We start from the raw sequence: 144,179 nt of genomic DNA, 5'->3' as shown, positions 1-144,179 counted from the left end.
CAAATCTCTATAGAGAAATAGTGTTAACTTCATTATTTAGCAAGGGGAAGAGTTGAAGTTTTAATGATAAGAGAAACAATGCTCTCCTTATGTAAGACCAGACTACACTGTTAAAAAGAAATACACACATATAAACTTAACTTCTTTGGTGAGATATACTTAAAAGGCAACCGGAGCACTTGCTGGCAGAGATTAAACTAGAATTGGAACATCCACCTTTTTTCCCATCAATTCACTGGTCTTGTACCTCCTGCCTTCCTGACTTGGGGTTGACAAGAGCATGACGAAATCAACCTCTACCATCCATCGTAAACGTTCACTAGAATTCACAAAGTAGAGACAGGCCCAAGAAGATTTGCACAGGGAAGAGTAGATTTTCCTGAGAAAGAAGTTTGAGGGCTCTGCACAGTGGGATTTGAAGGGAGCTAGAAGGACTAAGAGACTGAGTAGTAAGAGCATTCTACATAAGGAAGCCTCTTCTCGAAGACCTTTCCCAACCCTTGGAGGGTATAAGAGATCCAGATAGAGAAAAAGCAAACTTCCCATTTCCCTCATCTGTAGTATTTTTAGATATTTACCCATCCCCTGTGTCAAAGATATGCTTAAACTTTTATCATTTTTAAGGATATATTCCATCTAGAAAAGATGGCATGGATGTATGGTGCTCCATTCTGCCTGCAGGGCTTTGGCTAAGACGGTGCCACTCTCCTTATGTAGGTGATTAGGCAGAAACAGCCACAGAGTAGCCAGGCACCTCTCCCCAAGCATGTGATAGAACAAAACACATTGCCTTCATTTCTTCCTTGTCTCACCCTTAATAAAACAGCAAGGAGGGTCCGTGAACAGGCACAGGTTACACCTACATACAAAGACATAATAAAAAGAAAACTTTGTGCTAAATCTCAGCTGAAAGAAAACCATTATAAAAGGTATAAAACGGGACATCTTAGAGCCCTCATTTTCTCCAAAGACCTCTCGTTTATCTCACTCACCATATGAAAATAGCTAAATAGGGAAAGTGACTGATACAAATTGGAGAGTTAAATCTTAAATTTCTAGATGAAAAGAAGATTTCCTTTCTCTTGTGAATCATCCTTTTCTCTTCTCCCACAATATCTTCTCTGTCATTATTACACAGGTTTCCTTTTATTAACTTTGTTTCTTCTTATAATTTTTGAGTTTGTCTGGGGCTTCTTTTTTTCATCTCCTAGTCTTCTTTCTCTAGTTATCTTTTGCAACAACAGGCTTTCTTTACTCCTTAAAAGCACCACAGTTGTCACTCCAATATGTTTTAGTACCAGGTGAGAACAAAGCAGCATTTGCCATTTCAGGGATCAATGTAAATGGTAGTATTATTTAAGAACAAATGTGTGTGTGTGTGTGTGTGTGTGTGTGTGTAAACTCTACACAATTTTACTTTGGGTAAATTAACTTAGATCATAAATTCCGTAAGTGCTATATTTTCAACATCTATAGCATAGCCAGACAAATAGTTGTTGAACAAATAAATGAATAAATGTTGACTAATTTGCACTTTTAGAAAAATTAAAATTATAAGACTTGAAGGTTTCAAATGAACTTTTGACGATATCAAAAGACTTAATTTCAGATTCTCCAATTCTCCTTCAATTGAAACAAATAATTACCTGAAAATCACAATTTATTTCTGATTAAAGAAGTCACAGAAGAGTACAGTTCCTGTTAAGACGGATATGTGTATCCACCGGATACAATTTAAAACAGGAGAAAAGGTGCCTAGAACTCCTTTCTGAAGACTTTGGAAAGTAAATGGAATCAGGAGGTTTACGGGGGGAAAAAGAGATCTCAAAGTATCACTGAAGTGGTGATAGGTATCACATTTGTCCTCCAGTTTTTCCCAGGTGGACTCAAAAGCAGTCTAAAACCTAGAAGTGCACACTCAATACGCACATAAAAACTCTAAGCCCACCCTGCAGGCTCCTAACACACTGTGAGAAGGGAATTCTAGTCTCTGACTAGAGAAGCATGGCTCCAAGAGTGGCAAGAGGGAGGTATCCCCATTGCTTTTTTCCTTTCCATTATCTAACCACTTGGCCACCAAGGGATGAGCAATTATAGGAATTGGGCAGCAGAGTGGGGAAAATAAGTCCTAACTCTCTCGTCAGATGTCCAAGGGAAGGATGCATCCCTAGTTGCAGGTAACCAGAGAGAGTAGGAGCTCAATAATGTCACACCTTAAAGTAATTCTCAAAGGCTTTCAGTTCTCAAAAGTTTTGAGAACTGAACCCCAGGGTGGACCACTTCCAGATTCAAGACTGGGTGGTGAACATACAAGACAGATATAAATAGCACTACAAAGACTGAAAAATGAACTGCCTCAAAAGCACAGCCTACAGAAATGGATAGGAACTTGCAGCCTCAACTCAAGCAGGTTGATGAACTAAAAACAAGAAAAGAAAACAAAATCAATATTCTCCATCAGATTTAAACAAAACCCAATGTACCATAATATGATATTCAAAAGACTCCATGATACAATCTAAAAGTACTCAATATACAAAGAGCTAGAATAATCTCAACATCTCAGAAGGGAAAAGAAAATAAATGCCAATCCCAAAATGACACAAATGTAATTTTCAAAGACTTTAAAGCAGTTATTGTAAGCATACTCGAAGAAGTAGGATAACAACTCTTGGAGTCAATGGAAAGATAGATAGAAGATATAACAAAGAGCTAAATGGAAAAAAATTTAAAACACAATGATTGAAGTAAAATAGTCACTGAATTGATTTACTAGAGAACAGATGGGAGATTTGATGAACTTGAAGAAAGAGTAATCAAAATATTCATCCTGAACAACATAGAGAAACAGTGTTTTTAAAAATGGGCAAAGCCTTAGGATCCTGTGGCATAATACCAAAAAAATTAATATTCATGTCATTCTAGTCCCAGAAAGACAGGAAGCAGCATATAGTACAGAACAAATATTTGAGAAAATAATACTTTACATTTTTCCAAATTTGATAAAAGACATACACTTACAAATCAAGTTCATTAAACTTCAAAGAGACTATTCTCAAAGAAATCCATGTGCAGATAAAACATAAACTTATGAAAACTAAAAACAAAGAAAAAATATTTTAAGCAGCCAGAAAAAGAAAAAGAGATGTTAAATACAGGGGATCAGTGATTCCAGTGACTATGGATTTCTCACCAGAATTCATGGAGGTCAGAACGCAATGGAATAACATTTTTAAAGTGCTAAAATAAAAGAATTGGACAACATAGAATTCTATATTCATGGCAAGGCACAGTGGCTCACGACTGTAATCCCTGCACTATGGGAGGCCAAGGCATGTGGATCACCTGAGGTCAAGAGTTCAAGAACAGCATGGCCAACATGATGAAACCCCGTCTCTACTAAAAATACAAAAAATCAGCTGGGTGTGGTGGCGTGCACCTGTAATCCCAACTACTCAGGAGTCTAAGTCAGGAGAATCACTTAAACCTGGGAGGCGGAGGTTGCAGTGAGCCGAGGTCACACCACTGCACTCCAGCCTGGGTAACAAGAGCAAAAAACTCTGTCTCAAAAAAAAAAGAAAAAAAAAGAATTCTATATCCATCAAAATATCCTTCAGGAATGAGAGTGATACACAAAGATACTCAGATGAAGAGCCAACACACCTTGTAGCAAGTAGACCCCTTCTAAAAGAATTGCTAAAGAAAGTACTTCAAATGGAATGAAAATGTTACCAGAGGGCAACTTGAAATTTCAGGAATAAAGGAAAAGCAGCAGAATTGATAATGGTCCAGAAGATGACTGTTTTTGTCTTCTTAATTTCTTTAAAATATGCATAAAAGATGAAAGGAAAATGTATAGCATTGTATAATAAGATTTAAAATGTATACAAATACAATACATGTGAAAAATAGACCACAAAGAGAGGAGGATAAAGGGATTTATATAGTAGTAGATTCTTACATCCTCCAGAAAGTGATAAGATACAAATTCTAAATAAACTATGAAAAGTTAAGAATATATATTGCAATCCCTAGAACAAACATTAAAAAGTATACAAGCAGACATAGTCAAAAACTCAGTAAAATAATCAAAATAGAACACTAAAAAAAATTCAATGAATCTGAAAGAACAGAGTAAAAAGGATAACAAGAAATTTTTTTAATGGAGGAATAAACAGAAAACAAATCAAGATAGCAATAATTACATAAAATGAAAATTGTCCCAACACAGCAGTTAAAGGAGATAGGTTGTCAAAATAAATTTTTTAAAGAGCCAACTGTATGCTATTAAAAATCTCTCCTTAAATAAAATAATAGAGGTGAGTTAAAAGTAGAGAGAGATGGAAAAAGGTATACACAAAAACAAATGGGATGTAACTAACAAGAAAAGACAAAATTATCATTACTTGTAGGTAATATATTTATCTATTGGTGAAACCTGAGAAAATCAACTAAAAAATACTGTGGTCAAATTATAGCACTCAGTAAAGTGGCTGCTTATAAAATAAATATTCAGCCAGGCGTGGTGGCTCACACCTGTAATCCTAGCTCTTTGGGAGGTTGAGGTGGGTGTATCACTTGAGGTCAGGAGTTTGAGACCAGCCTGGCCAACATGGTGAAACCCTGTCTCTACTGAAAATACAAAAATTAGCAGGGTATGGTGGTGCATGCCAATAATCCCAGCTACTCAGGAGGCTGAGGCAGGAGAATCGCTTGAACCTAGGAGGCAGAGGCTGCAGTGAGCCGAGATTGCACCACCGCACTCCAACCTGGGTAACAGAGCAAGACTCCATCTCAAAAAATAAAATAAAATAAAATATTCAAAACTTAACAACTTTTATATGTATTTATAATAACAAGTTTAAAAATTAACTCATAATAGCAACAATGTTTTATTCTGCTAATGTTATATAGTATTTGACTTTTTTTATTTCAATCATTTTGAGGGAACAGTTGGTTTTTGGTTACATGGATAAGTCCTTTAGCGGTGATTCAATTTTTTGCCTTCTCCTTTCTGATCAGCAAAGTTACATTAAAACAGAGAGATGTTATAAGGAACACATTGCTTCACCTTATTAGGTAGGACATTTTTAGTTCAGTTGCTGACTGTGTCCAGGAACGTAAATGAGGAAACCTCTGCCTCTCAGTCCAGCCTAGTCTCTGCTTTTCTCTATTTGGAAATACTCTTCAGTGGCATAGACAGACTTTCTCTGTATGGTGGTTGTATTAGTCCATTCTCAAGCTGCTATGAAGAAATACCCGAGGCTGGGTAATTTATAAAGAAAAGAGATTTAATTGACTCATAGTTCTGCGTGGCTGGAGAGGCCTCAGCAAACTCACAATCATGGTGGAAGGCACCTCTTCACAGGGTGGCAGGAGAGAGAATGAGTGCAAGTAGGGGAAATGCCAGGCACTTATTAAAACCACTAGATCTCATGAGACTCACTCATCATCATGAGAACAGCATGGGGAAAACTGCCCCTGTGATTCAATTACCTCTACCTGGTCCCACCCTTGACACGTGGGGATTGTGGGGATTACAATTCAAGATGAGATTTGGGTTGGGACACAGAGCCAAACATATCAGTGGTGAAGTAGATTTTTAATTAGTGTGCTTCCTGTTCTCAAGCCCAGTGCAAGATTTCTTCTCAGAGCTCCAGCTCCAAACGGAAGAACCCTAAAGAAAGATTGGTCCAGCTCAGGTACCAGGCTCTTACCTGTACCATCAGAGTGGTCAAGAAAATTGGAATTTATGATTAACCAGGCCCATACTGTGCAGCTTATAGGAAAGGAGGAGGATCCTATAATAAATGGTCCCACCAGAATCACAAATCTAAAATATGAGAGATTTAATACCTCAACCAAGGTGTGCAGTGCTAGAAACCCTAAACCCACATTTTCCAAGAGGAAAGGCTTCTACAATATTAGAATTAGGAATATAAAGAAGAAAGGAAAGGCCCACATTCCCCCAGAAAACCCTGCCCCAAAAATGTACAGAAGAGAAACTCCTTTGGGCCAAGAGCTAAATGGCATTTTTGCTTTTCATCCAGAAAAAGTCAAGATAATGCAAAGGGAATATTATTCTTTCCTAATGGATGCAAGCTTTTGGGGAGAAAAACATACAAGTGCAAACGTATGTTCAAATCTACATGTGCATAATACATTCATCATCACCAGTGTATCATTGTGGTTTGGCATCTAATATTTGACGAATCTAATATTTTTGTTTCTATGAATACTTCTCAGCTGCCTGGGATAGCCTGAAAGTTCCTAGTCTCATTTCCCTGGTGGTTCTTTGCCAGAGAATGTAACAGTAAAGGAAATCAAAAGGCCTTATTTCATCAGCTGACACTGGAGGGAACAGCAGAGGAATCACAGACTGAGGCTGGCAACCAGTCCCTTTTCTCACAGAGGAAAATTACCAGAACTCTCTGCAGAGTGACTAAGAGCTGCCAGCAGTGCTGCCTCGTGTCCTCTTCTCATCTGAGACGGAGCAGATGCAGCTTTATAAACAAGATGGAGAGAGAAGCCAGGATTCCACCCTGAGACAGAGCAAACCACCTCTGACCAGGTGGTCTTCCCATCATATATATGGACACTGGGCAGACAGCATGAAACACTACTAGACAAAAGCACCACAGATGCTTCCTGAAACCAGGGCAGTGCTGGAAGTCAACAGAATGGGCCTCCTGGTTAGGGTGGGTATCGGCATTTTCATAATGTGGTCAAGGAGACAGATGCTCCCAAGAAACCTGTTGGCTCATCCAGTTGTCTGGCAGAGATGAACCGATGTTAAGATACATCCCTGACTGTGCCTTCCATGCATCCATTCTAGAACTGGAAAGTTGCCAAGACCCTCAGTGCTCCCACAACAGAAAACAGAAGAAAAAAAATTAAATTGGAATGGTGTATTGTAGGAGTAAGAGATTTACATTATTTGCCTGATGTTATATCAGTTTTGAACCACATGCAGATAAAGAGCCTCTGACTTATTCCCTGCTGTATCCCAGCTCCTAGTAGAAAAACTGGTTCATAGAAGTGCTCAAAACATATTTCATAAATGAATGAGAGACATTGCCTACTTTTCCTCCATATCAACCCTAATCATGAAAAAGTCTGGTGTGTACACATGTGTGTTGTGTGTGGGCATGTACTTCATTGAATCCCTGCTTCGGAAGTACTTCTGAAATAGTAAAGCTCCTAAAGTACCAAAGACCAGGAAAACATGACCTTGTGTCTATGTGTAGCTGGCTAGATGATGAAAGTATAATATGGTCTGGTCAGAATGTCCTACTAATTGGAAATTTTGAGTCTAGTGATCACCGGGATAAACCATACATTTGAATATTTTAATATTCAATTATCTTTTTTTCCCTTTGTGAGAAAGAACCTGAACCATCTTTAAAAAGGAGCAAATGAAGACAGTTTCATCAAGACCAGCACTCTAGGGAAGGAGAGCCTTACCACATCAGTGAAAGAAGGAAGCAGGAAATTATCAGCTAGCAGCTGCAATAGAACTGTTGTCTGTCAGTCCCTAAAATGCAACTGAAAGTCTCCTATGAACACTGTCACCCATTGTCTCTTTTCATACCCCTCGAGTTGCTTGTTATCCCTTTCTGGTACCTCATCTCAGAAATACCTCCCCAGGGATAATCACTGACCACAGCTACCTTGGACATTTTATTTAACCAATTTTTGTCCATATTCCAATTTCAAATGAGGGATGAGCCCCTTCCCTCACCTCTGCTCCTTTGAAGCTAGGTCCTGAGAAGTGGGCAATTGGTCAAGATATTTCAGGACAGACAAAGAGCTATGCTAACTCATTAGCCCATCTCCAAACAGAATGTACTGTGAGAGAGGAGTTTCCACTTAACAGAGCTAATTATAGGAGCACAATTTTCTGGGAAGATAAGGGTCAATGATCTTGGCAGCCAGGCTCCAGGTGCTCCTGCTTCCACCATGACATTCTCTTCTTAAGGCAAGAGCATGGTCCAAGAGTACCTTTTCCAGGCTGTATTCACATCCTCAAGGGTAAAAGCATACAGCACTAATTCTTCCCCCAAACCTACTTCCCCATGTTCAGGTGGGCCAACAGCACTACCGCCCATTCACCTACAAGCCACTCAGTCCTGCCACTAGAAAAGCCAGCATCTTTCCAGAGGGCTACCAAGCACTGCCAAGACACTGGATACAGTTCTCAAGCAAAATGGGTCCTTAATGGAAGACGATTAAAATCTAGCTCTTGGACTGGGAGCAATGGAAGGCTGAATGGGCCTTGGTCCAAAGGCTTAGGGTTGTTTAGGTTATGTTTCCTGGTCATCTTCAGCTGAACAGGCTGAAAAGGAAGGTTCCTAAGTGCTGGGAGGGAGGATGAAAAGGAAAACAAACAGAATGTAGAGACAGCTGTAGTGTGGATACCCAAGTTCCTTCTGAACTTTGTACAGAGAGACCTCACACGTTCTCCTTTCCTCCCTCGGAAGCAGGGACAGATAGACACTGCTCTGCTACACGGACACACACTGGGAGCCCAAGCTTCCTTTTTGAAAACCCATGGGGATTTTTCTCTCTGGACCTCAGCCTGATACACTAACATAGAGAGGAATAGCCTTGTTTTCATTTCCTTTCTGTCTCAATTATCACTCTCTACACTCCAGTCTCTTCTAATTCCCTTCTCTCCTGTCCCTCATAGTTCTGTTCCTAGCCCTCCATCCCGTTCTCACCAAAGTAAATGGGAAAAGAATTCTCAGGAGGGGGGAAAAAGATGACTTTCTCATCAGAAAAATAAACTTTTGGTGTTTATACTCAAAGATTATCTTAAATAACATGTGTGTTTTCACTTATTCAATAACTATCAATACCAACTCTGTACTCAGCCTTGTGGAGAAGGTATTAAGGGGAGCTAAGTACAAACCTCACTATCCTAGACCTCCCAGTGTTCTAATAATTTGTTCTGGTCTTAAGATTTTTATACAGATAGAAGCAAGGCATTATGGGAATATGGTGAAATAAACTCTTAATTGTCTCTGGAGATATCAAAGAAGGCTTCTTGGAAGAAGCAACATTTGAGCTGGCTCTTAAAGGATGAATAATGATTCTCTAGACAGACCAAAAAAGAAGGAAAGAGTTTTTGAGGCTAAAGGAAAGTCAACATAAAAAATGTGAAGATGAATAGCTTATGTATTCAGGGAACTTTATGTATTCAGGGAACTGCATTCAGTAGCAGTATTAGAGATGAGACTACCCAAGCAGAAAAATTCAGGGCATGGAGCATCCTATGATCTCTACGTTCTATATTTAGTGGTTTGGATATTGTTGCAGGAAAATTGGATACATTTAAGTGGTTTAGATTAGGATGCATCATGATCAGATTTGCATACTAGAAAGATCCTTCTGGGCTGGGTGAGGTGGCTCATGCCTGTAATCCCAAGATTTTGGAAGGCCGAGTCAGGCACATCACTTGAGGTCAGGAGTTCAAGGCAAGCCTGGCCAACACGATGAAACTCTGTCTCTACTAAAAATACAAAAATTAGCCAGGTGTGTTGACCTACACCTGTAATCCCAGCTACTACTTGGGAGGCTGAAACCAGAGAATTGTTTGAACCGGGGAGGCAGAGGTTTCAGTGAGCCAAGATCGCACCACTGCACTCCAGCCTAGATGACAGAGCAAGACTCCATCTAAAAAAATAACTAAATAAAAAAGAAATATCCTTCTGGCTACAGTACCAGGGATAATGCAACTGGGGTTAGACCAGAGGTGGGGACACTAGTGAGGAAGGTACTACAAAGTCAAGCAAGAGATGGTGAGGGTCTGAACAAAGGCAGTGATGTGGGTTTGGAGAAGAGGGTTTTATATTATTTATCACTCAGCTGCTAAGGTAATATTGTTTTCCTGCCTAATATTGTAATGTGGAATCAGGCAAGAGAATGCCTGCATCTTAAGGCGAGGATTATATGTGTCTGGGGCTTATCTTTATTAAAAATTACCTTATCCTGAACCTGACCTAAACTCTTCTGCCCAAAGTGAGTGGTGGTGGTGGTTGTTATTGTTGACATGATTATCATGATGATGATAATGATGACAATGACAACCCATTTAGAATATGAGAGCAGACCTTTAACTACCATAAATTAAATTTGCTATGCTCTGAATGTTTGCATACCCCCAGAATTCATATGTTGAAATTTAACTTCCAAGCCTTTGGAAGGTAATTAGTTCATTAACATTCTGCCTTCACGAATGGGATTAGCACCCAATATGGTTTGGCTGTGTCCCCACACAAATCTCATCTTGAATTCCCATATGTCAGGGGAGGGACCCAGTGGGAGATAATTGAATCATGGAGGGAAGTCTTTCCTATGCTGTTCTTATAATAGTGAGTAAGTCTCATGAGATCTGATTGTTTTATAAAGAGGAGCTTCCCTGTGCTAGTTCCTCTCTCTCTTTGCCTGCTGCCATCTGTGTAAGACATGACTTGCTCCTTCTTGCCTTCTGCCATGATTGTGACCCCCCACCGCAGACACATGGAACTATAAGTCCATTAAACCTCTTTTTTTCTACATTACCCAATCTCAGGCATGTCTTTGTCAGCAGCATGAAAACAGATTAATCCAGTAAATTGGTACCAGTTGAGTGGGACACTGTTGCAAATACCTGAAAATGTGGAAGCGACTTTGGAACTGGATAATAGGCAGAGGTTGGCACACTTTGGAGGGCTCAGAATAACACAGAAAAATGTGGGAAAGTTTGAAACTTCCTAGAGACTTGTTGAATGACTTTGACCAATGCTGATAATGATATGGACAATGAAATCTGGGCTGAGGTGGTCTCAGATGGAGTTGAGGTACTTTTTGGGAACGAGAACAAAGGTGACTCTTGTTATGTTTTAGCAAAGAGACTGGTGGCATTTTGCCCCTGCTCTAGAGATCTGTGGAACTTTGAACTTGAGAGAGATGATTTAGGGTATCTGGTGGAAGAAATTTCTAAGCAGCAAAGCATTCAGGAGGTGACTTGCATGTTGTTAAAGGCATTCAGTTTTATACAGGAAGCAGAGAATACAAGTTCAGAAAATTTGCAGCCTGACAATGTGATAGAAAAGAAAATTCCATTTTCTGAGGAGAAATCCAAGCCAGCTGCAGAAAATTTGCATAAGTAACAAGGAGTTGAATGTTAACCCAAAAGACAATGGGGAAAATGTCTCCAGGGCATGTCAGAGACCTTTGAGGCAGCCTCTCCAATCACAGACCTGGAGGCCTAGGAGGAAAAAGTAGTTTTGTGGGCTGGGCCAAGGTTCCCTGTGCTGTGTGCAGCCTAGGATCTTGGTGGCCTGCATCCCAGCTGCTCCAGCAGTTGCTGAAAGGAGCCAATGCAGAGCGCAGGCCATGGCTTCAGAGGGTGCAAGCCTCAAGTCATGGCAGCTTCCATGTGGTGTTGAGCCTGCCAGTACAAAGAAGTCAAGAATTGGGGTGGGTTTGGGAACCACCACCTAGATTTCAGAGGATGTATGGAAATGCCTGGATGCTCAGGCAGAAGTTTGCTGCAGGGGTGGGGCCCTCATGGAGGACCTCTGCTAGGACAGTATGGAAGGGAAATGTGGAGTCACAGCCCCCACACAGAGTCCCTACTGGGGAACCACCTAGTGGAGCTGTGAGAAGAGGGCCACCATACTCCAGAACCCAGAATGATAGATCCACTGACAGCTTGCACGGTCCACCAGGAAAAGTCACAGGCACTCAAAGGCAGCCCATGAAGCAGCCAGGAGGAAGGCTATACCCTGCAAAGCCACAGAGGCAAAGCTGCCCAAGACCACGGGAACTCACCTCTTGTATCAGTGTGACCTGGAGGTGAAACATGGAGTAAAAGGAGATCATTTTGGAGCTTTAAGATTTGACTGCCCCACTGGATTTCAGACTTGCATGGGGCCTGTAACCCCTTTGTTTTGGCCAATTTCTCCCATTTGGAATGGCTATATTTACCCAATGCCTGTATCCCATTGTATCTGGGAAGTAATTAATTTGTTTTTGATTTTACAGGCTCATAGGTGGAAGGAACTTGCCTTGTCTCAGATGAGACATTGGACTGTGAACTTTTGAGTTAATGCTGAAATGAGTTAAGACTCATGATTGGTTTTGATTTTTGTTGGGATTTTTTGTTTGTTTGTTTGTTTGTTTAGACAGAGTCTCATTCTGTCACCCAGGCTGGAGTGCGCTGGCATGCTCTTGGCTCACTGCAACCTCTGTCTGCTGGGTTCCAGCAATTATCCTGCCTCAGTCTCCCTAGTAGCTGAGACTACAGGGGCGTGCCACCATGCCCAGCTAATTTTTGTATTTTTTTAGTAGAGATAGGGTTTTACCACATTGATCAAGCTGGTCTTGAACACCTGACCTTGTGATCCACCTGCCTCAGTCTCCCAAAGTGCTGGGATAACAGTCATGAGTCACTGTGCCTGGCCACATGATTGGTTTTGAAATGTGAGGACATGAGATTTGGAAGGGGCCAGGAGCAGAATGATATGGTTTGGCTGTGTCCCCACCCAATTCCAATGTGTTGTGGGAGGACTTGGTGGGAGATGATTGAATAATGGGGGGAAGTCTTTCCCCTGCTGTTCTCATGATAGTGAGTAAGTTTCACAAGATCTGATTGTCTTATAAAGAGGAGCTTCCCTGTATGAGTTTTCTCTCTCTCTCTTTGCCTGCTGTCATCCATGTAAGACATGACTTGCTCCTCCTCGCCTTCTACCATGATTGTGAACCCCACTCCCCTCCAACAGCCACGTGGAACTGTAAGTCCATCAAACCTCTTTCCTTGGTAAAGTTCACAGTCTCAGGTATGTCTTTATCAGCAGTGTGAAAACGGACTAATACAGAACCCTCATAAAAAAAGCCTTGAGGGAGGCTATTCACCCCCTCTGCCCCGGGAGGACACATAGAAAGCACTAGCCATGAGGACATGCCCTAAGCAGACACTGAATCAGCTGATGCCTTGCTCTTAAACTTTCCAGCCTCCAGAATTGTGAGCAATATATTTCTATTGTTTATGAATTACCCAGTCTAAGATACTTTGTAATGGCCACCCAAACTAACTAAATCAGAATTGAACACCAATTATTCTTTCAAAATGTTTGAAGTTGTATATTTGGAAATTAAGACACTATTATGGATTGAGGCTATTCTTGGCTTCAAATGGGATACTTCAGGGACTGCTAAACCCCCAAACCAAGGAACGGAAACACTCACTGTGTTTATGATGTTGGAACTTAAATATAGAGCAAGAGGTCTCCTTATGCTCATTCTTGCTGACCCTTGCTCTTCTCTCCAGCACTCCAGCCGCAGCCCTGGTCCCCTGTACTGCCATTGTCCCTTCTCACTGAACTTTCACAAACTTTTCCACACTTATTGCCCTGGCATGTGCTGTTTCATCTAATTTTTTTAAAACAGAGTCTTGCTCTGTCACCCTGGCAAGAGTGGAGGGCCACATCTTTTCCTCTATCTACTCTGCCTTGGAAACTTCAGCTCATTTCTCAATTTCCAGCTCAAAGTTCCTCCTGCCTCTTGGCAATATTATCTGATCCCAAAGAGGAAGTTCGTTGTTCAATATTTTGTGTGCCTATAGCACCACACTCATAGCTGTGTTATAGTACTTAGATATTAAATTGAAAGAAAGGAAATTGATTGAAAGAAAGAACAAATAAAGGAGAAAATATGAGAAAAATAGGAAGACAGCAATACCACAAAAAGTGAAGTGCAGATGAAGAATTTAACCCAGTAATAACCAATAATTAAGAGCCAGGGCAAAATGTCTTATATGTGCGTATTTTTCTAGAAAGAGAATCCAACAGCCTGTCAGATTCTCAAAGGGGTCTGAGAAACAAAGTTTTTAGAAAAATACTTGTTGTACACAAAATGAAAAAGAGTTAACATAAAACATTTTAAAAGAGAGTGAAATACTTTCATGTATTTCTGTTGAGCCTTGTTATTCAATCACATTTGTGTATTGACAAAGAGTAAGAATAGTGAATATAAATAAAAAGCAGTTTTTAACTCTAAGGAGAATAAAAGTAGAATTATCCAATGAGTTCTGGCCTCAGATCAGACAAAGCCATAAAAAATATTCAAAATCTAATAAGACATGACTTTAGGTATATTAAAGTGTCATATGGTCCTAGCAAAAACAAAGGTTTCAAAGGTTCAAAAGTGCATGAAGTTTCAATTCTTAGGATTCTATAAAATTCAAAGATTTAAACATATAAAAGGAAAGACATGTACATATGATAAGAGCTTATCAGCCTAGTAGAGCTGTGGACTTCTCCCAGTTGACAGAAAAATAAAATAAAATGTATAACTTCCATTCAAGGAAGTGAACTTCTGTCTCATAAAGTCAAAGAATCATTAACATTACAACATAAATAAAGTTAGCATGTTCTATCAAGGTCACAAATAAGAATCCAATCTCCTGGCCTAAATCTCTGCTGCTAATAATATAAATTGTAACAAAACAAGGGTCAAGTGCCCGAGGTCCTTCCATTTGTTTTCATGAATATGCATCTACAGGTTCAAGGGTATGGGGTTCATCTCAAGGTGAAGTCAATTCTTTTTTGGCTGTTTCTTCCAATACTCAGGAAATACATTGCTACTACTGTCCTTTTATAGCATGAACATAGAATGCCAGGCCAACAGCAAATTTCACATCAACTTATCTGGTCCAGCAGCAGAATGGGTCCACATGGAGGGAGTCTGAAGAAAGAGGTGTCTTACATCCAAACGGACCAGGTCCTGTGAAACTCTCCTGGCAACCCTTGAAATTTATTTTGTAAAGATTATGACAGTGAGAGAAGTCTAACAGGGCTGACTCCATTTTGCTTCTAGCCTCACAGGCTGGCTGGCTTTGCTTATTCCTGGGCATAGGCCAAGCTAACCATGGGAGGAATTTAGTTTACAGTTTAACTTGGAAGCAAGGATGAGAATAGCTCCTCCCTCAAACTCATTCTCCCCTTGCTCAGTGACAAAAACCTGGTGAAAAGCCATGAGATTAGGATTACAGGAGGGGCCTGAACTCCACTGAAATGTAGGTATAGTTTCTATAACCTCCTACTGCTCAGGAGTCTTGCGGCCAGAGGTTACCAGATTTGCAGCTTCTCCGATTGCTCCTATAGATAACATTACTATTATAGAACCTGAGATTGGTCTTTTGAGATGCTTTCAGACCTTTGCATTCCGGATACTCAGTGATCCCACCTGGACTCATGGCTCATGACTCAACTGATCTTTTTCACCCCCTAACCCTACCCAGAGGCAGACTCAGCACACAAGGACCATTTTCCACACCCTATGATTGCATCCCCAACAAATCATGGGGACCCATTCCCTAGTCCCCTGCCTTGGAAAAGCCTAACCTCCAAGTGTTTGGGAAGACTGATTTGAGTCTTAACTCCATCTTCCATGTGCTTAGCCTAGTATTAATTCAACTCTTTCTTTACTGCAATACCATGGTCTCAGTGAATTGGTTTTGTTTGTGCAGCAGGCAGGAAGAGCCTGTCAGGTGATTACACCTTTGTGGATAGAGTCTCCCTTCTGAGTCAGCCATGTACTATGAACCAGGGACTCATGGACCACGAAACTTACCTACATAAAAAGTGCCATCAAAGATGGGCATCTGCAAAGATAGATGAGTATCTGCAAATGACAGATACCACTTAATCTAAAAAAGAATCCCTAAGTTTCCCTCCCTGTGGCAGCTTTAGCCTACAATATAAAAATGTATGCCCCTGAGGATCTGATTCATCAAAACTAAATCTCAGAAAACCACATTGAGACACAGGATAGGAAACTTCAGAGCTGCTGGTGTGCTCTGAAAAACTCTGGGCCAATGGAACTAGCTGCAAATCAAGACAGTCTTGACCTTGCTCCAGTGGTAATTTGCTGCTGCTCATTGGGAAGGGCTCCTTCCTTGCCCCTCACTTTGACCACCACCCTCAAGTTCTCCTTACAATAACAGTGAAGAATTACAAACTTAGGAAGTTATCATTTTAGCCAAATGAAATATGGATGTGATTTGTACATACACAGAAGGGAGGATAAGGAAGAAAGTAGGGCTCCAGAGTCACAACTTTATATCATGTATTCCTAAAACTTTAAAATGCTGAAAAAAAAATGTGACTTTTCTTTCAAAATGTACATCTGAATCATTTTTTCAAAAATATACTGAATTTACTGTGACTATCTTTGCTTTCAAAATGCATATTTAAGTCCCTTTTGAAAGTTTCCTATGATTCTCTTGAAAAAAAAAAGTGAGTGTGTGTGTGTGTGTGCGCGCGTGTGTGTATACATATATATTGCGACTAGGAAATGGATCCTTGGGTCCTGCTAATTGGTTGTGACTGCAAACAGGTGTGTGGAAAATGGTCCTTGTGTACTGAGTCCATCTCTGGGTGGGGGACCACAGATATAGCTAGCTAGATAGATAGCTAGATACATAGATAAATAGATTTATAAAATAAATATTTAAAATAAAAATAAATAAAGACTGAGCCCAAAATAAGATGGCCTTGACCTCGGGGTTTTCAAATATTCGTGGCCATTTCAGAACCTTTTAGCAAGAGTCCATTTGCATTTCTGGGGTATAACCACACAGGAGCCTGAAACACCATCCTGAGCCCTAGCAGCTGAGCCACTCCTGATGTTCTTTTCCACCTAATATTCACCCAGATGGGCTCCTGCCTCCAGGTCAGATCATTGTATAGATCTTTGCTACTCAAAATGTGGTGCCCAGACCAGAAGTAACAGCAGCACTTGTGACCTTGAAAGAAATGCAGAATCTCGGCCAGGCACAGTGGCTCACACCTGTAATCCCAGCACTTTGGGAGGCCGAGGTGGGTGGATCACCTGAGGTGCTGGAGTTCAAGACCAGCTGACCAACATGGTGAAACCCCATCTCTACTAAAAATACAAAAAATTAGCCAGGTGTGGTGGTGCATGCCTGTAAACCCAGCTACTTGGGAGGCTGAGGTAAGAGAATCACTTGAACTGGGGAGGCGGTGGTCACAGTGAGCCTAGATCATGCCATTGCACTCCAGCCTGGGCAAAAAGAGCAAAACTCCAACTCAAAAAGAAAAAAAGAAAAGAAATGCAGACTCTCAGGCCCCAGCCCAGAACTACTGAATCAGAATCTGTATTTTTCTAAGATTTCCAAGTGATTCTATGCACATTAACATTTTGGAAGTCCTGGTGTAGAATACACTGTCTCTCCTACTATGGGTACCTAGAGAGAAAGGAAGAGAGGCATTCACATTGCTACCTCACAGATGGAGGAAAGAAGGACAGAGCCGTGGGCCCTGACATTTTCTTGCTTGGAACAAGTAGGAACTAGATTTGGACAACGATGATTCTGTGACTCCCTCAGGTGCACTGGGCGGTTGCAGGCTTGAGTGATTTTTACAAATGTAATTAAATCTTACCCTACTTCTCTTTCGACTACTAGTTAACATTTTTTGACCATTTACTATATGTCACAAACCACTTTAATTTATAATATGTACTGTCTCATAGAATCCTTTTAATGATCCCATGAGTAGGTTCCGTTACTACCCCCCATTTTGCAGAGGAGGAAACTAAGGCACAGAGCTATGAATTAGCTTGCTGAAGATTACACGCTAGTAATCCACAATTCCCTCTAGGCACATTGACTCCAGAGCTCCGGCTCTCATCCTCCACACCAATCCCATCGCTCTTGCAGGATACAAAGCTGGGTCACATGGTCACGAGCAGAACCTCTATGCATATCTGCATTCAGATGATCAAGCTGTAGAATGGCTAGCTGAGAAACACAATGTTGAAAGCTCAGGGTTGCAGAAAGTCAGAGGCACACATCAGCTTCAAAGAGAAGGCTGTCAATGGAGATGGAAAGAGGGGAACGAGGGGGTAGCCTTCCCTCTGCCACACAGAAATGGCTCCAAGGCTGTGATGCAAGGTGGTCCCAGCTCTGTGAAAAGGCACTTTCACCTTTAAAGCACTTTGCTGAGAGGGAAAATCAAAGCTGATGTGCTCCTTGAATAAAGCACTCGGGTCTACTGGAGAGTCCAAAAATAAAAGGATGGTGCTAAATATTTCTCTACCTGTAGCTACTGCTCACCCTTAAGAGGAGGGGCAAGGTGGAGCTGTTAAGGGAGCAGGTAGAGGGAGAGGCAGGTGGGGGACCGTGGTTGAAGCACTAGAAAAGGGCAGCTGGGAAGACTCGCAAATAGGAGTGGGGGAAGGGGTAGGCTTCTAGAGGAAGTGGTTTTTGTTGAGGCTGGCTGAGAGCAACAACGAGGCTGGGAACACCAAGGACGCCGTGGGAAGGTGAGTAACCCAGAACTCATCACGTGTGCTTCTCGAAATCAGAAGACATCTACTGATAGTAACGTCTTTTAAATTGGAGCCCTGATAGCATAAATAAGGCTTCAAAAGTCTTTAAAAAGTCTTTAAAAAGTCTTTATTTTGGTCAAAAAAAACCTGATCCCTTTGCAGGCCATCTTGTCCTGGCTTCAAGACTTTTTCATCCTCCTAGCATAGATGTCAGGTTTCCAAGCAGGCAAGTCTACCTTCAATATTAGAAGGAAACACAAGAGCAAAAAGAGATGAATGATGCAATCCAGTAGGTTGCAAATGGAACTGTTTGTGTGAGGCACTAGAATTGCATCAGCTCTACCAGGTCGTGTGTCAAAAACAAAGTGATTACACCCAGAGCAAGAGTCTGAAGTGCCCTCCACTGGCCAAACAGATTCTCCAGTAGCCTCAGCGTCACTGCAGAAATGGCTTGAAAGGACAAGAGTGTTTGGAAGTTGCTCCGTCTTAAATCCTGGGGTTCAAAGATGTCGATGATGCAACCAATGGAAGAAACTAGCTGATAGTGTTGCTTCCTTTAATTCAAACTTTTAATTTTATTTAACATGGGAAATTTTCTTTAATCTTACAACAAAGAGATTTACTTTAAGTCTTTGATGTCTGAACCACAGAAGCAGAAATAGAAACATGCTATACTCAACAAATCATCACAGATTTATCTTTTGTCTTAATGTTGTTTCATTTTGTTTGTTTTCATTTTTGAACCTCATTCTCCATCTTTTTCCAGGCATTTTTATTGGTAATCTGGTTAGCAAAAGACTAAAGTGACCTAGTTCTGCAGATGAAGCTGAAAGCAGATTCTGTTTCTCCAGCGGGGTGTACCTCGCTGTGTGAACACAGGCTTAGCAGACATGGATGAAAAAGGGACAGGGGCTCTCTGGTGCCTCAAGACAGCTTTAGGCACACATGGAAGAAGGGGAGGGTCTCTGGGCAAGAGAAAAAAATGGGCACCTCACTCACCCTTACAGGCAGAGTCCAGCACAGTCTTTGGAGCTGAGTTAGGCAGAAGAGATAGAGGTGGGTTGGAGGTTGTCACAGAAGCCTTTGAACATTGCAGAAGCCACTTCAGGTATTTCCCAAGGATAGCAACATCTCACAGGGACCAGCTTCACTGGTCAGGGAGGAGCAGCTTCCTACAGGGACACACGCTCGTGCAGTGTCTGGAGAGTGGCTCTGCTGGGCCAGGCTGCCCCATGGAGATAGCCAGCAGGATGCTCCTTTTATTTATTTTTTCCAGCTTTATTGAGGTGTAACTGACTGACAAAACTCTCAGTTTAAGATGTACGATATGAGGATTTGATATATGTACGTATTGTGAAAACATGACCACAATCAAGTTTGTTCACACATCTGTCAACTCACCTACTTACCAGTGTGGGTGTGTGCGTGTGTGTGTGTGTGGTGTTGAGAAGGAATGAAATCAATAGCTCAAAGAGACAGTTGCACTCCATTATTCATTGGAGCACCAGTCACAATAACCAAGATATAACCACCATAATTGCCCATTGATATGAATAGATAAAGAAATTGTGAAATACATATGTGTGTGTCTGTGTTTGTGTGCGCGCGCGCAAGTGTGTGTGTATAATTGGATATTATTTAGCCATAAAGAAGCAAATCTTGCCATTTGCGACAACTTGGATGAACCTGGAAGACATCATGCTAAGTGAAAATAACTCAGACACAGAAAAACAAATACGGTATGACCTTGCTTCTATGTGGAATCTAAAAAAGTCAAACTCAAAGAAATAGAGTAGACAAGTGACTGCCAGAGGCTTGGGATGGGGGAAATGGGGAAAGGTTGGTTAAAGGCTGCTCCTTCTAAAGAGTGAGCTGAATGCAGACAAGGTGGCTAAGCAGTTACTGGTTAACCTGTCTGGGCACAAATAACCCTACAAACTTCTCAAATCAAATCTCTAAAAAGCAATCACACTATTTTATTACTAACTTGGGCACTATGACAAAATGTTATCATTTTGTTTTCAATTTAAGGTCTATAAAATCTTTAGTGATTTGTGGGAGAATTTGGTGCACAAGACAGAAAGCCTAATTACAAAGACCCAGAAACACAAAAAGAGTAAGAGACGGTTCCCAGGAGCCGTTATCTGTGCAAAACCTTAGGGGTAAAATTTAGACCTTCTTGATGCCATGAGACCTGCCTTCCTGTACGGTTTTTCCATTAACCGCAGTGAGACCTTTGTCTAGTCACTTACTCTCCCAGAAGCCCCATCTCCTCGTTTGTTCAACATTCAACAAGCACATTTTGAGCCCTAAACACTTTCTGGGTACAATAAACTGAGATGGTTTCTAACCTTTCTAGATATAAAAGAACATATCTTACTTAACACCAGAAAATTTCCAAAACTCTTCTACATGAATGTCATCATACTTTTCCTTTTGCTTCGTTTTTTAAAAAGCTATCTGAATGGCAGAAAACGATGGAGTCAAAGATACATCTAGTAATTTTAGGTTTACTAATCAGAAGAGCATCTATGCAGACCACAAAAGTGGCAATAAATACATTTGCAAGACGTAGTATTCGTGTAGTCTCAATGCCTGGTGCACCGACATATTCGCTGGCTCCTCACAAAAATGTAAAGGTCCCCGGAGCACAGGGTCCTATCTTTGCTCAAAATAGAGAGTACTAGTCTAGGGGTCCAGGTGTTCAACACCAGGGCACTGGTCACTGAGAGGTGGACCTTGTCCTCTCCCAGGAAAACAACTTCCCCTAACTTTAAAGTACCACTGGACTCAAAGGGTCATATGGCTGGAAACAGTTCTGGCTTTACTTTAATCACCAAAGATTCATTGCCTGAGACAGTCTCAAAATTCTCAAACTCCGTTGGAATTCTCAAACCGTTATAGTCAGCAGATTTGGTGTTATTTATATTTTTATCTGTAATTTTCCTCTTCCCCCCACTGCAGTTCTCATGCTCATGAGACAATGCTATCAGTACGGAGTATCTGAAATCACTTCAAGAAAGAAGAATAAGCTGCTGATACATGTGTGAATCTCATAGACATAATGTTCAATGAAAGAAATTAAAGACAGAAGAGTACACACTGTGTGATTCCATTCACATGAAGTCCAAAAGTAAGCAAAACTAACCTATGATGGTGGAGGCCAGAATCAAGGCTTCGTTGTGGGGTACTGGCTGAGATGGTCATGCAGGAGCATTTCTGGAGGCTGGAAATTCTCTAACCTTGGTTTAGCTGGCAGCTACATAGGTGTACATATAAGTGAAAATTCGTTGCATATATATTTAAGAAGTGTGCACTTTAAGGCAAGTAAGTCATACTTCAATTTTTACATACAAGGGGAAAAGTAATGGGAATTAAACCAGGCAAATGGTTAAGAGGAACAGGTTGGTTCCGAAATAGAAACAGGGAATCTGGAGGAAAATTCTGGATGACTTCAGCACGTAAGATGAGCGGGGGTTATCAGATGCCCAGCAAAGGAGATTGGGAAAAAGAACTCAGAGAAGGGGAGGAAATGGTGCAGGGAGGGACAAGGGGACAGGAGTCGTTCTCAATGACTTGCAGATGTGAAAATAAGTAATTCAAAATCTAGGTTGTGGGGACTCCAAATTATTTTGAGTTTTAAAGAAATACGACTATGGTGACTGAGTCATGTGAGAGGCAGCTGTAACCTGGGCAGGTGTAACTGTTGTTTCTCTCATTATAGATTAGGCTTCTTCCTTACCTACCTTGTTTTTAAAATGTTATAAATGACTAAAGGGAACCAGGGAAGACCCCTTCCCTCTTCACTGTTGATATTCATTATAGATTAACTTCCCTCTTACCTTTCTCACACAAAGACTTGATGGTTATCACATTTTCTAAAGATGGAATGTTGAATGCATTCTTTTAAATTGGAAAGAAAACAAAAACAAGTCCTATGGAAAAGAAAACAAACTATAATGAATTACATTGTTGTAAATCACTGACAAGCCCTGTATAGAAAATGTTACAATCCTATCAAGCTTCTTTGTTTTCTGCCAGTATAAGCAGGAAGGTAACTTTTAATTTCGGAGAACTGGACCCATTTATCTGGAGTTTGTGTCTTCTGAAGAAAATGGTTATTCCCAGCTTTTCACTTGCATAAACTCTTAAAAGCTGGATTCTGATCCTTTTGATTATTTCATGTTGACATAGATAAAGAAGGATGGAGACAGGGTGATAGAGGGGGAAGACCTTCCAGTCGCATTAGTGAAAATAACATACATGAAAAAGCCGTATCTTTTCACAAGTTTCAGAAGTATCTGGGGAACTTTAACACTTGCTGGAGAAGCATCGAGTCACCAGTCAAGGAAGCTTGAGTATCATGTCCAGGTGCCACTGTCAGAATCCAGAGCAAGCTGGGGACCCTCTGGAAGGATGTTCCGAGCCCTTCAGAAATATCCACCCAATGGCCTGTTTCTGCCTGGAGAGGGAACGTTCACCATCTTTAGCTGGACAACAGAGTGACCTTCGGGGCACCAAGCCAAATGCAGAGAAGGAAGGAAAGGAACGGAGCAGAGGCAATACTGGGCAACACCTGCGGTTAAGTGGAACAACCTGGGCTTTTAAACGCACATTCACTTGTAGGGAAAAATTAGAATCAGGTTGGTTTAGGCTTAATAGTGTATTTATACTGTGTGGGAGAAGAGTTTTGAAAGCAGGGGGCTTCTGCAATGCATCTGACATGGCTTGTATGAAAATACCATTTTCTTCTCTTAATTTCTATAGCACTTTGGTGAAGATATTTCTTAAGACATCTCTTACATTTTTTCTTATACTGTGCTTGTTTTAGATACTTTTGTTTTCCTCCACGTCAGGCTGTAAACACTCTGAAGACACAAAGCAGGTCTTTTGGTCAGGCACGGTGGCTCACGCCTGTAATCCCAGCACTTTGGGAGGCCAAGGTGGGTGGATCACCTGAGCTCAGGAGTTCAAGACCAGCCTGGACAACATGGCAAAACCCTGTCTCTACAAAAAATACAAAAATTAGCTGGGCATTGTGGCACATGTGTGTGGTCTCAGCTATTCAGGTAGCTAAGGTTGGAGGATCGTTTGAGTCCAGGAGGTCCAGGCTGCAGTGAGCCATGATTGCACCACTGCACTCCAGCCTGAGTGACAGAGCAAGACCTTGTCTCAAAAAAAAAAAAAAGAAAAGAAAAGGTCTTTTCTTCTTGTGTGCCCCCCACTCCCCTGTGGCTACTCCGGTTGGAGGAGTGTAGTAGGTGTGCCCGGGACCTGGGCCCCGGTGCCTGAGCCACTCGTCTGCTAAGAAGAGGGACCCTGAAGGGTGAGGTTCACCCTGCAGGCAGCCAGTTTTACCCAAATGCATTGTCTTTGAGCCAGAGGCATTGCTGCTTCTCTGATAAAGGTAAAAATAAAATGTTTAAAATTCAAGAAGAATTTCAGAGAAATAGGGACTAGGTAAAGACAGCCCTGTGGCAGTAAATAGCAGACAGTGAAGGATGAAGAGAAAGTTTCAGAAGGAGGAAGACAAGGTCGCCTTGCCCTCTGGTCTCATTAGCGGAAATAACACTTACAGGAAAGTAACATCTTTGAAGATATTTGAAAGTTTCCTGGGTGAGCATGAAATGGCAGGTAGCAGTATGAGGTTTTCAAAACACACAGAGCATGCCCTCTGAGAGAAACTCAATTGGCAATTAGGACATTGCAGGATCATAGAGCTTTTCTTCCCTTCTTTAGCTATGAGTCACAAGCTGCCAATTAAGAAATCAGTGACATGTAAGGAGCTTGATATTACCTAATGGGCTAAAGCCCTCGATGGTGATGACTAATAACATTGGTGTGTTCAGGATTTAATCTTTAACTTGATTTCCTGGGGTGATTAGATGATGAACAATAAGATGAGTTATTTTATTTTTCAATAGATCCTTTATATGGGGATCTGGGTGATGCAGTAAAGCAGAAGGAATAAAGAATTGTATCCTCTTGTGTTCTTCCTCCTCCCCCTCCCCAGCAACAGACTTGTTAAGGTCAGCAGTCTTGAAGTACAGACAGGTGTTCTTGGTAAGATGTGCAGGAATTCACAGCAATCAGAATGCATGCGAACCCCATTGTTTTTACTGTGCAACAACTGTGTCAAAAGCTCATACAGGACAGCGTAGCAAAGATGTTTTTAAGAACATGAACTCAGAGTCAAGCAGACCTTGTTTGACTCCTAGATCTGCCCTTTACCAGTCTCAAGCAAGCTTCTTAACCCCTCTGAGCCTCCACTTTACTCATCTGTAAAATGGTGATAGTAACAGTACCCACCTCATATGATTGTTGACGAAATTAAATGAGATATTACATGCAAAGGTTTCATGTAGTGCCTAGTTCCTGATAAAGTGCTAACAGACACCAGCTAATGTTATCATTATTTTTATTAGCAGCCTGTGAAAATGTCTTATAACTTAGCCATCTGTCTTTACAGAGTATAAACTGCGCTTCACTACTTCATCCAAGGAGAGAATAGATTCCTGTTGACAGAGGAAGATACCAAATAAGCTGGTCATATATACAGATTTCAGCCTATGTGCTTAGAAGACAGCTCTGCGATCGAGGCTACTGAAGACCTGTCAGGGGGGCATTAAGATGGCCATTAAGATTTAAAAAGGACCTCTTTTTAAATATCACATGTCGTTGTATGTTTATGGTTCCAAAGCAAGCCATGATCTTCGAACACTTATCTTGTTCTTTCCATTGCTAGCATAGAAGGATCTCTTGGATTGGCGCTGGTTTGTTGCCAGAGTACCAGTGGCCATTCTTTGGGAAACTCTTGGTTTTTCCCATCCCTGGTGAATAGGGTTATCCAGCCCTACTTACCAGGGACATTTAGAAGAGGACACCAGGAGAAGTGGGCATTTCTTCAAGAGAGGTCAAAAAAGGGAAGGCATGATGTCACTATCACTTCATATGAATGGCAAACACATACCAGTATATATAAACTACTGGCACAAGCACAGTCTCACTTACTGGCTCTGACTTACACACCAGGGTCATTGGCCGGGGCATCACGGACCAAAGCACAAATAGTGCTGGATGATAGGGTTCACTGCCAAGACAAAGAGGAGGAATGAAAACAGGGAAAGAGAAGTTTGCCACATGCTCAACTAAAGTCTCCTTACAATAAAAAGTCAAAAATTTATTTTCTCAGCCACATATCTGCTCAGATCTTATCATCTTCGTTTAGCCACCAAATTGTTGACTTAAAAAAATGGGGGACCAGGTGCGGTGGCTCTCGCCTGTAATCCCAGCACTTTGGGAGGCCAAGGCGGGCAGATCACAAGATCAGGGGTTCGAGACCAGCCTGGCCAACATGGTGAAACCCTGTCTCTACTAAAAATACAAAAATTAGCTGGGTGTGTTGGCATATGCATGTGATCCCAGCTAGTCGGGAGGCTGAAGCAGGAGAATCACTTGAACCCAGGAGGTGGAGTTTGGAGTGAGCCAAGATCACACCATTGCACTCCAGCCTAGGCAACAGAGTGAGACTCCATCCCAAAAAAAAAAGGTGGGGAAGTCAGGTTCACAAAGTTATAGAATCTCTTTCTTGGCTAAGACCTGAAGCTCCTTCATTTCTGTTAAAATTGGACAAATAATTCCCAAATGGCAATATGGAGTCCAGGGCTAGTGTGCAGTTCCTGAGAAACTTCTACAAATCACAGATGCCTTGAGCTTACCCCAGTGGATAGATCCCGAATCTTTAGGGGAGGGTTCCATCCTTTTGAGCATCCATGATGATTATGACCAGTCTTGGGAACCCCTGAAACAGGCCATTTTCATGCCCAGTTTTACAGGGTCTGCATCTGAATGCCGTGTTCATTAATTAGTGCATTTCCTTATAACTTACCAACAGGAAGTTTGCCCAGCAAGTTTCAAGAAGATAACATAACACTGATAGCCAGTCCCTCCTATTCACCCAGGAGCTTCCCTTCTCCTCTGCTGCAAAAATCTTTCCTTTCTTCCAAAGTCCTGACACTTTCCACTTAAATTGGTCTTTACTTGAGTCATATCTAAACCTCCCCCATCTCACAGTGAAACCCAATTTACCCCTTCTCACTCTGAATACTTTTTCTGTTGAGATTCTTATATTTGCAACATGAGTGTGTCCCCTGGACATATTGGCTAAATGTCCAGAAAAAGAATTGCTCCAGTGAGTGCTCAGTAAAACTCCTAATGAGACCATGGAGTAGATGCTTAAAATAAATTTTTAAAAAACCAAACTTGTATTTCAGTTCTCTCTCCATGTGTGTGTGTGCGCGCGCATGTGTGTGTACGTGACTGTGTGTGTGTTGAAAGGAAGGGAGAGATTTTTAATCAAATTTAAACAAAGCAATAATTTATATTCCAATGATGGAAAAAAACAATTTGGTGTCGTCTATGGAACCTGAGGGAAAGACAAGCTTCTCATTTATAATTTGGAAAGGTGCCAGGGGTAGGAGGTGGGAGAGCTAAGGAAGGCAGGAGAGCAGGGCTTTTTTTTCTTTTTTTAATAACGTTTTTTAAATAGTGTGATGTGTACGGTCATGCCTAAATCTCCCTAAATTATATTTTAGAAAAACAATTCATTTAACCTCCAGTCTTCCTTTGTTGGGAAGACAGATGTCATGGAAACCTTGCCTGTGCCTAGAGCAAGAGATGGTAAAAATGATATCGCTATTTCTGTGGCTTCGAAAAGTGACGTTGGTCTCTGTGCAGGGACATTGTCAAGCATCAGGAACTTTTTCCAGGCTGAGCTGCCTTCCACACTCAACCCCAGCTACTCTCTGTCCATACGCTACCCAGCCTTCAAAGTTCAACTCAAACGTGTCAGCCTCTCCAGTACTTCCTCTGCCTTCGGTTAGGAGAGAGCTTCCTGTGCTAGAATTTAGTTCTTCACTCCTTGAGTTAGAACAGTGTTCTCAATTAGGGAAGACTTTGTCCTTTGGGGACTTGTGGCAGTCAGTGTCTGGAGACATTTTGGTTGACACAGTAGGGAGGGAGGTGCTACTGGTATCCAGCGGGAAGAAGACAAAGATGCTGCTAAACATCCTGCAATGCACAGGGCAGCCTTCGACAACAAAGGATTATCCAGCCCCAGACACTGGCAGTGCTGACATGTAGACCTCTCCCTCCTCCTCGGCCTTTTACCTACATGGCTTCCAGGACACCGCATTCTGTGGGCTTGAGTTTTCTACAACCTCGCTGGTCCACCCTCTTCAGTTACCTCTGCTGGTTCCTCCACACCTCCCCAAACTCTAAACATTGGAGCACGCCAGTGTTGGCCTTTATCTCTTGTCTACCCATTCTCACTCCAGTCTATGCCTTTAAATATCATCTTCAGACCTGCTACTCTCAGATTGATATCTGAGTGGACCCTGCCCCTGAATTCTAGGTTCGTAGATCTGAACATCTCCATTTGGACATCCGAACATCCTAATTCGGACATCTCAAAGGCATCCCGCACTCAGCATATCCCAAACTGAATTCCTGATCTTTCCCCACAAAACTTGCTCTTCCAGCTTATCTCAGTTAATCGCCATTCCATCTGCCCAATTGCTCAGGGAAATAACCTCAGAGTCATCTCCGACCCCTCTCTGCCACTCAAACTTTCATTCAATCTACCATCAACTCTACTGGCTCCAAAGATATCCTAAATCTGACCACTTCTCTTCACTTCCACCGTCATTCCCTTTGGCGCTGGTCACCACTATCTCTCACCCAGACACGGCAGCTGTCTCATAACTGGTCTTTCGGCTTCTGTCTGTAGGCCCCTCTCAATGCAAGAGCCAGAGTTATCCTTACGAAATGCAAGGCAGATCATGCCACGCCTCCATTCAGAATGCTCATTGGCTTCCAGCAATTCCCAAAGTAAAGTCGAAAGTCCTTATACTGTGTGCAAGGTCTCATGTGATCACTCTGCTTCGAAATCTCTGGCTTTTCCCCCATTAGAATCTCTCTGACTCATATCCGGCCCCGCCCCTTCACCTGCCTCAGCAGCCACATCAGCCTCCTGGGTCCTCCCTGCCTCCTCCAGGCACCTCCCGACCCCAGGACCATTGTCTTTGCTGTGCCCACTGCCTAGAATGGTCTTCCCCTAAAACCACTGTGGCTCACACCATCAGTCCTTCAGATCTTATTGAAATGTGACTGTCTCCTAGAGGTCTTCCCATGCCATGCTATTTAAAAGTGAAGCCCTGCACCTCCAGTGGTCGGCTGTAATATCTTTCCTGTAGTGCTGACCACCATCTGGCACACTCGTTATTTTTCTGGTGTAAGTTTTTGTCAGATTCAAGCTCTCTAAAGACCAGGACTCTTCCGTATGGCTGTCTCCACAGCATGCAGACGAGTGCTATCCACGGTAAATGCCCAGTGTGATGCACAGCTGAACCCCCCGCAGACTTCAAGATTCCCAGAACAGGAGGTGCCGTATTACCCACAGCAACTTGCCCAGGTCTCTTTCCACGCCTTCCTATATGACCTCAATCTCTTTTCCAGGGTAAGCCCTGCACAAGGAGCTTTTGTACACATTTGTCATTTCATTTTGTTTACTGGAACCCAATCGATTTTTAATTGAATTTACAATCAGAATCCTGAAAATGTCAAAGGTATCTTCACCGCGGTGAAAGCTTCATGCTGCTGTCCAAACCTCAATTTACCAGCAGCCTGGCAGAGGCTGCAAATCACTCTTCAGAGGTGGTGCCCTTGGAGGACAGACTGTGAGCAGGGTTTCTCCGCCATCTTGTGGACAGCTTGGGAATGACACCTACTGAAACACGTCTTCCATGTCCCAGCGTGTGTGTGTGTGTGGTGTGTGTGTGTGGTGTGTGTGTGGGGGGGGGGGTGTGTGTGTGTGGTGTGTATATGTGTGTGTGTGTGTGTAAGAGAGAGAGAAACGCGTACTGATGTCTCCTCCTCACACCAAAATGAATGCCTCCTCTCCTCACCAGTCCTCAGTGGTTGTGTTTTAAGCTGATGATTCCCTTTTTCAGTGAAAAAAAATCCTCCTCCTGGCCCAGTAAGAAGAGAACTGAAGGCTCCTTGCGATTTGGCTTCTCCCAGAGTGTCTCTCCCTTAGCAGCAGCATCTAGTTCACTCTCTGAATCAGGAAACTGCAGGTAAGAGAAGTCTTCAGTATCTAAAGGGGCTGTCCTAGGAGGCATGATTTCAGCAGCACCATGCAAGGCCGGCACGCCACGCCCTCCCCCACCCCCCCCCGGTGGGCCCTCTGGAATATGCCTTTTATTCCACTGTCAGAACTCAGGTTTTAGATGTAAACACTCCTGGGAGAGAAGCACAAATGTCCAGTCATACCGACCCAAATGACCAACAGCCAACCTACAGGTAGGAGGTGGAGAATGAGAGCAGAGAAAGGTGGCTAGTCACCTGGGGGGATGGCAGGCCTGGGAAAAGAAAGGCCACCTGACCCTCCAAATTCCACTGCACACACCTTACAATTACCCTCCTACTCGGCCTACCCATGCATAGTGTGAACTCACTGATTCCATCCTGTGTGTTTGGAATTGAAGAGGGAAAAAGGGCCAGATCCATCTTCATTGTGAAAATTCTACACTCCAAGCGTTTGTACAGCAATTCCACTACCTCGAGACCCTCGAACTGTATTAACTACAGCCACCCAAGCTTGCCTGGGGAAAGACCGTGGACAAAAAGCCATGATCTGTAACCAGCGCATGATTTGTTTGAAAGAAGCATGCACTTCTGAGGTGTGAGAAAGTTCTAGAATCATTTTAGCTGGACTCAGGGAGATTGTTTGCTTTTGTAATATGATAAGAAAATGGAAAAAAGAGTGTGGACTCAAAAGTAAATTTAAACTTTAGACCAGTATATACGAATTAGCATCAGAATGTGAAGGGAAGAGAATAAAGATTTATTGAAAGCCCATTTATGGAATGCACTATCTAGCCACATTACAAACCTAAATTTAATAACCCTCATTAGAAGCCAGCTGTGTGATCCTGAGCTAGTAGTTTAACCTCTCTGAGCCTCATTTTCCTGATCTGTAAAATGATGTGCTGATGCTGTGAAAAGCAGTTGGGTGTTTCCTCAAAAAGTTAAACATAAAACTGCCATATGATCCAGTAATTTCACTTCTGAATATATACTTAAGAGTGAAAGCACAAACTCCAACAGATATTAGTACACTAATATTCATAACAGCATATTCACAATAACCCAGAGGTAGAAATAACCCAAATACCAATGGACAGATGAATGAATACACAAAATGTGGTATTAAACATACAATTGTTTTGTTTTTGAGACAAGCTCTTGCTCTGTCACCCAGGTGGGACTGCAATGGTACAATCATGGCTCACTGCAGCCTCAACTTTCTGGGCTCAAGTGATCCTCCCACCTCAGCCTCTTGAATAGCTGGGACCACAGGAACACACCACTATGCCATGCTAATTTTAAAAATATTTTTGTAGACATGGGCTCTCTCTATGTTGCCAGGCTGATCTCAAACTCTTGGGCTCAAGTGATCCTCCTGCCTCGGCCTCCCAAAGTACTGGGAATATAGGTATGAGCCACAGCACCTAGAAAATATATTATTTTTAGGCCTTTTTTTAAAGGCCTAAAATGAATGAAATTAAGGAATTTAGGAATGAAATTTAGGAATTAAGGAATGAAATTCTGATGTAAGCTACAACATGGATAAACCTTGAAAATATGTATGCTAAATGAAGTAAGCCAAACACAAATGGACAGATATTGCATTATTCCACTGAGATACCTAGAATGAGCAAATTAATAGAGATGAGAAGTAGAATACAGGCTACTAGGAGCTGTGGGGAGGGAGGAATGGTGAGTTAGTGTTTAATGGGTGTGGAGTTTCAGTTTGGGATGACGCAAAAGTTCTTGAAATGGTTAGTGGCAATGATTGCATAACATTGAGAATGTATTTACTGCCACTAAATTGTATACTCAAAAAAGGTTAAAATGGTAAACTTTATGTTATGTGTATTTACCACAGTGATAGAATAGAAGATAGATGTTAGATAGATGATAGATAGATAGATAGATAGATAGATAGATAGATAGATAGATAGATGATAGATAGAAAATGGTACTGGGTTACTATTCAAAGTCATGTCTTTCTTAGCCCTAAATATATATATATATATAAAACATATATATATAACATAGATATGTAAATACATAAATAAATATAAATATATAAATATATATAACAATTTAAATATATATTACAATTTATATTTGTGGAAGGGATATATATATATATATATATATATCCCTTCTACTATATTGTCTAATTCTATGCTTATTGCATTGCATATTTTGCTAAATTTTACTCTGTGCAAAACATGTATTGAATAGGTGTGAATTAATTAATTATACAGTTTTATTGACTACTGCAGTACAAAAGGAATAGACGTTATGATACATTTTCTCAATACACAATACAAACTAAAAGGGCTCTTCCAGTCCTCCTGAGCTGGTTCCATCCTGAACCAGGTATCTCTCCCAAGAGGCCCCAGCAGGACAGGCTCTTCCTCTACAGTTCGATGAGAAAAGTCTCCATGATGTACTTGTCTCATATTTACAATATTGAAGGATGGCTTTTTTTCCCTCTAGTTTTAATTGAGATGGAACATTCCAAGGCCAAGAAAACGTCATGCATTCACTGGTGAGTAAGCTGGGCACGACGGGAATGATAGTTACAGGACACAGCTATTTGCCAAAAACGTGACCTATGGGACTTAAGAACCATGTCACGCTGCTCTGCTTGATGGTTTCTGTTGGATGACCTGACATCAGAAACTTGGTTTTCTGTTGAAGAGAAAATTGTCCAGAGTACACTGGGCTATGCATGGGGGTGAGGGACACGTGCAAGTGTGCACATCCACGTATTCACAGCCATGGGGAAGGGAGGAAAAATCACCCCTTAACTCAAAGAACTCTGGAAATTACAAGAGGGAACAACCTACTTTCCCTATTGAACATCAACAAAAAAAAGAAGCAAGCAATAAGGGATAATCAACTGCCCAAGTTATGTTTTTACATGCAAGGAAAGCGAGTCGAGAGGACTACAACTTTGAAAACAAGTTATGGAATATGAATCTGTCCACATAGGGTACTTACTGTATTTTCTTATCTCTTTCAAATCCTGTAGAAGTGCATAGTCAAGACTGAAAATATAAAAGGCCATAAAAATAGAGATACAAATGGCTCTCCAGATGTTTGAGTCAGTTCTAAGAGAAATCACATTTGTGAGAGCAGACAAAAATGTGAAACAAACAAAAAAAAGGTAGAGCTTAAATGTTAAAGCAAACTGAATTGATAGACATTAATTGAGCATCTACAAAATAAAAGATACTGGACGAGCCTCCACAAAACAAAAAGTAAAGCACAATTTCCTCCCCATTCTAGATTATAATCTAGTTGTGCCTTTTTGAAAAGGCAGTCCCATCAACAGGAAACTATCTTGATTTGAATGACTCGTTAAATAAGATAGAACGGGGGAATTCCAGCTCTAAATGGAAGCTGTTTAACTCCACCTTTAGCTGGGTTCCCTTTAAGATGATAGCAAGACAATTTAAAGGGAAAGAACGAGAATTCAAGCATGCTTCAGCAGTGTGTGGGGAATGCACATGAAGTCTTTGACCTTGACTTTAACTGTAATGCACACCCTAGCAGGGTAAGGGGACGTTGTCCATGCTCCTCCCCTTGGGTCCCTTTTTACCGTTTTTGTGTTTCCCACCTTGTTTCCTGTGCTTTTGCCAGCACCTGCTAGGGCATCTCTTCCCCTTCACGGTCCCCTGCAGGATTCAGTGGGAGCTTCCTTCTGTGGACGTGGGAGAACCATTCCCACACTTGGCCTCCCGGTGCTCTGCTGCTCCTATCATTCCCTCATGGGGACCTGGAAGTGCATCCTCCACCTGTCACCCATATGCCCTCATCTTAAGGTCTGCTTCTGATGACCCCAGACTGAGACAGATAGGGGAAAGGTAAGAGCAAGCTTAGAACAGGGGAAGGAGAAGGAATGGGAGATTAGCCCTCAGAGGCTGCTATAGTTTGGCTGTGTCCCCACCCAAATCTCATCCTGAATTTTAGCTCCCATAATTCCCTCATGTTGTGGGAAGGACCCGGTGGGAGATAATTGAATCATGAGGGTGGTTTCCCCCATACTGTTCTCATTATAGTGAATAAATATCACAAGATCTGATGGTTTTGTAAGGAGTTTCCCCTTTCACTTGGTTCTTATTCTCTCTTGCCTGCCACCATGTAAGACATGCCTTTTGCCTTCCATCATGACTGTGAGGCCTCCCCAGTCATGTGGAACTGTGAGTCCATTAAACCTCTTTTTCTTTATAAATTATGCAGTCTCGAGGGTATGTCTTTTTTTTTTTTTTTTAGACAGAGTTTTACTCTCATTACCCAGGCTGAAGTGCAATGGCACAATCTCAGCTCACCACAACATCTGCCTCCCAGGATCAAGTGATTCTCCTGCCTCAGCCTCCCAAGTAGCTGGAATTACAGGCATGCGCCATCATGCCTGGCTAATTTTGTATTTTTAGTAGAGATGGGGTTTCACCATGTTACAGGCTGGTGTCAAACTCCCGGCCTCAGGTGATTTGCCCTCCTCGGCCTCCCAAAGTGCTGGGATTACAGCCATGAGCCACCGCGCCCGGCACGAGTATGTCTTTATCAGCAGCATGAAAATGGACCGACTCAGAGGCCCACGTAGGATGCGATGAGGAGCCTTACTCCTTAGCGACTATGGTGCTCGGGCACAACGGCCCCACAGAATGTGCATGTGGCCTTGTGAAGCAGCCCTGAGACAAGACTCAAGCTGCTCCCAGAGTCTGGAAAGGTTCCTCCAGTCTGCAAGAGATCCTGAGGATGACCCCAGGGCTCCTTTAGGGTTTGGCATTATTGTTTCACAGCCTATCTGGCAGAAATTTCCTGTCCTGGAGTTTAGAGAACTACAAGAAAGAAGCCTGAACATTCAGAAGGCAGCCAGACCTTCGCTCTCAGTGCAGCTACGTTTATCTCCCTTATTCCCTAAAACCCACTGGAGGAGGGAGGATGCTTCTTTTAAAAATGTTCTTGTTTCATAGTTTAGGGGAAGGGAGGAGACACTCACTTTATATTCTAATTAAATACACTCACTTTGTATTCTAATCCCTCTGAGGCAGATGCAGGGATTAGACAGGAAGTCAGTGGAGGTGTCCTGTCACAAAAGCAAGCTATAAGCTCCTGACCCTAAGAAATACACGTCATTTTACCCTAGAGTAATTGAGTTTGGTGGCAGACCCTGGGGTTCCTTGCTCCATGAGAAACAACAGTCTCATCCCTGGTGAGTTCACTTCCCAATAAGCCTCCTGAACTCATCCACTGTTGAGAAGTTACCTGCCACCAGCGAAATTTTATTCAGTTGCTGGTATGGTCTTTGGATACGCTGTGCCATTTCTTTGTTGATATCTGTGTCATATTTTAGCTGGAAAAATTTTAATGCCCAGAGAGAACTTTCCAGACCTACAGTTTAATGAAGACAGGGGATGAAAAAAAGCCCACTATGGCCGAAGTCCTGGAGCAAAAAGAGGAAGTAGAAGTCAGTCTGTATGAGTCCGTTTTCATGCTGCTGATATAGACATACCCGAGACCGGGGAGAAACAGAGGTTTAACTGGACTTATAGTTCCGGATGGCTGGAGAGGCCTCAAAAATCATGGCAGGAGGTGAAAGGCACTGCTTACATGGTAAGAGAAAATGAAGAAGAAGCAAAAGTGGAAACCCCTGGTAAACCCACCAGGTCTCGTGGGACGTATTCACTATCATGAGAATAGCATGGGAAAGACCGGCCCCACGATTCAATGACCTCCCCCTGGGTCCTTCCTGCAACAGGTGGGAATTCTAGGAGATACAACTCAAGTTGAAATTTGGGTGAGGACACAGCAAAACCATGCCATTCCACCCCTGGTCCCTCCAGGTCTCATGTTCTCACATTTCAAAACCAATCGTGCCTTTCCAACAGTCCCCCAAAGTCTTAATTCATTTCAGCGTTAACCCAAAGTCCACAGTCCAAAGTCTCATCCGAGACAAGGCAAGTCCCTTCCACCTATGAACCTGTAAAATCAAAAGTAAGCTAGTTACTTCCTAGATACAATGGGGGTACACGTATTGGGTAAATACAGCCATTCCAAGTGGGAGAAATTGGCCAAAACAAGGGGGTTACAGGGCACATGCAAGCCCGAAATCCAGTGGGGCAGTCAAATTTTAAAGCTCAAAAATGATCTCATTTGACTTCAGGTCACACATCCAGGTCACGCTAATGCAAGAAGTGGGTTCCTATGGTCTTGGGCAGCTCCACCTCTGGCTTTGCAGGGTACAGCCTCCCTCCCAGCTGCTTTCACAAGCTGGCGTTGAGTGTCTGCGGCTTTTCCAGGTGGACAGTGCACGCTGTCTGTGGATCTACCATTCTGGAGTCTGGAGGATGGTGGCCCCCTTCTCACAGCTCCACTAAGCAGTGCCCCAGTAGGGACTCTGTGTGGGGGCTCTGACCCCACATTTCCCTTCCACACTGTCCTAGCAGAGGTTCTCCATGAGGGCCCTGCCCCTGCAGCAAACTTTTGCCTGTGCATTCAGGCATTTTCATACATCTTCTGAAATCTAGGCAGAGGTTCCCAGACCTCAATTCTTGACTCCTGTGCACCCTCAGGCTCAACACCACATGGAAGCTGCCAATGCCTGGGGCTTCCAACCTCTAAAAACAGAGCCTGAATTGTACGTAGGCCCCTTACAGCCAACTGGAGCAGGTGGGACACAGGGCACCAAGTCCCTAGGCGGCACACAGCACGAGGACCCCGGGCCTGGCCCATGAAACCACTGTTTCCTCTTGGGCCTCTGGGCCTGTGAATGGAGGGGCTGTCTCAAAGGTCTCTGACATGGCCTGGAAGTATTGTCCCCATGGTCTTGGGGATTAACGTTAGGCTCCTTGCTACTTATGCAAATTTCTGCAGCCGGCTTGAATTTCTCCCTAGAAAATGGAATTTTCTTTTCTATTCCATAGTCAGGCTGCAAATTTTCCTCTGCTTCCCTAATAAAATTGTGCCTTTAATAGTACCCAAGTCATCTCTTGAATGCTTTGCTGCTTAGAAATTTCTTCTACCAGATACCCTAAATCATCTTTCTCAAGTTCAAAGTTCCACAAATCTCTAGGACAGGAGCAAAATGTCACCAGTCTCTTTGCTAAAACATAACAAAAGCCACCTTTACTCCAGTTCCCAACAAGTTCCTCATCTCTATCTGAGACCACCTCAGCCTGGACCTTGTTGTCCATATCGCTATCAGCATTTTGGTTAAAGCCATTCAACAAGTCTCTAGGAAGTTCCAAACTTTCCCACATTTTCCTATCTTCTTCTGAGCCCTCCAAACTGTTCCAACCTCTGCCTGTTACCCAATTCCAAAGTCGCTTCCACATTTTCAGGTATCTTTTCAGCAACACCCCACTCTACTAGTATCAATTTACTGTATTAGTCTGTTTTCACGCTGCTGATAAAATCATACCCGAGACTGAGAAGAAAAAGAGGTTTACTTGGACCTACAGTTCCACATAGCTGGGGAGGCCTCAGAATCATGGCAGCAGGTGACTTCTTACATGGCAGCAGAAAGAGAAAAATGAAGAAGAAGTCAAAGCAGAAACCCCTGATAAACCCATCAGATCTTGTGAGACTTATTCATTATCACAGGAATCGGACGAGAAAGACTAACCCTCATGATTCAATTACCTCCCTCTGAGTCCCTCCCACCACACTTGGGAATTCTGGGAGATACAATTCAAGTTGAGATTTGGGTGGGGACACAAACAAACCATATCACAGTCCGTTGGTAAGATTGGACTAATCATGTAATACTTGATAGTTAAGTCACAGAAATAGAAATCAGTTAAATGATTAAGGTTGATTTAGATTAATATTTGAGATTTTTCCAGCCAAAATATGACATAGACATCAACAACAAAAAAAGGCACAGCCTATCCAAGGACCACACCAGCAGCAAGGCAGGTGAGGGTCAGACCATATGGAAACTTGGGCACCAAGAAAAAGGAGACTGAATTCATCATAAGAGCCATGAAATGCCATTGAAAAGCTTGTAAAAGAATATGATTAGCATATGGTCAAGTAATTCCATTGCTAGATAAATATCTGAGAGAAACAGAAACACATCTGCACTCAAAAACTCATATGTGAGGCCAGGCACAGTGGCTCATGTCTGTAATCTCAGCACTTTGGGAGGCTGAGGTGGGCAGATCCTTGATGTCAGGAGTTCGAGACCAGTCTGGCCAACATGGTGAAACCCCATCTCTACTAAAAATACAAAAATTAGCCAGGCGTGGTGGCACATACCTGTAATCTCAGCTACTCAAGAGGCTGAGGCATGAGAATTGCTTGAGCCCCAGAGGCAGAGGTTGCAGTGAGCTGAGATTGTGCCACTGCACTCTAGCCTGGGCAACAAAAGCTAGATTCCATCACAAAAAAAAAAAAAAAAAAAAAAACCTCTTATATGTGAACCTCTCAGAAGCTATTCTGAATGAATAGCTGAAAAGGAGAAACAGTGAAACATACTAAGTGAAAGAATGTAGTCACAAAAGACTACATATTATATGGCTATATTTATGTGAAATGTCCAGAAGAGGCAAATCCGTAGAGACAGAAAGTAGATTCGTGGTTGCCCAGGGCTGGGGTGTGGGGGAACAGGAGGTGACTGCTAATGAGTACAGGGTTTCTTTTTGGGATGATGGAAATAGTCTTAAAATTAGATTGTGGTGATGTTTGCACAACTCGGTGAATATATTTAAAAGCATGAATTTTATGCTTTAAATGGATTAATTGTGTGGTATGTGAATTATATCTCAGCAAGTTATTTTTTAAGACATAATTAAATTTACGTTTTGGAAAGATCAGCCTGGCAGTCATGTGGGAAAAAATCAGAGGAGTGTAGAAATGTTTGCAGAAAGGCCAGTGAAGAGGCTGTTTTCACCGTCAACGTGGTTATCAATGACAGAAGGGACTACGGTGGTAGTGGATGTGGTGGTAGAGAAAAGTGAATCACTCAAGAGAGACTCAGAAGGCACAAGACACAGGAACTGGTGCTTGGTCGGCTACGTGCATGACGGTGAGGGGGAAGTCCAGCATGACTCCCAGGTTCTAACCAGATGGAGAAGTGCTACACTCACCACATTAGAGCAGAGTGCAAGTGGACCAAGCTTGCCTCTGTGGACAGGGTTATTATGAATTTAGCTTGGAGGTGCTTTTGAGACATTCAAGCAGAGATATTTAGCAAATAGAGAAAGTGCTGCAACAGATATGTGTGGGTAACCTTCATGTTGTAGCAATGAAGCTCTGGGCTTGGGTGAGACCACCTGGGAAAAGAGGACTGAGTCTAAAGAACTCCCTCTGTTACATGGCTGGATAGAAGAGGACAAGCTGAAGAAAGGCCACGAAATGTAGGGGAAAGCCAGGGAAGTCACCAGGGAAGACCTGTGCTTCAAGAACCATGGTTCTCTGTGCTTCAAGAACCATGGTTCTGTGGCATTGAATGGTGCTGTGAAGTCAAGGAAGACACAGCTAAACTGTGTGCACTGAATTTAGTGACATCATGTTTTGGGGGTTCTCTGAAAGAGCTGCTTCCCTGGCCCAGAAGCCAGACTGTGTTGGGTTGGAGAGTGAATAAGAGGGGAGGAGATGGAGATTAGGTGTCTTGAGTTAGGTTTTTCAGATGCAGACTGGGACAAACATTCAAGTGCAAGTGATTGATTAAAATGTCCCAAGAAAATGCCAGTCAGGGGAGGGAAAGGAGAACAAACAAGAGAAGAGAAGGAGGCCAACCAAGGTGCAATCTCAGGAAAGTCCAGCAGAGTGTGGCTTCAGTCGGATCCCGGATCCCACTGGGAGCTCTGGGTGTCCGTTGTTCCAGCCTGCAGGAGTATGGCTTTCAAGCATTGCCCCTGAGTCACCCTGAGTAAGTTCTAGGAACTTCTGGAATGTACTAGAATTACCTAGAATATATTCTAAGGCCTTCTGGATCTGTGGAGGGTGGAGGTGGGAGCTGAGTGGTTCTTGTAGCCCAAAGGCAGTCCTCATGAAGCCATAGTTCTGGGTGTTAGAAGCAAAAGCACACTGAAGGGGGCAGGCACACACACAAAGCAGGGATTCAAAAGCCTGGATGGACAGCCAACACTGTCTGATACATCAGATAAGAAAACATTATTTTGAAAAGTTTGACTTTGAAGAATGGGAGAAAGAAAATATCATAGCTGGAGGGGACAAGGGATGGTTTTGATTTAATGGGAACAACTCACAAATGTTTAAAATCAACATGAAGAGTCAAGTTGAAAGAGAGAGGTAAGCTATTCAAGAAATGAAAGGATAATTGATCATAGAAGAGTTGAGAAAGAAGAAAGAGAACAGGTGCAAAGCACAGATGAAGATGTTGGCCTTCTATTGACGACTTGCAAAGGGCACTCAAATACGGAGCTCATTCAAACCTCACAAAATCATGGGAGACTTTTTTAATGTGCCTACTACATGCAGCCTTTTTTTACATGAACTATTTCATTTAATCCTGATAACTCAGTGAGGTAAAATACTATCACTTTACAGATGAAGAAACCAAAACTCCGTCAGAATTTTGATTGGCTGCATGTGACTGGAAACTCCAAGGAATAGTAACATAAACAAAGTAAAAGTTTTGGTTTTTTTTAAATCTCATGTTAAAATGTCCAGTGGCAGGCAGTCTTGGATTGGTATGGGACTCCTTGATAATTAAGAACACAGGCTCTTTCTGTCTTGCTAATGCAGCCATCCTGATGCATGGCTTCCATTCTCAAAGTCACCCTGTGGCCCAAAATGGCCTCTAGAGGTCCAGCCATTACATCCCAATTCCAGGTAGTAGCAAAGTGGTGAAAGAGAAGGATCTAAAGTACCACATAATGATTCCACTTATTTCTCTTTTACCAAAATTTAGTCTCATTATCACACCCAGCTAAAGTTACATCTAGATTGCAGTTCTTTAACTGAACCCACTGCTGACTGAATAAATTTGGGGTTCTGTTGCCAAGAAGGAGTGAGAAAGTGGGGTAGGAAATCAGCCCTCTGAAACACTGAGTAATTTGTTGAAAGCTATCTGTACTATCTCCACTACTCTTCAACATGTACTATAATCTTAGACAGTACAGCTAGATAAGAGAAACAAAGCAAATCATACAAATTTGAAAAAAAGTGAAACTATAGCTATTTGCGGATGACATGCGAGAGTACCTGGATAATCTTAGAGAATCGATGATAAAACTAGCTCAAAAGATTCAAATAAGATAGCAGGACAATAAAGTTAATGTACAGAAATCAATAGTCTTCATATACGTAAGCCATAACCAATTAGAAAGTTTTATGATAAAGAAAACCTCATTCACAATAGCAACAAAGAAGGTATAGCAATAAACTTAAGAAATGTGCAAAATTTACATGAGAAAAACTTTAAAACAATTCTAAAAGATAGAAAAGTTGAACAAATGAGAGACATACTGTATTTTTATTTTTTATTATTATAAATTTAAAAAATCTTTGTGGGTAGATAGCCATTGTAAATATTTACGGGGTACATGAGATATTTTGATACAGGCATGCAATGTGAAATAAGCACATCATGGAGAATGGAGTATCCATCTGTCCCCTCAAACATTTATCCTTTGAGTTACAAACAATTCAGTTACATTCTTTAAGTTATTTTCAATATACAATTATTATTGACTATAGTCGCTCTATTGTGCTATCAAATAGTAGGTCTTATTCGTTCTTTCTGGTTTTTTTGGTACCCACTAACCACCCTCACCTCCCCCACAACCCCTACTACCCTTCCAAGCCTCTGATAAACATCCTTCTACTCTCTATGTCCATGAGTTCAATTGATTTTATTTTTGGATCCTACAAATAAGTGAGAACACACCTTATTTTTAAATAGAAAGAAATAATATCATAATGATATCAGTTATCCTTATTTTATAAATGTAATGCCATTCCAGCAAGCATTTTTATGTAGCTGGAGATATTAAGACTGAAATTTATATAGAAAAACAAACATGTAACAGTGACCATTAAACACTGGAAAAGAAAACACTGAAAATGAAATTCTACAAGGTCTATCCCTACCAGACACTGGAACATACTATAAAGATTCCATAATTAAAACAGTGTGGTACTGGTGCATGAATGGTTAAACTCAATGAAGTGGAATAGAAAGTCCAGAAATAGACCCAAATACACATGGAAATTCAGCATATAACAAAGCAGCATCTCAAATCACTAGGGCAAAATTGACCTTTTAATAAACAGTACTTGCATATCTAAGTAGCCACTTAGATTAAGAGAAAATTAAATCTATACTTTAGACCACATACTGAAATAAATTCAAAATGGATTAGGAATCTAAATCTATTAATAGGTCCCCACCCCCAGGCTACACCCATTCTCAGGCCTTCTGACTCTGAATACATCATTGGCTTTTCTGGTTCTCCAGGCTGTAGGTGGCACAGTGTAAGATCTGTCAGCCTCCATAAGTGTGAGCTAGTTCCCATAATCAATCATGTATAATCTCCTATTGGTTCTCTGGAGAACCCTGGCTGGTACCATGACTTCCAGGAGGTGAGTAGTAATGAGGGTTAAAGGGTAGGGGTGGGAGCAGGGTGAGGAGTTTAGGGGAAGGATAATTTCCTGAGTATATATATACCTTTTGGTATAATTATGTTATAGCATATATGTAGAATCACGTTAACATTTCACATATTCAAATAAAAAGGATGGGTAGATAGACAGATAGATAATTAAATGAGAAGGAGTAGGAAAATACCCAAAATTGAAAGTAAGCAGAAATAAATTAACCTATTTTCAAGTAAAAAATACAAATACACTGAAAGGGATTGAACACTTACTGGAGTAACTTTTGAATTCAGAATTTTGACCATATGCCCTCAAGCTAAAGACAAAAATGAACTGTAAACATTGAATTCTAGTTCATATCTTCACTTTCCACAGTGATATGGTTAGCAATTCTGAAATGACTTTGTGGCCAGGCACAATGGCTCACACCTGCAATCCCAGCACTTCGAGAAGCTGAGGTGGGCAGATCACTTGCGGTCAGGAGTTTGAGATCAGCCTGGACAACATGGTAAAACCCTGTCTCTACTAAAAATACAAAAATTAGCCAGGCGTGGTGGTGCATGCCTGTAATCCCAGTTACTTGGGAGACTGAGGCAGGAGAATCGCTTGAACCCGGGAGGTGGAGGTTGCAATGAGCCGAGATGACACCACTGCACTCCAGCCTGGGCAACAGAGCAAGACTTTGTCTCCAAAAAAAACAATAATAAAATTACTTTCTGTGTGTTTTAGGATTGAGCATTTAAGTGACTCTATTCTGAATAAGTGGAGTCAGGTTTATAACTGTTGAAGAGTGTTACAGACATGGAAAGAAGGAAGGATAGAATGAACCTTGTGTTGCCGGGTTAGTATTGGAGGTAACAGTATGAACTCAAGGTTTTAGAATGGAAGGATGGATGGACAGATAGAACAAAGCAAGGAAGAAAGGAAGACAGATACAGATAGTAATATAGGGTGTGTATGTGTCTGTGTGTGTGTGAATACATACGTGTATTTATTAATGCTGTCCTCTGAGACAGCCTAGAAACAGTGATCCCCTCCCCCAATAAGAATGAGTGCATCAGACCGGGCGCGGTGGCTCAAGCCTGTAATCCCAGCACTTCGGGAGGCTGAGAAGGGCAGATCACGAGGTCAGGAGATCAAGACCATCCTGGCTAACACGGTGAAACCCCGTCTCTACTAAAAAATACAAAAAACTAGCCCGGCGAGGTGGCGGGCGCCTGTAGTCCCAGCTACTCGGGAGGCTGAGGCAGGAGAATGGCATGAATCCGGGAGGCGGAGCTTGCAGTGAGCTGAGATCCGGCCACTACACTCCAGCCTGGGCGACAGAGCGAGACTCCGTCTCCAAAAAAAAAAAAAAAAGAATGAGTACATCTAGCACCCAGATCTTAATTGAGTCCTGACCCCCAGGGGGAGGTGAATTTCTTTATTTACTTATTTTTCTCTTGCCCTAAAGGACATTAACAGGACAACTAGAAAAATAATTGAATAAAATCTATAAATTAGAAAAGAGTACTATGTCATTGTTAACTAACCGATTTAGGTGATTGTAGTCATATAAGATAATGTCATTGTTTTTAGGAAATATACTCTAAAATATTTAGAAGTAAAGGAGTATTGTGTCTACAACTTACTCTCAAATGGTTCTGAAAAAGATTTGAGAGAATGATAAAGCAAGTATGGTAAAATGTTAACATTTGAAGAATTTGGATGAAGGGCATATTGGAATTCTTATACCATCTTTGCAACTTTCCTGTAAGCATGAAATTATTTCAAAATATAAAATTATTTTAAAGAAGCCAATAAAAAATGTTAGCTCAGGAATTCTGAAGGTGGCACAGAACTGTGACTGGTTATTAGAGTTCAAACTGTATTAAACACCAGTCCAGGGCAACTGACGTCCCTTACAGAAAAGGAACTTACAACGCAGTAATTACAGTTTCGGGGGGAAGTTGCCAGACTAACACCCCTTTTACCATTACAATTTGCTACTTTTCTATTCAAAAACCACAGAAGGAAATTCATTCAAGAAAATGTGGGAAATGCTGAAAGCTGTAAACCGGAAGATGATAGGCTAGTTTTCATTACGTTTGTGTGCACACTTATATGTGCCTTTTCATAAAATTAGGATAGCATCAGCTCATGCTTTATACACTTTAATATGCTCCTTGTTTTGGAATATTATCATAAGCATTGCTCTTGCTATTAAAATTTTTTAAAGGTAGAGAGGGTTGAGTCAGTCATATTCCCCAGTGAATGACACATTTGTGTGTGTTATATTTGTACTTACCTTCATTCCCTTCATTCCATTCTCTTGTTTGTATGTGCTCCTGTAATGCACATAGCTCTGTGCAATGCATGCATCTTACACAGCTCATGCTGTTCTTAATGTTTTACTCAGCATGTTTGTAAGTTCCCTTTAGTCCATGACTTCTAACTGCTACAGATACTCAAATATTTTTAAATAGGTGAATTTTCATGACTGCATAAAACTTCATCATAGGACTGTACCATCATTTTCATCTCTTTCCCTGGTGTTGGCAAATAGATTCTTGCTTCTTTCTTCTTTGTTTCCTGCTCTTCCCAAGTCAGGAGTAAGATGAGTTTGTGTGTATCTCTGCTGTGTGGCCATGCCAAGTCTCCTTAACATCTCTGAGCCTCAATTTTCGGCAACCCTAGGGTTGAACACAGACTTGTAACACTGATATGTGAAAGACCCAAACAGAAGGAGGAGGGATTACTGTGGACAAAGCACTTGGCGACAGCAGTCTATATTCTACAAGGCTCAGTTCCAGGAGCCCAGTTCCTAGAGTAAGCATCTCAGTTCACACTACAATCCGTAAGAGGCAGATCTGCTTTGACATCTTTTGCAAATTTAAAAAAAAAAAAAAAAAAAAAAGTGGGCAGAAAGGAGGGATCCAGGGAGCTTAGCATGTTGACCTTGGACTCATCTCCTGGGGTAGGGTGGAGGGTGCCCTTACACCTCACTAGCAATTTGATAACAGCTGGACCAACCAGGGAGCCACCACTGGAAAGATAACAGTGCAGCCTCTTAAGCCAGGAGAATCCCTGGGAGCAGCACCACCATGACCACCATTTCCCCAGTGCAGAGGTAGACACTGGCATGGGCATGGAGGTGGGAAGGTGTCTGAGCAAACCTGGGCCCAGAGAAGGCTGCCAGAGGTAGCTAAGAACATGCCAGAGGTAGCTAACGGCACGCCGGTATGCTTTTGTTTCCCCAGAACCTCCCCATCAAGGTGAAAGGGACCCAAAGAAAGGCCAGGTAGAAATCCTGTTGGGACTGCAGTGGGTGTTGTGTTCCCATAGATGCCCCACAGCAGAAGGCTCTGGGAGAAGCTGCCAGGTGACAGGCTGCAGGTATCTGAGTTCATCTGAAGGAGCCAGCCTCGAACATCATGAGGGGTTGAGAGAACCAACATCCATTGAAGAAAATGTGGTACATAAACACCATGGAATACTATGCAGCCATAAAAAGGAATGAGATCACGTCCTTTGCAGGGTCATGTATGAAGCTGAAAGTCATCATCCTTAGCTAACTAACACAGGAACAGAAAACCAAACACTACATATTCTCAATCATAAGTGGGAGGTGAACAATGAGAACACAGGGACACAGGGAGGGGAACATCACACACCAGAGCCTGTCAGTGGTGCGAGGAGAGGGAGAGGATCAGAAAAAACAGCTAATGCATTCGGGGCTTCATACCTAGGTGACGGATAGGTGCAGCAAACCACCATAGCATACTTTTACCTGTGTAACAAACCTGCACATCCTGCACATGTATCCCAGAACTTAAAGTAAATTTTTTTTTTTAAAGAACCAACATCCAGGCTATTAGCAATGATGTCCCACACCAGCCGGAAATGACACCACAGGGAGAGGGAACAAGGAAAAGCCAGAGGGTCTACAGTGCGAATCCTGCCCCCTCCCTGTGAAAGTTACTTAAAAGTCCAGGGCCAGGGGCCAGGAGGGAGCAAATAAAGCCTCCAGAATAACCACAAGTGGGCATGAGGCATTGCTGTGAGGCGAGGAACTTGTTCTAAACTGGGCTACGGTGATGATTGTCCAACTCTATAATTTACTAAAAATCATTGAATTATACACTTTTAAAATGGGTGAATTTTATGGTATGTAAATTATACCTCAATAAAGCTATTTTAAAAAAGAAAAAAATCCTTAGATGGAAAATTTAATCCTGAAATGTGGCCTTCATTTTAATATGCAAACCAAACCAGAAATAGCCAGAATGACTGAAGTCTCAAGAACAGGATAATTATGTTGCCTACTCTAAGCCAAAGTTAACAAAACTCCATTCTAAGGATACAGCAGTCTTTATGTTTGCACATATCTAATGTGTCCACTTATACCTGGTGCTATACAAAGCACCTGGCACAAAGCCAGCAACCAAGTGTTGTTTTATTAACTGCTCAGGGCAGATGGTCAGTGCCATGCTTGGAACTGGAGACCAGGTGGGCAGAATACAGTAAAGTGGGGTGGGGTTGAGGGGTTTGGAGTCAACAAGCCAAGACCAACAGGATGGCTCAGGAAGGTCTGGCAGCACTAGTCAAAAGGCTGGAGTCTGGGGCACCAGACCACATCAAACTAGTGTGCAGTGAGCTTCAGACAGACAAGGTTCCAACCAAGCTGTCACTTCCTCTTTTAACTGCTGTAAGCCTCATCCTCATCTGTAAAACAGCATGAATAAGGACACCCGTTTTTGTGTCACTGTCATGCAGATTTATGGAGGTAACATGTATCAAATATTTGGCAAGTTCTGAGTTAACTGTTGTGTCCTGTTGTTCTGGGTTTTTTTGTTTTTTGTGTTTTGTTTTTGGAGAGATGAGGTCTCCCTATATTGCCCAGGCTGGTCTTGAACTCCTGGACTGAAGAGATCCTCCTGCCATAGCATCCCGAAGTACTGAGATGACAGGTGTGAGCCATCATGCCCAGCCTCTATAATGTTCCAGAACTTACAAGCATGAGGATTGCTCATGTCTTGCGAGCATAGCTTCTCAACAGGTTTTTCCAATAGAAGTGATCATCTTTCTGTATCCTTAAAAGCAAAGAAAAAGCAGGAAGGACTTGGAAGGGGGGAAAAAAAGGACATCCCAATTATAAAATTCAAAAAGCAAATTATTGTTACCAGTACTACAATAGAAAAACTGTCCTTTTTTCACATATCTGTAATCATATCTAAGTGTCAGCCTTGACATCACAGACACACAGGTGACTAGTGATCATGGGCGTCTTGCTATGGTGAGTCTGCATTCTTCATCCTCTCTACCTGTGAGAACAGTATTGCCAGGGTTTGGGGTCAGGGGGGCAATAAGAAAATGGTGTTTTCTACTGCATGATTCCCATCACTGTGTATGAGCAAGGCTCTGTGTCCGTGCCACTTTGGGAAGATGGGAAGCTGCAGAGCTGGTGAACATCAGCTGCATGGTGGACAGCCCTGTAGGCTGGTGATTCAAAGAAGAGGAACGGGCGGCAGACGGTCACAGACAGCAACATCCATCACCCACGCAGCCCTGCTGCTTCCTGTAAATGCCGCAGAAGAGAGAAGATGAGATATACAAACACAAAGCTGCCTTTGGATTTTACATCAAATTCCTGCCCTTTTTTATTTTACTCATTATTAGCATATTCCCGGGAGGCAGAACAAAACCATTTCTCAAATGACTCAAAGGGCAAAAATATATTATTGCTTATTAGCAGGGAGGGAAGGGAGGAAGGAAGGAGGTGGAATAAAAAGGAGACACATGACAAAAAAAAAAACCCTAACACAGGGCTGGGCGCGGTGGCTCACGCCTGTAATCCAAGCACTCTAGGAGGTGGAGGCGGGAAGATCACTTGAGGCCAGGAGTTTGCAACCAGCCTGGTCAAGATAGTGAGACCATTTCTCTACAAATAATTAAATTAATTAATTAGTTAATTAATATATAAGCCAGATGTGGCGGTGCACTCCTGTAGTCCCAGCTACTTGGGAGGTTGAGGCAGGAGGATTGCTTGAGCCATGATCACGCCACTGCACTCCAGCCTGGGTGACAAAGCAAAACCCCATTTCAAAAAGAAAAAAAGGGAAAAAAGAAAACTAACGCAGGGTCTACAAAGGTTCAGAGGGACGGGACCTGCCTGGGTCACACTGTGTACCACGTTTCCCCTTCTTTCCTGCATTTTAGCTACATTGATGATTAAAGGCTAATTGATGAAAAGGCTAAAGTGGCCTAAAACTGGATTACTGGATTAGAGTGATGATTTCCCAATTCTATGGTTTACTAAAAATCATTGAATTATACACTTAAAATGAGTGAATTTTATGGTATGTAAATTGTACCTAAATAAAGCTATTTTTAAACGGAAAAAAAAAATCCTTAGATGGAAAACTTAACCATGAAATGTGGCCTTCCTTTTAATATGCAAACCAAACTAGAAATAGTCAGAATGTCTGAAGTCTCAAGAACAGGATAATGATGTTGCCATCCCAGGGACAGGACCTGCCTGTGTCATGATACACCATCTTTAGCTAAAATGCAGGTGCATTGATTAAAGGCTAATTAATGGAAACGATAGTATACGGAACATTCACTCAGAATCTCTTAGCAGCAAGTCACATGACACTAGACTTGGAGGACACAAAGAATCACTAAAACACCCATTCTTCAAGGAATTTAAATTTATCTGAGAAGTCAGGAGATATATAGGTACACATACACACACACACACACTCAAAACCAAATAACAATTGGATAGTTTACAAAACTGCTAAGGTTTGATCTACCTAGCCATTCCTCTGTTAGAAAGCTGTCCTGGAGATGAGCTTCCCATTAAGCACAACAATGTGAGTAAAGGCTTTGTGTTGTCACACTGATTCTAATGGTAAAAGCTGGAATAACCTAAGTGCCTAACAATGAGAGAATGGTTTACATTATGGTATGTCCATTCTGTGGAATATTGCCTCGCCATTAACAAGGTTAGTTATGAATCAGGTCCATTACATGCGTATCGACATAGGAAGATGCCCAATGTATGCTCACAATAAAAAAGGCAAGTTATAGAATCTAGACCAAGATCTAACTGCAGTCTGTATTAGTGTGCTAGGGCTGCCACAACAAAATCACAGACGGGGTGGCTTAAGCAACAAAAATTTATTTTCTCACAATTCTGTTGGCTAGAAGGGCAAGATCAAGGTGCCAGCAGGGCTGGTATCTTTTGAGACCTCTCTTTTTGGCTTGGCATCCCACACTCTTCACTCCGTGGAGATCAGTGTCCTAATCTCCTTGTGCAAGGACTCTAGTCATATTGGATTAGAGGCCACACTAATGACCTCATGCTAACTTAATCACCTTATTCAAGGCCCTGTCTCCAAATTTACTCACATTCTGAGGTACTAGAGATCAGGACTTCAACATATACATTTGGGGGGAGAGACAAAATTTAATTCATTATATATTTTCTAAAAACCCTGTGTGTATAGGGAGGATTTCCATTTTTAGTCTGTAATTACTAGATTACATTTTTAGTCTATTATTACTAGATTTCTAGTAATTACTAAATTACTAGAAATTTTATAATGAGTATAAATTCATGTTATGCTAAATAAGCAAATCTTTCTAAAACTAATACGGTATCTTTACACCTGTTTGCCTAACATTCCAAATAAGATAAAAAAAAAAAAAAAATCACAATAGCAGGGAGCCTCAAGCCTGGTCTGTAAGGGACATCTGGTACAATCATCCACAGGTCTCAGCACTGGCCCTGACGAGGGATCACAGGTCAACACTGACACCAGACCCAGAGCCAGAATCCACCAATAAAACAACCAAAAGGCAAAGAAGCACTAGGCAACTTTCAGGGAAAAGATAGAAGAAAAGCATCTTTCTGAATTTCCCTTTTCTCATAGGAGCTGTTTTTAAAAATTAGCAAATTATCTCCTCTTTTTCAAATGGATGTTCTACAGAAAAATATAACATACGATATTGTATTAGTCCATTTTCACACTGCTGATAAAGACATACTCGAGACTGGGTAATTTATAAAGAAAAAGAAGTTTCATGGACTCTTAGTTCCACATGACTGAGGAGGCCTCACAATCATGGTGGAAGGCAAAAGGCATGTCTTATATGGTGGCAGGCAAGAGAGAATGAGAGCCAAGTGAGAGGGGAAACCCCTTATAAAACCATCAGCTCTCGTGAGACTTATTCACTATCACTATAACAGTATGGGGGAAACCACTCCCAAGATTCAATGATCTCCCACCAGGTCCCTCCCACAACATGTGGGAATTGTAGGACACACAATTCAAGACAAGATTTGGGCGGGGACAAAACCAAACCACATCAGATATTGATACTAATAAAGTTTTACATTTAACAGGAGGAGGCGAAAGGGCATAGCAAATCTATTGGACACACAAGAAGAAAATCTTCTTGAAAAGAGCTATTTAGGGGCCAAGGTCCTACGTAATTCAGTTGTAGAAGTTATAAAAATAAAATATAGGAGTTATAAAATTCAGTTATAAAATTGAGTCATGAAGCAGTAAATAAGAGAAAAAAGTCAGATTAAGAACATGAAAATAAAGATATGAAGAACATGGGCAGAATTACAAGAAAAAAAATGGACATACAGAAGACAGGCACAGATACCCATGTATCATGTTATAAAGATGGAACAAACAGAACAAGATTGACAAACAAGGGTATAGTTGAAGAGAGCTTTCAAAAAATATATAAATATGAATGGGATTAGAAAATAAAAGGGTTTCTAGTTTCTTCTTTACTAGAACACTTAAGATAGTTTCAAATATTTTTTCTTAACAATTGATAATTTTGCTAAGATAAAAAAATTTTAAAGCTTATGGTCCATATTTTAAGCGAGGCTTCTTTACACAAGTGTGACTTTTTATTGTAGGAGTAAGTAAAGCCAATGTAAAGAATTGTGAAAGTATGAAGAGGAAAATGTCAATTACAATTTTTGGCCAATGTTGGCACATTTCCTTCTAGACTTTTCTCTATGAAATATACACACAACACACACACACACACACACACATTATGACATAAAGTGCCTACTAAATTTTGATTCCTACTTTCTTCCCCCTATATAATTCATAGTATGAAATTCTCCTCACAATATAAAAAGCTATATAAACATTTTTTGTGCCTCTATCATCAAGTGGATGGTGTATAATATTTAACTGGTATCTTACTTTAGTGTACTTAAATTGTTTCCAATTGATGGATTGCTATAAACAACTTCACAATGAAGGTCTTCCTGGAAGAAATCTCAACCCACATCTCTTGAGTATTTTCTAAGGATAGATTCCTAGATGTGGAATTAGTGGGCAAACCACAGGAACTTTTTTCAACTTCCGGTGCATCTCACTTTCCTACATGAGGTGAGCCGCTGATCTGCTGAACAGGGTTAAAAACAGATTTGGGTGGCTATTTTTGACCATGTCTACCAAATGGCCAACTTTTCTTACACTTGTGGAAGCGTTTAAAGGAATTCTAAGGCCGGGCGCGGTGGCTCATGCCTGTAATCCCACCACTTTGGGAGGCCAAGGCAGGTGGATCACCTGCGGTCAGGAGTTCGAGACCAGCTTAGCTAACATGGTGAAACCCCGTCTCTCCTAAAAATATAACATTAGCTGGGCGTAGTGGTGGGCACCTGTAATCCCAGCTGAGGCAGGAGAATCACTTGAACCCGGGGGGTGGACGTTGTAGTGAGCTGAGATCACATCACTGCACTCCAGCCCGGGCCAGAGTGAGACACCGTCTCAGAAAAAAAAAAAAAAAAATCAGAGTTCTTGCCCCAATGCTCTCAAGACATCCAAAACATTCAAACCAAGAGAGGACTGGAGTGAGGATGGCGTTAGCGCTAAGGCTGAGCAGAGAGGTATTACACAAGGCAGGCAGAGCATCTAGCAGAATAAGGGACTGTGCCCTGGCCACTCATGGAGGTCGTCGAACGGGGCACGTGACCCACAGCGGGGTTGGGAGCTTCGAGGGCAGCACACTGCTGAAGTGTTACAGCTGGATATTTTATATGTGAGCACCTTCCCACACAACACCGTTCCTTTCCTACCGGGCCTGAAGCCCCATCCTTCCAGGCCCCCATTCAAAGCATTCGGACTTTCAAGTCTTCAATATCTTCCTCTGACCAGATTCCAGACGAGGACCTTCTGAGTGGTAACAGGGCCCAGAATATGGTCATGAGGTTGACAAAGTGGCAGGGCTAGGCAGGGTGTTGGAGCTATAGGATTTTATACATAGACATTTGAAAGTTGGGCATCAAATTATTCGGACAATGTAGTTATAGGTTTTTCATTTCTATTTTGAGGAAAACTGTGGAATTTTGCCTTTATCACAGAACAAATCTTGCAAAGCTATGTTCTTGTGACAGCTATGATCTTTTTTCTTGGGAGTCAGGGGTGGGGAAGGCATACACGCAGCCCTCCTAATGAACCCCTATTCCTTGCCGCTCTCTTATACCTTTTGTATTCTTAATATGATCGTGGTCATGAAGAAAAATCAAAGAGAATGATTTACTTCTACATGTTTCATGATAAAGTACAAACCCTTTACAAATAAATATTGATATAAGCCACATAAACAAACATTCTGGAGTCCTCAATAATTTATTTCAGAACATAAAGAGGTCCTGAAACCAGAAAGTTTGAGAACTACTGCCTTAACCAACATGTGAAAAATCATACAGGCGAGAAATCCTATGAACATATAGTATCTAAAATCTCTAAAGACTGCTCCTCCCTTATTCAACATGTGAGAGTTCACACAAGTTAAAAACCAATAACCTACGAATATAGAGGGGAAATCTTTAGCACAAAGCGTCATTTAGTAACCAGTAAAGAATTAATACTAGAGAAACTCCACAAATGTGGCCAATGTGGAGAATTTTCCCCTTGTAGCTTGTAGCTTGATTAAACACGAAAGAACTCACACTGAGAAGAACCCTACAAGGGCAGACAGTGTGGGAAAACCCACAGCCATAGCTCTTCGCTCTCTCAACATGAGAAGGTACATTCCAGAGAGAAAAACTGTAAGTGCACTAACATGGGAAAACTTTCAGCATCAAAACATCCATATGGGAGACAAACCTTGTTTCTACAAAAGTAATCCATGCGAAAAGTCACTTTTTTATAGAATAACAAAAAACCCACACAGAACAACCTTTCTTCACAAACAAACGAGAATGAATCTAAGAAAAAAATCACCAAATGCAGGAAGTTGCTTTTGAATAAATCCCACCAAAGGCAACATAATTCAAAAGCACTAAATAAAGACACTAATGGGGAAGGGTTTGCTGAAAAGCATTTTGAAAGATCCAAACCAGAAATAGGCATGTAACATTAGAGGATACGTATGCACTGTTATAATTTTGTTGACATTTTAATTCACTCAAAATCAGTTACTGAACACCTCCTCTGGGGGCCATGCATGCACCACCACGTTAAGGCATCTGGTAACAGAGGCAATTCTGAGACGGACAGGCCCTTGCGGACTATATGCTTGCGTGTGGACCAACTAATTAGGAAGAAAACAGAGGCAGATTTTATCAGATTGAAGATAATGTTATTAAATAAATCTGGCTATATATCAGCATATAACCTGTTTTATGTTATGCCATAAAAACCATTCCATGACACTATAGACCAGCCTCATTCTAAAATCATTTGCATATTTGGTGTGGTAGAAATATTAAGTTACCAATGTTTAAAAAAATAACCTGAGCAAAGTTAATGAAGAGAAATTAGGCACAACTGTCTAAGTTATTGCAAAACACACAGAGAGAAGATGCCAAATGTTTATGTAAAGATACCTTTAACTCGTTTTGTTACAGGATGACACAGAGACGAAAGTATGCTATGATAAAGTTACATACACCCACAAATACTGACTGGCAGTCAAAGATGGGACAGGTGAAGGAGATTCGTTTCCAAAATACAGCATGATACAACTCTTCCACCCACAATCATTGGATTAAATGTTGGCACAAAGTTTAGATATTTCTGCCACATTGTAGGTTCTACCCCATAAATTTTGATGCCAAATTTTAATTTACCATCTCCATTCAAGATTTTATGCTGTATGAATATTTTGGAATTTAAAATTCTGACAGTATATCTTCTGGGCAGCCAAAACCAAAAAGGAGGAATGGAAAGGAGGAATTCAGAAAGGGTTAGGGAAAACTTAGAACATACAAAGGCTAGGAAACAAAGTAGATTATTAATAGAACTTCTAGAATAAAAAGTTTTCCTTTGGTTAGGTTGTTAGGCCAGGATGGGAAATTCCCCAAACTCCTTCTTCAACAAGTATTTCAGGAATGTCAATTAAAGTTTCACTTTTATGGGAAGAGTTTTTCCTAAAAAACAAAACCAAAAAAAAAAAAAAAAAAAACCAATCTATTAACAGCTTTAATATCAGAAACTTCCATTTTTATATATCTTTATTCTTCAAACTTCATGTCAAATTACAAATAAATAGCCCATACCATGTAGCTCTTTATGATTTACATGTCTTCAGGCAGAAAACAGCAACAACCAAGAATACATCAGAAATGAACTCACAGTAAATAACCAATTTTAAGTAGAGAAAGGATATATGACATTTCAGTGTGGTCCAATATGTACACTGTTTAAAAGTGGATCCCCCTGTAAAACATCACAGATGTACATAATTCTTATCGAAAAAAAGGAGCCCACACATCAGAGATTTCTTAAAAATTTTTCCAAGTTGTATCACAGGGACTAGTTAAAAACGGTAAAATCTTGAGTATTTTAGCAGCAAACAAATAAGTTATTACAGGTTAATCTATTTTTAAACGTTGCTGAAAAAGTTGCAAGCTTTAGAGAACATTACAAATATCAAATCCACTACTGAAAAGCAAAGTAGCATTTAGAAAGTAGATACTACTTCAAGGTTTGTTCTGTGTCAGCAAAAACTTTTTAATGAAGTTTCTGCTAAGAAAGATGTCAGTGGAGGAGGGGTGGGAGAAAAATGGAGGTGGCCACCAGCATTTGCTATAAGCTGCTAAACTTACTGGAACATGAAATGTTTACGAATTCTTCATACAGCTTAGCTTATTCCCAGTAAACAATAGTTCTTAAGAGCCATTCTTTTAGATCTATATCCTGTTGTCAAATATTTGTATTGGATTTAGCAATTTGAAATTCCTTAAAGTTTTCCTCCCCAAGTATCTCCTGGTTAAACCAGTGTTTCTTATATGAGTCACAATTGGGTGGTTTTTTCATTGAACAATTTTTTCCTCTTGAAAGAGTAATTTTAGAGGATATTATAAGTCACTAAAGATAGTTTTGCTTACAGAGAAATTTGTTGAAAAGGGGACTCTACTTAATTTCATGTTCTACTGTGGCATCTGACACCTGCCAACTGACATTTTAGGACTGAAAGGAATTATAAACTTCATATGGGAAAACAAACCAAACTAGATAAAGTTTAAGCCTGCCTCATCAGATGGTTCAATCCGTGATCAGCTACTCAAGTCACAATTATCAGTATCTCTCCTTTGAAGCATTAACACTTTTTTCCTAGATACAATCTCCTTTTTCAATCATCTGAAAGCAAACAATTATTCTAAAGACAAGGCATCGGAAACAAATTCTCTCCACCCACCAAGATTTAATTTTTAGAACACAACATCCTCATATAGAAGTCCCATTTAATATTTTTACTTCTTCTTGGCAGTTATCCCAAACATTAATATTTAATTATGAAAAGAGAAAAGCATTCAAAACATAATACAAATATACAAGAATACAAGAAAAGTTTAAAACAAAACAAACACTGTATTGTAATGTCTCCACATACGATACTCGTGATGTGACCACACACTACATAGTCCTGGCTGCTCCAAACACTCCCCTTACTCTACACGACCTAGGTTCATCTTTTTTTTTTTTTTTTCCTTTTTATTGCCTTTTGATGCCTACAGTAACTGAGAATCAAGGAAATAACTAGTCTGACATGAAAAATGTGGTGCCTATGATTTAACTCCTGATTTGAGCATATCTTAATTGGTGTACTATCGCTTTTGATAATCCAGAAATAACAACAGACAAGCAGTAACATATGAAGAGACTTACTATGTATCACACAAGCAATGTTTCTGACTCACAAACAATTTCAACACTGACATCAAAACCTATAAATTAAATCTTAACTCACATGGTTATAAAGTTAAATTTTCATGTATCTTAGTGAGAATGCTATTATCAAATGCATTCTAAATTATTTCATTTTCTAGTGTAGAAAGGTTATGGTAGAAAGGATAAGGTGCTTTTTAAATAAGCTACCACTGACTCTCTCACACACATCCATACACGCATCAGTGCAAACTATGAAAAATACTAATTTTCAAATGAGATATATGATTATCTAGACTAAAAGGAGACTTTGGGATAGAATAATTTTCCATGACTAATTTGTTTATAAATATAGATAACTCAATGTACATATAGGCAATGAAATATTCAAAGAATAACTTTATATACTCTTGTTTTTTAAATTCTATCCTCTCTTTCAGAATTGCTTCCACTTAAGTTTGGACATTTTCTAGTTTCAACAGCTGAATAGAAGACTTCATTGAACATTCTGATAGTAAGCTACTAGAGACTAATGTGCTGTGTTATCTCTCTTACTATTAAACTATAACCCTCTCTTGCTATTTTGTTTCATGCATCACCAAACTTCATTTTTTCTAATAAAAAATAAATATATAAAGAAGACACTGACAGGCATATATTCACAAGATCTCAATTTCTTAAAACATAAGTACGGGTATATTTATTTCTCTCAAATGCATACAAGACAATAATTACACAGCAACAAATCTTTTGTTCAACAATGATTTGATTCACAAGCATTTGAAATTTACATAATTTCATATCAATACCCTTGTATTTTTAAATACAGTAAGTAAAAAAGCCCCCAAATAACCAATTCTTATATTTCCTATTTACCCCTCTATACATCCAAACTTTAAAAAGTTACAAACTGAACATTATACAGAACATATAAATCATGTTTAAAAACTTGAGGTTTTAAAATCACTGCTTCCCCAATATGATTCAGAAAAATTCTCATACTGACAAGTACAGTCATAGGTGGTAAAGGAAGTTGGTGGCGGGGAAAACGAAAGAAGAGACAGACACAAGTTTTCTGTCTTAATGTTTTACTAATCCTGTCAGTTAAAAATGGTGACGTCATGAGAAGTAATGTTTAATATGAGGAATGGAGTTTGCCTCGCAGCTTGAGACATGCATTTCAAGTATTTTCCTATTTGATCTGAGCTCACTGTAGCAAACTGATGCCAGAAGAGAGTAATTATTTTCTTCCATACATTCGCTCGATGTCTGCCTGGTAATGTGTTTTAAGCTCTTTGCGTTTCAGCTTGAAGGCATCTGTCACCAGACCAGTTTCAGGGGTCCACGGTTCAGGGCTCAAACGAATTTTTACTGGAATTTCAAACTTTTCCAGACTTGCTAAGATGATTTAAAAAAAAAGAAAATGTATTTAAGTTCTTAGCAAATGGTGTAACTTCCCCACTTTTTGAGTACCCATCAAAATGCACAACCAACAAGTGAACCATGCATGTCACTTCTAAAGAATCCATTCCTCAAAATACTAACGTAAATAAAACAAGAAACTACTTAACAAGTCCCCACTAAGAGAAAAATGAGCTAAATAAAATATGATATAGGGACAAAACAGAATATAATTCTATCACTGAAAATGATGGCTCATGCCTGTAATCCCAGTAACTGTGAAGGCTCAGGCAGGAAGATCGCTTGAGCCAGGAATTTGAGGCCAGCCTGGGTAACATAGCGAGACCCTGTCTTGTCTCTAAAATAAATAACTTTAAAAAAAAAATTTTAATAGAAATAAAAAATAGGAGCTGGGTATAGTGGCATACACTTATAATACCAGTTACTCAGGAGGCTGAGGTGGGAGGATGACTTGAGCCCAGGAGATCTGAAGATGCAGTGAGCTATGATTGTGCTACTGCACTCCAGCCTGGGCAACAGGATATCTAATAGGATATCCAATAGGGTATCCAATAGGGTATCCAATACAGTCATGCATCTCTTAATGACAGGGATATGTTCTGAGAAATGCATCACTTGGCAGTTTTGCCATCATGGGAACAACACAGTGTAACTTACACAAATGTCGATGGTATAGCCTACTATATACATACATCTAGGCTGCATTACATAGCCTATGGCCCCTAGGCTACAAACCTGCACAGCATGTTATTGTACTGAATACCATAGGTAATTGTAACACAATGCTTAAGTGTTTGTGCATTTAAGCATATCTAAACATAGAAAAGGCAGTAAAAATATGATATTATAATCTTATGTGACCACTGTCATATATGCAGCATAAATGCATAATGTTAGGTTTAAAAAAAAAAAAAAAAAAAAAAAGGACAAGTTCCAGCACCGGCCACATAAACTTATATGCACCTAGATGTGAGAAGGATACATACCAAGCTATCAACTTCACGCCTCTAGAGCCCAGTGTCCAGGAGAAAACAAACGGGGAAATTCACTTTTTCCTTTACATCTATTTGTTTTCTTTGAATTTATTATACAGAGCACATTTACTTCAGAAATTAAAAATAATAATGTTTAAGACAAATTATGTCACTGAACCAGGATATTCCCTACAAGCTATGTGGAGACAGAATGCCTGCTCACTACTGTGTTCCTAACATATTGCCTAACACTCAGGAGATTCATGAGAGTGCAAATGTAGGGAGAAAGGAAGGGAAGAAAGGGAAGCATTTAAAGGAGATTAAGGGGCAGATGTAGTTTTGAAAAACCGTATGTCATCACTAGGACTGACTTATTTTTCTAAGCATTCGTTCAACAAATATTAAAAACCTATTACTACATGTAAAGTGCTTTACTAAACATTCTTTTAAAAATATAAAAAATAACGAGTTTCTTCTCTCAAACTGGCATGCAATCTAACAAAGGGAAATGGGTAAACAGCTAGCCATATGACGCACAAAAGAAATGTGTTAAGGAGTGATGTCAGCAAGATGACAATATAGGAAAACGCAGTCTCTCCTTCCTCTACAGAAACATGGATTTAACAATGCTGTATGGGCCTATTCATTGCCTGTGTAAGAAACTCAGAAACCAGTTAAGAGGTTCCTGCAGGAAGTACAGCAGGAAACCAACCACATCAAAGGCTGGTAGAAAAATGCAAGGCATTTGCTTGCCAGAGACTCTCCCCTCAGTACAGTACAAAGTAATAAGGAAGAAATCCCTAACTTCTGACTTCTCCCTAGGGAAGAGAAGGAGTGGAACATACACCCAATATTCTGACTTCTGCGTGCAAGGAACTTGCTTCTGTCTTTCCTGAATCTAAATAACAGGAACAGGGCACCAGGTTGGGAACTGTCAAGAACAAAGATTAACATGCACCAGAGGCTGCAGTATCACAGACACTAGGTAGAGTTCCAGTACCAGTACCATGGCTAACTATAGCACCAGTGAGGCCACAATATCACAGACAGACACCAGAGGGAGCTCCTGAGTAGAAACCAGCAGATCTCTTCAATTAGATTGTACCCGACAAACCCAAAAAGGACACGGCCTCAGAAAAGGCTTAAGATGGCTGGCTCTAGAACTCGTAGTAGGGCTGACTGGACAAAGTCTTCTCAATACAAAAGCAGACTGTAAGACAGAGAAAGGTAGCTGATTTTTCAAATGTTGACATCCCAACAAAAATAAAGACATACAAAGAAATAGAAAAACATAGGCTATCAAAAGATCAAATTAAACCTCCAGAATAAACCACAGAAAGACATGGAGATAGATGAATTACCAAATTCAAAATAACTGTCATAAGAAAGCTCAATGAATTACAAGAGAGTACAGATAGACACCTGAAAAAAAAAAAACAAGAAAACAATGCATGAACAAAATGAAAATATAAATGAAAGAAATTTTTTTAAAATGAAGAACCAAATAGAAATTCTGGAACTAAATACAATAAATGGATTGAAAAATTCACTAGAGGATCAACAGTGACTTGACCAGGTAGAAAAAAGAATCTATGACTCAAAGATAGGACTTCTGAAATGACTAAGAGGAGCAAAAATGTGAAAATGAAGAGAACCTAAGGAACGAATGGGACACCATCAAGTGGAAAATGCTCGTTATAGGAGATCAGAAAAAGAAGAGAGAAAGGAGCACAAAGCCTATTTGAAGATATCATGGCCAAAACCTTCCTATATCTGAGAAGAGAAATGGGAGTATAAATTCAAGAAGCTCAAAACACTCTACTAGGAAGAGAACTACACCAAAACACACTTGTAATCAAGCTGTCAAAAGTCACAAAAAATCTTGAAAGCAGCAAGAGAAAAATGACTAATCACATACAAGAAAGCTCTCACTGAACTATCATTTATCAGCAGAAAGCTGGCAGGTTAAAAAGTAGTAGTATTCAAAATACTGAAAGAAAAAAACTGTCAAACAAGACTACTGTAATCTAAACCTGTCCTTCAAAAATAAAGGAAAAATTAAGACTCCTTGATAAACAACAGTAGAGGGTGTTTATCACCACTAGACCTGCCCTACAAAAATTAATACTTCAAATTAAAGCAAAATGAAAACAAACAGTAACACAAAACCATAAGAAACTACAAGACTCCTTGGTAAAAGGTAAATACACAGGCAAATACAGAATTCTGACAGTAATCTGATATAGGTGCATAAGTCACATTTAAATCTGTATAGAATTTAAAAAACAAAGACATAAAAAGTAATTATGAATCTATATTAATGACTATACAATAAAAAGGTCTTTTTTGAGGGAGTAGCAGAGATATAAAGGAGTCAAGTTTTTATGAGATGGAAGATTAAGCTGTTATCAAACTAAAATAGACTGTTATAATTTTGAGATGTAACTGCATTGACAACCACAAAGAAAATGTCTATAGAACATACACAAAGAAAAAAGACAAGGGAATCAAAGAATGTAATTATACACACAAATAATCAACAAAACAAAAGAAGGCAGCAAGAGAGGAAAAGCTACAAGATATACAGAAAATAGTTAACAAAATGGAAATAGAAATGAAAAGTCTTTCATATCAATAATTACCTGAAATGTAAATGTTGATTAAATACCCAATTAAAAGATACAGATTGACCAACTGAATATAAAACAAGACCCAAGTATATGTCATCTACAAGAAACACACTCTAGATCTAAGGGCATGCATAGCCTAAAGTGAAGGATGAAAATAGATATTCCATGAAAATAAGAACCTAAAGGGGATGGCCATACTTAAATAAAACAGACTTTAAAGCAAAAATTGTCACAAGAGACAAAGAAGGACATTAATTATAATATAATGACAAGAGAGTCAATTCTCCAGGATGATATAACAATTATAAACATACACTAACTTGAGTTTCCAAATATATGAAGCAAACACTGACATAACTGGAGGGGGGAATAGAAAGCAATACAATAATAGTAGGAGACTTCAATACTCCACTTTCATTTATGAGTAGAACAATCAGAAGACCAATAAGAAAATAGATTATATGTAGACAACTCTAAAGACACACACACACAACCTTTATAACCAATAAAGATTCCAGCAAAGTTGCAGGATAAAAAAAATCAACATGAAAAATCAACTGCATGTCTATACACTAACAGTAACTGTTCTGAAAAAGAAATTAAGAAAACAATACCATTTAATGTAGCATCGAAAAGGATGAAATACTTAGGAATAAACCTAACCAAGGAGGTGAAAGACTTGCACCCTGAAAACTACAAAATGTTGCTAAAAGAAATTTTAAAAGACACGAATAAATGCAATGTCCTGATAAGGTTTGGTTCCGGGTCCCCACCCAAATCTCATCTCAAATTATAATCCCCATAATCCCCACATGTCGAGGGCGGAACCTGTTGGGAGGTGATTGGATCATGGGTGCGGTTTCCCCATGTTGTTCTCGTGATGGTGAGTGAGATCTCACAAGATCTGATGGTTTTAGGGGCTCTTCCCCCTTCGCTCTCTCTCTTCATTTGCTCTCTCGCCTGCCACCATGTAAGATGTGTCTTTGCTTCTCTCTTCCTCTCCCCTTCTGCCGTAATTGTACAATAAGTTTTCTGAGGCCTCCCCCAGTCATGCAGAAGTGAGTGAATTAAACCTCTTTCCTTTATAAATTAGCCAGTCTCCGGTATGTCTTTATAGCATTGTGAGAACAGACTAATACATGTTCAGAATTTATAAGAAACTTGTACAACTTAACTACAGGCGTGAGGTTGCGGGGGGATCCTGATTTTAAAATGGGCAAAGGACTTGAATTGACAATTTTCTGCAAAAGATACGTAAATGGCCAACAAGTATATATAAGAAGCCCAACGTAACTAATAAAAAGAGAAATGCAAATCAAAAACCACAATGAGGTATCACTTCACATCTGTTAGAATGGATATTAGAAAAAAATATATATATAACAAATGTATGGAAACCCTTAATACTGTTGGTGGGAATGTAAATCAATAGTCATTATGGAACAGAGTACAGAGTTTCCTGAAAAAATTAAACACAGTATTAATAATTGCCATAGGATCTAACAATCTCATTTCTAGGTATACATTCAAAATAATTCAGAGCAGCATCTCAAAGCCATATTTGCACATCTATGTTCATCACAGCATTATTCACAATACCCAAGAGGTAGAAGCAACACAAATGTCCAAACATAGATGAATGGATAAAGAAAATGTGCAATATACATACAATGGAATATTATGCACCCTAAAAAAGAAAAATCATATCACATGGTACAATATGAATAAACCCTGAAGATATGCTACACTAAATAAGTCAGTCACAAAAGAATAAATACTGTATGATTCCACACGTATGAAGTACCTCAAGTAGTCAACATTTTAGAAACAGAAAGTAAAAAGGTGGAGGGAAGGGAGAGGGGGAAGGGGAATTAGTGTAATGGGTATAGTGTTTCAGTTTTGCAAGATGAAATAGTTCTAAAGATCAGTTGTGCAATAATGTAAATACACTAAACACTACTGAATTGTACACGTAAAATGTTAAGACAGTAAATTGAATGTTATGAGATTTTTACTACAATAAAAGAAAGAAATACGCAAAATTAAAGACATAAAGTGCCTTGGGGGTAAAAAAAGATGTATTAACTCTAACTTGTAAAAGTAAACATAGAAATAATACACAAGGTTTGAGTCTTCAAAGATTAAAAGTATTTCAGGAGTGGTTTCCAAAGGAATATACACTATGAGCAAAACCAATAAGGCATGTACCACAGGGCTGACTTAAAAGACTGAGTGGAATCTGACATTACTGAAATGTGAAGACACTAAAAAGTAAATGCTGGAGCCTGGCATGGTGACACATGCTTGTAGTCCCAGGTACTCAGGAAGCTAAGTTGGGAGGATCGCTGGAGCCAGGCTGGTTCAAGACCAGCCTGGCCAACATAGTGAGACCTCGTCTCAACAACGAAATAAATTTTTTAAAAAAATTTTTTTCTTTAAAGTAGCTTGGCATAGTGGCATGCACTGGTAGTCCTGGCTACTCGGGAGGCTGAGGGGGAAGAATCGCTTGAGCCTGGGAGTTCAAGGTTGCAGTAAGCTATGATTGTGTCACTGTATTCCGGTTTGGGCAACAGAAGAGACCCTGTCTCTTAAAAAAATAAATAAAAAATAAAAAATAATTCATGCTTGTTTTATGCTTGACCCAACAACTCAAAAGACACAGATGTTTTGATTAAACCAAAATTATTAAACTAGTCTTGGGCACCCCTCACCCCACCAAAAATGGTTATGAAGCTATTAGTACAACCAACTACCAGTACTCTAACATTGCATAAAGTTTCAAAAGGAGTTCTGGCCTGATCACTATGGGCTAGTGTGGCCAGGAAACTGGGCAAGGCCTTGAAGAACAGCTGAGAAAAGAGAAAGGGTCAACTCAGAAAGCAAAGGTTGCAGAGACAAGAACATTTAAGATACATGTACATCAGTTTGGTGGGAGAGGAAAATTTGCGTAGCAGGGCTTGAATGGGGGACTGATAAGTTTACTCTTCCATATACTAATGGTAGAAATGGTTTCTGAGCAGAAAGTGACGAACCCTAAACCTTAAAACAGGTTGAATGCATGTAAGTACTCTCTTCCCATCTCAGTTCTTACTATCAGTTTCACCGAATACTCACCTGAAATAGCAGCTTCGGAAAGCACTTTCAGTACCTCATTTTCCATTTCACAACTGTTGCACAGCTCCTCCCAAGTCCCTTTAAGTCCTTTCTTTCGAGCTAGTTCAGTTAGTTCCTTTTGATTTGGCACAACAAATCCAATGACATAAGAATGATAACTGAAATATAGAAAGGATAACTTACATAAGGAACAAAATGGTATACTGTGTTAACTGCAGTTATTGCAGTGACAAGCAGTAAATAACTCCTATTTTTTTTAATGCATGTGCCATACTTGGCACTGGCATACCCATTTCATGCAACTGCCAGTTTTACTGTTTGACTCATAATATGTTCCAATGCTTTGGCAGAGTTCATTGCTAAATAAATCTCAATCTGACATTTCATGATAAACTTCCACTATGAAAAACTGTTATGAAGAGTGCCATGTACACATTTAAAAAGTTACAAATATTAGAAAATTCATCTTTAAACCCTGATTATCAGTATTTCATAGCACGTGTTTTAAAAAACTTAAAATCTAACATAAATTTAAAATTATCTAAAAATTTCAGCAATGAATCAAAATGACGTGAATATATTCATTTTTTTCTTTTGTTATGAGAATCTGTATTGATAGAGGAACTCTATGCCCAATGAAGGCAGATACTTTTTTGAAGGCCATAAAACAGTAACATCAGGAAGAGGATACTTCTGGTTACTATCACATAAATAAATTCAGAACTGTATCATCACTGAAGAAAATACTAAATGGTTAAAGACTGGAATCATTTATAAATAAACACAATTCATTTCTAACTTAGGCTGTACCCCCAACATCTGTTTCTAAATTAGTTTTTCTGGTAACAGATTTTATTTTCTCATAATAATTCATGTCAACCGTCGTAGACAGGTTCCCAGCACCCTCATCATCATCACGAGGTGGGGATGCTGTGCGTTAGGCTGCAGCTTAGCACAGCTTACAGTAGGAGCCCCAAGACCTGCGTGGAGTGCCGAGCAGGCTCAGGGGTAGAGTGGGGGTAAGCACTAAGCAGCACACTGCTCACTGCCACTTCTTTACTCCCCATTCCTCTGGAGTAGTTCTGTGAAGCTTCCCCTCCTGAGGGACAGGTAGGTAGGGGTACCAAGGCGGCAGGAAGGAAGGTTTTATTTTCTTCACCTCCCTACATGGGACACTGCAGTGAGACGTAAAGCAGAAAACAGACACAGAGAGAAAGATTGGGGAAGCCTTACAAGGAAAGAGTCAGCTAATGGCTGGAATGAGGAGGAGGCTGTTCCCACAAGTAACAGATAGGAAGAGTTCTCGGAACATTTTTACAAAGAAGGTCCATACAGGTAGGAAATGTCTATGGACATCAAACATTTTAAGCAAAAGCAGTATGAATTCCATGTTCTTACCTGTTTGCATACGCACAAATGTTATCTACTAGTGGAAGATTCTTCAAAGCTGCCTCTACTTTCCCAAGAGAAACATATTCTCCTGCCTGTAGTTTTACAAGGTCTTTTTTACGATCTGTAAAACAGAGAAGAAAGGTGGAGAGGAGAAAACAATGAGTAATAATATTAATAACATTTAATACATATATAAATACTGGTCATTCTCTAAGTAATTTGCTATCAAATTGTTTAAAACTTTGCAAACTTAAGCATTAATGGTTATGCTGAAATTAAAAGCACATATTACAATTAGGCCCTAACTTTTGTACTGCTAAATACATGCTTTTAAAAGAAAAACAGGCCAGGTGCAGTGGCTCACACCTGTAATCCCAGAACTTTGGGAAGCCGAGGCAGGCAGATCACTAGAGGTCAGGAGTTCGAGACTACCTTGGCCAACATGGTGAAACCCCGTCACTACTAAAAATACAAAAATTAGCTGGGCGTGATGGCGCACACCTGTAATCCCAGCTACTCAGGAGGCTGAGGTAGGAGAACTGCATGAACCCAGGAGGCGGAGGTTGCAGTGAGCTAAGATCACTCCAGGCTGAGTGATAGAGCAAGACTACATCTCAAAAAACATAAAGAAAACCAATTAACTTCTACTTAATGGACTCCATTAGCAGGGCTTCAAGTATGTTCTTCTGAATGGGTTTATTCCTGGTACCATTAGTACCAGGCAGGTGAGGAAGATATTCAATACCATCTGCAAGCTCACAATCTATCTGGAGACATGCATAATGCAAAAACATACTACTTCAATACACTGGTACTACAATGGTAGCGCTAAGGGTTAAGACTCTCCAACCTGGGGATTCGGAAAAAATTCTTGCAAGTGAGGGCTGAGCTGAGGGTTGGTTGGTTGGTTTTGAGATTTTGAGACAGGGTCTCACTCTGTTGCCCATACTGGAGTGCAGTGGCACAATCATGGCCTCCTGGGCTCCTGTGATCCTCCCACCTCAGCCCCCTGAGTAGCTGGGATTACAGGCCTGAGTCACTACGCTCAGCCACTTGAGCTGAGTCCTAAGGGAAGAGTGAGAGGTAGTCAGGTGGAACAACACTGGCAAAAGCCAGAAAAACATCACCTCTAATTTCAGCTGCATCAAGGAGGAGGAGGAAACAACTGACGATGAAGGAGAAGACACGAAGAATGTTAACAGGGGCACCTTGCACTGAGCTTCTAGGAGACATTAAATGGTTGTGGCTGGTAAGATCCGTGTTTAGTGATTACATGGTGGCAGTGAGAGGGTGTGTTTAAGGAGGTAAGCATGGCGACAGAGAAGAAATTCTTGGGAGAGGGTGGCAGAAGGTATATGCCTGACCAATGATCAGCTAAGAGAGACAAAGAGAGAAGAGTAGGATTTTGAGACATAGCTCATAAAATAAACTAGTGAGATATAAAATAGGAACGGGAAGCTGACTGAAGAGAACAGTCTTGAGTCTCCTCCCAGGTTTCCAGTTAGCAAGACAGGGACAGAAATGCCATTAACTTTTTTTTTTTTTTTTGGACAGTCTTGCTCTGTCGCCCAGGTTGGAGTGCAGTGGTGTGATCTCTGCTCCCTGCAAGCTCCGCCTCCCAGGTTCACGCCATTCTCCTGCCTCAGCCTCCCCAGTAGCTGGGATTATGGGCGCCCGACAAAGACACCATGCACGGCTAACTGAAATGGAATTAACTTTAAAAAAAAAAAAAAGAACCTAAAAGGAGAAGCAGAATAAGGTATTTCTCAACCCATATGAGTCATAGCACTTGAGCTGCCTGGCTTTCCTTTGTTCTCCTGGGCAATGCACAGGTGCAGTTCCGACTGTGAGAGCTCCATCCACTAACCTCTAGATGTCAGAAATGCAGGCAGGAAAGAATGACTAAGGGTTATCTAATAAGTAATTTAGAATACCACTGCTGCTGAACCATCTTTGAGAACTCATAACATGTCAGGCCTCATAAATTCCACAGTCCATAATATTTTATATTAAAGGAGTGATGCAACAACCCAAACTAAGATTACATAAAGATTTGTATTATTAAACACCTTCTCTAAATACATTGTACCTCTTATGTAAACTATTTCAGAAACATTCATTTTCAAAAATATATTACATGACTTACCAATAATCTTTAAGCACCCATCAGGATCAAACTCTCCAATATCCCCAGTACAGAGCCACCTCTGTCCATTTTCATCTTCAAAGAAATCAGCTTTTGTTTTTGCTTCATTTTTGTAGTATCCCATTGTCACATTTTGGCCCCCAATAAGAATTTCACCCCTGGGGTGTGGTTTATCAGTATTAAAGTATCCACCTAATAAAATAATAATTGAGTTAATTATTTTGAGTTGAGCTAAACACAATACATGAAAATTTGAAACTATTAGTTTCTAAATAGAGTTATCTATTTTAATCCAATCAGAACTTCCCAAAGGAAAAAAGGCAGATACTGTGAACAAGCAAAGTTTATCAATTTAACAGTAGGCACAAAATCTCAGTTGCTAAACCATAAGCATTTATGTTTTCAAACTTCTATTCCAAGAAAAATCCAACATCTTCCATTTGTTGTATAAAATTATAAATACAACAGAAGACAAATTTGAAAGATTCTGCGTTGTCTTAAATATCATATTGATAAACTGATAAAAGTATTAAGTCATGCAATTAATACAAATCCCTATATAAGAATGAGTTACTGCTAGGCGCAGTGGCTCATGTGTGTAATCACAGGACTTTGGGAGGCCAAGGAGGGTGGATCGCCCGAGGTCAGGAGTTTGAGGGCAGCCTGGTCAACATTGTGAAACCCCACCTCTACTAAAAATACAATAATTAGCCTGCAGTGGTGGTACATGCCTGTAATCCCAGCTATTAGGGAGGCTGAGGGAGGAGAATCGTTCAAACCCACGAGGTGGAGATTGCAGTGAGCCAAGACCATTGACAATGCACTCCAGCCTGGGCAACAAGAGCGAAACTCCGTGTCAAAAAAAAAAAAAAAAAAAAAAGTGAGTTACTACATATTAAGATTTATTCTTACAGATAATTTCAAAATGACTCCAAGTCTAAATTTATCAAATATTTTCACTAATTCTGCTAAAGATAGCTAAAAGCCATCCAAGCCTTGGAATCTTTATTTATTTATTCATTTATTTATTTATTTATTTATTTTGGAGACAAGAGTCTCACTCTATCGCCCAGGCTAGAGTGCAGTGGTGCAATCTCAGCTCACTGCAACCTCCACCTCCCGGGTTCAAGTGATTCTCCTGCCTCATGAGGCCTCCCGAGTAGCTGGAATTACAGGCATGCACCACCACGCCTGGCTAATTTCTGTATTTTTAGTAGAGACGGGGTTTCACCATGTTGGTCAGGCTGGTCTCAAACTCCTGACCTCATGATCCACCCGTCTTGGCCTCCCAAAGAGCTGGGATTACAGGAGTGAGTCACCGTGCCCGGCCAGAATCTTTATCTCTACTTGATCTCTATCTTTACTTGATGTAGAGGAAAGGTGCGTCACAATAAAATTTGTGTATTTTGATAACTTGTATATTTTAACAGGATCAAATAAATTTTTAAGTGACCATTATTTTAAATGGCATGAGGATAAACGGACTTTTATGGAAATACAGTAAAAATTTCCTTCCGATAATACAAGGTTGACGCCCTCAGAAAAAAAGAAAGAAAAAAAATTATGTAAAAATCCACAATTTCATAAAATAAATTTTATAATTTTACTTCTGCTAAATGAAGTTATGATCACTCCTAATTTACTGATATTATTCACTTACTAGTACATTTCTCAAGTTTTTGCCATAATTCTCATTTGCATCTATGCAATAAGTAAAATAAAAACAATTACAGTTCCTCAGAAACATCTTTGAAACAAGAAAAATAAACACATTCATATAGTTCGAGATAAAACACGTCTATTACAAAGGACAAAAATGAGCACTTATGGGTGTTTACATTCTAAAGGAAGAAAGTGAAGCACTAATTTTAAAGTGATTCTAATTTTAAAGTTTAATACTTTAAAAATTAATGCTCTGTGGTTAAGTTTATTACCTTCCTCCCAGTTTTTTAATTTGATTTCACAGCAAACTAATGGTGCTCCCACTCTGCCAGTATTGTAGTCCCACACTAGGAATTAAATGAAAAAAAAGGTATTTAAGAACAGTAGATAATACATTGCTTCATTTTTCTAAATTACCAAAAATGATTATTTATCCCAAGGCTGAGATATCCCCAGAGAATCCTTAAAAGCAGAAGTCACATATTGGTGAAGCACAGGCCGTGAGGCCTGCAGAGTCGTACTTTTTGGCCTACATTGAGGGTTTTGTTTTTTTTTTTTACTTAGTTATTGCCATTCTTAAAAATCAGGAAATTTTAGATGTAAGTGTGGAATCGCCAGCAACAATGGGCCCACATTTCGGGAACAGCAGAACTGCCAGCCTCTGTTAGATAGGGCATGCCTGCTCCTGTTCCCCCAGAATCAATCCTTACCCATCACATTGTCTTACATTAGGGCCCACTTGACTCATTTAAATAGGTAGCTGTCTGGTTCATGAGTTTGAAGTCCCTGTCCTAAAGGATGATTAAAGCAATGGGTTACATCTATTTTACTTTCTTATTAGGCCTCACAGATGTGCAGTACAAAACACCTCTCTAATCTTTTCCCACGTAATGTATCACCATTTCAAAGTGAGACCTCTGCAGGGTTCCATCAGCTTATGCTATCATACCCTGTTTAAAATTAATACAGCAATAGCTCAAGAGCCAGGCTGAAGAAAAAGACTGGTAGCTTTCAAGAATGTAAGGAAAGAACCCTCTACTATTATGAATTACTACTGCGTTATGTTTCCTCTTCAAAGACCAAATATCAGAAATGAAAGGCGGATATTTAACACTTTAAAGATTTTTATTTACAACATAAATTGTTACTGATTAATCATTCAATTTGAATCTTAAAAATAGAAGAAATTAAGGATCCTCAGAAGAAATCCTATAAGCATGTATTTGAAGACTGCTTATTTCCTACAAAACATGACTTAGAAGTAGCTTCCAAAACTACATAAAACACAGAAAACATAACCGATAATCAGAAAAAATGAAGTAATACATGAAAAAATGGTATACAGAGGCACTCAAAATAAATAGCGAAAAATCAGATACAAAAAATGAGGTTTTGTATCTATCCGTATATAGCAAATACAAAGTAGGAGAAGCACAGCTGTATCTTGCACCAGAAAGCAAAATAACTTTCTCCCATAAAAGGGACACATGAGGCCCTATGCGATTCATCTCAGAACTGCTAATTAGTTGGTAGGTCTCCTCCTCAACCACAACCACATGATAAACTCTGGTAATAATATTCCCTAGACCTGAACCTAGCTCCTCTCTTACAGAAATCCTCATAAACATTTCTGAACCTGAGCCTTAATATACTTACTACACAAATAAACAAAAGCACCTTAATTTTCCTACATAAAAATTTAATCACTGATGTGAGAAAATAAATGTACACAAAACAGTCAATGTTTGTTACTAAAGTTTCTTTTCCAGAATGCTAAGTGGTTTTTAACATTACATATCAGAGTTTGATATAAAAACTTCTCTAGATGAATTATTTACTCTAGATGCAGCTAATACATTCTAAAAATTGATATCAATGATCATAGTACTTGGAATTTACCATTATTCTGCCTCACAAACACCTTACTACTCTTCTCCTATATATTTGCAGAAAGTATCCCATACCCCCAACAAAACGTCTGGCATCACACTCCAGCCTCTGATCATGGAGAATACTACCTTCTGTAATTGTTCCGGCCCCAGCAGATTCAGTGAGTCCATATCCCTGACCAACAGGACAGCAGAAACAGATGTTCATGAACCGCTGCGTAGTTGCAGAAAGAGGAGCGCCACCACACAACAGGAGACGAATATTTCCCCCTAGCAAGCTTCGAACTTTCCGGAAAACAAAGCTAAAGAAAAAAATTAGAGAACCACAGGATTTTAAAACTGAATGGGATTTTCCAAATCACTGAAACTAATCCCCTCGTTTTGATATGAGAGATTTTGAGATGAAGTGACTTATCCAAGGTCACACAGCCAATGTCGAGATTCTCTTGAGCCCCAAATCTTAATTTTTTGAAGTTCAAAAAGGTAAAGAATTTATGATTTCCTCTTGAGCTTTTCAATTAATATTAAAATTTGAATTGTCAGGTTTAGTTTTATATAGTGACAGGAAAACCCTTGCTTATAGCCACTTTTATATTATTATTTACATAAAATATTTATCATATATCAATACTGAACAATCCTATCATCTTTATGAAATACATTAAAAATCAAATTAATTTTTGCTTTCATGTACTTTATTAGAAATGTGTATAATTTGTATACAATAATCTGTTTTTAAAGTTTCACTAATTCAAGCTTTGAAGTGTTTATTGTTAAAAATAATCTAGTAAATTATCTGTGAAACATCAAAAAAAGGAAACAAGTTAAACATCTAATTGATGTTTCTGAAAACACACTAATAAAAAGATTGCATGCTGCCTTGATCAAAAAGGAGAGGTAGTATTCTCTGGATACCAAAATCCTCAGATGTATAAGTCCCTTATATAAAATGGCATAGTATTTGCATAAAGCCTACACACATCCTCCAAAATACTTTAAATTATCTCTAGATTACTTACAATACCTAATACAATATAAATTCTATGTAAATAGTTGTTATGCTGTATTATTTGTCTTTTTCATTGTTGTATTGTTATATTCTATTGTTTTTCTCTCCAGAATATTTTTGATCCATGGTTGGTTGAATCTAAAGATGTGGAACCTGTCGATACAGAGGGCCGACTTTATAACTCACTGAAGAAATAAGTAATGTAAGGCAGGATAAAAACTCACGAAGTTCTAAATTATGTGAAGCATCTGAAAACTATATTAATATTCCCATAAAAAATACTTTGAATGTAATACTTCCATTTTCTAACTTCTAAGCTATTTTATGATAAAATCATAAATCTATGTACTCTATTAACACTACACAAATACAGGTTGGAACAAAACTGATCATTTAAAACTTTAAATACAAAACATTTAATTATATTCATACTGAAATAAATATAAAAGCAAAAGAGAAACTATTTCTCAAAATAATTAAAACTAAGTGTTCACTTAACACACACAAATAGCAAAATCTTAAGTGAAAACACACTTATAATGCAGGTTTTTTTAAACTGCTCATACTGTTATACAGATTTTTGGTTTGCTTGTTTTTTAAAGAGACAGAGTCTCACTTTCACCCAGGATGGTGTGCAGTGGTGTAGTCATTGCTCTCAGGCCCAAATGATCCTCCCACTTCAGTCCCTGAAGTAACTGGGATTACAGATATGTGACACCATGCTCAGCTAAGCAGAGAAGGAGTCTTGCTATGCTGCCCAGGCTGGTCTTGAACTCCTGGCCTCAAGCAATCCTCCCACGTCAAGATGGATTTCTTTTTTTTTTTTTTTTTTGAGATAAGAGTCTCGCGCACTGTCACCCAGGCTGGAGTGCAGTAGCACGATCTCTCTCACTGCAACCTCTGCCTCCTGAGTTCAAGCGATTCTCCTGTCTCAGCCTCCCTAATAGCTGAGACTACAGGCACACACCACCACCCCGGCTAATTTTTGTAATTTTAGTAGAGATGGGGTTTTGCCATGTTGGCCAGGCTGGTCTTGAAGTCCGGACCTCAGGTGATCTGCCTGCCTTGGCCTCCCAAAGTGCTGAGATTACAAGAGTGAGCCATCGTGTTCAGCCAAGATAGATATTTTTTCTTTTTTTGAGACCAAGTCTCGCTCTGTCGCCCAGGCTAGAGTGCAGTGGCACGATCTCGGCTCACTGCAAGCTCCACCTCCCCGGTTTGCGCCATTCTCCTGCCTCAGCCTCCTGAGTAGCTGGGACTACAGGCACCCGCCACCACGTCCGACTAATTTCTTTTTGTATTTTTAGTAGAGACGGGGTTTCACCATGTTAGTCAGGATGGTCTCAATCTCCTGACCTTGTGATCCGCCCGCCTCAGCCTCTCACAAAGTGCTGGGATTACAGGCGTGAGCCACCGTGCCTGGCCTGGGATGGATTTTTTTTAAAGAGTTCTCTTGACTTTATGAAATAAATTTATTTTTTATAACTATCTCAATTAATTGGGCTATTAATGTGAACTAAATGATTAAATCATCAAGGGGAGAAAGAAGGAGGTAGAGAGTCTTTACTTACCTGTTGCACAGTGGAGTATTACGTCCTTTTGAAATCTGTTCCATTTTGTAATTATAAGCCAGAATAAACAGATTACGTTGAAAACTACTCATTTCATTCACTTTATTCATGACATTTTTGTAGATCCGATCCATGATTTCCTAAATGTATAAAAATGAGTTTTACATAGTTAATGATAACAGCTGCCTCACATATTCAAATCTTAGCATCAGATTAATATTTTTAGCAATATTAAGGCATTTTAAAAGATGTATTCTTCAACTGTGAATTTGCTTCAGCAAGAAAAAACACTTTTTTGAATTTTTCAAAAAGATCTATCCTATCAAGATTAAACTTTTAAAATAGAACCACCATTAGTTTAAAAATAAAGTTTCTACAAAAATAATTTTTAAAAGCAGAAATATATCTACTCATATAAATTGCAAGATATTAATTCTTTATATTGCTTTGCTTATCTTACTGATTCTGAACTAAAACCTACTCACAAAATAAATGAACAACCACCTGAAATGGTTTTTCAAAATTTCCTAACTTTATCTTACGAAAGTATACAGAACCACATTCTTTGCTCACAAAAAGACCAAGCAACGTTTTGGGGTTTTTGTTTGGCTATTTGTCTTTCAATATTGCACCAGGAAGTTTTCCTTGTCTGTGCTGCATTTTGCTGGCTAGTTCCATTACTGTGAAGTATACTTTAATAACTTAAAATAATGTTTCCTCCATAACTTTAAATTATATGTCATTTTTAAGTGAACTAAGAATTTAAGTAGTATACTAAAGAAACTATAATTATAGAAAGAAACTATAAAACTACTGATTATTTATATTTGACTTTGAAGTAACTATGTAATTATTCTTGACACAAGCATTTAGGTATCTGACAATAATTCCCATCATTTCCAAACAAACTCAGCCTATGTTATAAGGAGCCAGAAAATCACTGCTGTCCCATTTCCCTTGACTTATTCCCAGGCCCCTGTATTATGTTAAGGACGCACAGCCCCTCTTAAGTCATTCAAAGTTGCACCAGCTTCTCTGTCACTTTGTGTGGTGTTTAGACCAGACTATCCCTGAGGACTCAGGAGGTAACTATACAGCTTGCTTAAAAGGAGGTGATCTCTCACTTTCCCTCCTAGCTCTCAAGAGGCTTCAAGTGTCAATGAATTCACAAACAGATGTCATGGAAATAATTTTTTATTTTAACAAGAAGGCATTTAGGGAAAGGAGCTGATAATTACATATAGAAGCTGAAATTAAGTTGAGTGCTTAGTAAATAAGAAAGCTAAAGCAGGACTGAAGAAATCCTGTAGCCCCTAAGGCAATATTCATAATCAATAAGGAATAAATCCTACATAAACTACCTTGTCAACAATATATTTTTCACTAGCACTAATGCTTTGTAGCGGGTGATACTTCTTTAATACTCAGTATTAAATAAGGGTCACTTCTTACCGGAACTGCTGCCATCAGTGTTGGTTTCAACATGGATGTATCCCCTTTGCTTCCTTTTTTAATTTTTGAAGACTATAAAATAAGAAAAAGTGATCTATAGAAAGTGATCCTTATTTTTAAAATTCAATGGTATTCTTAGATCAGAAAGTCAATTATAAATTATTTTAATGTACTTATAGTCTAAGAAGCACTTAAAAGGCTAAAGCTCATTTTAAAATGAACCATCACTCAGTCATAATACACTGTCATACTGACTGAAAAAAACGCATTAAAATTCATTATGATTTTTTAGTATTTCACGTCACAGACACTGAATTTACCTGATCTGCTAAAGTCTGCGGTGAAGAGTAACCAATGCGGCATCCGTGAGACAGACAGACAAGCTCAGCACTTAATTCTAGAACATGGGCCAGAGGCAAATATCCAATGTAGACATCTTCCTCTCTAAAAGAAAAGGGAGGCATAAGAAACAAAAGTCAGGAGCCATCTATGCCAAAAGTGCCCTATAATGGGAGCAAGCTTGAAAGCACATGGAAGGGCCCCAGGCGTCAATTTGTTGGTCAAGTGTGCGTGTGTTTGTGAGAGAGACAGATGAAAAGAGAGGACAGACAGACGCTGGGGATGTTAGGGAAAAAGAATTACAGTTCAACCTAAAAGCAAGGAGACAGACACGCTCAGGAAGGAGCGCTGTTTCCAGTCCTACTTAAAAGCACTAAGGAATTATGAGCGCTGCTGAAGCAAAAGTACTGAGGCAGAAGCAGCAGTGGCTTAAACAAATAATAATATAGGGTTCTTTTGAAGAACAGAATAAATCATCCAAGGAGGAAATGGTCTTTACATCTAGTGGGTTGCCAACCCACTGCTATCTGCCAGAAATTTTACAGATAAGACTCTTGTTCTGGGAATTGGATTATGTAATAAATGAGAACTTAATATACAGAAAATGTGTATGTATTTGTATATGCTTCAAGAGTTGCCCCCATAACCAAAATATAGAAGGCAACTGAGGAAAACCTGTAAGAAAACTGTTGCACTTAATTTTTTCTGAAATGCATGCATACATAAGAGACATTTCTCCATCCCCAAGTTCAATCCCATAGCAATTACGTGTGTATGTGCGTGTATGTTTGTAATTTCTGTGCATAAAAGCATCAAAAATATCCAACCACTGTACCCTATCAGTCATCAGAATACCGACTGCATCTCTGGCAATGTTTCTTTGACAGTCCCTCAAACTTCCATCTGGTTTCCTCCATCAGTCTCTTTCCCACTCCACTCTACCTTCCGCTGCTACCACTGGAGTTCGTATTAACAAGAAAAATCGGAGACCGAATCCACTCACAAATACTGAGTGGATAATTTAAATTACCTGTTCACCTGAATTGTATTTAGATATAAAAACAACTACAGCGGCAAACACAAGCTGATTAAAACAACTTAAAGGATTTACAACTATAAAAAGTTAAGTTCTGTACTTTTTAAAACATATCTATACGATATATTTTCAACCTCACAACTATAACTATTTTGCCATTAATTTTAATCTTCTTTTTTATTTTTTAAGGAAATGCCTACTACAGACAGACTCTGAAGGACTAATTTAGCCGTATGTTAATAAAATGACACAAATGCTAACATTATAACAGACATAAATACTTAACTACTCAATGTTACTTTGCTCTGACATACCCCAGTTCTGGAATCCTTTCTGCCATCCCAGTTATACCAGCAATAATGTTACTATGTGAGATCATGACTCCCTTTGGAAGTCCTGTGGATCCACTTGTGTACATGATTACTGCAATATCTGAGGGCAATGGTTTGCTATGAGGTTGGTTTTCTGCATTGAAGAGAAAAAACAAACACATACACTTTTATGAGATTCAGCTGTATCAACAATTTCTTTTCAGTATCAATTCAATCAAATAACTCAATCAAATCGAGTTAACTCAATTCAACAAATATTAATTATACTGAGATCAACAAAAGAGATCAAGTCCCTGCATGTATGGGAGATATATTCTACTGGGATATACAAATAGATTAACCTATGAAGAAAACTTCATAGCAAGTTTTCCTGCAAGACAAGGTGAGAAGATGACAATAGATGTTATTTGGATGGAAATGTCTAGACAGCGTCTCTGTAGAGTTTACTTTAGCAAAGGCCTGAATAAAGTGAGGAAGGGAGCCATGAAAACCCTGGAACTGGGAGGAGAATGTTCTAATTAGAAGGAAATAAGGAAATGCAAAGACCCAAAGGTAGGAATGTGCTCAGCATATCTGAAGACCAGCAAGGAGTGTGGCTGGAACAGAGTGAGCAAGAGGAAGAGTGGCAAGAAACAACAGTCAAGTGGCTAGCAGGGACCACACATAGGACCTCAAAGGCCATGGGGAGAATTTTGGAGTACGTTCTGGATGTAAAGCAATGTTGTTTTGAACAAGAGTATGTTATTATCTGTGAAAAAAAGATCACTTTGGCTGCTGTGTGGCTAACTTTAGAAAGGCAAACAAAGTATCAGGGAGACAAGATTATGCCAGTAATTCAACTAAGAAATAAAGGTAGCTTAGACTAGAGTATCTAGGTGTTTGCTAAAAATCATTCACTGCTTCAGAGTGGTGGCTAACTTGGTTACACCCAGAGTCCTGCATTAAAAGACAATGTGAACCATTTGAAATCAGAAGACTACGAGCCTAAGGACAATAGCTGACAAGTTATAGAGGTGGCACAGCAGAACAACAAAGAGAAATAGGTCATGGTTGGCATTGTTGATACAACTGAACCACTCCCAGAAATACTCTACATGTGGACTTCTAAATGAGTGTGAAAAAATTATTTAAACATACTCCCAATAGAATACCCTTCCTCTCCTGTCAGTCAAGATATATTTCTTAAATAATATTTACACTTGAAAATCTTTACTTCCAAATCAGCCCTTCACTCCTTCAATCCACAGCACCCTTCTCCAACACCACCACTTCTTGGAAACTACCATCCTTGTGTCATCTGACCTCTGCATGCAGCCCCTGATCCTGCTGATGCTCACCAAGATCTCCTTTCCCTTGGCTTCCGGGAACCACATACTACTAAATAGTTTCTTCTTTCCTCTCTGACTAGTCCTTGGTACCCTTTGAAGCCACCATTCCCTGTTGGTGACCTCACTCCCTACTCCCACAGCTATAATTAAAGCCAAACCGCTTCTAGCTTCCAAATCTCTAACTCCAAACATAACTCGAGTACTAGACTTGTACACACCACTGTCCACAATATATCTACATCTAAAAATCCCACTACCACTCAAATTCCAGGTGCCTAAAATTTGAGCTAAGTGAATGCTTATATCTAATTAATTACTGTTTCCAACTACAGAGGAAATACAGTTCCAGCATCCCAGCAGCTTTTGCAGTTATCTCTAAACACTAGTATACTAGCTAACATTTTCTGACACTTTTTTGAGAGTAGGAACTTCTAGAGTCACCATGCCTAAGTGTGCTAGTTGGAGGGTAAGGCTGTCATCCCAGGAAAGGGAAGAATTGGAGCAGGGAGTAAAAGGAGGCCTCCAGGTTTAGCCATTCTGTTAAAACTACTTACAGGTAATTCACAAAGGACAAGATTAATGGCATTATTTATAAACTAACTTTAAAACCACCCAAAACTATCATAAAAAGGGAATGAAAAAAATTGAATAATGTAAAATATTTTAAATTTCAAATAAATACTACTTGCAAAACATTAATAATTAATGTTTATATTTTTTCTTAAAACTTTCTTTAAAGACTCAAGTATACCTAGAGGGACCTGTTTTCCTAACATGTTAGAAAACTGATGTGTCATTTGAGCTAACCTCAGGATCAAAACTTTGGCATAATTCTGGAGAATGTGGTCACCAGAAAGCACACGTAAGGAATTAGAAAAGTGTAACATACCCACGCTGGCCTTGGCTCCCAGGGCCTCCACTGCAGCCATGGTATGCACAATGACCCCCTTGGGGAACTCGGACCAGGTTGGTGGCTTTCCATCAACAGTGATGATGTGCCGCAGGCGTGGGACCAGAGAAACTATATCCTAGAAATACACCAGCATTCATCATGTTCATTATTTTTCAAGCAGTTTAGCGAATAAGCAAAGTAGTTTACCATATTCAGTGAATTGTTAAGTAATTTCTTGCCTCAAAAAAGTAAGAAGAAAGGGTACCCTGGCATAATATCACTTTTTACAGATGGGTAAGTATTGGTCTGAATTTAAATTATTATTTCACAGCATTAGATTCACTGTGTGTACCCCTGGCCTTTGGTAAAACCCTGATCAAGAACGGTACTGCCTTACAAAATGGGCATGTAAACACATGTTGCTTGAACTGTAGAGAAACCAGAAGCCCCTCGTATTTTCAAGAGACTACATAAAAATATATGTGGGAAGGAGGAGAAAATTCACATGTAAACTTGTTCAAAAAGAAAAGAATAGCCCAGATATTTTTGGGAGTTGTCTAGAGACCAAAGAAACCTCTTTTTACTGTAATTTCATTAAAAGGCTCCCTTTTTAATTTTCAAACAATTCTGAAAACTTGTAATTACTTAATGCTTCAGAAGTAAAATAAAAATTACTAGTTTAAAATATAACCCTTCAAAACTACAAATTTACTACAAGTAAACTAGAAAATAGATGAGCACAATAAAAGAAAAAGTAGTACTAATTTCTTCAATTTAGACATAAGTATCTTAACAATTTATAACTCTGGATTACTTATACATGAATATATACAAAATCTACTTTTTATTTTCTAAAGGAAAAAATAAAGTATGACATTCATAAAATTCCACAAAGATTAAGGACTCAAAAGTCATAAAAGAACTAAGTATCAATAATAGGGCTCATGACACTGAAAATTCTAAAATATCAGACAGTTAGTAACTAGAGTCCTCACCTTCAACTTTGTTTGTAAGAGCTCTTTACTAGTAATGATGTTGGTCACCTCTGTTTCATTTAATCCATGAACAATGGCTGGACCTCCTAGAGTAGCATATAATGTAACAACTAAAAGGAAAAGAAGCAGCCAGTCAAATATTAAAACATTTAACTCTATATAAAGTCTCTGAATGTGGAGATGAATCATAATAAAATATTGGGAGCCCTAAACTGTTAAATCCATAGTCTGTAAGTGTTATGTTTTTTAAAGTTATCTTATCATACTAATCAACATTACACCTACTCATCCTTCCCTAAATGCCCCAAGATTTCCAATTTTTAAAGATGAAGATATTTAAATTTTTATTTTGTTTCACTTACAAATGTTACTCTGGGACTACCACATTGTGAAGAAATTATAACTGATTTCTAAAACTTCAAACTCTTAATTATTGACCACTTGGTTCTATAATGTGAAAAAGAACATATACAAATAGGATGACACACTGAATGTCATATTTACAGTGTATGTCAAGAAAAGAGCACAAACAAGTGGCAGTAGCATTTATTCTCAAGCAAAAATATCTAAAGACAAACATTGTCAGAAATGCTGAAATACATAACATGAACAATGTAGATTTTTATTTACTTTCTGCCTAACTCAAAAAAGATACAAAAAATGACTTTGAAAATAATTCTTCTAAAGCTCCTCAAAAGAAACAATGCAAATCCAAACCTGTGAAAGCAAAAATGGAATGTTTGTTTAAAAGAAAAAGTGGAGGCGGCCAGGCGCGGTGGCTCATGTTTATCATTCCAGCACTTTGGGAGGCCGAGGCAGGCAGATCACGAGGTCAGGAGATCAAGACCATCCTGGCCAACATGGTGAAACTCCATCTCTACTAAAAATACAAAAAATTAGCCGGGTGTGGCAGTATGCACCTGTAGTCCCAGCTACTCCAGAAGGTGAGGGAGAAGTGCTTGAACCCGGGAGGTAGAGGCTGCAGTACACTGAGATTGCGCCACTGCACTCCAGCCTGGCGACAGAGCGAGACTCCATCTCAAAAAAGGAAAAAGAAAAAGTGGAGGAATTTACAGCAAGAAATCTGGTGAAAGTGTATTTTGTTTCATCTGAAAGATGAGACTAAATATCCACAAATTACCGTCACATTTTGGCACCCAGACCTCTGAACTTACACTTCCTGAACTATCTCACAGACTGAGCCACCACAATTACCACTCAAATAACTACAATATGAAAACTCTATTGTTTAACCCAGCACCTTGAAGTTCACCAGGTTTCAGTATGGAAGCGTTTTGGAGGTCAACTGTTGTTACTGATAGAGATGACAGAACAAAACAACAGTAACTTCTAAAGAGGATTCCTGAGAAACGGTATTAGAACAATGGCCCCTAAGTGTAGGTCTAGTTCTCAAGACCCTGAAAGTCTCCTATTAAGAGGTTCAAGCCTCACTGCAACATTCACTGGTACAATTTGTCATATAATTTATTTATTTTCCAAAATACACCAAGAATTCCAAGTCACAACAGAGTTCTCCACTAACTGGACACTGGGTGAAAATTAACATCAGAATTTTAACCTCTTCAGAGTAAAGTATTTCAATAAATATCTGTTAGTTCATTTTTCCAGAAGGTAAGAAAGTCTACATACGCTGAAAATTATACATAAAACACGCCTGTGCAGCTATCATCCACTCGGCCCTGGTCTCACAGAAGATGGCGATGTTGGTCTTTGGTTTCTGGCCCAACATCTGTAAGCCATTCCCAAAATTCAAGGCTCGAACGAAGACATCTTCATAAGAAAGCCAATTATACTGCCCAAGAATAACCTGATAAAACAAAAGACAAATACTCTTTAATGTAATCAAAATAATAATTTACAAAAAGAAACCAGAATATCGTCCAAATGTTATGATGAACCAGAAAGTTGTTTGCATAGAATTATTTTTTGAATAAAAAGCTAGAAATTGAGTTTGAGTGAAAAATATATTTTAAAAATGAGCTATTTTGTGACATCTTCTATACAACTTAAATCTTATACTATAACCGGGGGGGTTTTTGGCTTTATTTTTGGTTTTCAAAAATATTGAGAATTTGATAGGATCCTAAAAGTCAACTGCCTGGCCAAATGGTCATATACTAATCGTCTACTTACAAATTTCATCTATTTAAATGATTTAGGTGTTAACTTAATATTTAGCCTAGTACCAAGTACCACAGATGCCAAAATTTTAATTTCTCTCTATTCAGGAATTCCTAAATGTCAGTATCAGATGGTACAATATGATTCACAGAAACTTTCTCTACCCAAGCTAACAGAAATGTTTATGATTGTTGAACTTGAACTGCAGTATCAAACACTGGATAAGCAAAAGCAAAGTAAACAAGTTTCTGTTTACACAACCAGGTGGACTAGTTATATTATTCGAAGTCCCTCTGTTCAAGCCTTAAATGCTTACTGGCACCACCAGGCTTTCAGTAGTTTATCTGTTTATCAAAAGTGCTGGTAATATCAAATATGCACTAGTAAAAACTCCCTTTTAAAATTTTTTTAACATATTGTCTTTAGAAAGTTTCCTCAACTTAGACAAAACCCTACATATAGATTGTATAAAATCCTTAATTACATGCAGATTGTATAAAAAGTTCCTCTCTCTGCAAAAACATATAGGTGATTAATTCCCAAACACGGCTGTGTCAGTAACATACATCTCAAACACCTTAAAATCATCTGACCATGTTCATTTTATCAATATAAACATTTAAGAAATTTCTAGAAGAGGCTGGATAAAGATAAAAATGGAAAAGGATAAATGCTGCCATCTAGTGTCCCATGCAATTATGTATTTAAGAAATAAATGTTTATTTCGATGGATAAAGCAACTGCATTTAAGATGATATTTATTTTACTGGCCCCAAACTCTCACCTTGCTCTTCACCCCCATGAAATGCTCAGCACAGGGAGCTCCAATGACTTCAAAAGGAGCTCTGTGGGGGTGAGAAGACAGATGAGAACTTGGCCAAAACGTGCAGGAACTGGATTACAATTATTAAGAATGTTACACTCTAAAGAAGGGCCGAGCGCGGTGGCTCAAGCCTGTAATCCCAGCACTTTGGGAGGCCGAGGCGGGCGGATCACAAGGTCAGGAGATCGAGACCATGGTGAAACCCCGTCTCTACTAAAAATACAAAAAACTAGCCGGGTGCAGTGGCGGGCGCCTGTAGTCCCAGCTACTCGGGAGGCTGAGGCAGGAGAATGGCGTGAACCCGGGAGGCGGAGCTTGCAGTGAGCCGAGATTGCGCCACTGCACTCCAGCCTGGGCGACAGAGCGAGACTCCGTCTCAAAAAAAAAAAAAGAATGCGCTACCTTCCAGAGTCTAGCATGTAAATGACAGGCTTTCTAAATTTCAAAGACTAGGTGTGTTCTGAAAAGGCGTTTGATATATAATCCAAATATGTAAACTCACGCAATGACACCACCATGTGGCAAAGGAATCAAATGAGCGTGAAGATTTCCACATACGTAAAAAATAAAATATAAAAATCTGAATCCCATGATTTTAATTCTTTCAACCACGGAATCATCTAGTAATTATGTTTTTCATAAATATTTCATTTAGAGGACACTAACTCACTCTATATTTTATCTGATTTGTGCTGGAAAAGTTTCTAATCCTAACTTTATCCCTATGGCTAGCCCAAGACAAGATTAAACTATTTATTCCTTGCCAATATCATTGAACACTGCTGCAGAACAGCCAACCTTTAATCCAGGACCTCCACACCCTGAAGCAATCCTAGCAGACATCCCTGGTCTATTCGTTTTCTCACCCTCTGAAATACCTCTGAAACTTTCTCTCTATTCAAATAGCCTCCTCTGGGCAGGTGCAGTGGCTCATGCCTGTAATCCCAACACTCTGGAAGGCTGAGACAGGTGACTCATTTGAGGCCAGGAATTTGAGACCAGCCTGGGCAACACAGCAAGATCCCATGTCTAAAAAAGTGTAAAATTAGCCAGGCATGCAGTACATGCCCGTTGTCCCAGCTACCTAGAAGGCTGAGGCAAAAGGATCACCTGACCCCAGGAACTCAAGGCTGCAGAGAGCTGTGATCGTACCACTGTACTCCAGCCTGGGCAAGAGTGAGAGACTCTGTCTTAAAATACATACATATACACACACACACACCCCCCCCCCACACACACACACACACACACCTTCCACCCTTCCTTCTCTACTTACAGGTGGTAATCTTGTCTCATACTGAGAACCCCTTTAAGCACTAGGACTTGTTTTACTTTCACTATTTAGAAATATTTCAAAATTACACACGTTCTTGTCTTCTTCAGTAAACTACACCTGGCTTCATTTAACCATTCTCTCTGCAACTGAAGATCATTGTGAAAAAATTATTCTGAGGGGAGCCATAGAGTAAAAATATTCAAGAGATCTGGATGGTTGTAATAATCATGATAATGATAATGAGGGTAACTAACCTTTATTTAGTGCTTACTACATGCTAAAGACATTGCAAGTGTTAACTTACTAAACTCTTAATCATACCTGTAAAAAACTGTTACTATTAAAAAAAAATTAAAAAAAAAATTTTAAAAACCTGTTACTATTATTATCCCTATTTTACACATGAGAATACGGAGATGTAGAGTAAATATAACCTGTTCAAAATCATGTAACTAATAAGTGATGGGACTAGAATATGAACCCAGGCAAACTCATTCCAGAGACTAACCATAAAATCACAATGTTTCCACTGCACTATAGAAAGAAGTCGGGGTCTTATTAAGCAGGTGAGTAAGGTGGCCTGATTAACAATTGTGAAAAATCCTTTTTATGCTGTGTGTGAGAGAATTATAGTTGGGGGCAAGTGTGCAAGGAAGGAGGCCTGCAAAAAAAAAGGCGGAGGGAGGCTGTAAGCGATGTAAATCAGACACCCCTGATTTTTTGGCTTCAACAATTTGGTATGCAGTAGGGCCTTTAATAAACGGGATGAAAGGAGAGGGACAGTTTGGAGGGGAAACTAAGAGAAGAGTAACATAACAGCCAGCCTACAAATCCCAGCCAAGAGACTGACCATAATTTGTTACATGCAGCATGATGCAAATGTCCTAATAAATCAAAATAAATTTATACACATACACAAACAGGGTAAAAAATGCGACTAGAGTAAGAAATAACACAAAAGATGGCATTAAGAAAGAGGAAAAGAAAAGTGAGTGTTTCTATTATCTTTTTGGATCAATTTAGAAGGAATGTCAGTGAAGTCTTCTCTAAGTACCATTATTACATAATCCCTCATTCTCTTCTTAGTTTTGTAAAATACCTAAGAAAAAATTAAGTGTTTCTGATAGCTCACAAAGTATATGAGCCAGCTTGTGCTCTTTTCTGTTTCTATTTTTAGTCTTTGCAGCTTTGTTCTATTTCAGGTATACATGTATTTTAAAGTTGTTCTGACATTTCACTGTTCATTTCAAGATTGACGTTAGTGCAATGCATTTACTGCTGGGAACACTGGAATCAGGTGATGCTGACACAGGTTCCAGCTCTTAACTCTGCTACAGTTTTATAAAACCATATGAAACTTAAAAAGATCCTGAAAAGGCCTGCCAAGCAACCAAGTGCCTTTTGTTTTTCTGTCCCCCCAGAAGAATCTGGTCGCAGTGAAGCTGGTGGCTACTCTATGCTGGACACAATGAGAGCAGGGTCATTGCCACTGCCTTTTTTCGTCCGCTCATCCTCCCCTAAGGACCTCAAAATAGACTGTTGGGATAAGATGGAAACAAAGCTTCAAAGTTCATTAATTTGAAATAAGGCTTGTGCATCTTTCCTTCAACCATATCAGATACAACATTCTGGGGTTAATCCCCAAAAGTCTTCCTCAAAAACTATTTTAAATATTGCTACTCCATTTGTTTTCTTTTCCAGTTGAAGATGATCTTCAAATATGGAAACTATTTAATGAAGATACACTCCACTGAGCTTGATCAGCCAGCAGGCACTAATGGCAGAAAGTACACAGCTTAATCCATCGGTTGTGAAAGTTCCCCTTTTCAACATGCTAGGCAGATGCTACTACTGACACAATGCAATGGATGTAACAAGAAACGAAGAGGGGGAAAACAAAAAAAGAGCCTAACATGTTTAACATGCAGCTGAGATACCCACTCTGCAGTCTGCAGATCACTGCCACAGCTGCAACACAGAATAAACTGAAACTAAGCCTCAGCTCACCAGCGATACTGCACACTTTCTTCTTGAGTATGGCCAAGAGAAAGTACTTGTTTCATTTATTATATGCAAAACCTAAAAATTAATTCTACTTTCCCAATGACCCTAAAGAAAACTATAACATGTTCCCAAGTCAGAGTCTAGACACAGCCTTCTGAACAAAGTCTGATGAACCACAAATGCCAATTTCATAGCAAATGCTAGCAGGCAGATCTGACATACAGAAATTCAGAACCTCCTATACTAACTAAATAAAACTTCACAGTAATGAACTGTTGAATAATGAACGAATACAAAGGCACTATGGTCAAGACAAGCAGGAAAGAGCCACATACACTTACACACGCACATTTAGGGAAGAACTATCATAGCTGTAGGATTTTATTTTGTCCAGTTTAATGACACATGAATTAGGAAGAAATATTAATTCACCACATAAGCGTCTCTTCTTTTTACACAATTGAGAACTAGTTTGCTGCTGCACACACTGAATGACGACTGAAAGACAATACTAGCCACATAAAATGAATAAAATATGTGTGGGATACTGGAGAAAAACTAAGCTTCCTGAAAAATAATATGCTTAGACTAAAAGAGAATCTAACCTTTGCATTCAAATAGCATATTAAAGACCAAAAAATGAATCTATAAGCAGACAGAAAAGTAGGAAACTTTTGCACATAAAAATGTACTGTTTTCAGTACCTTCTCATAACTACCCGATTTCTCAAACACAGACTCAAGAACAGTGTGCCATAAAAAGCAGTGCTGTTCGGGCGCGGTGGCTCATGCCTGTAATTCCAGCACTTTGGGAGGCCGAGGTGGGCGGATCACCTGAGGTTGGGAGTTTGAGACCAGCCTGACCAACATGGAGAAACCGTCTCTACTAAAAATACAAAATTAGCCGGACATGGTGGCACATGCCTGTAATCCCAACGACTCGGGAGGCTGAGGCAGGAGAATCACTTGAACCCAGGAGGCGGAGGTTGCAGTGAGCTGAGATGGCGCCACTGCACTCCAGCCTGGACAACAAGAGTAAAACTCCGTCTCAAAAAAAAAAAAGAGCCGTGCTAAATATGACAAAAGCAAACTTCACTATGATAAAACGTTTTGCAAATTACAATACATAGGCTAGAGAAGAAAAATTGAACATGCTTAACTCATGATTTCAAACTTTCTAGAAATGTGCTATTAACTTCAGCGAGATCTTAAACAGAAAAAAACTCAGTTTTTTCTAAGTCTGCAAAAGAAATAGGGAATATGCCTTCAAAGTAAGGTGACCACATAACTATCCAAACTAGGGCACTTTTGAGACTGTAAGGGGGCACTGTTAATGTCACAGCAACAAGTATAAATCAGAACTGCTTCCGATAAAGTAAGATATACAACTACTTTATTTAAAGGTGAGGAAATTTACAGATTCTGTTGTCGAGTTAAAATGTTTTTAGTTTCTAGGAATTACTGACATCAACTTGCTTGGCATCTCCTTCATGTTTTGAGGAAAATGATGTCTGAAATTTGTATAAGTGGCAAAATTAATGGGCCATATGGAGGAGGCTAAGCAACATCCCTCTGGCTCTCCAGTAAAAGAGGAGTTCTGAGTTTTTCATTCCATAGTTGCAGTTATTTGAGTTATTTGGACTCTCCTTCAAGATCTGATGGTTTCCTTGTAACTGACAGAAAGAAAGGCAGTTGGAGATCATGGTAGCTGGAAATGGTTAAAAGATATTAAACCTATTAACTAACCCAATCATCAACCAACTACACATCACTGTACCCCCTCTAAAAAATACTTTATCTTCAATTTTTTAACACACTAGAGTTTCAAGAACTGCTTAAGGAAAGTCACATATCCAAGTTCATAAACAGCATTCTCAGGCCATTTCTATACTACCAGTGAAGCACTACACTATTCCATGATCTAATTTTCCTCATTGAATTTTCTACTATAATTTTCCTCATTGAATTCTCAAGATAATAGTAATGCAATAATAAAGGCTAGAGCATTTACATTAAGTGCCACAAACTGTTGTTCTAAGCACAATTGCAGATACATACACACACACTCAATCCTCACAAGAAGCCTGAAAGCTGTGATCAGTGAAGAATGGAGGGTATGAGGTTCTGGAGCCAGAAGGCCTGGATTCTAGTCCCAGCTTCACTAGCTGTAGTGACCTTGGGGTAGGTTACCTCAACTATCTGTGCCTCAGTGCTGTCATCTGTAAAGTGAAGATAACAATAACTAACTCATAGGGTAACTGTGAGTCTTAAGATGATATACGTAAAGCTGTTAGAACAGCTTGGCTCTTGAGTGTCAGTAATGATCACTATCTTCATATCACAGAAAAAGAAACTGAGGCAAATTAGTTAAACTACTTTTCCAGGGTCAGAAAGCTAGTAAACGGCAAAGCCAAGATTCAGACCTATAGTCTGGGTCTGGAGTCCAGGCTCCTAATTGCTGTTACACTGCCTCTAAGAACATCTTGCCCATTGTTTCAAACCAACAATGGCAGGTTTCTCCATATTTCTGAAAAGAAATGTTTTAAGAACCATGCAATTGCCACAACCAAAGTACAAAGACATGAAGCACTCACTGCAACCCACATCTAAGCCACATTTAACCACATTTAACACAGCAGATCCCACCCTAAAACCTGGAACCACTTCCAGCACCCAGCTGCTCTAGAGACAGGGAGTATGGTTTCATATCCAAAACTGCCCTAGACATTCCAAACCCTGGTAGACATTGGAGAAGAGCTCCACACCAGTGGGTCGCGATGCCCTTCTGAAAACTCAGAACGTATCAGTGCTGGTAAGTACAGGAAGAAATCAGATGGCAGTCTAGCCCCCTTCCTACACTGTTTCTCCTTCAACAGCAAATTCTAATGGAAGCAGGCTGTGCCTGCCCTTTACTTCATTTGTAATAGGATATTTTATTCAGAAAGAATTCAAAGGCAATGAAAGATCACCTTACCTTTTTAAAAATTTTTCCATTTGGTTGTACTTCGTCTTCCTCATTTAAAACTTCACGTGTTCCCAAGAGTCTTTTGTTCTTAAACTTGTTTTTTGCATATGTAAAAACTTTATCTAGAGTATCACATCCAGGGTATAATACTGAAGCCAAACCATCCAAACTATTAACAGATCTGTATGCAGAATCAGGTTTTGAATTTACAGGCTTTGCTTTAATTTGGTTTGATTTTTCTTGTCTTGACTCAGAGAAAAAATAAAATGGAATGTATGTTAAAATAGTATAAAGTGATATTAGAAAATGTATAAAATATAAAAGAATAGGGTTGATGGTATGTTTTAGCTTCATGGTAGATGGTTTTGAAGACACGTGGTTATTCATAAGTACTCAAAAAGAATTAGACTTCAGCGAGAATCTAGAAGGAAGAAAAAGAAAGGCGTTAGTTCAAAATCATTTTTAAGTAATTTAAAGAAAAGTTACATCAGCAAATGAAGATTTTTTTTTTTCCTATCAGACAGCAGCTACTATACTGGTCCCCTACAATGTCTTGATATTTCTAAGAGACTCATTTGTACAGTATCTATTAACAACGGAATTACAAGAAAAGTTTCCACATCATACTGAAGACAGATGGCCATTCTAACCAAAAAAGTATCCACAAACATTTCCCTGTACTAAAAAGGGAGCAAGTCAGAAAGAGGGTTGGGGGAAGACCAAAAATTTACCCATTTCCTGTGCTTTAGCATCTCACTGCATTAGGGATGACAAGTACTTTACAAATACGACACATCCATCCTCTCTCACAGCCCCAGCAGCCACTGCCAAACAATCGCCGCATTCCATCCCTGTGAACCCCATTCTCACTCAAGTCAGCAACAAGCAACTGGAGTTTGCAAACACAAAAAATTCATTTTCCACAATGGCTCTACAAATAATTTTCAAGTTAGGTTAAACTATGACGCAGGAAAGCAGTATACTTTGGTCATTCTGTACCTTGCATTCATCGGATTTATTGAAAATCCACTATGTTAGATATCGTTCTAAGCACTGCGAACGTAACAGTAAACAAAACGGCCTAAGTTCCTGCTCTCATGCAACCTACACGTTCACTGGGAGAGGCAGACAAGCAAATACATATGCATGCATGCATGCACGTGTACATGCCAGGTGGTGATAAATGTTATGAGGAAAATAAGCCTAGCTAAGGAAAATAGAAAGTGACTGGGGCAACGCTGGAGAGGTGCTAGAGAGGTAAGTGACATCTGAACAGACTCATAAGGAAGAGAGAGTGTACCCTGTGCCTATTTGGGAAAGAAAGAGCACTCCGGGCAGAGGGGACAGCCACTGTGTGGCAGGTGGGTAATAATACCTTTTTTTTTTTTTTTTTAAAGACAAGATCTCACCCAGGATAGAGTACAGTACCAGATTATAGTTCACTGCAGCCTCAAACTCCTGGACTCAAGCGATTCTCTCTCCTCCAGGACTACAGGCATGTGTGACCACACTCAGCTCAGTTTTCAAAATTTTTTTGTAGAGACAGGGTCTCATGATGCTGCCCCAGCTAGTCTCAAACTCCTCGTTTCAAGGAATTCTCCCACTTCAGCCTCCCAAAGTGCTGGGATTACAGGTGTGAGCCACCACATCTGGCCAACATTCTTGAAGAAACAAAATTGAAGCAAACTAGTAACTAGTTACCCTACCCAGCTCCAAATCCAGGACTACAATTTCTTAACAAGTGATGGAAGCAGCCGGTGTTTTTCACCTCCTACCCCTAGCTCTGTGTTGCAGAAACTCTATTCCAGGCAAGTGTAGATAGATGAGAGAACTAAAGAATCCTTTCTCTTTCATCCAGTCCCCACTCTTAGGGCAGAAGCTCTACCCCAGGTGCAGCAGGCCAAGGACACCGGGCACAGATCATCTATGCCTCACCTCTTGTAAGGCAGAGGTTCCATGCAGGCAAAGAAGTTCCAAACAGAGAAGACTGATGGGTACACTGATGGCCTAGTAGACCACTCACAGAACAGATGTAACTATAAGAAAATCAAGCTGCTGGCCCCAGCCCCAGCTCCAGAACAGTGGCACAAAGGTTCTGCACAGACTAGAGAAGCAAGCTGTAAGACCACAGAGCCCCTTAGCAACTTCTAAGACTGACTATATTTGAACAAAGAATGGAGAAGTTCATGCCTAATGGCACTGTCAAAAACAACACAGACTTTGGTGGTCAGCAATTAAGATGAGGCTGCCCAGTAATGTGGAAGGCCAAGGCGGGCGGAACACAAAGTCAGGAGATCGAGACCAGCCTGGCCAACATGGTGAAACCCATCTCTACTGAAAATACAAAAATTAGCTAGGTGTGATGGTACATGCCTGTAGTCCCAGCTACTCGGGAGGCTGAGGCAGGAGAATCACTTGAACCCGGAAGGTGGAGACTGCAGTGAGGAGAGATCGCGCCACTGCACTCCAACCTGGCAACAGAGCAAGACTCCATTTAAAAAAAAAAAAAAGGAGGCTGGTAGTTCTGTGACAGCACCAAGTGAAAGACTAACCAACTACTATAGAAGTTTCACAAAGAGCCAGGGAAAGCGATACCTAAGAACCCTCCTTCTTGACATGACAAGCCTCAAAGACTGCCCTCAAACACAACTGTACACAAAGGGAATCTTAATTTAATTGGATCACAAGTGGGGAAATTTATGGCCCAGAGCTTTGTCCAAAACAATAAAGCAATCAGTTAGCAATTAGTGAAGAACAATTGCTGGGTGGTGATACCCATGAAAGCAGAAGCTTAACAAGGAGATCTGAGAGTTAAAGAAAGCCCTGCTGAAAATCGGCTATCATCTCTCAAGAAGGGCAGTCCAGGGTGACTATGTGTGTGCCCAAATGTGCCCTCTTGAGGAGAAACATCAGAGGGTACACTGGGCAGAATAAACAAACCTCAGTGTAATAGTTCAGCCAAGTCAATAAACAAATAAGGAAACAACACAATAAGCAGCAGCCCTGGAAGAGGGGAGGGAAAATCGGTATTCTGAGTTGCTACAAAATACTATCTAAAATGCCCAGTTTACACCACAAAATCATGAGGCATGCAAATAGACAGGAAAGTATGACACACGGAAAGAAGGAAAAAGCAGGCAGCAGAAATTGTCCTTGAAGGCCCAGATGTCAGACTTAGTAGACAGGACATCAAAGTAGCTATTATAAATACGTTCAAAGAACTAAAAGACTGAATTCTAGCACTCTGGGGGAAAAAAAAAAAAAGAACTAAAAGAAATCATGCATACTAAAACTCCAAATCGATTTTACAAGTTAAGGAACGCTTCCAAACTTGCTCATGCACAGCTGGTGAGAAGTCAGGACTCCAGCTGAGCCCCAGGCTCTGTTCACCATTCCAGGCTGTTTTCTTTGACAATGTATTGTGTAGTAATCCAAAGACCGGACCGGTCGAGGGAATTTGGTTTTTGCCATAAAGGTCATGGGGAGACATTAAAGCTTTCTGTACGGGAAAATGGCAAAATGAAAACAAATGGTCTTGCTACACCCAGAACAGAGTTGTAAAGAATAAACATACCCTAATAACCCAGGAGAAAGATGTTATCCAACTAAGTTCTCTAAAATTTAATTTTGCATATTTGTTTTTGAATTAAAAATAATATCGTGGCCAGACATGGTGGCTCATGCCTGTAATCTCGGCACTTTGGGAGGCCAAGGCAGGCGGATTGCTTGAGCCCAGGAGTTCAAGACCAGCCTGGTCAACATAGTAAAACCTCATCTCTACAAAAAAGAGAAAAATTAGCAGGGTGCGGTGGTGCACACTTGTAGTCCCAGCTATTCGGGAGACTGAGGTGGGAGGATCACTTCAGCCTAGGGAGATCGAGGCCGCAATGAGCTGTGATCATGCCACTGCACTCCAGCTTGGGCAACAAAGCAAGACCCTGTCTCAAAAAAATTTTTAAATAAAAAAATTAGCCAGATTCTGTGGCAGGACTGTTTGAGCCCTTACCAACCTTGAACAATCCTTTCCAAAATCTCAGCTGGGACCTAACAAGATGGCAGAAGCTAAAGACCATGTCACAGCTACCTGCCTTAACTGCTGCTGGCAGCAAAGGACTTACAGAGGTCTCCCCAAAACAGCCACTTCGGATCCCCCTTATTCCACTGTAGTTTCCTTGGGGTTATAGGATCCTGGTGGCAACATCAAGAAAAATCTGACATCCTACTAAAGGCTGTGGGAGATGTTCCTATTATGAAAACAAAGAAGCAGGCAGTAGAGTGAACTCGAACCATCCAAAGACTCCTGGACTTCAACAAAAAAGTTCCTTAAACTTGCAACCTTAGTTGTTTATTTATGTGAGTCAGGCTTTTGCTCTTTCCTTGGACCAGGAATTTGGAACTTTTTATGAGTGTTTCAGCAGTGATGGTAAACTAGTTCTACATTACTGCAAATCTCAGGCATGGGAATGAACCACAGAAAAAAATAAGTTGCTACTTAAAATGAATTTTTACAGAGGAAATAGTTCTGAAAAGTTTTGATGCTTTGTAGCAAGAGACTTAACAGATATGACCTATTCAGTATATGTCCACTAAGACCTATGTTTATGCCTAAGAAAACATCCACAGCATGAATGGACTCACAAAAATGTGATTTGTATTAATACACAAATCATCATAAAAGACTGACATCAGAGTATACCCACCATTCCTACACATTACTATTCTTATTGCCGCAGATCTGCCTCCAAGGTTGAAATGGATTCTAAGACTGTACAAACTTCATTACCAGTTCTCAAAATGACCAGAATTGTTTTAATGGTAAAAGTTTATTAAAGGGCTTCTTTCTTTAACCTATTCAGGGAACTTCAGTTTGTTTGGGATATGGGATGTTTACACTTATACCCACTGTGTTACGTTCTTGTAAAATAGTCATATTGACCTGCTCGCTGAATACCCTAAATAGTCCAGTAGAGGGCAGCCCTGCTGGCAAAAAGGGTTTTACATCTTTACCACACAGTAATAGGGGAAAAGGCTGTTTTTGTTAATTTTTAGCTAATATCTACCTAGGGAGAGCAAGCATGCTGGGAAAATTGGAAGACTATTTTAGAGAATATACATAGTTTAAATTCATTTCATTGGAATACAGAAAAAAATTATAAATTCTGGACAAATGACTCATATAATAACTTTTCAATCCTATCATTTAATAATTCTTGAGTTCTGATCACATAACTATGGTGTTATTCTGTCATTTATTTATACAGTATCGAAAGTACTCGATAATCCCAGCAACATCTTTGAGTGTTTCATAAGGCATTTTCCAACTTGAAAGTAATCAGTAATTGAAAAACAGGCCAGCATGGTGGCTCACAACTGTAATCCCAGATCTCTGGGAGGCCAGGATAAATGGATCACTTGAGCTCAGAAGTTTGAGACCAGCCTGGGAAACATGACGAAGCCCTGTCTCTACAAAAACTACAAAAATTAGCCAGGTATGGTGGCACACACCTGCAGTACCAGCTACTCAAGAGGTTGAATGAAGTGGGAGGATGGTTTGACACCAGGAGGCGAAAACTGCAGCAAGTCAAGATCATGCCACTGCCCTCTGGCCTGGGCAACAACAAAGCCAGACCTTCCCTCAAACAGAAAAAGAAAATCTGTTTTTACATGTATTTCATGCCATGACTAAAACAGTACCATTTTTACTGATGCTACTAGGCTGGTAATTTCCCAAGGTGTGATTTAACTTTTTTTTCTTCCTTCTGTGTTATATTTGTAATACCACATTGATAGAGGCTGGAAAAATACCCAGGCAGATAGTACCCTATCTGTTCCCTGGTGAAACCTCACCTTCAAGCCTAAAGCAACCTGAAGGTTGAAAGACGGGACTGCTGGTCCAGGGTGAAACCCATCACCCAAAGGGAGAAAGTCTGCCCCAGTCTGCCCACCGTTTCCTGACTGAGTCTTTCCGAATAATGTCCTGGGGTGGAGTCACCAGGAATTCCAGCCTTATGCAGAGGAGGAGTCTCAACTCTTCAGCTCCTGTGTGGTGGCCCTGGTATTCAATTTGTGAGGCGGAAACTTGCTGCAGGACCCCTTCTCTTTGCTGAGCTTTCCTTCTGCTTAATAAATTCCACCCTCCTCAGCCTTCAAGGTGTCCACATGCCTTATTTTTTTTTTCTGGTCATGTGACAAGAACCTGGATTTAGCTGAACTAAAGAGCAAGAAACCTGCATCAATATGTTTTGAAAAGCATTACAATACATTGAATGGCATGTACAAACAAGATCTAAGGTACGTACGTACTAGAACTCCAAGTATTTATTTTCAAAGGTAATGGTGTGAATGGTATCATTTTATTGAAGATTTGAAATATATTTTAATCCCTTAAAGCCCAGAATGCAATTTATGGCTACAGGGATCTGCCATACATTAGCATTCGGGGACGCTAAGTAACAACTAACTTTATAGTGATGAAACCACTGTCTAGTTCTCGTTTTCTACCCAACCCTGTGAATTTTTGAGTCCCTTTACACCAATGACCTTATGTAATTAATAGAGCTAATAGTACTAGAACAATACTGACAAGTTGAATTATGTAGCATCATCTTACAAGATTATAAATATTTACAATATGTTGGAAGTTGGAAAGTGTATCAAGTTAAATAAGTTGGATATGAAAAAATTATCTAATTTTGTCCACTTAGTTTACTTAAGTGAATATATTTACACGCACATATTTAACAAGTAGCAAAAATATGTTAAATTGGGGTATTGTGTTTACCACTGAGGTTTCAGATGATAGAATATTTGCTACCTCAACAATACTTGAGTTTGATGGGGGTTTTTTTGTTTTTTGTTTTTTGGTTTTTTTTTTGAGACAGAGTCTCGCTCTGTCACCCAGGCTGCAGTGCAGCGGCGCGACCTCGGCTCACCACAACCTTCGCCTCCGGGTTCAAGTGATTCTCCTGCCTCAGCCTCCCGAGTAGCTGAGACTACAGGCGTGTTCCACCACACTCAGCTAATTTTTGTATTTTTAGTAGAGATGGGGTTTCACCATGTTGGCCAGGATGGTCTCGATCTCTTGACCTTGTGATCCACCTGCCTCGGCCTCCCAAAGTGCTGAGATTACAGGCGTGAGCCACCATGCCCAGCCTTTTCTTTTTGACCTAAATAACTAGTTCATTAAATCTAAGGTTAGCTTAAAAAATATCTCAGCTGTATAAAAGCTGGCTTTTAGACAGAAATAAGCTAGCTGATTTTAAAATTCACATGGATATTAAAAGCACCCAGAACAGCCAAACGATCTTGAAAAAGAACAAACTTGGATGACTTATATGTCTTAATTTTAAAATTTACTACAAAAGAACAGTAATTAAGACAGTGTGGTACTGGCAAAAGGACAGACAAATAGATCAATGGAGTCAATTTAAGAATCCAGAAATAAATCCTTACATTATGGACAACTGAATTTCAACGGGGTGGTGAGAAAATTTAATGGGGAAAGAACAGTCTTTTCAACAAATGGTACTGAAATAACCAAAAAGTACAAGAATGAAGTTGTAACCCTTCCTTATACCACACAAAAAGTTAACTCAAATGGATCATACAACCTAAAGGTAAGTATTAATCATCAAGTGTAAATGGTGCTTCAGGAAGAGCATAGTAAAAGATAGAGACTAATTCTAGCATTTTCTGAGAAATCTCTTTGGATAAAATGGCAATTTTTTTGTGATCTTAAAAGGCTGAGGACACATGAGGATGGTGTAGGGGAGTGGGAGTAGGGATGGAGCTTTAGAAGTGATGGCACCGCACAGATTGACCAAGCCCCAAAAAGTCTGTCAAGAAAAAAACACAAACCAGAAGAGCAGGGTGGGGAGGAGACAAAGTTGAACTGTTGTGCCCTTTGAAAAGAACTTAGTTTGCATTCTAATGTACTCAAATGCAGGCTTAGAAAATAACTATATGTAAAAGACAATGCGAAGGCAGCAGAAACTAGAGGCAAACAAATTAGATAAAAAACAGTGAAAATACTTCTTTACCCTCCTCGATCAAAAGGTGAAGGTGGCGTGACACATGACCAGCAGCTTCCAAGGGTGGTATCTGAACACAATACAGAATTAATTCATGAATTAGAGCTGTAACAATACAAAGAGAGAAAATGATCTTGGTGCCTTCCACCAAGACAGAAATATAAGAAGTAAAATAGGTGGTCAGTGGTTGGATGGTTGGCAGAAAGGAAATAAATACAGTCTTGAAAATACGGGTTTAAGATTCCTGTGAGTCATCCAAATATACACAAACTGTGAAACTTAAGAGAGGCCAGAGCTAGAGGCACACATTTTGGAGCCATAAAGGGAAGAAGGATGAGAATGCCCCAAACAGAACACATAGGAAATCTATAAGATCAAGTTCAAGGACAGAAAACTTTGAAAAGAAACCAATCCACGGGGCCGAGAAGGGGAAAGTACCACTGAGGAAACCAATAAAGGAGAAACTGGAGAGGACAGTGTTGCAAAAGCCAAGGGAGGGGAGAGCCACAGAGCAAGTGTTTAAGGGCATCAAACGCAGCCTAGTGATACCAGCCACATTCAATTAAGCCATTTGATTTTTCTAAAATGTTCTAGATAAAGTAAGTAAAGTAACAAATTTGGACAACTGCATCTTATTTGCTAGGTGGCTCTAAAAAATCTTGAGAACTAGTCATAGATACTTTATTTGCTACACCTTAGAACGAGCATAATTGTCAGAAGCGTTTGAACCAGAGCAACTCCATCTTTGGTGAGGGATAGGAAAATGAGGCTGGGACTTGCTGGGCTGCATTCCCAGAAAACTAGGCATTCCGAGCCTCTGGGTGTTTACAGTTAAGGGAACAAATTAATAATGTTTAAAAAACAGACTCAGACTTGGGAGTGTCCAGATATCCCGATATCTGGAGAACAAAAGCATTCCTAATTTTGCTTTAAAGATAACATTGATTTTTGCAAAATACAGGAATTAAGAAAATTATTCATCACAAACCCTGTAGCAGAGCACATCTTCCCATGTATACCAGCATCGTACCTAGGGTGGGCGCGCTCCTCCTTTTACTTTCAGGAGTATCCTACTCTGTCTATGGAGTAGCTGTTCTTTCGTCACTTTATATTCTTAATAAATTTGCTTCTACTTTGCACTATGGACTCACCCTGAATTCTGTCTTGCGCAAGATCCGAGAACCTTCCCTTCGGGTCCAGATCAGGACCTCTGTCCTGTAACATTATCTTTCTCTTTTTATTTATTTATTTATTTTTATTCTTTTTTGAGAGGAACTCTCGCTCTGTTGCCTGGCTGGAGAGCAGTGGTGTGATCTCGGCTCACTGCAAGCTCCGCCTTCCAGGTTCAAGCGATTCTCCTGCCTCAGCATCTTGAGTAGCTGGGAAGACAGGCACCGGTCACCAAGTTCGGCTAGCTAATTGTTTGTATTTTTTAGTAGAGATGGGATTTCACCATGCTAGACAGAACATTATCTTTCAAAAGTAAAAGTAAACTTAAACAGCTAAATCTGTCAATCTTTTCTTTCACAGCTTCTAGGTTTCCAACCTAGTTTTAAAAGGTCTCACCAATCCAAAGGTTAAACTATTGGGTCTCCTGTATTTTTTCTAGTGTTTGCCTAATTTTTACATCTAGATCTTTAATTCAACAGAGTTTATTTTTCTATATTGTACGACGGTGAAAGCTAAATTCTTTCCTCTCAGATAAACTGCCTAAAGCATTTTTAAATAAACCACTCTTTTCTCAAATAAACAAAATGTCCTCTTCATTAATAATTTGTCATTCACACCTGGATGTGTTTCTAAACACCATTCTGTTCCTGCCATGTATTTGCCTACTGCTTTGCTAATACCCTTTTATACCAAATATAAATTTACAGCAATGTTTCTTTTTTCGTTTTGTTTTTTGTTTTTTTGAGATGGAGTCTCGCTCTTTCGCCCAGGCTGGAGAGCAGTGGCGTGATCTCGGCTCACTGCAAGGTCCGCCTCCCGGGTTCACGTCATTCTCCTGCCTCAGCCTCCCGCACGCCCGGCTAATTTTGTCTTTGTATTTTTAGTAGAGATGGGGTTTCACTGTGTTAGCCAGGATGGTCTCGATCTCCTGACCTTGTGATCCGCCCACCCCAGCCTCCCAAAGTGCAATGTTTCTTAAATGTGGCCCATGGACCAATCATATCAGAATTACCTTAGAGGTTATTCAAAACGAAGATTCCTCAGACATGCCTCCCTATCTTCCTTACTGTCCCAAGACCTAAAAATTGAAAACTCTGGTGGCAGATTCATTTTTAAATTGCAACCACGCGGGTTTTTTTCTACACTAATGCTTGAGAACAAATGCTTTAAATATCTGGTAAGACCTTCACTACCCAAATTTTTCAAAATTCTCTGTTGATTCTCATAGATTTATTCTCCTACAAAATCCAGAGGATTTAACATTTCTGTATGATGAAACACAACTTTAAAAGAATCAAAAGTAAAACAAGTATCCAGGAAAAAATGGTGACAAAATATACAAAGAGCTCCTATAAATTAAAATAAAAGGCAAGCAACATGAGGAAAATGGGCAGAGAGTATGAATAGGGAAGCCAAAAAAGAGGAAATAAAGAGGAAGCCTGGAGGTTAAATACTGGATTTGACAATGTGAAGGTCTCCATTGATCTTAAACTTGAAAAGAGCTTAAGTGTTAAGGACCAAAGCTCAACTGAAGAGGGTTCAAAAGAAAGGGCAGAAAGAGAGTAAGTAGAAAGATCTCTAAAGAACAAAGCAATGGTAACAGGCCAGGACAAAAGAGATTCTTTTGTTTTAAACATAAATACTAGAGCTTGTCTGCAGACTGATGGCTACCATCCAGCAGAAGAGAGTATTATGCAGAAGAGAGTCACACCCTGGAGGAGGAGCGAGGGTGGGAGAAACAGGGACACAGATGTGCGGGGACAGGAGCTTGTAGAAGATTTTCTTCTGGGTGCTTCTATTTTCTCAGAGTAATAAGAAGCAAAATCATTGGATGGGAGGGAGGCAGAAAGGAAGATATTAAACAATTACGGAGGAAGTATAAAATAGTCATCTAAGAGAGTGGGAGAACGAATGGTCATGGAAAAGGAGTAGCAAAGGCAGGCTGGAGTATGAAATAATAAGACCACAGTATTAGAAGGATATTGAAATCACTTAAGAATCACAACAGAGTAGTGTCAGGGTCACAGGAAGACATTTACAGATTTGGGGATGGGTAGTTAACTGTAACTAGTAGTAATATAGTCTGAAGGTAAAACTTGGACACACACACACACACACACACCCGGGAGACAGGGCAGTATTGTTTCAGTGGCAAAAAAACAAAAATAGAAAATAATCTAAAGATTCATTCACCAAAGAATGCCTGAAAAACATATATACCCATTGAACAGACTATTATGCGGCCATTAAAAATGAGCTACATGTACATGCATTGACCTAGAAGAACTTCTATGATACCTTGCCAACTGAGAAGAATGTACACACGGGCATGCCTGACTTCATGCCTGATTATAGAAAAAGATACAGGCAAGTCAAGGTTTTTAAGAAATTATCCCTAAATGCTTAAATGCAGGTCAAAGTCCATTAATCTTTCACCATGAAGAATTTAACAACTCCCAACTTCACTAAACTCTCAGAACTGCTAATTAAAAGAACAAGAAGAATTAAGTTTAACAGCATTAAAAGAAAATGACCTATTACTACTTACACAACAAAGATGAGCAAACAAAATCTTGAAATACAAAATTGTGTGATAAATAGCTAGGTTCAAACATCTGAAATGTGTTTTTAAAATGTTCTATGCAAATGGTCAGTTGCATTATATCAAAGAGTTATTTACATCTTATATTTTAATTAGCAATTGTTTTAAATCATAATGATCAAGTATAATAAGAAAGATCTCTTCTCTGTATGACCTCTATTATTTGAGAGGAAGAACACAGGTGACTTGGAAAGAGTGGAGGAAGAGGAGACCAGACAGGATTTTGTGTCATTCATATCTCGTGTTATGAAACAACTGTACATAAAGTAATACAGCTTAACCACCACCCAAGAAATCACTTACAAATGATAAAACTTCCCAAGGGTATGAAGTGGATGTTAAAATAAACTTTTACATTAAAAACAGCTATTAAAGAATATTATTAATATCATAGTCAAATGCCCTGTAACAACTCCCAATTTTTCAAAAAAAAAAAAAAAATTGCTACAAATGCTCATATGAAAGCTTCCTGCCAGGAGTGGTGGCTCATGACTGTAGTCTCGGCTACAAAGGAGGCTGAGGTGGGAGGATCTCTTGAGCCCAGAGGTTGAGGCTGTGGTGTGCCGTGATCGCACCAAAGCACTCCAGCCTGAGCAACAGAGCAAGACTTTGTGAAAAGACAAAGTCAGAAGGAAAGAAACCCTGTGAGAAAAAACAACCCTGTGAGGTGAGAAGGGGCAGGAGAGGGATGGGGAGGCGAGGGAAGGGAAGGAGGCAGAAAGCGGGGGAAGGGGGAGGAGAGAAAAAAAATAGGAGAGAGAAGGAAGAAAAAGAGAAAAGAGAGAAGGAAGAAAAGCTTCCATCAGAGATGACGCGTTTTCCTAAGAAAAACAGGAAAAAAGTAGGTTGCCATAGGGATCACTTTCAGACTAATGTATCAAATGGTTCTATATGCTTAGATCTGGGGTTTTAAGAATCTCTTAGGCACAGGAGCGATACAACATGGTACCTCAACCCAAAATTGGCAAACTTGTGAAATTAACCTCCACAAAACTCATAGACGGAACAAAGAAAATGGGAGTCACCCTCAGAATCTAAGACATGTACAATGTCTACAGGAAGGAAGAACTCAACAATGGTATTATATTCGCACTCTACTAATAGAGCAAGCAGACATTTTATGCCCCTCACGTCCACCACCATCATGAAAAGGAACCTGAAAACTCAACTTGCAGAGCAGGGGAAGAGCCCCAACACTTAGAAATGCTCCCACAAAGTCAAAGGCAGCAGAGGATGAGGACGGGGGAAGAGAGGACAGAAAAGGAGAAGATACTGCAGACGGGGCATCTTGATATGCCACAATTTAATTCTCGGTTAATCCTGCCCACCACTCAATCTGATTTCCTCCTCTGTATTTTTCTTTCAGCCTACCACACTCGGGCATCAATACTATACAACTGTTCATATCTGCAAATAACACTAATAATAACATGGCTTAGCATTTTATCTCTAATGAAGTATAAATGAGCGGCTTGCACAATGCTGGGTATCAAGGAATCCGTACTTGCTAGTATGAAATGTGGCTGCAATTTTTCACCAAGCTGGCAATAAATGGGAAACAATTCTGAGGGCAGGCAAACAAGGACAGTGAAAGGAACTTTTTATATTATCTCATTTAATTCTCACAAACGCCAATTTCAAACAGATTGTGCCCAAAGGCACTTACAACTAGCAGGTAAGGTAGGATTTTAACCTACATGTCTCCCAAGGCATGTCCAAACTTTTTAATGCCCCCACACTCTCTTAATAAACTCTATGATTAATATCTTACTGTTGGGGAGAAAAAAGTGTCCTTTAGTACACTACTTCTGAGATTCTCCTTTCCACAAAAGTTAGGTGACAGTCATACACATTCTACAGAGACTGAAAGAGTCCCAGAAGAATGACACAAATCATGTATTACGAAATAGGAAACTAGGGTCAAGAAGGGCAGAAAGAACTATTTCCTACTCAGAATTAGTCTCTCAGAGTTGTAATGGAAAGTGCAACCAGAGACTATCATTTACTATCAGGAAAGAGTTTCTTTTCAGAGGGGCACCCTGGTTCTCACAAATATGTTTGCTTCTCAGGCATCCAAAGCTAAAAGCATAATAAAAATACATACCTAGTTCAACAGAAAGGTTTTAAAACATTTACTTACTATATATCCTGCTGCCTCCCTCCCCAGAAAAGCAGACCTAAAAGTAGGAAAGTTGTTTTAAATTCTTACAAATATCAACAACACACAGACTAACTTACTATGTGTAATACAGTGGTTCTTACTTTATTTAGTAAAGACAAAAAATTTTTCCTCTCCAAATTCTCAAATACTAACACAATCTTTCAAAGACTTCAAAGATTTCAACTATGACCACACAGTTGCAATGTATGACATCGAAATGACAACAAGACTGAAATCGAGATCATTAATCCATGCAAGAACTTCCTTAATACAAAAATAAAATTGTTAAAAAGACTCTGGACAGGATATCAATTAAAAAACATTATTACAAGATTCAGTCATATTACTATCTGATTAGATAAAGTTCCACTTTACAAGTAGGAAGTTTTATGAGGAAATAATAATTTGGTATTTTATTTTTAAGAAAACTATTAAGCCTGTATTTAACCTCAGAAAATGAAACGTTGGCATTAAAGATATATATAGGAAAGAAGGGAGGGAGGAACACTTATTATAGCAAGTCTTTCCCATGAATAAATCTAAATTAAAAAGCAGTTTAACAAAGCCAACTTTTTAAGTTTCAGCTATCCAGTGTAATTTTAAAATTGTTTCAGTCCTATTAGTATGATAGCGGAAATAACAGTAGGACACTTGAGTACTCTCCTTGAACTACAAATACAGTCCCTTCGATTTCCCCAAAACTGATCAAGACCCATTATTTCTTTAAAAAACAGTTTTTATCCCCTCTTCTAGATAAAAAAGGAAACAGAAATCAGGCAAGGGAATATACATCTTTTTCAGTTAGATACACAACACGGATTTTAAATACATATACACACATGCATACGTGCATAAACACATACACTAGACTAGACTGAGCTCTGCTGCCAATTACTAAGACCTCATGAGCAGGTCACTAAATCTTAATTTGCTCACATTAATATTGATGCAGTTCAACTAGATCAATTTTAAGACTATATTCTACTGATGCCTAGGGTTCCCAAAATTGATTAAGACAATACTGAACAGGATTCTTTATTCTTTTATTCCAATCATTTCCTACAAAATGATTAATGAGAAAGCCAGCTATACAAATATTTCAAGAGAACATGAACTATTAGGTTACTTAATGACATCAATCTGGCTCATCAATATTTGAGAATCTTCATAATTCCAACTCAATCCAGCTACGTACTACATTTGGCATTACATGAACCTGAACCAAGTAGAGTGAACAGACAGACTAATTTTTAAGTGACGGTTATGGGTGTTGAAGTAACAAATTCACTTTTAAATATACCTCTTTTCGGCCAGGCGCAATGGCTCACGCCTGTAATCCCAACACTTTGGGAGGCTGAAGTGGGCAGATCACTTGAGGCCAGGAGTTCAAGGTCAGCCTCGCCAACATGGAGAAACCCCTCTCTACTAAAAAATATAAAAATTAGCCAGGAGTGGTGGTGCGCACCTGTAATCCCAGCTACTTGGGAGGCTGAAGCACGAGAATCACCAGAGCCTGGGAGATAGAGGTTGCAGTGAGCCAAGATCACATCACTGCACCCCAGTCTGGGCAACAGACCAAGATTCTGTCTCAAAAATAAATAAATAAACAAACAAACAAACTTCTTTTTCCCCCAGTATGAAATAAAAAATAAAATTAAAGAAAATCCAAAGGCCAGAGGAAAAATGCAACATTTCCAAACATACAAAAAAAAAAGCGAAAGTAAATATAATGAACAAAGTATGCATATTTGAGAGAAGATAGCTCCTCTGGTTATGTTTAACCTTTGAGAATGTAAAAGAATTCAAGTTTCTGAAGATTTTCAAAATGATTTTAAAATGCTTATTCCATTTATAAGAGCTTCAATAGCTTAAGATAATTGCAAGCTACGTCTACCCAGAATATATTTTATTTAATTTTAATGATTTGTATATCATTCAGTAAGATTACTTAGATGTTTCCTTTTCTCCTCCTCCATTCCCCTTCCCACCCCCAAAAGCCCAGTTTCTTATCCATAGTTTGCATGGAGCAGCTAAAAAAACAAAGAAAAGGCAAATAACATATAACTAGAACTTACAAGTATGTTGTGGAAATATACAGAATCACCTGCATCACAATTAAAATATTGCCTTCATTTGTACCATGTAAAGATTAAATAGCTAAAAACGAGGTTTAAACATCCAATTACTTCCTTTAGTCAATAGTCTTGTGTTGTATTCAAATATTACTCACTTTTTTATCTTTAAATTCTTTACAACATATTTTCTTCTTCCTACAAATTCCCAATTAGTTTACCACTAAAAAAAGCTTTGCCTGTTTCAAAACCAAAGCTACTAAGATCACCAGTTGTCTTCCCTCTCGTCACCTCCATTCTCTGCTGTGTCATTCCCTGGCCTCTGCAGCTTTTCTGCAAGTGCTCAAAAACCAGATTACATTTAAAAAAACAGAAGAGACAGAAAAAAGGATCACCTTAAGTAGCTATGAGAAATATCTGGCCCAACTCTTAAAAAACATTTTCCTCTGAAACCAAGGGAGGAGAAAACTTGCTGCTGTCTCCATCTCCTTCCATACTTCTCACTAGGTCACTTTCACATACAAATTCACATTTGCTTCCCTACATTTTTTAAGAAGTTTAAAATGTTTCAATTCGACAATCGCACAAAGGACATGTACAAATGTGAATTAACTTCCATTTTTACATTATCTCTTAAATCATGGGACTTCTGAACATAAGCAATTTCCAAATGTGAAAAGGTTGAGTTCTAAGTTTTGGGATTCAAGACACTGGGTTTCCCAAGTAGTTCATGACATTCCCTTTACTTCATCGTACAGCTAACCTAAATAACATGACAATGAGTCTTACTTCTCTTTTTAGGCAAAATTATGACAAAGTTATCTCTGTCACTGTACCATAGTACTTCTTCCCTGTGCACTGCCCTCCCACATCAGTTTCTGACTTCCTTTTCCCTCCTCAAATATCCCAAGTACCCTACTGAGCACACGTAAATGCACTGAAGCTCCAAAACCACTTCTTCACCTACCCAAACCTAGCTGATCCTCAATAGTAATTAGTCATTTCTATAAATGTCTTCCTATTTAAAATCTATCACTTAATATGCCACAATTATCTTTGTAATTTCAATTTTATTGTAAATCTACTAAACTCTCTTGATGCATTCTTAGCTAAGAATTCAAAGTTTGGAGTTCCCATAACCCATTAACCACTAAAAGAAATTTGTAGAGGAGTACTGTGTTACAATGGGTTTACTTAGTCACTTCAAAAGCACTCTTAATTTGATCACGTATATCCCTCAAAGAGGCCTAGGCACAGATATGTCTAAAACAAAGTGAGGCATACTATTAAAGTGGACAGAGTATACTCCTTTTTCCATTTCATCTATTTCATTAAAAGATGACAATCTTGGATATGCAAACAAAGTGTCTGGAAAGATACACTCCATGAAAATAAGGGATAATCCCTAGCAAAAGAACCAGGGGGAACAGAGGAGTTTCCTGTTTACTTAGACGCTCCTACATTGCTTACAGTTTTTAATAATAAACATATTAGTTGTGTGATTTCCTTTTAAAATCAGTTTAAAATGTCAAGATTAATACATTCAACTGATGTGAAAAAAGACTTTGAAATGAGATCCTGAAAAGGAAGATGTCAACTATCATGATTCTAATGGATAAAATGCTTACTGCCTTTACGTCATCAAAGCACTTTACCAACAGAGACTATTTCCTATAGCAGTCCTACTCAATTATATTTTCATTTCACAGAATGCTAAAAACCTTCAGATCACTTGATCCTTAAATTTTTGCCCTAAAATTTCATAAATTCTAATTCACTTCAGATGACACAGAAAGAAATAAAATTGTGCTATATTTCTTATGCGCCATGACAACTGCAATAGCCATGCAGAACCTTCTATAGGTTGACAAAAAGCCCTTGAAACTACAATCTCTACTAAAATGTAGTTACAAATTTACAGTAACATTAATACAAATTTTAAATGACCATCACACATTAAAATGGTAATAAGTCTAATTCATGCTAAACTATCCAAAATAAAGAGGCTACTGAGTTCAAATCCCTTGCAGACACTTAGTGAAATTCAAGTCAAGGAAAGGAAGCTAGACAGTATTGCTCAATGACATGGTTTAATGTCCCAATTGATTTATACGGAATTAAAGTAAGTATAAAACTATTTTCTATAACTGTCATAGTTCTACAATCATAAAATGAGAATTACAATTTTTTGGTCAGTTTAACCATAATTGGTTTTAACCTAATATATTTTATAACAAAAGAAATCTATTGTAATAAAAAATTAAATATTTTATCAGTTGACAATGGTAGGAGGTATTAGGTGCTTTAAAGATACGCGCCCTTGTGTCAAAACCTGTCAAAACAAACATAAAAAAGACAATCATTACTACTCATAGTCCAGTTAATCAGAGCCGAATGCCAACTTTTTCCTGGAGGTATTTTACTTCTAAACCTCACATGAAAAGTTTCTGGTGAGTTTTTCTGGGAACACCAATCTATCACACTATCTAACAATATTTTTATCATGTAACCTTTCTTCAAAAACATATAGTACACACACTACACACCAGTAAGAATGCCCAAAACCCAAAACACTAACACCACCAAATGCTTGCAACGATGTGGGGAAACTCTCATTCATTGTGGTGGGAATGCAAAACGGTACAGCCACTATGGAAGTTTGACAGTGTCATATAAAAACAAACCCCATATATATGATCCAGCAACCACAGTGCTTGGTATTTACCCAAGAGTTGAAAACATGTCTACAAAAAACACCTGCACATGAATATCCGTAGCAGCTTGATTCATAATTGCCAAAAGTTGGAAGCAATCAACATATCCTTCAATAAAGTCATGGTTACAGTGTGGTACATCCAGACAATGGAAAATGAGTCAGTGTTAAAAAGAAATGAGCCATCAAGACATGACAAGATACGAAGGAAATTTAAATGCATATTACAAAGTGAAAGAAGACAATCTGAAAATGCTATATACTGTATGATTCCAACTATATGACATTCTGGAAAAGAAAAAGCTATGGAGATGGTAAAAGGATCCATGGTTGCCAGAGGTTAGGGCACAGAGGGGGATGAACAGGCAGAGCACAAAAGGACTTTTAGGGCAGTAAAACTATTCTGTATGTACTATAACGGTAGATACACGTCATCATGTATTTGTTAAAACCTACGGAGGGCACAATACTAAGAGGGAACCCTAATGTAAACTATGGACTTCGGGTGGTAATGATGTGTCAATGTAGGTTCATCAGTTATAACCAATGTAGCACTCTCGGGAGGTAGGGGGATGCTGATAAAGAGGGAGGCTATGCCTGTGTAGGGGAAGGGGCATATGAAAAATCTCTGCACCTTCCTCTCAATTTTGCTGTACACCTAAAACTGCTCTAAAAAATAAAATCTATTATAAAAAATAAGCTATTTCCAAAACTCAAAAAGTATACCATAAAGACTGTGTTCATTTACCCATGATGATGATAAAGAATAGTATTAAGATGTAAATGTGGTGATATTAATACACTGCTTATAAAAAACACTTTTAAATCTTATTTCAATGATTTTCTCTACCACCTGTGAAGCAAATAGGTTAGCAGTCATTACACAGTTATTTTTAAGAATATATTAACAAGTAGAGCTAAAAGTAGGTTAGCAGTCATTATACAGTTATTTTTAAGAATATCTTAACAAGTAGAGCTAAAAGCTAAGGTTTTTTTAATCACTTAATTCAACATACATACCACTGCTTCATTAACTTTTAATTCATTATTAATTTTTGTAAAAACGGACAGACCTTGCAGCCATAAAAAAGAATGAGTTCATGTCCTTCGCAGGGACATGGATGAAGCTGGAAGCCACCATTCTCAGCAAACTAACAGAGGAACAGAAAAGAAACACTACACATTCTCTCACTCATAAGTGGGAGCTGAAGAATGAGAACACATGGATATAGGGAGGGGAACCTCATACACCGGGGCCTGGAGGTGAGTGGGGTAAGGGGAGGGAGAGCATTAGGATAAACACCTAATGCATGTGGGACTTAAAACTTAGATGATGGGTTGAAAGGTGCAGCAAACCAACATGCCACATGTATACCTATGTATACATGTAAACCTGCACGTTCTGCACATGTATCTCAGAACTTAAAGTAAAATAATAAATACACAAATAAATTAAAAAAAAAAAAAAAAAAAAGGCGTGGTGGCTCATGCCTATAATCCCAGCACTTTGGGAGGCTGAGCCAGGTGGATCACCTGAGGTCAGGAGTTCGAGACCGGCCTGACCAATATGGTGAAACCCTGTCTCCACTAAAATTACAAAAAATTAGCCAGGCGTGGTGGCGTGCACCTGTAGTCCCAGCTACTCAGGAGGCTGAGGCAGGAGAATCGCTTGAACCCAGGAGGCAGAGGCTGCAGTGAGCCAAGATCATGCGACTGCACTCCAGCCTGGGTGACAAAGTGAGACTCTTGTCTCAAAAAAAAAAAAAAAAAGACAGACCTTAAACTCAGCTACTACTGGGTTCAAAATCCCTGCTGTTTCTTATTAGCTATGACTCCAGACAAGGTCATGCATCTATTCATCCAGGGGGGAAATAACTTAAAAATCTTCTTGTTATTAATAATTTCTTGTGCCAGTTTCCTCATATGTAAATATCTATAAATAATTCATATCCATATTTGTAGAATTTCTATAAATAAAAAAGAGCAACAGGAGAAAGCAGGCTATGTATATTAACAGAAAATTCCACATTGTTTATTACCTATTAAAAATGGTCAACCTCATTATCAAGGAAATACAAATTAAAACAGCATCATTTCCTCTATTAAATTTTTTTAATGAAAAAAATTCACAAGTGTTGGCAAGAATATGGCAAACAAGATACATCTTGACACTCTTAGGGAAGTACAGCCAGTTAAGAGAGCAATTTGGCAGCATCTAGCAAAAGCCGAAAATGTGGACTCCTATGACCCAGCAATCCCTTTTGAGAAATATGCCCTGGAGAAACTTACGTGCCATGCTTACTTTACACTGCTTTGTTTATTAAATGGCCTAAGGTGACAGGTCCTACTAGGTATGTAATTGGCTCTCAATAAATGTTAAAAACTCTTCAACAAATATTTATTAAATGCCTTACTCAGCTCCAGACCTGACACTTTGCATTCTAAGAATGACACCATAGTACTGGAAAAAAAGAATTCCTAGTCAGTGGTAGAGCCTGACAAATCACTTTAACACGGCAAAAACTATGAGAAGCGCATCAGCTGCATTAGGAAAACTGGCGATTGCAGCCTTTTGTCTAGGGTGGAGAAGGTCAAGGAAATCACTATAAACTGAGTTGATGCATGTATTTTTGTTCAAGCAGACAATAACTGCAGGCAGTAATAACAATTATTTATACAAGAAAATAGAAATTTCAGAAGACTCTTTAAGTAGCTGTGGTAAGCTGAATAAAGGACCTCAAGGGTACCAGGCCCTAATCCCTAGGATCTGCAAATGTTACCTTATTTGGAAAAAGACCCTAGATTACCCAGTGGTCCCTAAATGCCCTCACAAACGTCCTTATAAATAGTGGCAGAAGGAGATTCGACACACACGAAGGAGATGGTGACATGAAGATGGAGCAGAGAGATTGGAAGACGCTGGCCTGAAAGATTGGACTGATAACAGGGAATGCCAGCAGCCACTAGAAGCTGAAAGAGGCAAGGAACACGTTCTTCCCTGGGGCCTTCAAAGCTCTGCTGATACTTCGATTTCAACCCAGTAACACTGATTTGAACTTCTGGTCTCTATTAACGTTAACAGAATAAATTTCTGTTGTTTTAAGCCACCCAATCTGTGGTGCTTTGTTGCAGTGGCCCTAGAAAACAAATGCCTCACTGCCGCTGTGCATATCTGCTGCCCTAACTGGTTGAAACATTATCCAGATCTCTTAAAAGTCTTCTAACTTTTATTAGCAGGGGGATGACATACTCGGTTTAGCAGAGGGATGACATACTCGGATCTCTGTTTCATAATATTAAACCTGGTGCCAATGTTGAGAATTTATTTGTGGTAAAAGAAACTAGAAACAGGAAAAGCATTTAAAAATTCAAAATCCAGACAGAAGATAAAGTTCTTAATCATCAGGTATTTGTGAAAAACCATCACTATCAAAGAAAGAGACAAACAGCAAAGAAAAGGTGCCTCAGTGGAAACAGACATGTAGGAAATGTGGGAATTTTTTAAATATGTCTATGTAATATTCTCAAAGGCATAAGAGAGGCTATTGCCATCTATGAAACAAGAATGGGATGCTACATATTAACAGAAGGAATAAAAATAAGAAAAAGCTCTTTGAAATTAGTAGCAGCTGAAATTAAGGAGTCAACACAAGTGTCAGAAAATGAGGTGGAGACTCTTTTCCAGATAAAGAAGAGCAGAAGCAAATGGGGTAGAATATAGAAAATTTGATTCTCATTTTAAAAAACAAAGTGTTGGCCGGGCGCGGTGGCTCAAGCCTGTAATCCCAGCACTTTGGGAGGCCGAGACGGGCGGATCACGAGGTCAGGAGATCGAGACCATCCTGGCTAACACGGTGAAACCCCGTCTCTACTAAAAAAAATACAAAAAAAACTAGCCGGGCGAGGTGGCGGGCGCCTGTAGTCCCAGCTACTCGGGAGGCTGAGGCAGGAGAATGGCGTAAACCCGGGAGGCGGAGCTTGCAGTGAGCTGAGATCCGGCCACTGCACTCCAGCCTGGGCGACAGAGCCAGACTCCGTCTCAAAAAAAAAAAATAATAAAATAAAAAACAAAGTGTTAAATTAATCCAAGAGATTCAGGTCCCATTACAAGGAGTTCCAGAAATAAAAAGAAAAAGCAAATGAAGAGGCTGAAATTCCTAAAACATTTTGCAAGCAGAAATTCCTGAAGCATTCTGCAATATAATATCCCAGAGCTGATAAATACTAGTGTTTGGTTTGAGAGGACTGGGCAGATCAATGAGGGAAAAGATAACTGACTTCTAGACACAGCCATGTAAATTATCAAAGCACAGAGTATAAGAATATCCTCAAATCTTCAACAACAACAAAAAAAAAAAAACAGAAAGTCTGGCCGGGCGTGGTGGCTCACGCCTGTAATACCAGCACTTCGGGAGGCCGAGGCAGTGGATTACCTGAGACTAGCCTGATCAATAAGGAGAAACCCGTCTCTACTAAAAATACAAAATTAGCCGGGCATAGTGGTGCATGCCTGTAATCCCAGCTACTAGGGAGGCTGACTGACACAGGAGAATCGCTTGAACCCGGGAGCAGGAGGCTGTGGTGAGCCAAGATCGCGCCATTGTACTCCAGCCTGGGCAACAAGAGTAAAACTCTGTCTCAAGAAAAACAGCAGCAGCAGCAACAAAATTAAAAAAAAAAAAAAAAAAAAGCAGGCCACCTACAAATAAGGTGATTCTATAACTGATCAACAAACAAGAATACATATCAGAATAAAAGGAGGTACTATTAAAAAGTGTGATTTGGGCCGGGTGCAGTGGCTCACGTCTGTAATCCCAGCACTTTGGAAGGCCAAGGCGGGCGGATCACAAGATCAGGACATCGAGCCCATCCTGGCTAACACAGTGAAACCCCATCGCTACTAAAAATACCAAAAATTAGCTAGATGTGGTGGCACCTGCCTGTAATACCAGCTACTTCAGGAGGCTGAGGCAGGGGAATTGCTTGAAGTCAGGAGGCGGAGGTTGCAGTGAGCCAAGATCATGACACTGCACTCCAGTCTGGGCAACAGAGCGAGACTCTGTCTCAAAAAAAAAAAAAAGGTGTGATCTAGGGGTATTCCAGACAAATCAGGATATATGGTCACCCTTCCTGTAAGGCAGGAATTCTCAACCCCCCGGCCACAGACCTGACAGGAGGTGGATAAGTATTACCGCCAGAGCTCTGCCTCCTGTCAGAACAGCAGCCGCATCAGATTCTCACAGGAGCAGGGACTGCGCATGCAAGGGTGCTAGGTTGTCCACTCCTTATGAGAATCTAATGCCTGATGATCTGAGGTGGAGCAGTTTCATCCCAAAACTATCCCCCACCCCTATGCCTCCTCGACCCCCGTCCGTGGAAAAACTGTCTTTCACAAAACTGGATCCCTGGTGCCAAAACGCTTGGAGACCGCTGTTATAAAGGAGTAAGAATCATACTGGCACCAGATGTCTCAGAAACACAGGAAGGTAGGCAACTATGAACAAGGCCTTAAAAGTTTTAAGGGAAAGTTTTAACTTAGAATTCCACTCTTAGCTAATTTCCCAATCAATTGCAAGTACAATAAAGAAATTTTCAGACTTGCAAGGACTTAGAAAATTTATATTCCACAAATACACTTTACTAAGAAATTACTTGAAAAAGTCCTCAACCATGTGCATATATCCCTTTAAGTTTTAAAACAATTTTTTTAGGCCAGAATGATCTGAAGCTTTGTTACCTAGTTTACAAGAGCTAATATAATGCCGATTCCAAAACCTGACATATCACATAGGACAATCTCTCTAATGAATATGAGGAAAAAATCCTAAAATGTCAGCACATCTAATCCAGCTGAGTTAAAAGAATGATATACCATAACCAAGCATAGTTTGTTTACTGTGAGTGCAAAGATGTTTCACCATGAGAATTCTTCATTACTACCATTCTCTATATTTAACAGGCTAAGTAGGAGGGGAAAGGTGTGAGCAACACCTTAGACTTTCTTAAGTATTTAAGAAAAGTGAGGCCAGGCGCAATGGCTCACACCTATAATCCCAGCACTTTGGACAGGTGGACCACCTAAGGTCAGGAGTTCGTGACCAGCCTGGCCAACATGATGAAACCCCATCTCTACTAAAAATACAAAATTAGCTGGGTATGGTGGCGTATGCCTGTAATCCCAGCTACTTGGGAGGATGAAGTAGGAGAATTGCTTGAACCCGGGAAGTGGAGGTTGCAGTAAACCGAGATCACACCATTGCACTCCAGCCTGGGCGACAAGAGTGAAACTCCATCTCACGGGTGGGGCGGGGAGTGAATATCAATTATTAACTTTTAAAGGAACATCTTACTCAGAAACAAAATTGCTTAAACTTCAAAACAGTGTATTTATTAGAAATCAACATTAAACATCATACTGAAAAGCAACTTCCATCCAAGTAAGGGACAACAAGGCCAACTATGATCATAATTACTGTACATCAAGAAGGCTCTAACTCTATGCTGTCCAACGTGGTAACCACAAGTGCCACTGTGCACTCAGTGGCTAGTCCAAACTGAGATGTGATATAAGTGTAAAATACACATGAGATTCCAAAGACCTAGTGGTAAAAAAAGAACGTAAAACAGTTAACTAATAAATGTTATATTGAATATACACACTGAAATAAGATTTTGGATATATTACATTAAATAAAATGTATTAAAATCAACTGCCTACTAGAAATGTAAAACTACATATATGGCTTATATTTATGGCTCTCAATGCATGCCTTCTGAACAGCACTGTACTTTAGCCAATGCAATGAAAAAACAAATCAACAGTTATGAATACTGAAAAAGATAGAGTCATTATTGTGTGCAGATAAGTGCCTGTCTGACAAGAAAATCTGCAGGAATCATTTGAAAAATATCCAACCAGAGGCAGAATTGACAAAGATAATTGGATACCAAGTAAATAATAAAAACTGACAGTTTTTTTAATATACTATTAATCACCAGTTAGAAATTGAAATGGAAATATAGTCACAATAGCAAAAGCAAGTTTGAAATACTTCATGTAATACAGCATTCATATTTACATATGGGTGTCTGTGTGTGTAAAACGCTACTGATAGACACACACAAAAAAAAAACCCTGAATATATGAAAAGACAGACTTGTTCCTGGGTAGAAAGGATAAATGTAATTCTGCCAAAATTAACCCACAAACCAAATGCAATCCCATTTAAAATCCTACTAGGATTTTTCTTACGTGTTTGTTTTGTATGCTTATGTGAAATATTAATTCTAACATTTATCTGGAAGAAAAAATTTTGAGAAACAGCATATTTAATGCACATTTGCCCTATTCTGTATCAAAACACTAATTGTTTTAATACAGAATTTTAAAACCAGAAATAGTCATGGGACTTAAGTATATGGCAATAGTGACATTGTAGATCAGCAGGTAAAAAATTATTCAGTAAGTTGCACAGCATCAAAGAAAAATGTTAACCGAGGTAGTAACTGAATTAAGTCCTGGAAAGATGAGAAGCAGATCCCTGAAGCAAACAACCAGCCTAGTAACACCTCTTCCATAGCTCCCATATTCCATAAACAGGAAAAAAAAAAAAAAAAAAGGTTTATTATTGGTCTTTATTCTGATTCTGAAACAGTCTCCAGTGATGTCAATCCACAGTCCACATTGCCTGGCCTACGACTGTTGGGGAGGGAAGCACTGGCTCTGTTTCACATATGTGATGCTGTTCTGTCCCCATCTCCAAACCCGCAGACTATGCCAATGTGGCCATCCACAGGTATCCAGCAGACCTGTGACCAGCGAAGCCTGCATCAAAAACATGGATGTGTTGGTCCAATCATACTCTTCTGTTCAAAACTTGGAATGGGGTATGGAATTGGAGAGAGACAGAAGCAGCTAAGAAGACTGTCAAAATAAACTCATCTTTCAAGATTCAGGATGAGTATAATTACCCACAGACAAAGCCGAATCAATCTCTCCAGACTCTGATTCCTCCTTCACTCCTGCCTAACAGGGAGGCATGAATGAGCAGAGTGAGTAATCATAAGTAGCCTGAGATCGCTGGAACACGTGAAATATATGGGGGAAGTTAGCAATGAAAATGTTGTAGATAAGATGAGATCGGTTTTCAAGTAAAGCATTTAACCAATTTTTTTTTAATTTTTTTTATTTTTTTGAGACAGTCTCACTCTGTCCCCCAGGCTGGAGTATAGTGGCACCATCTCGGCTCACTGCAATCTCCACCTCCTGGGTTCCAGCGATTCTCCTGCCTCAGCCTCCTGAGTAGCTGGGATTACAAGCACCTGCCACCACGCCCGGCTAATTTTGGTATTTTTTGTGGAGACAGGGTTTCACCGTGTTGAACAGGATGGTCTCAAACTCCTGACCTCAGGTGATCCACCAGCCTTGGTCTCCCAAAGTGCTGAGATTACAGGTGTGAGTCGCCGTGCCCAGCGCTAAATGTGTGTGGTTTTTTTTAAGAATGATTACTTGGGGTCAACACAGAAAATAAACCAAAAGGGATTCCAAGTATGTGGTTATTACCACAGCCCGAGTGATGAAGTGCAGAATTTAAGGCAGTAGACGCAGAAGAAACAGTACCAACTGCAGAGGCTTCTCTGAGGTAAAATTAGTAGGACCTGTCAGGTATGACGTATAGAGTAAGAACTCTGAAAATTAAAGTCTACATTTTCAGAATGAAAGAATGGTGGCGTGTAACGAGGAGTACAAGAAGAACAGACACAAATATGAGCACATGAATATAGGACTGGATGTTAAGTTTGTGGGAAAGACCAGAAGAGAGATTCAGTATATTGTTAGAAATACAGGGCTGCGGCTCCAAACAGCTGAAGATGCAGACGTCACAGTCATCACTGATTCTATTCATAGAACACAGAATTCCTCAGAAACAGTATGTTCAGTTGTAGGATACAGGATTAAGGGCAGATGCCAGAAGAACCAACAAGAAAGGTAAAGGAACAGGAAACAGTGCCCTGGAAGCCAAAGACAAACACAAAGGTTGATGAGGGTGTTGTCAGGAGTGTCAACAAGGCAGGGAAGGCGACAAGCAGCAATGACATTAAAGTACAGCAAGCAGATGGCCTGGCCTGAAACAATCCATCACTTTCCTGCCTTCACAATCACACAAATTTTTTAAAATTACATTAGCATATCTTACTCAACCAGTTAGTTATTCAAGTACATATTCATCAACAGAAAGTCTATTCTTTAGGAATTCCTGAGCTTCCATTAATAAGTATATACTGGTCATTTTGATGTGAGATTGTTGGCCTTCCAAAAATTTTCTGGTAATATATTCAAATCTTTCAACTCAATTTAATAAATGATTACTCAGTATCTCTTGTCCATTACTGTGCTAGGTGGCAGAGACGCAGAGACTGATTCATTCATTCAACAAATGTCAGTGTCTCCTATATGCTGAGCACTGGGTGTGTAGCAGAGAATAAAGCACCATATCTTTCTTCCTAGTGGAAGAATAAATTAAACCTACTCTCCCCGAAGGAGCTCAAAAGAAACACATTATGTTCTTGACTTATCTAAGAAAGACAGCAAATACAATTATTTCATAAAGCTATTTGAAATTAATAACAAGAAACAAAAACTGTAATCACCTATAGTTAACATGCCCGTACTCTGGCATCATATAATATAAATAAACTTTATTAACTTAAATACACATACACAGAGTCAGCTCCCAATTATCTACAGGTAAATTATCCATGCATCAAGGACAATTCCCAAATAGTGACTCACGATTCTGGGTAGTGTACCATCCAAATTTCTAGCATGTAATCTTCTAACACGTGATGGAGTATAATATATAGGCATTACATATGCCAGTTTTACACTACGTCCACCATTCTCCCCAGAAACATCAATGCAAAGAACAAAAACTGTTACATGCCTACAAAATCATTTCTGAACTAGGTATTTATAAGGTATAAGTGTATATGTAGCAGTCACTGCAGTTAGTATCTTAAAAAAAACAACAAATGCCAATACAGATGTTTCTCACCAAAAAAGTAAATCTACGAAAGTGCGATGCTTTTCATTCTCAATACCAAAGTTCAGATTTACATAAACAGGCCCTGAGTATTCAACTGATCCTGCCTTCATAGAACTTTCCATCTGGGTTATCATCTGCTCCACTTCTTCATTACAAGGAAAATCACAAAACTAACTTTTAAAAGACACCCTCTAAACAATCTAACTACAAAACCATCTCTTAAGTTCAAAATTCCAAAACTACTCTTACCATAACCAGTCCTATTCCACACCAACTCTTCCACTACAATCCTTTGACTTCATCCAGAACTCCAAACCCCTTGATCTCTCCACCGTCTTTCTCAATCTATCAGGCCTCCCGCTGCCTGCTCTCTATTGTTAACTGACTTATCCTGTAAAACACTCTTTCAGGTCCCCAAGCATCCCCATGTGTGTTCTTGTCCCACGCCTTTATGCTTGGTATGTCCCAGGGTCCCATCTCCAATCCCCTCCTAACTCAGAAAAACTATGCTCTACCCAGAAGTAAAGGAATATAGATTTTGACTGAACTCTCTCCATCTATTTTTACCTCCATCCTTTTTCTCCCCTCTTCCATCAAGGCTGGGTTAGATGCCCTTCCTCTGAGCTTCCAAGACACGTCAGGCATACCATTAACATAACTTATTAAACTGTATTTTATTTAACTTTGCTTTTCTGTCTTCCCACAATAGACTGTGAGCTTCTTGAAGCAAGGACTTTTTATTTCTCTGCTTTCCTAGAATCTAGCAGAGTATGTGATACATAGCGGGTATGAATAAATGTATACTTTTATAAATACTATCTTATATTCTATAATTTAAATAGGCAGAAAGAAAATATTTTAAAGCCATAAAGTAGGGCCAGGTATGGTGGCTCATGCCTGTAATCCCAACAGTTTGGGTGGCCAGGGCAGGTGGAATGCCTGAGTCCAGGTGTTCCAAGACTAGCCTGGACAACACAGATCTACTGTCTACAAAAAAAAGTTTTTAATTGGCCAGTCATGGTGGCACACGCCTGTAGTGCCAGCTACTCGGGAGGCTGAGATGGGAGGATCACTTGAGCTGGGGAAGTTGAGGCTGCAGCGAGCCACAAATTGCGCCATGGCACTTCAGCCTAGGACTGAGATTCTGTCTCAAAAAAACAAAAAACAAACAAACAAAAAAACCATAAAGCAACAATTAGCTCTTGCTCAAACATCTGTTGAGAAAAGCTATCCCACATGAGGGTAGGGAATGGGTACCAGAATCAGAACTGCTCCTATGGTTTACAAATCACACACTATTGCTCCTTTCCCTGCTTATTAATCCCAACACTTTTATACCGGTGAAACAGTCCAAACTCTAGCTCAAATGTCACCTCTTTTATGAAGTCTTCTAATATCTGCTTGCAGTCCTCCAAGAACCCAAAACACTTTGAATATACCTCTACATTAGCACTTTTAACTATGGATTGTATGTTTACTGTTTTACTTTCTATTTCAACAAGGTAAACACTCTAATAATGCATCTTTGAAATATGAATCCCAAGAAACCTACAAGGTATTACCTAGCACATGTTCAATAAATTTTGGCTGATTTTATGAATAAAATTTTAAAACAGGGAAAAACAAAAAGAAACAACACCAAAAAAACCCAGCAATAAGCTAAGGAATTATGTCTGTGCTTGCAACACTGAACTGGACAACCCAAAAAAGGAGGGGGGCAGGGGCAGAAACTCTGGTCAATATCAGCTCATTCAACAACCAGACAAGCGGTAATCACTAAGGGCATCTATGTTCACAGATGCAATCATTTCTATGCTATAACGTAATGTAATTAAAGAGGAAAGAAGTCTCACCAATAAGTCATCTGCCATAGGCACTTCTTTCTAAAACTGCCATATGAAAGTTAATACCAATAACGTCAAATTTACAGAAATTATTCCTATCATTTTCTAGGAACCAAAAGGAATACAGAATGGGATATAAATCAATCAGTGAAAAGCCAAACCAATGAATTTTTTAAATTTCATTGAATAAAAATCAAGATTTCAACTGGCACTATACAGATCAACTCATTATTATCCTGATCTGAATCATGGCCAATAGACACGAGGTTCCTCCCTCCAACCCACCATTCCAAAGGTTTTTACTCAAATATAAAAATCCCATTCCTTCCGTCCCCAACCTTCTTGATTTTATCAGTGATAAAATCAGTGATAAAGTTTTATCAGTGATAAAAACTTTGAGACACTGTATTATGAGCTAATCCTCAGAGTTGGAAGGAGAAATTTTTAAACAACAACAATAACAGGTACACTTACTGAGCATTTAATAAGTGCCAGACACTGTTCTGATCACTTAGCATATATTATCTTTAACATTAGCAGGTTATACATAACACAAAAAAAGTAAATCAAAAGCTAATTTTTTACAATTATTCCTAACTTTACCTCTCCAAATTTATACATAAGTGAAAATTTTTAATTCTTCAATTCATTTTTTACTTTTTTTGTTGTTGTTGTTAGAGATGGGTTATTGCTATGTTGCCCAGGCTGTCTCAAACTCCTGGCCTCAAGCAATCCTCCCATCTCTGCCTCCTGAGTATTGGGATTCCAGTAGTGAGCCAATGTAATTTAAAAACTGTAAATCTATAAATTTTCTATTCTTTCTCCAAATCCTTCAGTAGGATATATCCAATAAGCAAAATTATTGCTTTTTATTTAAATCAGGTCTATATTAAGACCGGTTTAACTAAAATAAATATTCGGTTGCTAATTTTTTTTTTCCAGACAGGGTCTCTAGCTCTGTCGCAGATTGGAGTGCAGTGGCTTGATCACAACAGTTCACTGCAGCCTTGAACTCCCAGGCTCAAATAATCCTCCCAAGCAGTTGGAACCACAGGCACACAGCACCCCACTCAGTTAATATTTTTTATTATTTTTATAGAGACCAGGTCTCCCTATATTGCCCAGGCTGGTCTCAAACTCCTGGGTGCAAGTGATCCTTCCTCCTCAGCCTCCCGAAGTGCTGGGATTATAGACATTAGCCACTGTGCCCAGCCAAGATTTTTTTTTTTAATTATACAAAACATTATTCGCATGAAACAACATCTTTCTTCTGGTTTTCAATATATAAATGCAAGTACAAGGCCGGGTGCGGTGGCTCACGACTGTAATCCCAGCACCTTGTGAGGCCGAGGCAGACGGATCACCTGAGGTCAGGAGTTCAAGATCAATCTGGCCAACATAGTGAAACCTGGTTTCTACTAAAAATACTAAAAAACTGAGCTGGATGTGGTGGTGCGCGCCTGTAATCCCAGCTACTCAGGAGGCTGAGGCATGATAATCACTTGAACCTGGGAGGTGGAGATTGCAGTGAGCCAAGATCACATCACTGCAACCCAGCCTGGGAGATAGTGTAAGACTCTGTCTCAAAAAAAAAAAACAAAAAATAAAAAATAAATCCGAGTACAGGTGCGATGCAAAGACACACTCAAACTAAAGGGCACAGATATAAGTACAACCTCTCCGTAATTTTTATTAAGAGCCTTTAAATTTTTCATATCTTTTGACCAAACAATTCCACTTCTGTGAATATTTAATGAAGAAAAACAAATTTACTTGAGAATTTCCATTTGCTATGTATAATAGGGGGTAATGAAAATATGCAAATCTAATAATTGGGAAAGGGTAAAGTACCTTACGTACATATAGTAGATTATTACACAACACTAAAAATATTTTCAAAAACGTTCATAACATGGGAATTGCTCATGATATGATAAATGAGAAGAAGTAGGTTAAATATTAAATATACACATTTCCACTTTTGTTAACATACACATAAACAGATATCAGGACTCAAAGCACCTCAGCACTGGCTACACCTAGAATGTAGAATTTATGCTTTTATGTATTTTCCAAATTTTCTCATCAAACACACATTATTAGAAGAAAAACTTAAAGCAAATATATACATTCATTATAATTTCTACAAATTTATATAGCAACAGTATTGACATGCCTGAAACACTAGGTCAATTTATGATCTTCTAAACAAGAAATTGAATGGTAAACTTAGAGAAGACACTAAAAATATTTCTGTTCAAAACATACAACTCTACGGAATTATGAAATAATATCCAATCTAGCTGAAAAATTTCCCATTGGCCTTAATAGATGAACAATACCAAAATCGACATAAAAATATGATCAGGTATAGAGAATGTTATATTTATAGATGTTTTAATACTGCTGAAGATAATTTTGGTAAATTGTAACATTCCTAATCATAAAATTCAAATCATAAAAAGTTAATTTTCCAAATTCTATAATAATAAAATTTAAACTTTTTGTAGTAGCTGAGGACCAAAGAGGCAAACTGACTAGATACAGATATTGCTTACTAGTTGGCACAGTCAAGCCTCCAAGTTCCCTAATCTTCCCAGTCTACTCTCAATGGACGGCTTGGTAAGCGACGGCTTTATTTTTATTCCTGTCTCATGGGTGCTGTGGCCCATTTATTTTTGCATCTAGTTTCATCCCAGAGGACCTCTGCACAAACTCCTGCCCCTCTGGCCTTCCTGTGGATTTTTCCCAAAGCCAAGTCACCATCCCACCCCACCCCACCCCACCCCACTGCTTCAAGCCTCTGCCTAGAAAGCGGCCCAGTCGCCCCACCACCACACCACCCCACCGCCCCACCACCATCCCCCTTCCCACCACCCTACCGCCCCACCATCCCCCTTCTCCTAGATCAGCTGGATGCCACTTCCTCAGAGAAGCCTTTCAAGACAGCCTACTCCCATTCCCCACCCTTGGCACCCTACAACTTTGCCTTCACAGGACCTATTGCAGCTGTAATTAAATAACTACTTGTGGAACTGCTTAATGTTCATCTTCCCACTTTATGCACCAGGGAAGGCCCATATTTGTCTTATTCATCACTCTATCCTTGGTGTCCACTAGCAAAGTACCTGGTGGGAGCATCCATCACACAGATGGACGAACAGATGGATGGATGACAGATGTTAAGAATAATAATTTATTTAAATTTTCCAAAGATACTTTTATTTTCTATCTATAAAAAATATGTAATTGTCGGCCGAGCACACCTGTAATCCCAGTAGTTTGGAAGGCCAAGGCAGGCGGATCACCTTAAGTCAGGAGTTCAAGACCAGCCTGGCCAACATGGTAAAAGCCCATTTCTACTAAAAATACAAAAAATTAGCCGGACGTGGTGGTGGGTGCCTGTAATCCTAGCTACTTGGGAGGCTGAGGCAGGTGAATCACTTGAACCCAGGAGGCGGAGGTTGCAGCGAGCCAAGATCGTGCCACCGCACTCCAGCCCGAGCAACAAGAGCGAAATTCCATCTCAAAAAAAAAGTAACTGTCTTAGCACTATTATCTATTTTATAACCTTAGGCATACCTGTATTCTAAATTGCGAACTCTTCCCTGTTGAGCATTTGCCCTACTTAAGTTTTTCCTTAGAATTACACACCTTTTTTATGGTGACTATTATGTTCCCAAAAACAAGGGAATCGGGGGTGGGGGGAACGCCATAAGAGCAGCAATGCCACAGATAAAGCAGCAAAGCAAAAAATAAATAAATAAGTAACATTCACATCTGTGGTCCTAAAGGAACAAGATTCCTATCATTAGAAAACTAATTCAAGTCTTAAAAACGAACAGAATGAGAATAGGCTGTTAGTAACCCCACAACCCCTCACCCACTAGACCTGCTCTCCCACCCCATCTTGGCCACCAACTCCCTTGTGGCTTCTCTTGCCCCCTGAAAACCTAGCCCCAGGAACCAATGTTTCTGGGACAACCATGTCCTTCCTAGAGGACTCCCGAGCACTCACTATCCCAGAGCTCTAAACCACAACAGCTCCCTGCAGAGTCACTGCATTTTCTTCACTTCTACCCACAAGGCTGCCAGCTGGAGAGTTACACAGCCAGGACCAACGCCACATGTTTGTGAGACCCAGCCTTAGCTGAGGCCTCCGTAGACAATGCCTACTGAGAAGCACTCTCTTCCCTAGTGAGAAGCACTTTACGTATCTTTCATTGACTTCTCACTTCGTTCTATAAACATCTAAGTCCAGAACTTTTTTCACTCTGCCACTCGCTGATCTCACCATCGCCTACCCAGATGACCCCTCATCTGGCTTCTTTTGAGTAGATCCCAGCTATCCCACTTCGCATTTTTAAAAATGAATTTTTTTAACTGAATTCTCCTTTTCACATCTTCCACTGTCACTCTGCTTTTCACCTTTCCCACCTCAAATGGAAAGCTGAACCTTCCCATTTCTAGAACCTACACAAAACTTAAAAGCATTTGGTAAAATTCCCTTCACCTTGTTCTGCAAAGATCCAGTCAGTTGCCAAGTCCTGATGGTTCTGCTTCCTGTGTCATCCCCGACCTCCTGCCCTTTCTCATGCTTTTCTTTGTCAGTTCAGGTCCTTACTCCTGTCACCTGGCAGAATTCAACTGTATCCCTAGTTACTCCTCTGTCTCTAGTCCCCTCTCCCCCTCCTCCATCAATGCATCCTTCATCCACGTTGCCAGTGTGACACTGCCACTCCCTTATAACCCGTATTTCACATCAATCCTCTCTTCAAGAAGCTCAATTCCCTCCTCATTGTCTAAAAGGGGGGAAAAAAAAGAAGGAATAAAAAAAAATTCCAAACTCGTCTGCCAAGTACTTAAGGCTCTCCACAACGTGAAGTCAGTTTACTTTTTAACTCTCACCTTCCAACTCTCTACTTCACACACTACATACAAATCAATTCCAACCAGCTCTCTGCCTCCTTTACCTGTCTTCTCTGCCTTTGCTCACTTTGCCGTTAGCTCTACCTGGAATGTCCTTTATTCTTCTGCATACATCCAAAGTCTAGTTGTCTCTTAGCATCTATATTGATTAGGCATTCTCTGATACCCAAACCTCCACTGGCCCTAACCCCAGCCTGAACTTCTCTACTCATCCGCTGACCCCTTAGGGCACTCTCTTACGGCACTCATCTTCTTTTGCAATTATTTGCTAACCAATTGTACATCTCAATAGAGAATGCTTGTAAGCTCCTCACACCAGAGAAACAGTTCTGCCTCATCTTTCACTCCATCTATTTACTGCCCACTGCCTCTGAGATGGTTTCCATGAGAATCCTGTTTACTGAGATGTCAAAAGAGGAAGACACTCATGCAAATACCCCAGTGAATTCCAGGTAGTAAACACATCAATGAATATATGGGGAAATGCACAAAGCTAACCGATAAAGTAAAAGACACCTAAAAATAAATACGGCATGGGTAACAAAAATCCTGAGTCAAGCAAAAGAGAAGGAAAAGGAGGTAAAAAAGAACAGGGATAAAGAAGCAGATCCCTCTCCATCCCCCAAAAGCAAGAAAGGATTACAGAACAACAACAACCAAAAAAACACCAGAAGTCCAGTCAGACTAAATGGCACAGACAATGCCACACCACCAGTCTCAACGGCAGGGTTACAAACAACTCGGGCCAGACCTTCAAAGCTCTTCCTGCAACAACTCACTCTCTTCATTTGCTAGCTGCTAGTTCTCCCTTCCTATTCCTAGAAGCTTTAATTCATTCAACAACTACTTTCTGAGTTTAATCAATAAATAAAGAGGTTATGCTAGGTCTTAATTGTTTTTGTCCTCCAAGTCAGTGTTCCTTTCTTCCCCACGGGATGTGATTTATCCTCACAGCTTCCTGAGTCCTCCTAAGCAGTTCATGGCTCAGTTTTATTTGCCAGTCTTCCAAACTCCACCGCCCCCTGGACATCCTATGTGAATACCTTCCTCACAAATCTTTCTTCAGCTCTAACATTAGTCTCATTTTGCTCAGCTGACCATTCCCTCGCTACTTTGGCAAAACATGAGCTCTCTGTCCTCTATACTGCTCATCTAAAATTTACAATATCTCCTCCGTAACTTCATATGGCCTAAAAACCCCTGTCCTTACAGAATTAATATTTCCTAGTCCCCTTTAAATAACGTGTCTTTACTAATATAATGGGTTCACTCACACACTGGATTCAGAATGTCTTGTTGCCATTTATCAAAAAACTACTTGTGAAGGGCAGAGACGGGACAAAGAGGAAGAAAGAATATACATAGGGAAAACAGGAAAAAAGGAAATTACAAGACAAGACAGGGGAGCCAGAGAGATGAAGAAAGCAACTAACGTAAGTCATGATAACCTTGTGAGGTAAGAATTGAAATATTTATGTTACAGAAATTGAAATAGAAAGCTGAGAAAGGTTAAGTCACTTGCTCAAATTTACCTATCAAGCTTTACATACACGAACGGCAATGGTTCCTTGGTTCCTTCTCCATCAACACAAGGTTAACGGTATAGGATAATATACTTAGAAACACCATCTGAATCATTATCAGGATCATATTACAAAAGGTATTTAAAACTAACAAGAGTAGACCCTTGGTAATTATCTGAGAATTTCACCATGTCAACCCACTTTCAATGTGCTTTATACGTATTTCAAAAAAAATGAAACAGGATAAATCTTAATTTTTTTTTTTTTTTTTTTTTTTTGAGACAGAGTCTCCCTCTGTTGGCCAGGCTGGAGTGCAATGGTGTGATCTCCGCTCACTGCAACATCCACTCCCATGTTCAAGCAATTCTAGCTCAGCCTCCCGAGTAGCTGGGATTACAGGTACCCGCCACCACACCCAGCTAATCTGCATTTTTAGTAGAGATGGGATTTCACCACATTGGCCAGGCTGGACTCAAAACTCCTGTCCTCAGGTGATCCGCCCACCTCAGCCTCCCAAAATGTGGGGTTAAAGGTCACCATGTCCAGCCAAATCCTAAATTATTGATGTTAAAATATAACAAAATCTAGTTAAAGTCCCTCAACTTACAATTTGCTACAGTTTACAATATCTCTTCCCAATCTCCACTACCAAACAGTTATAATACATCAGACATTTCCTTGAATCACAGATGTATGGGTTAAAATGCTGCCTCAAAAAAGAAGGCAACACCACAAACTGAGTAGACTTAGAAAGAAAATACTGCATACTCTAACAAGAAATAAAACTAATAAAAATAGTTAATATGTATTGAGTAATGACTACGCAACTCACTCACCTCATTTGAATCTCACAACAATCTACGGGTAGATTTCTATTATTATCTCCATTTTACAGATGAAGAAATTGACACAGAAATTAAATACACTGCCCAAAAACACACAGCTAAAAAGTAGAGCCAGGATTCAAATCCAAGCAATCTTAACTCTGAGTCCATGTTCCTACCCACCAAACTGCAATGAAAAAAGTACACTACATTTAGAGGAAAATATTTAAAGGAAATTAAAATACAGAATTAGCTAAATCAAATGTACATTAACACAGAAACATTTCCCAAGAGAAAGGGTACACGTGAATTATCCCTACAGTCATGCAGGGAATTAGAAGTAAAATAACATGTATCTGTAAAATGTGTACTAAGATATTTCTCTATTTTAAGATATTTTTATTTAAAAAAAAAAGCAAAGAAAGTTAACTAAAATAAAGGTCACTAAAAAGAGCCTTAGAGGAAAAGTGCCCATTATAGTTTTATACTGTAAGTATAATGGACAAAGAATGGTACCTTAGGTCAAATAATGAAAAGATTAGAGGAAGGCCGAGATAAAAATGTAAAGAATAAAGAAAAAGGAGCACAGGTTAACTACAGTGCCAAAAATTAAAATAGACAAAGATTTGTGTTCAATAATACTTACGGTAACGATGTTTGTAATAACAACAACAAAATGGAAACAGCCTAAAGGTCTATCAACAGAGCAAAGGCGAAATAAATATGGTATAGACCTAAAATGCACTTACTTGTCACAGTAAAAATAAATGACATAAATCGACATGAACCCACATTGATGAAATGAGTTGAAACTCAATTCATGAAACCACACTGATAAGTGATTTTGAGTGGGGGTAAAATAAACAGTATGCTGAACAAGAATATATGCAGTACCATCTATATAAAGTTAAGAATACACAAAACAATACTATACACTGTCTAAGGAAACACACATGTGTAATAAAGCTGTAGAGAAATACATAGGAATAATAAACACCAAATTCAGAGCAGTGGTTAACTGTAAGATCTGGGGGAAAGGCATGGGTTTCTTCAAGTTGATTACATTTTATGAAATATTTTTCAAACATACAGAAAATGTGTCTGTATTTTAGTTAAAAGACAGGAAAAGAAAATGGAACTAGCAGACTATGGGATCCCAAATTCCTTTATATATCAATCTAAAAAATCAATGATAACAATTCCTGTGAAGGAAGGTTAAAGGGGAAAGCATCCTGAGGAATTATGTCCAAAAAGAAAATTCTAGGCATGGTGGTTCACATCTGTAATCCCAGCACTTTGGGAGGCTGAGATGGGCAGATCACGAGGTCAGGAGTTTGAGACCAGCCTGGCCAACATGGTGAAACCCCATCTCTACTAAAAATATAAAAATTAGCCACACACGGTGGCAGGCACCTGTAATTCCAGCTACTAGGGAGGCTGAGGCAGGAGAATTGCTTGAACTCAGGAGGCGGAGGTTGCAGTGAGCAGAGATCACACCACTGCACTCCAGCACAGGCGACAGAGCAAGACTCTGTCTCAGAAAAAGAAAAAGAAAAAGAAAATTCTAGTTAAATTCTATCCATTTCCTTATGATTTCCCGGGGGGGTGGGGGTTGCAGGGACAGTTTTATTTAGGGCAGCAACTTTGTGTAATTAAACCAGACATAAAACTGCCCCTAAATGTCATCACAGCTCCTTTCCCTACACAATGATGACTTCAGAGGTTAATATGAACTTCAAGTGAACTGTCACTGCGGGGAGGAGATGCAGTGTCCAGGTTAAGAACACGGACTCTGGAACCAAACTGCCGGGGGTGAAATTCAGCACACATTTAGCACACAATCACCCAAGTCACTTAAATTGTTCCGTGCTTCAGTTTCCTCATCCGTAAAAATCAGAATGATAAAAAGAACCTATTTTCCGGAGGGCGCGGTGGCTCAAAAACCAATCCCAGCACTTTGCGACACGGAGGCAGGCGGATCACGAGGTCAGGAGATCGCGACCATCCTGGCTAACACAGTGAAACTCCCGTCTCTACTAAAAATACAAAAAATTAGCCAGGCGTGGTGGCAGGTGCCTGTAGTCCCAGCTACTCGGGAGGCTGAGGCAGGAGAATGGCGTGAACCTGGGAGGCGGAGCCTGCAGTGAGCAGAGATCGCACCACTGCACTCCAGCCTGGGTGACAGAGCGAAACTCCGTTTCAAAAAAAAAAAAAGAACCTATTTTGCAAGGCTGAGATAAAAATTAGAACAGCATTTGGCCACAGTATCCTATAAAGGTGTCAGCTATTATCCTTATTCCAAAGACTGTTCATTCAGAAAAACAAAAACTAGGCTTTGTATCCAAATAATATAATTAAGTTCAATTACTTTCTGCATCAAATAGGAGACAGAAAAGTTGACCATGACAGGACAGTGGAAAATGTGCAGCTTTTCATGGCTTGAGCAATCAACGTTAGGATAGTAGGATAAGCAATTTTTAATTTTTCTAACAATATTCTTTGGTAGTGTTCTAACATCTCCAATGCGTACACATCTGTGTACATACACATACACACACACACACACACACACACACAGAGGATCCAAAATCAAGGTAAAACATTCTATTTCTTGGCTCCCTGTTGACCTGGCAAAACTCCAGTTCATCTTGGAAAACCTAGTTCAGCTATCATCTCCACCGAGAAGTCTCCCCTTTTCCTTCCCTACTCTGTGCCCGCTCTGCACTTTTTCTCTATTTCCTAACAGTTTCCACTGCTGCACTGATTATACCATCCTGTAATATACTTGCTCATATGTCTTCTTCTGTTGCACCATGCTGTAATTTGTTCATATACCTCCTTCCTGTAGTGAACTGTAAGCTCCTTAAGAGCAGAAACTCACTCAATCATTTCCAAATTCCGAGTACCTTGCAAAACAGACACTAAATAAATACATCAATGAACGAATCCTTAATAACAAATACCTTCACAAACAAGTAGAAACCTGTATTTGGAGGCGACTTATCCAAAAAGTTGGTTATTTAAGTATCTTCAATTCTAAACAAAAATTAGCAGATCAATTGAAACTACCAAATCATCCAATTCTTTATCCTTCAAAATGGGAAACATCAAAAATATGTAAGTAAACATATTTCAATAATAACAGAAGCTAAACTTTAAATAAAAAGAATTAAGGCACCTATGATGTCAGGAAAACAAAAACAGTCCGAAAGCTTTTTTCTAATGAAACCAAAAATAAACATGTAAGGAAAGCATCACAGGACTTACCATTTAGAGTGTCTCCTTTTTCAGAAAATAAATAAATTACGATCAAAAGTCAGATGAAAATATACACTCTATTGGGGTGGATGAAATTAAGACTGAGCCACATTTTAAATCAATCACACAATGCTCTTGTGGCAAAGTTTTCTAAAAGACTATCTCATGAGTCAACTAAAATTGGGCTAATTTTTAGAAATTTAACAGTTCTTGACAATTTTTTGGCATTTGCTTAGGACTCCATAAGTTGCAGGCCGGTTTTCTGTCACTGTGGGAGGTGTCCCTCCTCCCAGCGAAGACACCAGCCTTAGTTGTGCTTTGGGTTCCATCCCAGCCCCATCCTTTTAGGAATTCTGCACAAACCCTTTTCTAGTCTATATTCAACCACTCCCTCTCCACGGAGCCTTCCTACCAGCATTCAAACATGCTGAAATCAAACCTATTGGAAACAGTTTCCTATACTTACTGTCTCCATTTTCCTCACCTCCCACTGCTCCCCATTCCACCCCTACCTGCAGATCAGCATCTCTTTCAAAGGTCACCAGTGACCTCCATGACCTTCACCTTGCTAAATCCAATGGACGGCTCTCAATTCTTCTCTCATAGACGCATTCCACAGTACTGACTCATCGCCCTGCAGGGACATCTGTTTCTGGCTGTCCTCTGACCTTCCTGGCCACTCGTCTCCTTGGCAAACGCAACCTCCTCTGCGCAGCTCCATCCCAGGCCTCCTTCTCTTCTTATTGTATAGCCTCCCTACAGGCAATCTCACCCATGCCCATGATTTGAGCTCTTGCCTCTACATGGAGGGCTTCAAAACAGTAAATGGCCACCCCAATTCTGAGCACTAAACCAGTACCTCAATAAAGGCCTCAAAGGCAGCTTCAACTGAACACTTTCAAAACTAAAGTCATGCTCTTCCCATATCCAGAACCTAGTTCTCTACCAGTAAGCCCCAGCTCAGTGAATAGCACACTTACCCCTTCAGTTGCACAGGTCTGAAACCTAGTAATCACTTAACATCCCTTTCTTCCACTCCATCTACTATTTGTCACCATATCCTGACAATTTTATATCTCCATTTTCTCAGTATTTCTGTTTATCATCTATGGCTCTTAAGAGGATCAAATGAGCCAACATATGCTAGTACTTTGAAAAATAGAAAAAAAAAAATTAGTATTAGTATTCATTAACTGAAATCTCTTTGAAAGCAGGAACTTTGGCAAGTTCATCTTTTTTATTTATTCCACATGGTACCCCTAGGACGGTGTTTTGCATGCAGATGGCCCTTAAGTAAATATATTGCAATATATTATTTGTATTGGCTTCATACATGTTCAACTGAGGCATTTATGTATTTTTAACAATCTGTATTTCCCAATCCAGCCATCAAAAAATGATCTCATAAGAGGTGAGACTTGTAAGTTAAATGACCCTGTGAAGTGTATGCTACAACGGATACTTTTGATTGATTATGATGCTCCTTAATTTAAAAGTCTATCACCCTTGGTCTAGCTTTCCTAAAAAAATCTAAATCCCATATTCAAGCCAAAATCTCACATAAAAGAGTCTTACTCCCTCTTACAGTTCATCTTGAGTGGGAGAAAGTATTAGAGGACTATTTAAGCTTTAAGTACCCTGAAGGCAGACAGAATGACAACTTGCAAAGTTGCCTATCTCATTGTCGTATCTTGCAACGTAGGCTGGGATGACATTCAGAGTACGAAAGACACTGTGAAATGAAAAGAATTATTGTTGCTCACAACTTCCCAAACTCTTGCATTATGTACATAATTGCAGGCTCAGATTTCAAGACTGTCCTCTAGCAAAATCTCACCACATCAATTCAAAAAACAGTTCCCTAGACTAGATTTCCATCTACATCACAATGTTGCTCACAATCCTCATTCACACAATACTTTTCCTTCATCATACCTATCAAACTTGCAACCACTTAGTCCTTTGTATGACCATTTGCTTCTGGTCTATTTTTCCCTCTAGTCACTGCTGTCTTCACGTGCCTGACATATCACAAAAATTACATGGCTCTAGGTGAGGCAATTAATCGAATGAGGAATGAAACAGTCACTTAACTGGAACCAACCAGCAGGGAAGCACATAAGCAAATGAAACAGATCTTGAGGCTTTAAGATCTGACCCTCACCCCAAACCAGACAGAGGATGATTTTCCCCACATAAGTTGTGCGTCCTTCATCTCTCCCATTCTTTCTTTCTTCCTTCAAGGAGAACATTTTAGACTCTTCAGAATATTTAAGCTTTAAGTCACTGAGTCTAAAGCCTTACAAATTCAATAACTGAGATCCAAAGATACGACGTGACTTGTCACCTTGACCCTTAGGTCCAATGGTCCACTCTGCCCCTACACTCAATGTCATCCTATAAAACCAATAATTTTTATACAAACGAGAAATCAGGAAAAGTCTAGAGAGAAAACGCATGCGAGAATTACAAGAGAAGGCTTACTCATCCCCAAGTGTGAGGAACTGCACAGAAAAATGCCAGAAAACAAAATAAAGTCTGTGCAAAAGACTCCCATGTCACACCACCTCTCCCCTATAGTGCTCTTCTAATACACTTTCAGGAGCAACTAGCAGCACCCTCAACTCTCAGAACTAATTTGGGGAAAACCAAAATAGGTTGATGATCATGAAAGAAGGTATCATCAAACCACAACTCTCCTGGCCACCCAGACTAAAATCCACTGTGGAAACTATTCAGCCATCCACCAAGGAGAGGCAGCAAAATATAGTGGTTAGATTTAAGAGCTCTGGATTTACACAGGCCTGTCTGAATCCCAGCTTCTTACTAGCTGAGATCTGAGGCAAGTTAATACGTCCAATCTGCAGTTTCTCCCGCTGTAAAATGGGAATAACCCCCACCCCAGAGGACTGTTAAGTGTAAAGACACTGTACATAAAGCTCTCCGAACAGTGCGTAGCATGTAAAAAAAGCTCAATAAATGTCAGCTATTTGTCATTCTTTTCAGCTATAATTTCGTTCACAAAGCCTACTGCCTTTCTAGCTTCCATATAATTTTAAAGACATTCCTCCAGCCTTTTCATTTTCGACGGGCCTTTTATACAACAGCTTACAGCACACTTTCTAATATCAGACTTCCTGGGCAAACCATTTGAAAACCTGTGCCTCGGGCTCCTCCTCTGTGAAACGAGCCTGATAACGCCTACCCCGCAGGATTGCTGGTAGTAAGCAGTCCCCGAGTTACACAACCTATCACCAGTGCATGATTAAAACGCACTTGGGGAAAAGTAAACCTGCAACTCTCAATCCCAAACATCAGTCTTAATCCCAGTCCCACCACCACGATAGTGTCCAGAACCAATCACCAAGGTCGACCCACCTCACGCACCCGATTTCTTCTCACCCCACGCAGCAACAGCCCCTCCCGCCCCGCCAAGCAAAGGTTTTCCGAAATCGCAGGACTGAGTCTCCTCCCACGGACACCTCACTGCTGGGGCCGCGGCAAAGCCCCCCTAATTCAAGGGACTGGCCTCCCCACCCCGCCCCACAGCGCCGGGAGGCACGCAGTGCATCCTCCTTGCCTGGTCAGCGCCGCCCCACGCCGTTCGCTCTGCAGCTCCCAGCTCGCGTGGGCTCAGGGCCGAGGTCCCACGTCAGCCGCTTCCCGGACCCCAGCGGGCCGCCTCCCACCCTGCGCGCCACTGCTCCCGGCGCCGCGGGCTGCCCGCGCGCACACCCAGCGGCCAGGTGCGGCGCCGACGTCGGGGTCCCGGGCCCCGAGGCTGGGGCGCCCCTGGGGCCCAGCCGAACCGCACGCGGAGGCCGCACTGCCAACCGGTTCCCGCCGCTCCCACAACCCGCGCCGCACTCACCGCGACGCCGGAGTCCGGGTTCCTCCGGCCTCGGGCCCACGCAGGCCTGGCTGAGCCCCAGAGCGTTCACGCGCCGCGCCGCCGCCCAGGGACCCTGGCGCAGCCGTCGGGGCCGCACTGCGAGGGGACAAACGTCTGCGACCCCGTCCGCCACCTCCTCGTCCCGGTCCCGGCCGCGTTGACAACGGCAGTGTCGCAGCCCGGCGCCGGCAGAGCAGCGTCTGTTGAGCGGAACCGCCTGGGACGCTCACCCCCGGCCGGCACTCGTTGCATATGCAGAGAGGCTGCCGCCCATTGGCCCGCGGGCGGTGGCGCGTGCGGGGCTGGGCCTATCGAATTCGGGCCGGGGAGCGCGGTGCTGGCGGCCCGGGGCGGGGTGAGGTTACTACGGGTCATTCCGCGGAGCCGCCGCCGACCGGACCTGGCTGCAGTCTGCGCGGGGCGGGGGCGGGAACGGGGTCGACCGGGAAGGACGAACCGAGGGTGGGGGAGGGGAGCGGGGATCTGCGGCAGGGACGTGGGAGGAGAGGCCAGTCCAGCAGGGTCTGCAGGAGCTGCGTCCCTCCAGGAAAAAAACAACCCCCCCCCCAAAAAAAAACAAAAAAATTACAGACGCACAATTACTGCTGTACTGTATAAATTTCAATATAAATTATGAAACGAAATGCATATTCTTTTTCGTTTTTAACTGGATTAGTTATCCTGTTCTTGCACAAATTACTGTCAAATCCTGCCAAATAAAATGGCTTTTGGAACTGCCTGGGGCAAGAAGAGTCTCAAAAACTCAAAGCTTATCCATTATCATTTCTATTGTTTTGGCCTCACTTAACCTTGCATATAACCCATTTTCCCCTGAATGCACTCACTCACCATGCAAATTTGCTATTTCTTTTCAAAAAATAAAGTTTACTCCAAATTACTGTTTTTGAACGTTCTTAGGAATCCAGTGTTTCTGTATTTTAAGGAGTTCGCCATTGTTTCTCGTTTTAGACACTAAACAAGGAAAAGAAAGCATCCAGTGCAGGTAGACTGCCTCCCCACAGACAAAAAACACACACGCACACTCACACATGCACACACACCCCAAAACACAAATGATTACATGTAGTACAACTGCATGTACTATAAGAGAGAAGACTTTCATTAATCCAATAATAGTAGGATTGGTCTCTTTTTTTTTAACCCAACATATTGTTTAGTTTGCCTGTGAACTTTTCCTTAAGTAGGTGAAAGGTTGCCTTCCTGAGCCAGCCTCAGGCTAAAGCAGGGGCTCATTTCCCAAGAGAATCTCAAAATCAGGAAGCCGCCAGAACTTGAACTAGGTGGAGCGATGATGCACCAAGCAGAGAGCTCACTCACCGTGGGCCCAGGGCCAACTGAGAACCTGAAGGGATGGATACCTGACTCAGGCAAACTGTTCTCCCATTTCAAAATATGGCAGTTCAGTTGCTCATTAATCTGTTGAAACCTTATCAAAGAATACATCCTGAAGATAAGTAGAATGCAGAATTTCTTATCTGAAAAGACATTCGCAGCTCTGCAGAGAGAAGCAGGCTTTAGAAGTGGTACTTCCAGAACCACGAAATCCTCTAGAAAATACTGGTTTTCTTCCAAGAGAAGAAAACTAACATTGAACCTTTTTAGCTATCCATAAGCCTAAAACAGACTAGAAGAATTCCAACAATATCTTTCTTCATTATCTCTCTATTATGGAACATATATATTATGGATATGGACCTATATTTAAAAGAAAATAGTCCTGGGAATTAAAATTCTAAATTCTCATCTTGTTTGCTGTTTAACGCTTAAGCTAAGTAGAAATATATAGAGATACTTCAGAGATATTGTGGGTTTGGTTGCAGACCACTGACACTTAAAGGGAATATCAAAATTAAGTGAGTCACATGAATAGTTTGGTTTCCCAGTAAATATAAAAGTTATGTTCGCCGGGCATGGTGGCTCATGCCTGTAATCCCAACACTTTGGGAAGCCAAGGCAGGCGGATCACCAGAGGTCAGGAGTTCAAGACCAACCTGATCAATATGGTGAAACCCTGTCTCTACTAAAAATACAAAAATTAGCCGGGCGTGGTGGCATGTGCCTGTAATCCCAACTACTCGGAAGGCTGAGACAGGAGAATCGCTTGAACCCAGGAGGTGAAGGTTTCAATGAGCCAAGATCATGCCATTGCACTCCAGCCCGGACAACAAGAGTGAAACTCCATCTCAAAAAACAAAAAAAAAATGTTATGTTCATACTATAAAGCGTGCAATAGCATTATATTTAACAAAACAATGTACATATCTTAATTTAAAAATACTTTATTGCAAAAAAATGCTAGCGATCATCTGAGTCTTCAGCAAGTTGTAATATTTTTTTGCTGGAGGAGGGTCTCGTCTCAGGGTTGATGGCTGCTAACTGATCAGGGTGATGGTTGCTGAAGGTGGGGATGGCTGTAACAATTCCTTAAAATAGACTACAATGAAGTTTGCATCATAGGTTGACTCTTCCTTTCAAAATTTCTCTGTAGCATGCAATGCTGCTTAATAGCATTTTACCCACGTTAAAATTCTTTCAGAATTGGAGTCAATTCTTTCAAATCGCCGTGCACAGTGGCTCACGCCTGTAATCCCAGCACTTTGGGAAGCCGAGGTGGGCTGATCACGAGGTCGGGAGTTCGAGACCAGCCTGGCCAACATAGTGAAACCCCATCTCTACTAAAACTACAAAAATTAGCTGGGCATGGTGGTGCACACCTGGAGTCCCAGCTACTCGGGAGGCTGAGGCAGGAGAATCGCTTGAATCTGGGAGGCGGAGGTTGTGGTGAGCTGAGATCACGCCACTGCACTCCAGCCTGGGCAACAAAGCGAGACTCCATCTCAAAAAAATAAAAAATAAAAAAAATCCTCTCAAACCTTGCCACTGCTTTATCCACTAAGTTTACGTAATATTCTAAATCCTTTCTTGTCATTTTAACAATGTTCACAGCATCTTCAACAGGAGGAGATTATATCTTGAAAGACCACTTTGTTTATTCATATGAAGCAACTCTTCATCCATTCAAGTTTTATCATGAGACATGGCAATTCAGACACATCTTCAGTCTCTACTTCTAATTCTAGTTCTCTTGGTATTTCTAACATATCTACAGGTATTTTCTCCACTGAAGTCTCAAACCCCTCAAAGTAAACCATGAGAGTTAGAATCAGTTTCTTCTAAAGTCCTATTATGTCAGTATTTTGACCTCCTCCCATGAATTGTGAATGTCCTTAGTGGGATCTAGAATGGTGAATCCCTTCCAGAAAGTTTTCAATTTACTTTACTCAGGTCTGCTGGGCATGGTGGCTCACGCCTATAATCCCAGCACTTTGGGAGGCCAAGGCAGGCGGATCACAAGGTCAGGAGATCGAGACCATCCTGGCTAACACAGTGAAACCCCATCTCTACTAAAAATACAAAAAAATTTGCTGGGTATGGTGGCGGGCACCTGTAGTCCCAGCTATTCGGGAGGCTGAGGCAGGAGAATGGTGTGAACCCGGGAGGTGGAGCTTGCAGTGAGCGGAGATCGCGCCACTGCACTCCAGCCTGGGTGACAGAGCGGGACTCTGTCTCAAAAACCAAAAAAATTGACCCAGGTCTATCAGAGGAATCACTATGGCAGCCATAGCCCCATAAAATTTCTTAAATGACTTGAATATCGAAACTAGTCGTTAATCCATGGGCTGCAGAATGAATGTTGTGTTAGCAGGCATGAAAACAACATTAATCTCCTCATACAGCTTCATCAGACTTCTTGGGTGACCAGGTGCATTGTCAATAGTAGTAATATTTTGAAAGTAATCATATCTTCTGAACAATACTCCCAAAAATGTGCTTAAACTGTTTGATAAACCATGCTGAAAACAGATGAGCTGTCATCTAGGCTTTGTTATTTCATTTATAAAGCACAAGCAAAGTAAGTTTAGCATAATTCTTAAGGACCCTAGGATTTTCAGAATGGTAAATAAGCGTTGGCTTCAACTTAAAATCACCAGCTGCAATAGCCCCTAACAAGAGAGTCAGCCTGTCCTTCAAAGCTTTGAAGCCACGCATTGACTTCTCCTCTCTACCTATGAAAATCTTAGATGGCATCCTCTTGTAATATAAGATTGCTTTGTCTACCTTGGAAATCTGTTGTTCAGCGTAGCCACTTTCATCAACAATCCTAGCTGGATCTTCCAGAAAACTTGCTGCAGCTTCTGCATCAGCACTTGCTGCTTCATCTCGCACTTTTATGTTATAGACATGACTTCTTTTCTTAAACCTCATGAACCAAACTCTGCTAGCACCAAACTTTTCTTCTGCAGCTTCTTCATCTCTCTCAGCCTTCACAGAATCCAAGAGAGCTACACCTTGCTCTGGAATAAACTTCGGTTTAAGAGAATGTTATGGCTGGTTTGATCTTATATCCAGATAACTAAAAGTGTCTCCATATCATCGCTAAGGGTATTTAGCTTTCTTAAGCATTCACTAGAGTAGCACTTTTAATTTTCCTCAAGAACTTTTCCTTTGTATTCACACTTTGGCTAACGGCTTGGCACAAGAAGCCTAGCTTTCAGGCTGTCTGGGCTTTTGAACATGCTTTCCTCACTAGGCATAACCATTTCTAGCTTTTGATTTAAAGTGAGAGATGTGTGACTCTTCCTTTCACTCGAATACCTAGAGGCCATTGTAGGGTTATTAACTGGCCTAGTTTCAATATCCCTGTGTGTCAGGGGATAGACAGGCCCAGGGAGAGGGAGAGGGTGGGGACTGGGGTTGGGGAGGGGAGGTCATTAGAGGAATCAGAACACACACATTTAACAATGAAGTTCACCGTCTTATATAGGCATACTTCAGATCAGGGTGCCACAAAACAATTACAATAGTAACAACAAAGATCACTGATCACAGGTCACCATAACAGATATTAAAAAAATGAAAAAAGTTTGAAATATTGCAAGGATTACCAAAATTTGACACAGAAACACAAAGTGAGCTGATGCTATCAGAACAATGGTGCCCATAGAGTTACTCAATACAAGGTTGCCACAAACCTGATATGGTTTGGCTGTGTCCCCACTCAAATCTCATCTTGAATTGTAGCTCCTATAGTCCCCACATGACGTGGGAGGGACCCAGTGGGAGGTAAATGAATCATGGGGGCAGGTTTTTCCTGTGCTGTTCTTGTAATAGTGATTAAGTCTCATGAGATCTGATGGTTTTATTAAGGGGAGTTCCCCTGCACATGCTCTCATGCCTGCCACCATGTATGACGTGACTTTGCTCCTCCTTCGCCTTTCACCATGATTGTGAGGCCTCCCCAGTGACTGTGAGTCCATTAAACCTCTTTTTCTTTTTCTTTTTTTTCCTTTTTTTTTTTTCTTTTGAGACAGAGTCTTGCTCTGTCCCCCAGGCTGGAGTGCAGTAGCGTGATCTCGGCTCACTCCAATCTCCATCTCCCGGGTTCAAGCAATTTTCCTGCATCAGCCTCTGAGTAGCTGGGAATACAGGTGCCTGTCACCACATCCAGCTAATTTTTGTATTTTTAGTAGAGACAGGGTTTCATCATGTTGATCAGGCTGGTATCAAACTCCTGACCTCGTGATATACCTGCCTCAGTCTCCAAAAGTGCTGGGATTGCAAGCTTGAGCCACCGAGCCAGGCCACCTCTTTTTCTTCACAAATTACCCAGTCTTGGGTATATCTTTATTAGCAGTGTGAGAACAGACTAATATACCTCCAATTTGTAAAAGACACAATAAAGCAAAGTGCAATAAAACCAGATATGCCTGTAGTATTTCTACTTTCTACATTTTTAATTTTTTTATTTTTTAATTTTAAAAAAGTCATGTGTACAATTGATTTTGTCTTGAAAAGTTTTCAATATATTTTTATTGACAGCTTTTGAGAATTACAGAATTTGGCTATATTTTCCTTCTTTTTATAAAAATTAAATTCAGAAACTCTTATGTCCAACTGAATGAAAACATCTATAGGAGTACGGCAGTTCCTTTATAGTTTTGCTATTTGTCCAAATAACAGGGACATTGAGAAGAGATGTCTTCATAATTCTTATGAATACCTAATGATCTGTTTCATGTGAAGGGCGGCAGAAATAGTCTGTGACTATATAATAAAATACTATGAGCACTTTCCATAATCATTATAGTACAATACCAAGACCAACTAATGTTTAAAATTTTAACAGAAATCTTTTAGTTCTTTCACTTCTGGTGAATTTTGGGGGCAGAAGATAGGAGTTAAGGCGGCATATGATACTATATGTTTGAGTTCAGATGACTCTGGCTTCGAGAAGCAGAACATTCAACAAAAAACAGTTTTTAAAATGACATTTATTGTCCAGGTGCAGTGGTTCATGCTTGTAATCCCAACACTCTGGGAGGCTGAGGTAGGAGGTTTGCTTGAGGCCAGGAGTTCAAGACCAGCCTGGGCAATGCAGAGAAGTCTCATCTTTAAAAAAAAAAAAAAAAAAAAAAAAAAATTGGCCAGGCATGGTGGCTCACACCTGTAATCCCAGCACTTTAGGAGGCCGAGGTGGGTGGATCACAAGGTCACAAGGTCAAGAGATCGAGACCATCCTGGCCAACATAGCGAAACTCCATCTCTACAAAAATACAAAAATTAGCTCGTGGCGCACGCCTGTAGTCCCAGCTACTCAGGAGACTGAGGCAGGAGAATTGCTTGAACCTAGGAGGCGGAGGTTGCAGTGAGCCGAGACTGTGCCACTGCACTCCAGCCTGGTGACAGAGTGAGACTCCGTCTCAAAGTAAATAAATAAATATTTTAAAATACAAAAATTAGTCAGGCATGGGGGCTCATGCCTGTAGTACCAACCACTTAGGAGGCTGAGGCAGGAGGGTTGCTCGAGTCCAGGAGTTCGAGGCTGCAGTGAGCTATGATTGTGACAGTGCACTCCAGCCTGGGCGATAGAGTAAGACTCTGTCTCAAAAAAAAAAAAAAAAGAAAAAAAAAAGACATTTACTGTGTCACATAAAAAGAACTAAGGAGGCAGGGCAAGTCCAAGGTGAGTTCAGGGACTCTGCATATCATTGAGGACCTGGGCCTTCCCTGTGTCATTCTCAGCATATTGGTTTCATCCTTAGACTGTCCACTCATAGTCACAGATGGGAGCCACAGTTTCATATATCTCATGAACACACAGCAGCATCTGGCCAAAGAACAAGGGCATGTTCCCTAAATGCCACTTTTTATTAAGGAGGAAATCCTTTCTCAGAAGACTCACGACAGGCCCCTCCACAAATCTCATTGCCAGGAACTGAGTCACACATCCATATCTTACCTGTAAAGGAGGCTGGAAAAGTGTTAAGAGGCATTTTGGGCTTCTGGAATGGAAAGGAGATACTATCAGCACAAAGGAAGCCATGGGAAGGGATACATGCGGGAAAGCCTAACTAGCAACATCTGACATGAATATCACTATCACCTGAAATTACCCATTTTGGACTAAAAGTGGCTTAAACGATAAAACCATCTGTTGTTTAACTTTACAAAATGTCCAGAGGAAAGCAGTTCCAAGGCTGCTTTTGGGGTTTTTTGTTTGTTTGTTTGTTTCGTTTTTGTTTGAGACAGGGTTTATTCCCATCTCCCAGGCTGGAGTGCAGTGGCACAGTCTCGGCTCAATGCAACCTTCGCCTCCCGGGCTCAAGCAATTCTCCTGCCTCAGCCTCCCAAGTAGCTGGGACCGCAGGCGTGCACCACCATGCCCAGCGAATTTTTGTGTTTTTTGTAGAGATGGGGTTTCGCCATATGAGCCAGGCTGGTCTTGAACTCCTGACCTCAGGTGATCCACTCACTTCAGCCTCCCAAAGTGCTGTGATTACAGGTGTGAGCCACCACTCCCAGCCCTAGGGCAGCTTTAAAGGCTCAATGATGTCATCAAGGACCCAGCTCCTCCTGTCTCTCTGCTCAGTCTACCATTCTCAGTCTCTGTGTTGTCTCTCTCCTCATGGTGATAAGATGGCTGCCACTGCTCCAAATGTTATCTTACACAACACGTCTAAAGCCAGAAGAGAAAAGCAGTTTCTCCTTACATACCAGGATGGGTTTATTGAACAGCTACATGTTTCCAAGATGCACTCAACTCATTTCCCCTAAACCAATCACTGGCAAATGAAATTACCTTGATAAATCTATCTCAGTCATAGATCAACTATTAGGGTCTGGGGAGGGTATTCTAGCTACTAGAGACACAGTAACATTTGACCTTTGGTTCAAAGTACTATATATGCCACATTTTGAAGGACAAGACTCCACTCCAATAGAATATCATCCTCAAGCTGGCTCCTTTGCTTGGTTTTTAACAGGATTCTAAGGGTTCCATCGGGTGGTACTTCTCAGTGATGAGGCACTTGGTAGAGCCCATAGGTCCCACTGTCCCATGCTCATTGCTGCTCCTCTGCCATAAAGTGGGCCCTCACTCCCAGAACGAGGCTATGTAGGAATCTATGATGGCAAATCAGACATTTTGTGAGCCCTCGGATTGTGGTACTGGCAAGGCTCAGTGGGCAGAAAAAACAAACTCACGCCGAGGTTATAGATCTATCCCAGAAAGAACAAATCAATGGCTTAGGTGCTGGTAGAGGCACTGAGGTGGAGATTCACAGGTGTCATCAGCACATCCTAGACATGGGAACGCTAAGGGGATGTGTGCAGGGCACCCAAAACCTCTGCTACAAGTGGGCGATCAACAGTGGCTGCTAGGCTGGGCGCGGTGGCTCATGCCTATAATGCCAGCACTTTGGGAGGCCGAGGCAGGTGCAACATTTGAGATCAGGAGTTTGAGACCAGCCTGGCCCAACATGGTGAAATCCTGTCTCTACTAAAAATACAAAAATTCGCTGAGCTTGGTGGCGCATGCCTATAATCCCAGCTACTTGGGAGGCTGAGGCAGGAGAATTGCTTGAACCCAGGAGGCTGAGGTTATGGTGAGCCAAGATCCAGCCATTTTAGTCCAGCCTGCACAACAGAGCAAGACTCTGTCTCAAAAATAATAAAAAATAAAAATGAAAAACAGTGGCTGCTGTTTTTCCTTATGTTAAAAAACTGGAATTTATGTATATTTTATGTGTGTGTGTGTGTGTGTGTGTGTGTGTGTGTGTATTTTTTTGAGACGGAATTTTGCTCTTGTTGTCCAGGCTGGAGTGCAATGGCACGATCTTGGCTCACTGCAACCTCCACCTCCCGGGTTCAAGCAATTCTCCTGCCTCAGTCTCCCGTGTAGCTAGGATTACAGACATGTGCCACCATGCCCGGCTAATTTTGTATTTTTAGTAGAGACAGGTTTTCTCCATATTGGTCAGGCTGGTCTCAAACTCCAGACCTCAGGTGATCCGCCTGCCTCGGCCTCCCAAAGTGCTGAGATTACAGGCGTGAGCCACTGTGCCCAGCCCCGAATATATTTCAAGGAATTTTCCAGTGACTGAATTTCAAAGAAAGAATCAGGAGAAGAATTCTAAGAGTTTCTGTGGCCAAACATCACTCCGTCTTTCT

At 40.1% G+C, this 144,179-nt stretch overlaps 1 protein-coding gene across 2 annotated transcripts; it reads right to left on the bottom strand.

Annotated features, from left to right (window-relative positions):
• Nucleotides 1–44,676: 44,676 nt before the first annotated feature.
• ACSL3 (acyl-CoA synthetase long chain family member 3) lies at nucleotides 44,677–134,850 on the bottom strand. Of its 2 annotated transcripts, none has more exons than XM_038001463.2 (15): nucleotides 134,628–134,840; nucleotides 89,594–90,005; nucleotides 82,026–82,203; nucleotides 80,376–80,485; nucleotides 79,378–79,516; nucleotides 77,143–77,293; nucleotides 75,774–75,897; nucleotides 75,454–75,525; nucleotides 74,002–74,141; nucleotides 71,551–71,723; nucleotides 69,805–69,879; nucleotides 67,871–68,062; nucleotides 65,731–65,845; nucleotides 64,333–64,490; nucleotides 44,677–44,723 (listed from the first exon to the last, which is right to left on the bottom strand). In XM_038001463.2, exons 2-15 carry the CDS (start codon nucleotides 89,969–89,971, stop codon nucleotides 44,692–44,694), a joined length of 2,037 nt encoding a protein of 678 aa, XP_037857391.1. In that variant the 5' UTR covers nucleotides 89,972–90,005; nucleotides 134,628–134,840; the 3' UTR covers nucleotides 44,677–44,691. The 2 variants fall into 2 exon arrangements, with proteins under 2 accessions (XP_037857391.1, XP_037857390.1); XM_038001462.2 differs by lacking the exon at nucleotides 44,677–44,723 and adding an exon at nucleotides 55,998–57,590 and having other exon boundaries at nucleotides 134,628–134,850.
• Between the last annotated feature and the right edge of the window lie 9,329 nt (nucleotides 134,851–144,179).

The sequence above is a fragment of the Chlorocebus sabaeus genome, chromosome 10 (assembly GCF_047675955.1).
Source record: "Chlorocebus sabaeus isolate Y175 chromosome 10, mChlSab1.0.hap1, whole genome shotgun sequence".
NCBI classification, from domain to species: Eukaryota; Metazoa; Chordata; class Mammalia; order Primates; family Cercopithecidae; genus Chlorocebus; species Chlorocebus sabaeus.
Note: the sequence above shows the minus strand (reverse complement) of the source record. Positions and strands in the feature narration are given on the sequence as shown.

Coding starts and splice junctions, on each gene's coding strand:
- ACSL3 (XM_038001462.2), bottom strand. CDS start 89,971: ATGAATAACCACGTGTCTTCAAAACCATCTACCATGAAGCTAAAACAT. Junction 77,294..79,377: donor GGGAGCCAAGGCCAGCGTGG/GTATGTTACACT, acceptor TCTTCAATGCAG/AAAACCAACCTCATAGCAAA. Junction 74,142..75,453: donor CACTGATGGCAGCAGTTCCG/GTAAGAAGTGAC, acceptor TTATACATTTAG/GAAATCATGGATCGGATCTA.